The sequence below is a fragment of the Vulpes vulpes genome, chromosome 1, assembly GCF_048418805.1.
Source record: "Vulpes vulpes isolate BD-2025 chromosome 1, VulVul3, whole genome shotgun sequence".
Taxonomy (NCBI): domain Eukaryota; kingdom Metazoa; phylum Chordata; class Mammalia; order Carnivora; family Canidae; genus Vulpes; species Vulpes vulpes.
In genome coordinates, this window is record NC_132780.1 from 20,542,931 (window position 1) to 20,659,854 (window position 116,924).

The window sequence follows — 116,924 nt, forward strand, 5'->3', positions numbered from 1 at the left end:
GCTTGGAGAGATGAGGGGGACCCTGGGACAGAGACAAGAGTCTGAACTGCAGAGATAGAGATGACACACAGAGAAATGGGCACACCAAGCAGACACATTGCAGGAGCAGAGAGACACCGGGAGAAAAAGTGACAGATTGTTGCAGGCTTAGAGGGGAGGCAGGCAGCAGGTGACAAAGCTGCAGAGGCCCCAGGATATGTAGGCACACAGAGATGGAGGTGCTGAGCCATGGCGGCAGTGATGGGCAGAATCTGCAGTGGGGGGGGGGGAACAGCAGAGACAGGGGACTGAGAGAGCATGAGAAGCCCAGATGAGGTGGGACCTTGCACAGGTGCTGTTGCACCCTCTCTGTGCCTCAGTTTCCTTCTCTGTGAAATGGGGATAACCCAGCAGCCGTTCCATCCATCCACACACACACACAAACACCTGGGTAAGGATGAGTTCCCTCGTGTAAGGCATAGGGTCAACTGTCAATATGAACAAATATGAACCATTGCAATTCTCTTCCTTGATTTTTATTAACACATGCAGGGAGACCCAGAGAAGGATGTAGTATCCAGTGTGAAAGCTGGAGATGGTGAATGAGCAGGCATGATAATGAGGGTGACAGACACAAGAAGAGAGCGGCTCCGCCAGGGAGTGGAGACAGGAACAGGGCAGAGGTAGCAGTACACTGCACGGGACACCAGAGCAGGAGAGGGAGACATGCTGACAGCGGGGGTGGGGTGGGGTGGGAGGACAGCATTGCAGACAGAGGCATCGGGATGAGCACCAAGTCCACTGAGCAGAGCCAATGAGGGACCAGGTCCAGAGCCTCATCCCCAGAAGCATCCCCCCTCCTAGTGAAAGACGGGATGGGAGTAAGAAGAAAAAGTGACACAGATTTCTAAGGGTCCCCCTGCAGGCCCCCTCCTGGCCCTCAAAACTGCTGAGCTGGCAGGGGGGCTCCAGGGATGAATGAGGGCTAAAGTCCTCCACCTCCCATTCCCCACCACTGGGGGAGGGTGACTGCTCAAGTCCCTGGGGAGGTGAGGTCACAGCCCCCCCATGGTGGGACATGACCTCATTGCCTCAGGTAAGAGCACGCTCTCTCGGTCTGTCATGGCCACCCCTTCCAGGGCCCCCCAGGGGCCCTCCCCAGCTCCTGCTCTACTCCCGCAGGGACCCAGGCCTCTGACCACTGGGTCTCCGCCCCTCAGGGGGCCTGTTTCCGGCTGAGTCAGCGTGGGGGGGCCTGAGGCTGCGTCAGTGAGGGGAGAACTGACGTAGCCCCCCCCCCCCCCAGACCGGCGGGGCCAGCCAAGGTGACTCAGGCCACCAGCCTGGGGGATGGACTGGCCTGAGGGGATGGGGACTGGGCCTGGGGCCAGTCTGAGAGCAACAATAGGGATCATGCAATGGCAGCCCCTTCCACTGGGAACCAGGGGGGCCACCCCAGACCCTGGACCCCCAGCCTCCTCCTCTTTCAGACCTTGATATCAGGTGTCCAGGCCCTAAACCCTGGTTCCCAGGTGGAGAAAAAGGTGTGGCCATTCTGCTGTTTGGGGAATGCTCTACTGGAAAGGTCAGGAGTCTGGGGCCGGGCCAGTGTCCTGGCTGGTGCCTGTCCCCCTGGATCATCTTGCCTTGGCTCGCACCCTGGGGCCGTGGGGTCATCTTTCCCCATCTTCCATCTTTCCTGGCTTCAGGAGGCTGAGGGAGACTGGGTGAGTGCAGGGCAGGAGGTCGGGGATTACGCAGGACCCTGGGTCTTCAAGACAGGGATGCGGCTCAGATTATTTCCTTTGCTAGAAGAGCAAGAAGGGATGGGGGACAGACAATGACAGGCAGGATTGGGGAGTCACAAAAAAGTGGCAAGATGACACCAACGAACGGAAAGGGACCAGAGCACAGACATCCAGTGTAAGAAAAAGACAAGGATGCAAAACAATGTGATCTATAGACACACAAAGAAGCTCAGAGGCTCAGAGACAAGGCTCGGGAGACCCACTGCTGGGGTGGTCACAAACATTGGTAAGAGGCTGCTGGGATACGAGCCAGGAGCAGGGGTCCTGGCTCATGTGCTGCCCGTGGGCAAGGGAGGACTGGCTGGTGTGAGGTCAGCAGGTCCGAGGCTGTGTGTGTCCGTCTGTCTGTCCCTGGGGGGTCCTGTCTGGCCTCTAGGGGGTGACGGGGCAGGCAGGCCGCAGAAGCAGCCCAAACCTGTCATTAGCGGTGAGGGCCGTGAGAGCAGGGGGGGGCCCCCCAGTCCCAAGCCGAGGTCCAGGGCCCGGCAGCCCCGCCCCCCACCCCCTCCTTGATCCCTGAGGAATCCCGGGAATTGCGAAGTGGGTCCAGATGATGTTGACACAGGAAATGGTCATCAGCTGCTGGCCTCAGCCTCACAACCCCTATGACCCCCCACCCCCGGCCCCCTGCTGAGCCCCCTCTAACCTGTGTCATCTCTGACGGAGGCAGCCCAGGGCCACTCAGCTCCGACCAGGATGTTTACAAGAGATGCGCAGAGCGGGAGTCAGACTCACAGGGCTTCTTGAGAAATGGGGTCTGGACTCCTGGACAGCTGCCCTCAGACCTGGTCTTTGGCCTCCTTCTCCCTCAGACACAGGGGTCCCAGCCCCAAGTCCTTCCCCACTAAGACCCTGGAGTCCAGACCCCCAGCCTCCTCCTTCAGACCCAGGAGTCCAGGCCCTCAGCTCCCTCCTCCCTCAGACCCAGAGTCCAGGCCCCCAGCCCCTCCTCAGAAATCCAGCCCCCAAAGCCACACTGCCCCCCTCTTCACTGTACTACAAAGTTGAATGAAGGTTCACCTGAGAGGACTAGGAATCATGGTCCCAACCCAGCCCCTCTGAGGGGAAACAAATGGTGACCTTGAGGGCCTCCACGTGGACCCCTGGACCCCTCTCCCCATTTGTGGGTGGAGTGAAAGGCCTCAGGGAAGGTCTTCCTGCCCATGAGCCACCCTCCCATCTCCATGGGCCCTTACACATCCCCCATCCATTCTCCACTGGGAGGCCTGGAGTGCCTTTGGGACAAGAAGACTCCTGAGCAAGTGCTCTGACCTCTGGCCCAACCCCCACTTCCCCTGTGTCCTCCCAGGCTACTGGGTCATTAGTGGGGGGGCCTTCCTAACAATGGGGCTCAGTGAGCCTCAGGCCCCCCCAACACGCCCTGATTGCTAGGGGGAAGACCCTGGCAATGATGTCTCAGGAGACCCTGAGCCACCCAGAGTTGCCCGCAGGCATCAGGTTACTAAGCAGAGGGATTCTCTGGCAGTAAGGTCTCCCAGGCCCCAGGTCCCCTGGTTGGCAAGCAGGAGGTGCCTCAGACCACCACCTGCTTTCTGCTCAAGCCGATAAGGAGGCTCCTTTGATGCCCAGGCCCCCTCCCCCACCCCCATGGACCTTTCCACCTTGTTGCTAAGGAAGCAACTTCTTAACAACCAGGCATGACCAAGCCAGTGTGACCCCCTCCTTCCTTCTCCCCCACTGCTCAGGTGGCTCCCTAGCAACAGAATTTAGAACCTTGAAAGCTGGGTGGGTAGGTGGGCGGGGCCCCGCTGGTTGCTGGGGTGATGGCCTTCAGGGTCTGTCCCCACAGAGGCCCCAGGGGTCTGGGGGAGGCAACATGGTGGCCTCTGGGATCCCAGCTTTGAGCCTTTTCCTGCTGATGCAGGGCTCAGTAGGTAAGGGGGCTGAAGTGAGGGTCCAAGAGCTGGGCAGGGAGCCTCCTCAGCCTCCATACAGCCTCCTCTAACACCAATCCTTTTTCTTCACAGATGGGAATGGAATCCAGGGATTCTTCTATCCATGGAGTGAGCAATGAATTAAACCTTGGTTCCCCCAAGGACAGGGAGCCCAGACTAAACTCTTGGGTCTAAGGGGAATAGGGCCTGGAGGCCAGAACTCCTGGGTCTGAGGGAAAAGGAGGCTAGGGGCCTGGACCCCTGGATCTGAGGAAGGAGGGGCCTGGGGGACTGGATTCCTGGGTCTGAGGGAGGAGGGGCTAGGAGCCTGGACTCTGGGGCCTGAGGGAGGAAGCTCTGGGGGCCTGGACTCCTGGGTCCTGCATAGATTAGTAGGACCAGGCAGGCAGGCCTGGAGTCTGACTTTGGGACCCTAGCATTCTGAGGCCTTCAGGACAGACTCTGTGACATAGCTGCTACTTGTGGTTCGTCCCAAGGCTGTGAGGGAGATGTGTGGGACCGGGAGAGCTGTGGGGGCCAGGCCGCAATCGAGAATCCCAATCTCTGTCTGCGTCTACGCTGCTGCTACCGTGATGGGGTCTGCTACCACCAGCGGCCAGATGGTGAGTGCCTGGAGGTGGGGTCCCCGGGGCAGGACTGGCCGCTGAGACTCCCAGGTCTCAAACCTGCCTCTTTTGTTCAGAAACTATGCGGAGGAAGCATATGTGGGCACTGGGCTGGACATGTGGAGGCCTCCTCTTCCTAATCTCCAGCATCTGCTTGTTCTGGCAAGTGGCGTTGGGGCTTGGGGTGGGCACCCGTACCCCAGGGGAGCAGTCAGCCCGGTTAGGGCTGAGTGTGTACCCTCCTCCCAGGTGGGCCAAGCGCCGGGACATGCTGCACCTTCCAGGGTTCTTAAAGGGCAAATGTGACCTGTCGAGGACCGTCTCTCTGTTATCCAAGGACCGGGGGACTCTGAGTGATAAAAAGACATCTGCGGGCAGCGTGCCAACCTCCCTTCCTACGGAGGGGAACGCGGATGTGTCAGGAACCACTGAAGGGGAAGGGACGACAGAAGGGGGTGAAGAAACGGAAGGTGGAGAGGACGAAGATTAGGGGCACCCCTGGGGGGACCCCACAATACAGATATAGCATATGGACGTGTGGTGTCTTTTCTCAGAACCATGGGAACAGGAGGGACCTGAGCTCTGGGGCAGGGTGTGTGTGTGTGTGTGTGTGTGTGTGAGTGTGTACACGCGCGCAAGTGTGTTGTGTGCAAGCAGGGGCCAGGGAGCTGGGCTGTGATCATGGGGTTCAGGGCCGAGTGAGGTCTGAAAGCAGGGCATGCTGAGTACATGGGTGGTGGCCTGGACCAGGGTGCATACTGCAGCTATGGGGCCATGACTTGTCCCCTTCCTGCGGGAGCACCATTGCCCGGCAGTCTCTGCCACCTACTCTTGGGATCCCGCTCCCCTCTGCCAGCCTGTGCCTGACCAGCCTGCCTCGCCTCCAATGCCTGACCAGGGGCAGGACTCCCTGCAGGATATGGGCCGCCCCCAGCGGGTTTATTCTCAGACTCTCCAGGGGCTGGGCAGAAATCTTCCTGGAAGCGTGTATAGCACAAGACTTGTCCTGCCCAACCCTCCGGCCTTCCTCAGGTGTCACACCCGTGCCAGCTACCCTCCATCAGCACTTCCTCCCGGGGGCGCCTGGGTGGCTCAGTGGGTGCGGACTCTTGATTTCAACTCAGGGCATGCCCTCAGGGTTGTGACATCGAGGCCCCTGTGGGGCTGTGCGCTGGGCAGGCAGGGAGCCTGCTTGAGATCCTCCCTCTCCCTCCCCCTCAGACCCTTCCCCTCTGAAATAAATCTTTTTTTTTTTTAAATATTTCCTCCCAATAAATACGTTGTAAGTCTAATTTGTCCCTCTGTCTGCTTCTTGGAGGACCCCTGCACCAACAGAGGGGCCTGGGCTGAGGAGGTTTGGACTGGGGGGGTGGGTGGGTATGGGCTCGAGATCCTGGCTGCTTTCTTGTGAGGGACCAGTGTGAGGCTGGGCCCCAAGGTCTCCTAGGGCGTGGGTGGCCCCTTTGTATGTGGCCTGGCCCCAGTACTGTCCCCTCTCCCAGAGAGACACACAGAGCTAGGAGGCAGAGCCATTTATCCAGGGAAGGAGAGAGGAGGACAGCTAGGCATCCCGGAGGCCAAGTGATGTGGGGCACAGCTGAACATCGCAGTCCCGTCCTGACACGTGGGGCCGTGTGGTCGTCTGCAGGAGGAAGGGTGGTATTAGTGACTGTTGGGGGCTCAGGATTCATACATTCCTGGGGCCTAGCACCCAGTGGCCTAAGGGGCAGGGGGAGCCCCTCCCATGCTGACTGGCACACCTGCTTGATTGCTCCTCCATCCCTCCATGCCCCCACCTGCCGCAGCTTGTGTGGCTCGCCAGAGTCCAGGGCTAGCTGGAGGAGAGACAGGAATGTCAGGAAACATAGACATGTAAAGGGACAGATGGAGACACAGGGACACACAGAGACAGAGAAAAAAAATGAGGGGATAAAGAATGGCTGCTGCTGGTGGCTCTGTCTACTCAACATATTCTGGTCCCAGAGCCAGAATCTTCAGGTCCCTGTGTTAAAATTGAGGCTCTCTGTCCTCTGTGTGCTGGAAGCACCTCGCCCACTAGGGAGTCCTGTGTTTGAACAGGTCTGTCTTCCTTGGAAGAGGGGCTGCCATTCCAGTCACTTAGGACCATGGTTCTGGCAGGTGGTTCCAGCAGGAGACCCAGCCAGCGACATTAGACTGCTGGGCAAGGTGAAGGATTCTTGCCGCTGGTGAGCGATTCTTTATTATAGGCCAAGTTCTGTGCGAGCTGATGCCTCCTCATCCATGCTTACATCTTTTCTTAGATTCGGCTCCTCCTCTGAACTACAGAACACAGCAGGTGATTGGAGTGACTACATCCTCAGTTCTCACAAAGAAGGGTCTCTAACTAGTACTGTTCTGGATGCACAGAAGAGTTAAGTTCATCACATGCAGAGGTCTAAGCACATCGGGATTTAATTCTTTTGTGGAACTCACCACCCCCACTCTTTTAAAAAAAGATTTTATTTATTCATGAGAGACACACAGAGGCAGAGGGAGAAGCAGAGGTAGCCCGATGCGGAACTCGATCCCAGGACCCCAGGATCATGCCCTGAGCCAAAGGCAGACACTCAACCACTGAGCCACCCAGGTACCCCTGCAGATCTCCCTTCTCAGAAACTGATTCAGTCACTCATCCATTCACTGTTCCACTTCTTTATCCATCCACTGGCCAACCCATCCATTCTCTCATCTTCCTATCTGCCCAAACCAATTCTGGTGAATCCTACCAATTCATCAGTCTAACTATATCCATCTATCCACCAATCCAACCACCCATCAAACCATCCACCCATCTGTCCACGCAGCCACCCACAGACCCAATCACCTGCCTCTGATTTCCTGAGCTTACTTTTTGCTGGGCAATGTTAAGAATGAAGACACCAGAGACACAGGCCTTAGTATCAGGATGCTCCCTGTCAAGCAGGAGACTGTACCAGAACACACTCACAAGACACATCACAAGCAATAACAGGGAACCTCAGACAAAGGAAGACCCAGAGAAAGGCAGCAAAGTTGAGATGGATCTTAATGGACACACGAGATGTTTTCTGCGTGGAGGACAGACGGTGCCGGGCACTCCTGCTGCAGGGGAGAGCATGCATGGAGGACAACTGACAGGAGAGCCTGGCTGTCGGAGGACTGAGCGAGGACTGAGCGATGCCATTATAGCTGCAAAGAAGGGAGATGGGCTGAAACGTGCAGGGCTTGCAGTGAGAGGCTGAGGTTTAAGCAGAAAGCCACAGGGAGAAACAGCAGGTGTCTGAGCAAAGGTGTTTACAAAAGGGGACAGAAGACAGAGGAGAGATAGAAAAGGGAAGGGATGAGCAGCAGAACCTTCTCTGCTTTCACACTCCTGGCATTTGCATTCCCCCTCTCTTTTAGAAGCATCCCAGTTGTGTGCCCTTGGGCAAGAGGTGGCACCTTTCTGGACCTTCCTGTCCTCCACTGGAATGGGGATGGTACCGGCAGTGACTCGGAGACCCAGTTACTCTATGAGGATTAAGTGGGCTGGAGTGCAAGGCAGGGTCTCCTAGTGTGGGGGAGAGCGGATCGTGGCTCTAGGCTTCATCTGGGGGGCAAGGTCTCTCTTCAGAGGCTGTGCTCATGCCTCCTGTCCCGGGCTCTGGCTTTCCCCGCTGTCTCTCCGGTTCTCCCTCTTATCTCTCCAGCTGTCTCCCCTGTCTCTCCGGCTCTCCCCCGTCTCTCCAGCTGCCCCCGCCGCACCCCGTCCGGTCGTCCAGCTGTCTGCTGCTCTCCCTGCGGCCCCATCCCTCACCTCCGGCTCACTCCGGGCCCGCGCCCGCCGCCCCCGGCCCCGCCTCGAGCGTAGCTAGCTGCAGGCGTACGCGGCGGGAGCCGGCGGCGGGCGGCGGGGGCGCGCGGGCTGCTCGGCGCGTTCCCTGGGAGCCGGGTGCGGCGCGCGGGCCGGAGGCCGGCGCAGACCAGCGGCGGGAGAGCTTGCGCGCCAGGCGGGCCAGCGCCGAGGGCCGCAGGCCATAGTCGCGCTCGAGCTCCTGGCGCGAGATCTCGATGTTGCCGGTGTACCAGAGGATCCAGCCGAGCAGGCTCAGGAAGACGAGCAGCGCGCCAGAGTAGATGAGCAGGTCGCCGAAGTCGCGGCCGCGCACCTGCAGCTGCGCGAACACGCCGGTCAGCAGCGCCGCCATGCCCGCCACGTCCAGCGCCACGGCCATCAGCAGCGCCATCCGGCAGCGGCCCAGACCGGACGCGGGCACCGGCGCGCCAGCCGGTGGGGACTGTGCACCCGGCGGGGCCCCCTGCGGGGCGCCCACCGCCGGCGCCGCCGCCATGGCCCTTGCTCCGCCGCGCTGGCTCTCTCGGAGAGCGTTCTGGGGTGCGGCCCGGGGCGGGGTCAAGGGACGGCGCCAGGTGTGCCGGGCGCCCGCCTGGTCACCTGACCACGCTGGGGGGCAGACGGGCCCGACCTGGAGGTGCCCTGACCCTGGTTTCTGGGCACGTCCTGGCCCTCAGAGGCCTATGCTGAGGGCTGCCAGCCTCACTGATCAGGGTGGGAGGGGCCTTATGCACCCGAAGGAGCGCTAAGGAACATGTTCAGAATTCAGGGTGTCCGAATGGAGGTAGCGTGGGGCGTCCAGCAGGAGGCTATCTCTGCCTAGTGCCTTCAGGGGCCCCGTACGCACCAGACCCCACAGAGGGGACAGGTGGGGTCAAAAACAAGAATCCGACGAGGCTTTTGGACCTCAAGAGGTCCTGGGACCCAAAGAATCAGCAGGCAGAGGAAGCATGAGACTCCTGGGAACTGAGCCTTCTCCCACTCTTTGCATGTGCCGTGGGGCGGCCCGTGCGCCTGCATGAGAGGCATGGAGTGGATGGTCCTTCCTGCACTGTGCACCACCTCCAGATGTGGGTGCTCTACAGGGGGCAGAGGGCAGTACCCTGCTCTTCTCCTAGTGCCTCTGCACGATTGGGGCTCTCTGGGAACGAAGCCAGACGGGGACCCCGACACTACCACAGGTCAAGGTGCACTGGGGGTTGGCGCGGGGGGCAACATAAAGCCACTGTTCCTTGAGCCCCGTGTTGGCGAGGCCGGAGATCCCGAGGTATGTCAGGCAGGGCTCCCGCCCCCGAAGAGGGCCGCGACCACAGAAGAGAAACTTCCATAAGTTTAAGGGGTGCCACAGCGGGCACACTGGAGGGGGAGGGCCGGAAGACGCCAACAGGTAGGACCCTCTGAAGGAACCAACAGCTTTCCCATGCAAATCTCTTCTGCAAACGACTCGCCCTTAGAGGTAATCTACGCCCTCCCGGGGTGACAGTCGGCGGAAAGATTCCGTCCCGCGGGAATCTCTCTAGATTCTAAAGCGTTTGAGGGCATCGCGGGGAGGGCAACCCCAGAGGTCAGCGGGGATTAGCCACGGAATTCCGAATGTGGCCGATGAGAGCCGAGTGTTTCCGAACAGACCCGAAAGGGCTTGCGCCAATAAGAGAAGGCGGCCAGCCCGCGAAAGAGCCTTTCCGGAGAGTTCCGAAAATGCCCGATCGGGCCCCCGTGCCTCCATCGGGAATAGCCGAGAGCTTACGAAGAAGACCGGAAGTATCCAAAGACCCTGGAGCTAGCCTTAAGTAATTAACGGATTCTCACGTTTATTCATAAAACGAATGTTTATTGAGCGCCTATCCTGTGCTCAGCGCTGGTGAGCAATCCTGGAGAGAAACCCTTGTGGAAAGGGACTTCGGGCCTCTCGAACTGGACTCACTCGGAAATCCAGAGCAGGAGTTCCGAAAACACACGAAGGACCCTCGGAACAGTGGCGCTCAGCCTCGGAGAACACGCCCTCGGGTCACCAGCCGAAGAGTTCCGGAGCTCTCCGAACGGTTGGCGACGAGGCGGCGGAAGTGGCCGAACGTTACCGAGCCGCCTCGGAGGCGGAAGGGAGGAGGCGGGGACAGGCGAGGGCAAGCGCGTGCCCACGGAGGAAGCGGAAATGCGTTTGGAATTAAAGGCGTCGCCGCGTCTTCTACTTGCCTCTTTCCGTCTCTCGCTGCCGTAAGGAAAGGAGGTGAGCGCGCGGCCCTCCGTCTTCCCGCGTGGTTGCGACGCTTGCCCGCGGCCCGGGGCCTCTGCCGGCCCTTGCCTGGCCTCTGGCGCTGCGCACCCCCGTTCCCGCCGCCGGAGCTCGCCGCGGCATCTCGTGTTCTCCCCTCGTCCTGGGCCCAGCCCCAGGGCTCGCTTCTGACGCCCTCCCCTGCTCTCTCTCCCCGCAGCCGCCGCCATGTCCGCTCACCTGCAGTGGATGGTCGTGCGGAACTGTTCCAGCTTCCTGATCAAGAGGAACAAGCAGACGTACAGCACGGTAAGCGGGGCGCCCGGGCGCGGAGAGGCAACCGCCGCCATCGCCGGGGTCCTTCCCGCCTCACGGCCTCGCCGCGCCCCCTTCCCTTCCCAGGAGCCCAACAACCTGAAAGCTCGCAACTCCTTCCGCTACAACGGTCTGATTCACCGCAAGACTGTGGGCGTGGAGCCGGCGGCCGACGGCAAGGGTGTGGTGGTGGTCCTGAAGCGGAGATCAGGTGAGCCCCCGGCGGGGCGGGGCTGGGATCGGGCGGCGGTCCACCCCAGGGGGAGGGGTGCTCAGGGGCTGGACGGCGCGACCTAGCGCGGCGAAGGGCTTGAAGCAGGCTAGGTATCCGTGCAGCGCTGCAGTAGTTTGACCCCTCAGCCGCCGAGTGCATTCGGGAGACGTCCCGAGCGTCCCACTCCTACTGGACAGGCTTTTCGTGTGACAGAGGGTCAGGGGGACTGGAGAGTTTCAGAGGCAGGTGTTGTGTAGACCAGAGGCATCACAATTCCCTCACCTTTGTTCTTTACTGGGTGGTGTTTTGGTTAAGATTTTACGTCATCTATTTTTAAAAGCATTTTTCACGAGAGACGGGCAGAGATATAGGAGAAGTAGGCTCCCTGTTGGGGGGCGCCGATGTGGCACTCGATCCCAGGACCCTGGGATCACAACCTGAGCCAAAGGCAAATGTTCATCTAGAGTCAGCCTGGCATCCCTTTGCTGGGGTATTTTAAAAGATGGGAGCAAGGTTTTTTCTGAGCTCTGTTGAGGGCTGTTTTCTGTTTGGGTTTGGAGCCTACTGCCCAGGGCAGGGACAGCAGTGGCTGTGGCATGCTGGTTCTTGATTGGACTCCTGCCCACCCTGAAGGGGGGTTACTCTTTCTCAGCTCACCAGTGAGCATCCAGGGTTCTTGTTGTGCTCCTGAGAACCCCATGCTGCTGCTCTGTGCCCTGAAGCCCTCACTTCCCTGTCAGGTTGTTGGGTGGTCTCTTCCGGACTATCAGAAACTGGCTAAAGATTTTATGTATTTATTCACGAGACACTGAGAGAGGCAGAGACATAGGCAGAGGGAGAAGCAGGCTCTGTGCAGGGAACCCAGTGCAGGAGTCGATCCCAGGATCACGCTCTGAACCACTGAGCCACCCAGGTGCCCCAGGAACTGGCATTGTTTAAAGTCACTGGTGTGGTGTGAAGGGTCCTTGGTTTCTTGGGCAACACCTTCCACATCTGTTGTTTGGGGCATAGGACACTCCCCAAGACCTCGTTGACTGCTCTACTTTAGATCCTGACAGAGGCCCTCAGCTCTGCACACAAGGAAGGGGTGCTTTCCTCTGAACCACAGGCAGTGGGGTCCAGATTCCACCTGTGGATGGGCAGGCAGGTGCTTGCTGCAGGGCTCTTGCTCACCCTGGCCTCATCTTGTGACTCAGCTTGATTGGAGCTTCAGTCTCACAGATACTTGCAAACCTGACCAGCGTGGGGTGAGCATCCTCCTGCCCTGGAGTCAGGCAGGCAGGTGGCCTGTGTGCCAGTGACCTTGGACAAGTCTTTTGCTTTCCTCTCCCCCCCTCCCTTTTTATTTTTTATTTTTTAAAGATTTTATTTATTCATGATAGACATAGAGAGGGGGAGGGCAGGGACACAGGCCGAAGGAGAAGCAGGCTGCATGCTGGGAGCCCAATGTGGGACTTGATCCTGGGGCTCCAGGATCGTGCCCTGGGCCAAAGGCAGGCGCTAAACCACTGAGCCACCCAGGGATTCCCGCCCCCTCCCTTTTTTTTTTAAATTTAAATTTTTTTTTAAGATTTTGTTTGTTTGTTCATGAGAGAGGCAGAGACATAGGTGGAGGGAGAAGCAGGTTTCCCACAGGGAGCCCAATGTGGGATTTGATTCTGAGATTCCAGGATCATGATCTGAACAGAAGGCAGATGCTCCACTGCTGAGCCACCCAGGCTGCTTTGAAGTGACTTTATGAACTTGTGTCAGGGACACAGAAGAGCGAACTCCTGGTACAAGGCTGGGTGGATAGGGCTGGCTGTGGGGCGCTCAGGTCCCCCATGTACCACTGCACCATCACACTGACCTCTGCTGCTGCCACCACCCCATCCCCTGCCCCAGGCCAGCGGAAACCCGCTACCTCCTATGTGCGAACTACCATCAACAAGAATGCCCGGGCCACCCTCAGTAGCATCAGGCACATGATCCGCAAGAATAAGTACCGTCCGGATCTGCGCATGGTAAGCAGGGCTTCTGACCAGTGGGGCTGGAGCTGCTCTCAGGAGGTGGTGTGGGAATGTGTGCTGAGCCTTTTCTTTGTCCTTCCAGGCTGCCATTCGCAGAGCCAGTGCTATCCTGCGCAGTCAGAAGCCTGTGATGGTGAAGAGGAAGCGGGCCCGCCCCACCAAGAGCTCCTGAGCACTTGCCCCTGTACCCAGAGCAATAAAGATGTTAACCATCTGGCTTGGGCCTCCCTTTGCTGTGGCCCTGGGGCTCTGCCCCTATGCATTCATGTGGGTGCTGCCTGTCCCAGCGTGGTCCGCCACCCATGTTACCATAGGATTCACACTGTTGGGGCTGGAGGGGTCAGGTCTAGGTTGGGGGAGCTCTGTCCCAGCATTTCTGCCCCCAGGACTGGGCCTGGTCCACGTTCTTATGTTGAACACGTCAGAGGTAACTGTTCATACAGCAGATTAGTGCATGTGACCAGGTAAAGTCCACTGCAGTCCTCACAGTCCTAGGTCTTCAACAACACTTGACAGCTCAAGAAAGACCATTTAGAGCCTGACACTAAGGGATGAGGATCCAGGCCAAGGGTCAGCTCACTTTCTGTTGGTGTCAGGGTACCATCTAGGACTTCAAGGCCTGGGCTGTGGGCCCCTGTCGGCAGGAAGCAGGGCAGGAGCATATTCACCTCTCCCTGTGTGAAGTGGGAGCTGTGGGTCTTGGGCATAGATGCAGCTTCAGGGTCCTCACAGTCCCTGGGCTGCCCATGGCTACAAGTGACATTAAACTACCTGTCCCTTGCCAGGAACCTGGGCAGCCACCCATTGCACCCCCTGCTAGACTGAGAGTATGAGCACCCCTGCTTTTGGCCCCAGTCACACTAGCCCATCAGGATAGGCCTCCCCAGGCTACCCTTGTCTCATCCTAAGGGGCCACAATGAGTTCTCCAGTTCTGCTTGCTTCCCTCCCACTGTTCTAGAACTACTGGTGATGGCTCCTAGGGAAGGACTCATAGACTACCCCCACCCCATCCTGCCCTCGCCTCAGCCTCTAGCTGTTTGCCTATGGGCAAGTAAGGACCTCTGCCTCCTCAAAATTCAGTGGGTTAAGGAAAGCAAAGGCTTTTTTTTTTTTTTTTAAGATGTTATTTGTTCATGAGACCCAGCTAGGTGGAGACACAAGCAGGCTCCATGCAGGGAGCTGAGCACCCCCCGGCGTCCCAAAAGCAAAGACTTGAGAAGAGGGCCTGCACATGGCAGGTGCTCATGCTGTTCTGTCCTCTAGGAGAGAAGTACTGTGGGAAACCGGACTTCGGCATTATTAAAGATGTTATTAGAACACAAGCAGAGAGGAAGAAGCAGGCTCCCTACAGAACAAGGAACCAGGGCTTGGTTCTGGGTCCCCAAGATCCTGGCCAGAGCAAAAGGCAAATGCTGGACAGCCCCCCCTGGTGCCCTAGAACCTGGACTTTGAATTCAGATCTGTAAGTGCTTAGGTACATACTTGTCATTTCCCTTTCCAGCTACCCCAGATACTTTACAAAGCAGGTGTCCCTCCCACTTTGCAGATGTAGACACTGAGGCTCCTGTTGGAACCCTGCCCTGTTTCCTGTGTACCTACTGTGTGCCATTCTGGAGACCACATCCTGAAACCTCTCCTCATCCCCACTCCAGAGCTCTGGCCAAGAGCATCTTCCAGAGGCCCCATTTCAGGTCAGGAGACTGCCTTTGCATGCCCCAAGACGGAGATATCCAGAGGCTCCTGCCTCCCTCTGCGGCTTTCCTTGGTCCTCAGGTGTGAACGTGACCCTTTCCTGTCAAAACCTCTGTCTTGCTTGGACTCCTGCAGTATCCTCTACCCTTGCCCCACTTGGGTCTGCTCTCAGCCTAAATGTTACTAAGTCCTAGGGCCTCATCCCTACCAGAGCCCTCCCACAGTTCCCATCCACACCCAGTGAAAGGCCTCTGTCCAAGGCTGCCTCCACATCACCTCCCTCCACTAGGCAGGTCTGCCTTGGGGCATCTGTACTTGAATTCCTCCCCTGGAAGGTGTTTCCCAGCAGTGAGACATGCAGCCTCACCCTGCTCAATGTCCCCTAAAAGTGAGTTCTTTACTGACTGGTCCATTAGAAATTGAAACCCTTCCTCCACCCTGGGTTTATTATTATTATTATTTTTTTTTTTTACCCTGAGATTATTTTTGTCCATAGCACTAATGGCTATCTAGTAAGTGTGCCCTGTGCAGGTGAGCCAGGACTTGGCCTGGGGCCCCGGCATTTGAAGATGCTCAATAAATACTGGTTGTTGAAGACATGAGGTCTGAGGCTCCCACGACTGTGAGCTCTCTTGCTCACCCACTTCTCTATTCATGGTCAGGTGGCATGTTTCCCCGACCACCTTGGAGCCCTCGGCCCAGGGGGAGCTGTGCTAGTTTCCTGCATCTTCAGGATAAGCATTTGAGTCCTCCCTCCTTGTGTGGCCTCTCCTGACCTCAGTCTCCTGGTCTATGACGTGGGTTTAGGGGTCTCATCAGGGGTGGCTGGGCTGGGAAGGCCACATCAGGGATGTGGATGCTGCTGGGGTAGAACCAGAAGGGAGGAGGTGGGGAGCAGTTCTCTGCCCTGGGTCTCTGCTGTGGGAGCTGTGCTGCTGAGCTGTGCTGTGTGGACTCAGACACAGTACCCTCCCCAGGACTTGGCTTCCCATCTCCCTTCTGAGAAATGAGACAAACTGGGGAGGTGTGATTTGCATGGGGCCCATCTATTCTAACTTTTTTCTCACAAGGGATGTGTGTCCACATGGAAATTGGAAAATAGGTAAACAAGGAAAATAAAAATGAGGTAAAAAGTAAACCTCAGGGGTGTCTAGGTGGCTCAGTCAGTTCAGCATCTGACTCCTGATTTTGGCTCCGCTTAAGATCTGGGGGTCTTGAGATCGAGCCCCACTCATGTTCCGTGATGGGTGTGGAGCCTGCTTGGGATCCTCTCCCTCTCTACTCCTACCTTCCACTTGCACACTATTCTCTCTCAAAACAAAGTAAACCTCAAGTACCCAGACACATCATAGTAATAATGCTGAAAGCCAAAGACACAGCAAATCTGGAAAGCAGCAAGAGAAAAGTGACTCACATGCAAGGGAACCCCAAGACTGGCAACTGACATCTCAGAAACAGTGGGGTGACAAGCTGAGACAGACCACCCCACTCCCTCATCCTGCCACCTACCTCCCCTGACCAGGCTAGTGACCAGGGCAGCCTTGGGACTCAGGCAGCCTTTGTGTGAAGGCAGCTTGGCCAACTCTCCTAGCTATGGGCATTTGGGTGAGTCACCTAGGCTCTTGGTGCCTCAGTTACCCCATATGTGAAATGGAATCATTTCAAGGGCTCCATGAAGCAGAGAGTGTGGTTTTCTGTGCTGCTGTGCCTCCAGTGGGAATGGTTTCAAAACTGAGTGTAGAACACACACCCTTGGAAGCTGCCACACACAAGGTCACTCAGCACCAGGGACTTGGGGCTGAGACATGCTCTGCTCATGGCAGGGGCTGGCTTGGATTATATTTCCACCTGCAGGCGGTCTCTATATTTAAATAAGCTTGCATGTACCCTCCCTGGCTACACAACTTTCTTGTGCTCTCTTTCCATTGTCTGTGACATGAGCACAGCACAAGACCCAACTTCCTGACCCAACTGAGATGCAGTATGCAGAAATCTGGGGAAAAGGCCCACCATTTCATTGCATGAATGAATGAACAAATAAATTTTTTTAAAGATTTTATTTATTGGGCAGCCCCGGTGGCGCAGCGGTTTGGCGCCGCCTGCAGCCTGGTGTGTGATCCTGGAGATCCGGGATCGAGTCCCACATGCGGCTCCCTGCATGAAGCCTGCTTCTCCCTCTGTCTGTGTCTCTGCCCCTCTCTCTCTGTGTCTATGAATAAATAAATAAAATCTTTAAAAAAAGATTTTATTTATGAGAGACACACACAGAGAGGCAGAGACATAGGCAGAGGGAGAAGCAGGCTCCCCATAAGGAGCCTGATGTGGGACTCGATCCTGGATCCCGGGATCACACCCTGAGCTGAAGGCAGACACTCAACTGCTGAGCCACCCAGGTGTTCCTAAAATGTTATTCTGACCAGATAGACTCAAACCATCAGAAATGTCTTCCCAAGTCTGTAACTCTTTGCCTGCAAGCAAAATGATGCTCCTGTTTTCCAGAGCACTTTGTTTGTTTTTATTTTTTATTTTTATTTTTTTATGTTTGTTTGTTTTTAATTATTTATTTTTTTTATAAGAGACACAGAGATAGAGAGGCAGAAGGAGAAGCAGGCTCCATGCAGGGAGCCCAATGCAGGATTCGATCCCAGGACCCTGGGATCACGCCCTGAGCCAAAGGGAGATGCTTAAACAGCTGAGCCACTCAGGCATCCTGGGAGGAGTGTTAACACCTTATCTTCCAGAGCACTTTGAACATCTATGCTAAATCCATATACCCCAATAAACCCATGGTTTCACGCTTCTGTGAACAGCCTTGGACTGTGTGTGTGTGTGTGTGTGTGTGTGTGTGTGTGTGTGTGTGTGATGGCATTCATTCTCTGCAGCATTTCTGATCCAGGCTGACCAGCAATTATGTTGCATTCCTTTTGTTTCTCTTGTCATTTGCTAGAATAAAATCATCTATTCTTTGAAAGTCTTTTGTTATGATGGGACACCTGGGTAGCTCAGCAGCTGAGCATCTGCCTTCCCCCAGGGCGAGTTCCTGGAGGCGTGGGATCAAGTCCCACATTGGGCTCCCTGCATGGAGCCTTCTTCTCTCCCTGCCTATGTCTCTGCTCTCTCCCTGTCTCTCATGAATAAATAAATAAATCTTAAAAAAAAAAAAAAAGTAAAGTCTTTTGTTATGAGAATGGCTCTTGCATGAGGTTTGGAGATGTGCAAATGGAAGGAGAGTATCCGGGTGGAGAGGGGCTCCAGGATCCCAGCCCTTAGTTCCGCAACCTATTTTTTGTTTTTTTGTTTTGTTTTGTTTTATTTTCTTAGAAAAAGACTTTTTTTTTTTTTTAAGATTCTATTTATTTATTCAGAAGAGACACAGACAATAGGCAGAGGGAGAAGCAGGCTCCCCGAGGTAGCGTGATGTGGGACTCGATCCCAGGACTCTGGGATCCTGCCCTGAGCTGAAGGCAGACACTCAACCACTGAGCCACCCAGGTGTCCCTGTTTATCTTTTTCTTGGAAACTGTTCACAAATATCCACCTGCCATGTGTATATGTGGGTTTGAGCAGCGTGCTGACTCAGTCCCTACTGTGTGTTCACCCCTGGCCCTGGGCTCTCTTCCAGCAAAACCAGTATATTTGTTTTAGCATCTATCTACAGTATTTATGGGGAAAAGGTAGTCAGAGGGAATACTGTATTGTCTTCATAATTTTTCCATAAATCCAGAACTGTTCTAAAAAAAATAAAAGCCTGTTATACATTTTTTAAAAAAGACTTTATTTACTTATTTATTTATTTGTTTGAGAGAGAGTGAGCACAAGTCGGGAGGAGGGGCAGAATAAGCAGACTTCCTGCTGAGCAGGGAGCCCCTGAGATCATGACCCAAGCTGAAGGCAGACACTTAACCAACTGAACCACTCAGGCGCCTGCCTATTAAAAAATTCTTTTTTTTTTTTTTAAGATTTTATTTATTTATCATGAGAGACAGAGAGGCAGAGACACAGGCAGAGGGAGAAGCAGGCTCCATGCAGGGAGCCTGACATGGGACTCGATCCCGGGTCTCCAGGATTACACCCTGGGCTGCAGGCAGTGCTAAACCGCTGTGCTACCAGGGCTGCCCCTATTAAAAATTCTAAGAAAGTTTATAACTCTTAGACTGAAAAATGCAAATGTTGGGTAAAATTCAAAGTGCTAGTGAGTGCACAGGCAAATGGGCACACTTGCGTTGCTGACAGGGTAAACTGGTACAAAGCCCATGGGGAACAATTTGGCAACATCTGTACAAATTACAAATGAATTTACTCTTTGGCACAGTAATGTCACTTATAAGATCTGCTCTAAAGATATATTCCCTTATGTGCCACATGGCCAATGTCCAAAGAGTATTAGTTCCAACGTTGTTGGTCAATCAGAGCAGGATGTGTGATATAAATTATGGCACACATATAAGATGGAACCCTAGGCATTTAGGAGCAGGGAAGTGCTGCCATGGACAGACTTCCACGATTTCCAGTTTAGTCAAAATAGCAAGGTGCAGGAGCACGTGGGTGGTTCAGTGGTTGAGCATCTGCCTTTGGCTCAGGTCGTGATCCCGGGGTCCTGGGATTGAGTCCCGTATCAAGCTCCCCATAGGGAGCCTGCTTCTCCTTCTGCCTGTGTCTCTGTCTCTCATGAATAAATAAATTAAATCTAAAAAAGGAAAAAAAAAAAAGCAAGCAAGCAAGCAAGAAAAAGCAAGGTGCTAAGGCACCTGGGTGGGGCTGAGTTGTTTCAGACTTCCAAGACTACTGCTTGGGATTCTCTCTCTCTCTCTCTGCCTCTCTCCCTGCTCTTTCTCTCAAAAAGAATCCTAGAAAAACCAAGGAGAAGCATGCTGTGTATAGGACACCGTGTGCTGTGTGAAGATAAAAGGGGATGGGCTTAAAAGAATATATATTTAAATTTGCTTGAATTCATGTAGAATTTCTCTGGAAAAATATACAAGAACCTAGTAACACTGGTTGTTGGTGATAAAGAGAACTGGGTGTTCGGGAGACAGGAATAGTGGTGGGGGAGCTGTTTCTTTGTAGAAACTTTTATCAAAAAAAAAAAGAATTTGCTTTTTAGGGTGCCTGGGTGGCTCAGTATTGGCACTTGGCTCATGTCATTTTCCTAGGGTCCTGGGATGGAGTCCCACGTCAGGCTCCCTGCTCAATGGGGAGTCTGCTTCTCCCTCTCTCCTCCCTGTTTGTGCTCTCTCTCGAATAAATAAATAAAATCTTTAAAAAAAAAAAAAAAAAAAAGGGCAGGCCAGGTGGCTCAGTGATTTACCACCACCTTCAGCCCAGGGCGTGATCCTGGAGACCCGGGATCAAGTCCCATGTCGGGTTCCCTGCATGGAGCCTGCTTCTCCCTCTGCCTGTGTCTCTGCTTCTCTCTTTCTGTGTCTCTCATGAATAAATAAATAAATACTTAAAAAAAAAAAAAGTACACCTGGGTGGGTCAGTGATAGGGCATCTGCCTTCGGCTCAGGTTGTGATCCCGGGGTCCTGGGATCGAGTCCCACACTGGGCTTTCCGCAGGGAGCCTGCTTCTCCCTCTGTGTATGTCTCTCTCTCTGTGTGTCTCTCATGAATAAATAAATAAAATCTAAAAAAAAAAAAAAAAAAAGAAAAAAAGATTTTTGCTTTTTGAAAGAGTAACACTCACAAGATACCCCAAGCTCTCCCGCACAGGTTCCAATGTGACCTTCTAGAGGCATTAAGTTCATATGCAAGTAACACATAACCTATTTTTTTTTCCTATTTTTTTTTAAATTAAAAATTAACAGAGGGGGGCACCTGGGTGGCTCAGTTGGTTAAGCATCCAGCTTTTGGTTTCAGCTTAGGTCATGATCTTATGAGTTGTGGGATCGGGCCTTCCCCCCCACCTCCCTGGGGGACTTGGGGATTCTCTCCCTCTCCACTGCCCCTCTTCACACTCTTTCTCTCAAATAAAATAAAATAAATAAATATATATTTTAAAGATTTATTTATTTATTCATGAGAGAAACAGAGAGGCAGAGACATAGGCAGAGGGAGAAGCAGGCTCCCTGCAAGGAGCCCGATGTGGGACTTGATCCCGGATGCCAGGATCACACCCTGAGCCAAAGGCAGATGCTCAACCACTGAGCACCAGGTGTCCCTAAAATAAAATTTTAAAAATTAACAGAAATGGTAGTATATGCACTGTTTGCATGTTACCTTTTGTTCACTTAATCTAGTTTGGAGATCAGCCTGTTCACATATGAGTTTCTTTAGGTTTTAAAAATTCTGCAATACATGGGTGCCTGGCTGGCTGGGTCCATGGAGTATGCAACTCTTGATCTTGGGGTTGAGTGTAAACCTCGTGCTGGGTGTAGAGATCACTTAAGCACCAAGAAACAGGACTACCAGCTCCTCAAAAGCCTTCCTGGGTTCCTCCCTGGCCTTAAGTAATCAGAATCTCCAGCTTTATGGAAACAATCCTGCTTTTACATTTTTTTTTTTTTTTTTTAATTTTTATTTATGATAGTCACACACACAGAGAGAGAGAGAGAGAGGCAGAGACACAGGCAGAGGGAGAAGCAGGCTCCATGCACCGGGAGCCCGACGTGGGATTCGATCCCAGGTCTCCAGGATCGTGCCCTGGGCCAAAGGCAGGCGCCAAACTGCTGCGCCACCCAGGGATCCCGCTTTTACATTTTTACAATTCTACCACCTACATAGGTATGTTTAGCAGAACAACTCCTTTTTGCCTACTTTGGAATTGTGCAAACAGGCATCTGAACTATGGGGAATCTTGTGACTTGCTGGTTTGGCTGATCGTGACATTTGTGATTTCTCCATGCTGCTAGAAGCAGTATTAGTTCCCATTTCTGTTCTGTGCATTGTTTCTTGAATATACAATCATGTTTATACTGCTTGAAGTTGGGACAAATGTTTAAAGCCTGTGGTATATGTGCAAGAAAGCTTAGTATTAAGAAATGTGTGCTTGTTTTCCACCTATGAAGTTTCTGGGTGTGTTTTGGTATTATGTGCTCCCGCCAGGGGCATATGAGGGGGTCTCTAGTTCTACAACCTCGGCAGCACTTGGTGTTGTCAGACTTTGACAATGTTTCCTGAGAGTGTAGTGCTATCAGCTTTGGCTTACACTGAATTTTCTCACCTAACTAGAGAGGAGTATCTTTTTATGTTTGGCAGTCATTTGGATTTCTGCTTTTGTGAAGTATTTAAGTGCTTTTGCCCACTTTTGTGTTTCTTATTGATTTGTAGGGACTCTATATACATTGGATGAGTGCTTTTTGGTTGTAGGTCTTCAAATTATCTTGTCCCACTGACTTATCTTCCATTCTAGGTAAATGAGTTGACTTTTTAACTTCAGTTCACTGATATAATTTCCACAGAAATACACCCGTTTTCAGTGTAATTTTGCTGAAATTACAAATTTATGCACCCATGTGATCACCGGTATACTCTTAAGATCTAGCGTGTGCTTATCATTCCAGAAAGCTCCCGAGCCTCATCCCAGATGGCCAATGCCAGGCTTTCAGCCCGAGTCACACTGCCTGTTCTGGAATTTCATCTAAGTGGAACCAGGTATTTCGTATACTTCTGTATACAGCTCACTTAGCATAGAGTATTTCTGAGATTCATCCATGCCATTTTTGGCATTAATATTTTGAATAGGATTTCCTTCTATGAACTCATGATTTATCTGTGTTAATCTGTTGAGCATTTTGGGCTGTTTGCATTTTTCACCAATTACTAAGGAAGCAACTCTGAAAGTTCATGTACAAGTCTTTATGTAGACATGCTTTCCCTCCTCTTTCCATTAGCATTTTTTGAGAAGACTGTAGTTTTTCTTAGTGGGACAAGTCAATTTAAAGCCAGCTGGCTGGGCAGCCTGGGTGGCTCAGCAGTTCAGTACTGCCTTCAGCTCAGGTTGTGGTCCTGGAGTCCCAGGATCGAGTCCCACATCGGGCTTCCTGCATGGAGCCTGCTTCTCCCTCTATGTCTCTGCCTCTATGTGTGTCTATTTTCATAAATAAAATCTTTAAAAAAAAAAAAAAAAGCCAGCTGGCTGCCTCTAGTCTGTCCCTTCAGAAAGGTTACAACGTGCCCAGACCCCATTCCTCCCCTCCTACCACTCAGGTTTTGTGGTCTTCACCTCTGGCCCAACAAAGTCTGAGACACACTTTCCGTGTACACGACACTAACCTGCCCCTTCCCTGGTGTGTGTGTGTGTGTGGGGGGCGGTGGCAGAATCTGTCCATGATCAGGTCACTGGGGGGTTAAACAGGACTACCTGGATGGCCTCACCCAATCAGTGGAGCCTCTCAGAAGGACCTGGCCCTCAAGTGGGACACCTGAGGCTGAGAAGGGCCACGGGGGAATGACCCAGGGAGCTTCCAAGAGCTGAGGACAGCTTCTGAGCTCCTCCAAGTGGGTGGGATGGAAACCCACCATGAGCTTGAAGACCTAGGACTTGTGCTTGCTGTGCCCACACTGCAGAGCAGCAGAAGTGACTGGATGGGTGTCATTTCAGGCCTGGGACTTGAGGCTACTTATGCAGAAATACACATGGAACGTGCTTTGTCACCCTGAGCTGGATCAGGTGATAGGTGCAACCAGCTAGGTCCACACCTGTCATCTGGCTGTCCTAGGCAGGGACACAGCCAAGCCACACACCAACTTCAGGAAAGAACAAGGACAGGTGTGATCAAGAGCAGGCCCAGCTCCCCAGCTTTCAGGTGGGACATGGGACCCCTCCCTGCAGCGCCGCAGCTGGACAGAGCTGGCTGCAGCCCTGTGCCTAGCTTGAAGGGCAGGGGTGGGGCGGTGCCCCAGTGTGGCAGAGGCAGTGGTCCTGGGATGTCTGCAAGGCAGAGCAGGTGCTTTTCCAACTTTATTTAGAAAAACAAATCCAGGTCCCAGTGCCCCCACACCCTCCCCCACCCCAGCCATAATTTAAATAACTTAGAGACAGAGTTGGGGGTTGGGGTCAGGGGTGGGTAGAACCGCGAGAAAAACCCACTACAGCCGCCGCAGTGCCCGCTTCTTGTCCGTCTTTTTCTTGGCTGCCAGCTTCTTATCCCGCTCACCCGCATGCTTCTTGGCCATGGGGCCATCGGCTCCACCTGGGCCCCCCGGGGCCATGGGGTCAGTGGAGGGGGTGGCACCCCCACTGGCCAGGGCCCTGCCCGCCTCGGTGCTCCCGCTGCTGGACCCGCTGGCACCCCCATGGATCTCTGTGAGCAGGCGGGCGCGGGCGGCATACTCCTCGTAGTTCTCCAAGAGCAGGCGGCCTGCCTCCTCATTGAGGGCCGACTCGGGGTTGGGGTGGATCAGCAGGCACTTGATGGTCTGTGGGGAGATGGGCCAGGTCAGGGCCAGACACCCAGAGTGGCTGTTCCCTGTTCTCAACACCAGTCCCCAAGTAGGCTCTGGCCCAGCCCCCATTTGTGTCCTCCCCTGCACAGGCCACAGAAGGACTGAGGTTGCTCGGGAACAATTTAAGACAATTTAGGACAATGTTGGGCTCTGGAGTCCCAAGACAAACTCAGGGTGGTCACCACTGGATCTACCAGGATCCCAAGTGCACAGCTAGACTCCAGCTGCCTGGATCATAGCCGAGAAAGGCACCAGATGTCAATAAAGAAGGACTATCCTTGAGGAGCACCCAGAGGGAGGCCAAGGAAGGGAGCCAGTCCCAATACCCTTCATGAGCCCCCTTTAACTGAGGAATAGGCTGAAGCTGCAAGCAGTGACACCCTACAGGTGGACATGGCCACACCAGCTGTGGCCCCTCCACCAGGGTCACCATGGTGTCCATTCCACCTCTACCTTCAGCCACTGGGAAAAGGAGCCTGTGAAGCCCAAAACACACCTAGCCTCAACCAGGTGACAAGACCTTTGTCACCTGCGATTGAGGCCAGTGAAAGCTGCTCCCCCTTGCTGCTGTGACAAAGCACCAGACCCAGCAAACATCACCAATGGTCACCTAGGACCACAGCCAAATCCTGACCACTGAACCCACAGCCAGAGGCCCCTCTCGCAGCTCACTCCCGGGTGAGCACCAACCCAGGCTCCGTGCTGTGGCTCCCTGGGGTCACCTGGGGACACAGAGTGACTCTGTGAGCTCTACTCCAGGATCCCTGGCAGCCATGGCTGACACTCCAGGGAGAAAAAGATGTTTACCTAGGAGCTCAATTCTCCCCAAGTGCCCTGCAGGAAACTCAGTTTCCCCATCCCCCACCATCTGCCCCTGGGGCTCATCAGCAATTCCATTAAAAACAAAATTACTTTTTTTTTTTTTTAAAGTAAGATCTCCACCTAACATGGGGTTTGAACTCCCAATCCCAGGCCCCAAGATCAAGGATTGCATACTCTTCCGACTGAGCCTGTCAGGTGCCCCTAAAAAACATCTCTTCAGCTTTAGTGGGGTGGGGAGTGGCCTTTGGGGATCATGGGTATCTCCATCTTGGCTTGGCTGATACTGCTCTGTTGGGGCTGTGGAGCAGCACCCCTGGTTGGCCCCTGCTAGATACAATTACAAACCTCTCCTAACAATGCAAAACGTCCCTGGTGGTACAAATCACTGTTGGTTGAGAAACAGCAGTTTATGAAAATATTCTAGGGATCCCTGGGTGGCGCAGCGGTTTGGCGCCTGCCTTTGGCCCAGGGCGCGATCCTGGAGATCCGGGATCGAATCCCACATCAGGCTCCCGGTGCATGGAGCCTGCTTCTCCCTCTGCCTGTGTCTCTGCCTCTCTCTCTCACTGTGTTCCTATCATAAATAAATAAAAAAAAAAAAAAAAAAAGAAAATATTCTAGAACTATAGCAGTGATGGTTGCACAAGTTTTGTGATTACTGTATACCCAACAACTGTATACTTTAGAATGTTGAATTTTATATCATAAGTTTTAGGTTAGGAAAAAGCCAAACACCCCTAACCAAATGCTTGACTTGTACCATCAGAAAGTATCCTATTAAAAAAAAAAAAAAAGAAAGTATCCTATTATACAAACCCATTGCTTGTTCTACAGCAAAGGTACCCCAGGTACTGCACCACCTATACAACCATACTTAGTGTCCTGGGTCAAGCACTGCCAATCCTCCCAGAACTTTCCAGCTGGAAATCTGGGTTTTTTATATGGAAACTCCCAACTACTTCAGAGATAGTTTTACTACAAGAAACAATGCACCATGGCTCTGACATCACTGGGACATCCAGGAGGGAGGAGGCCTGGGCCATCTCAGAACTCACCAGCAGGACATGCCGGATGCCCAGCTCAGCTGTCCAGTCCCTCTTGAGCACGTTGACGCAGATCTCACCATTGGCGCCCACATTGGGGTGGAAAATCTTGGTCAGGAAGTAGCCCTTGGGTGGGGAGGCAGGAAAGTCCTTCCCCAGCAGGAGTTTCATGCGGAATAGGCCTCCCGCATAAGGGGTACCCTCTGGAGGGAGGGAGAGAGGATTCAGTCAGGAGGCTCAGGACTCTCTGTGAGGCCAGTGCCTTGATGCCTCCTCCACCAGAAGCCAGGTTCCCAGGGGCCCCATAGCCACCCCTGGATGCCTCTTCTCTCCCAAGTGTCCTGGTCATGTACCCTTCCCAAGATTCCCACTCACTTGCCTTCCATCTCCTTGGGAGGCCTGTAGGCAAGTGATGGGACTGTTCTGTCACTTCAGGTCTTCCTGCCTGCCCACCTCAGTGAATGGTTCTGGACCATGTTGTTCCTCACGCCCTGGTCCCCCCACAATACCCTGCACCATGGTAGCCTGGGCAGCTGACCTCCTGGTCTTCTCCTGAACCTGTCCTCCCCTCCTCTCAACTGAACACTGCAGTCATCACCTGTGCTTTAAATCCGCCAATGGCTTCCTTTCTGAACTCCTTCCAGACTCCTGCAAGCCCTAAACGTTCATCGGTCTCTTCTTCCTGTTCCTACCAAGTATCCAGGGCACCTGCCTCAGGCCCTCCCCTATCTGGGAGCAATGACGCCCTCACCACATCCCGCTCCTGACCAGGTTCTCCATCACAAGGTCCTCCACCACATGCTCACACGGCCTCTCAGCTTACTTTGTAGCAACAGCTCACTACATCCCTGCACGGTTCCACAGTCACGTGCGATCGCTTGGTTATTACTGTTCCCTCCTGTGACACTGCATCTGGCTTGCTTCCCTCCCCTGTCCTGGGGGCCCACCCTCCAGGTCCCAGAGAACCCCTATCTGACAAACCCCAGTAAGGTGCCCATTAAATGCTCTCTCATTCCCTGCAGGAAAAATATACGCAATGCTCTGTTATTTGTGTGTCTCTGTGCAGTCCACCACTGTATCTCCAGCACCTGGCAGAGCCAACTTATAACAGGGGGTTCCTATTCTTGTTCTAGTTCTGCTTTTTAGGTTCCACGTATAGGTGAAATCATACGCTATTTGTCTGCCTTTCTGACCTACTCTTGTACTGATGGGGAGATATCTATAAGCACACCCATCCTCCTTCCAGTCCCACACTCACCAGGGCCCTCGATGGTGACCTGCAGGTCAGTGAGGTCTTCCTCATTGGGAAAGACCTTGATGCCATCAGGCGGGTCAGCAGTCAGCGTTGTCACCTCCTTATACACCAAGCGAATGATGTGGGGGGGCAGGTTCTCCACATTGGAGTTCTGGACATAGAGAAAAAGGAGTGAGCAACTGGCAGAGCCAGGGCCTCCTGCAGGTAGGATGCTAGGGCCATCCTGGTGTTGACCCGGCAGCCCCAGACACCCCACCCAGTACGCTTCTAGGGTCGTCCCAGGCTGGCCTCTCGCCAAAAATGGGGGCGGTCTTTCAAGGGGCTTGCGGGTGGGTCCGGTACCCCCCCAAAAAAGATCCCGGCTGTGCCCGAGGCCTACCCCGGCCCCCTCCCCTACCTAACCTTGGAGAAACCTCCAGTCAGGGCTGGAGACGGATACCTTGCTCCCGGAACCCCCACGGCCCAGCCACAAAGCCCGAGAGCCCTCTCCGGGGCTCAGCCCGGCCTTCCCCTCGGGGAACCTGCGAGACGCCTAGCCTCCACTCCTGCCCGCCTCCAGGAAGGCCTGTGACCCATCTCAGGCCCGGGACACCCCCCCCATACACACGGTCCGCGAGAGGCTCCTGAGACCCCGCCTCCTCCTCCAGCGCGGCCCCCCGACCGCCTAACCCGGGCCTGGCCTCCGCTCTCACCATGACTGTGGCCGGCCGGGGGCGGGTCCCCCCGGCCCCTTTCCTGCTCTCTCCGGGCCGCCGGCTGGGGCGGGGGGCCCAACTGCTGCCGCTGTGGCCCTGGAGAGGCCCCGGCGGCCCCGCTCCGCTCCCGGCTGTCTCCGACGGCCGCCGCGCAGCGCGCCTAGAACTCCGCCTGCCCCGAGTACCCGGCCGCACTGAGCCGGCCGCGCGCGCACCGCCGCCCTTTTATAGCCGCCCGTAGGCCACACCCCCCCACGGTCCCGGAGTGCCGCGCCTTGACCCGTGATGTCACCGCGCACGGCCCTAGGCGTTCGAGGCGCTCGCTCCCTTCCCGTAAGCTGCAAGAAGACTCAGGAGAAGTTGGGGAGGGGGGCACGCGGTGGGCCGGCCAATGGGGACGCGCGGGGATCGTAATGGGGTCCCTGGAGAATGGGGGCAATGCGGCGGGATGATGGAGGAGCAGAAGACGCGAGGGGGAACGCGCCCGCTGATTGGATCGTTTGAATGAGACACCTCCTTGGCCCGGCGTGCGCGCGCGTGCACTGACGCCCAGGAAATCGCGCACGCGGCTAACGGTCGGCCGCGGAGCCGGGGCGGGGCGAGGGTGGGCGGGACTAGGGGGTTAAACGGATGATGGAAGGCTCCCTGGCCAATAGGGACGCGCAATCGTGGAATGGCGTCACGAGGCTCGTACGCGGCAGACCCTGGCGGAGGAGGCGGAGCCAGGGGACGGGGAGGGGGTGGAGAGCAGCCAATGGGACTCTTCCCAGTGAAGGCCAAGCCGCTCGCAGCCAACGAAATCCGTCAGTTTTGTATATGCAAATGAGGTACGCGCGGCCCCCGGCCGGCTCCTCAGCCAGCTACATTTTTCTGCGCGGCGCCATTTTGTGCGGGTAGTGGTGGGTGACCCGCGTGGTGCGTTCCGGGGCGCGAAAGAGCCGGCTGCGCTGCCGCGAGGGCTGGACCGCTGGTGGCCCGGCAGTCCGGCCGGGCGTCAGTCAGGACGTCGGGTTTCTGTTAACCCCCACGTGGGAGACGGCCCCTGGGGCCCTTCGTGACGTGCAGGAGGGAGGTCGAGGCACGGCCCTGACAGTGAGGGGCGCTGGGCCTCTCCCCTGCAGGCCTGCCCTGGGGATGCAGTGTCCCCGACGGGCCTCAGTCTCCACTCTGCAGGCCCGTGCAGACCCTGATGGGAATGGGAAGACCCCTGGCACCACCAGTACTCTCATGTGTGGGGCCCGATCTCCTGGAACAGGACCCCCACAGTTGTGGAGGATTGGCCAGGCACTGAACGTCAGTCTCAGTGTGCTGGGTACAGGGGACTCTCCCTGCGGAGTTCACAAGGACACCGAAGGAGGGGGTTCTCAGCCCTCCCTTCCCCCGCCCCCCACCACAACCCAGCAGCAGGGACAAGGCTGAGGAGGTAGTCATCGGAAGGCCACGGCAAAGAGGATAACAGTGGTTATTACGTAGCACCTAGAGCTGTGGGACCGACATTGTTCTTTCTCAGCGAGCCTGCTGAGCCCAGTCATGGTCACACTTGCTGTGACAACCCTGTCCAGTGGATAGCAGTAGGATTCCACTCTGGACTCGAGCACTGGGGCTGTGCAGGCAGGATGCTTTGAGAATAGGCATAGTAAAGGGAAGAAAGCCCTGCTGTCATCAGGCTTCCATCCTCCTGGGAAAGTCAGACAAGAATACGCTGTCCTGTTGGAGGGTGATAGACTGCAGAAGGGTACATCAGGGCCAGGGGCACAGAACGGGGTGGAGGAGTGCTTTGGGCAATGGGAAGGTCTATGGGAAGAGCACTCAGTGAGAGGGAACTGCAGGCACAAGGTCCTTGCAAGGGGATCACAGCCATTGAGTTTCAGGCACCACCAGGGAGCTGGCAGGCTGGGTAAGCGAGCTTGGCAAGTGGAGGGTGCCCAGGGCAGAAGCAGTGGGATCACAAGTTCAGGCCGCAGTAAGCAGTGTTCTTTCCTTCAATCAAGGAGGAACTGCTGGAGGCTCTGAGCAGAGCACATCTCCATCTGGCCTATGGGCAGGAATAGAGAGATCCAAGAGAAGGCCCTGGCAGCCATAGCCATGCAGGTGGAGGCACATGGGGTCGCGAGTAGTGACGGGGCTCAGTGCAAGTCAGCAGGACCTGGTGTGGGGGAGAGGGAAGGGCCACCTATGCCCTGAACAGCCGCCTTGACGTGTGGGTCAGCACACCAGACCCACTACTCAGTTCTGCCGAGCCAACCTGCCGACCAAGGGGGGTGGCCATGTTCCAGTCATACTTTGGTTGGTGTTTACCAAGCCTGGGAATCCCAATCCCGACACGCACCATCCTCTGCCCACTATGTTTTGACTAACCTCCAAACTGTCATAAGTATACTCTGTCCCCAAGGCCCCCTGGGCTGCCTTTCTGTTGGTTCCAGTATTAGCCAGGCTGTCTCACCTGAGCACACATGGACATGAGTCTCCTCCTTCTCCTTTCTCAGGGCCTTGGCTCCTCTCATCTTCCCTCCCTCTCACTCCCATACTTGTTCCCTTCACCCTCTTTGATCTTGGTCTGTTAGAGTTTGTCATTTCTTGATTGCTTACATGTTTATCATGTTACCTCTGAGTGGATCAGCCCCAGGAGAACAGGGACTCTGCTGAGCCCCTAGCAGAGTGCCTGACAGATCGAAAGTGTTCATTCATTCAGTAGGTATTTACTAGGCACCTCCTGTGTGTGGGGCAACATTCTGGGTGTATGGGGTACCTGTTTGCCCTGTAGCAGGGGAAGGCAGACATAAAGCAATCCCACAGGATGCCTGGGTGGCTCAGCAGTTGAGCATCTGCCTTTGGTTCAGGGCGTGACCCTGGGGTCACAGGATCAAGTCCCACATCGGGCTCCCTGTGTGGAGCCTGCTTCTCCCTCTGCCTACGTCTCTGTCTCTCTCTCTGTGTGTGTCTCTCATGAATAAATCTATTTTTTTAAATAAATTTTTTATTTATTTATGATAGTCACACAGAGAGAGAGAGAGAGAGGCAGAGACACAGGCAGAGGGAAGAAGCAGGCTCCATACACCGGGAGTCCGATGTGGGACTCGATCCCCGGTCTCCAGGATCGCGCCTGGGCCAAAGGCAGGCGCCAAACCGCTGCGCCACCCAAGGATCCCCCTCATGAATAAATCTTAAAAAAAAATCCCACAGGGATCCCTGGGTGGCGCAGCCGTTTAGCGCCTGCCTTTGGCCCAGGGCGCGATCCTGGAGACCCAGGATCGAATCCCACGTCAGGCTCCCGGTGCATGGAGCCTGCTTCTCCCTCTGCCTGTGTCTCTGCCTCTCTTTCTCTCTCTGTGTGTGACTATCATAAATGAATAAAAAATTAAAAAAAAAAATCCCACAAATAAGTAGAATTTAGGATACGTGGAAGGGAGCAAGAAGACATAGAGCAGAGAGGTAATATGGGCACCATGGTGAATTTGGTGAAGCCAGGCAGCCAGGGTAGGCCTCACCAAGCAGGTGTCATTCCAATTGGAGTCTGAAGGAAGGCAGGAAGTGAGTGATGCACTTGTCAGAGGAAGAGCATTCCAGGCAGTGGGAACAGCTGGACCACAGGATCAGCACATTGGAGGGACTGCAGGGAGGCCAACGTGGGGGGAACAGGTAGGGAGTGGGGGGCTGAGGTGTGTGCGGTCAAGGTAGGGGTATTACGCAGGGCCTTCGAAGCCATGGTTAGAACTCTGGCGTCTTCTCTGAGGGAATAGGGAGCCACTGCAGGGCGTTGAGCAGAGGAGTGCTGTGGTCCGACTCTGATCTTTCCAGATACCTGGACTGCTGGATAGAGAAGAGGGGTGGTGAGGGCAGAGGCCAGGCAGCAGGAGGAGGGTGTCACAGTAATCCTGAGAAGGAAGGGTGGTAGCAATGAAAGAAGATCTGTAGATGGCCAGTAAACATGTGACAAAATGCTCAACATCATCAACCATCAGGGAAATGCAAATTAAAACCATGATGAGATCCCACTTCATACCACCAGGCTGGTTATTATAAAAAAGTCAGATAATAGCGAGTGTTGGAGAGGATGTGGAGAAAACAGAACTCTTACACATAACTGGTGGGAATAGAAGATGGTACCACTGCTTCGGAAAACATTCTTGCACTTCCTCAAACGTTCACCCATCAGGTACCATGTGACCTGGCAATTCTCATCCCTAGTGTTACCCCAGAGAAATGAAAACATGTGCACATAAAAAGTCACAGGCAGATGTTCATAGCAGCATTATTCATGATCACTGGAAGGTGGGAACAACCTAGAAGCTCACCGGCTGGTGAATGGACAGATCTGCTGCAGTATCACCACACCATGGGATGTCATATGGTGGCAGGAAGGAACGCAGTTCTTACGAAAGCTACAAAATGGAGGAAGACTCAGAAACAGTATGTTGAGGGGAAGCAGCCAGTTACAAAGGACCACATATTTTATGTCTATTTTTAAAATATTTTATTTATTTGAGAGAGAGAGTATGAACAGGGTGGAGGGGCAGAGGGAGAGGGAGAAGCAGGCTCCCCGCTGGGCAGGGAACCCAACGTGGGGCCTGATCCCAGGAGCCCAGGATCATGACCTGAGCTGAAGCAGTTGGTTAACCCACTGAGCCACACAGGTGCCCTAGGACGATGTATTTTATGATCCCATTGACATGAAGTGCCCAGAATTGTCAAATCTATCCATACAGTGATTGCCTGAGCCAGGTGGGGGTAGCTCATTGGTGCAGATTTTCTTTTTTGGCTGCTGAAAAGCTCCTAAGATTGTGATGCTTGCACAACTCTCTTAGTAGATGAAAAACCATTGAATTGTGTGCTTTAAATGGGTAAAGTGTGTAGATGGGGTGTGGATGAAGGTGGGGGGAGGGGCTGGGCTCCTCAGGGCCTCAGGCCATGCTCCTCAGAGCCCTAGGGAACCAGTGAGGAGTCTGAGTGAGGGGGTTTGGTATTCAAAGTGACACTAGCTCCGGGTGCTGTGTGGATGGGAGTGGAGGCAGGAGACCTAGCAGCTGGGGGCTGTGGTTTGGGCTGGGGTGGATCCCCACATCCCACACCATTGGTGTGTGGAGACTTTCTGCTTGCACTGCTCCAGAAAGGAAGGGTTCCAGGATTCTTTGGCCAGCGGGCATTCACTCTGGGTTCAATCTGTGGCTAGAAGCTGTCGTGAACACACCTCAGCGTTGATCTGTGGGCACAGTCCTGAGCTTTTCTGGAGAAGTCCCTAGAGCGGGATTGTAGAAAGAGCATATGTGTTTGCAGTTCTGTCGAGTGGCCTCTGTTTGGATACCCCTCCCCCCCAATCAGGACCCGTCCATTCAACAAGTGTTTGTTTTGGGTTTTGTTTTTATTTTTTGGTTTTTTTTTGTGCCAGCTGTTTGCCACGTGCTGTTCCAGGTGCTTGGGCTGTATCCATGACCAAGACAGGAAACCGAACAGTGGCTTCGTGGGGCTTTCATTCTAGTCGGGAGAGAGATGGTAAACGAGTAAGCACAGAAGCCAGGGTGGTCAGCTGTCCTGGTTTGCCCCAGCTACAGGACTCCTGGTGCTGAACCTGGGAACGTCTCGGGCTAGTTTGTAAGAAAAGTTGGTAGTGCAAAATGACATTAGTTAGCAGAAAGCTTAGAGCAGGGTAAGGAGTGTCAGGAGCATAGAGGAGGGAATCTGATGCAGGGTGGTCAGGGTAGACTTTCATCCAGAACGATGAATTGGAGCAAAGATTTAAAGGATGCGAGGGAGCACGTTTTGTGGAGATCTGGAGGAAACCGTTCCAGGCAGGGATGCAACTGACATCACTGTCTTGATGCGGGAATGGGCCTGAACATTGCAGTCTGCAAAAGCACCATGGGCAAACCAGGTGCTTTCTCTTTTCTGAGCACTTCCTTTCCTCCCCTCGTGGCTGAGCATCTTCCCGTGTGTAAGGGCCTCCATCTTCATCTCCGAGGCCGCCCTTTGTGGTTGCCAAGGTCCTCTGCCCTTGTGGCCTCAAAATCTCCAAGCTCATAGTCTGTAGGTGATTAACAAGAGCCTTGTTCCCTTTTTGTCCGGAGAGCAGAAGTTGGAGCTCTCCTGGGTGGGAGGGCCCTTCATTGATTGGTGAATTTGCCCGATCAGGTTGTCCCTGATGGATGCGCTGGTAATAAAATGCACGTCCGGCCCCCTGCAGGCTCAGTCCTAGAAAGCAGGGCAGTCTCCACAAAGGATACAAACACACTTTACGGCCCTGGGGGCTTCCTTTAATGGCTGCAAAGCCCATAGACTCTGATGCACACCCAGATTAAACAGGTCAGTGCCAGTGAGGATGGGAGCAGGCTGGAGTTCTCACACACGTGGACTGACAGGGCTCTTGAGGTTGCAGCTTGGCATTTGAGTAGCAAACCTTTATTTGTTTATTAAGATTTTATTTATTTTATTTGAGATGGGGGAGGGGCGGAGGGAGAGAGAATCCCAAGCAGACTTTCTGCTGAGTGCCAAGCCCAACACAAGACTGGATCTCAAGACTACGAGATCATGACCTGATCCAAAGCCAAGAGTTGGATGCTTAACAGACTGAGACCCCCAGGTGCCCCTTAGTAGCAAATCTTTAAAACACACTGCCTTCCAACTCGGACATTCCTGTCCTGGGAGCTCATTCCAGGGAAAAAGGAGTGAATGCACCAAGTGGTACACAAAAGATGTCCCTCAGGGTGTTGTTTATAATAATGAAAAATGGTGAAAACTGGAACGTGTATGGATAGGCACTGGGATATGCCACTTCCATGAGTCGACAAGCTATGCAATACTCTGCTGCAGTTGAACATTATGATGAATTTGTTGTTGGAATCACTGGTGTCTCACAGCCTGATGAAGGTCCTGAATCCTTTTCCCTGGAAAGATCACACACAAATGCTGGCCAATGCTAGAGGAATGGTAAAATTAGAAAATTATCATTTGTCAAATGTGGATTCTATCAGTGTTAAGTGCCTGGACTGGATCATTGTACTGTGGATGTGTGAGAGGATGTCCTTGTTCTTCAGAAAGGTCCCTTTGGAAAAAAAAAAAAAAAGAAAAGAAAAGAAAAAAGAAATGTCCCTTTGGGGATCAAGGGGTCTGACGTATGCAGCTTACTCTCAAATGCCTCTGGAGGGAAAAAAAAATGAATCTTTATAGGGAAAGGAAATCCTAAAACAGTGTGTTGGAATGTTAACAACCAGTGAATTGGCCATGGGTATACAGGAGCTCTTATAACTGTTCTGCAAGTTTGAAATGATTCAAAGCACAAAGTGAAAAGATGCAGATGGAGTAGCATATGCAGACATCTGGTGTAGAATTCAGAAGCATGCAAACCCTCCCCGTCAAACAGGTTAAGAATAGCTGCAGAGGGGCTGTGTTGACTGACTGGTTGGAGTTGCAGATTAAGCATGTTAGGCCGCACAGGCAGGAATGCTCATGTCAACTCTGATCCTTGACTTGCACAGCCAGGGGACGGGGTATGTGGATCAGATTGCTCTTCCTGGTGGAACACAGATGAAGTAGGGGACTGGCATACAGGCTGTGTTCAATGGAAAATGCATGCCTTCAAGCCCTGGCATTCCAACTCTGAGTGGGAAGCTGGTCACCCTGCAGGGCCAAGGGACAAGCCTGGCATCTCCCAGCTACTCCTGGGCCTGTGCCCAGTGAGGGGAATGCCAGTCTAAGCCTGCACCCCTTACATTTAAGTTCAAACTGATTTTTAAAAATAGGTGGTACACTGACGCAAAAATTCAGAAGCACAAAAGAATTTATGTTGACGAACTCTAGATGTCCATTTTCCCTTCCACAGGCAAACCGTACTAGCCAGAATAGGCCCCACTATGCTGCAGTAATGAGTAGCCTCAAAGGCCCAGTTGTTAAAGGAACAGGGTTACTCCTCCCTCACACCACATACCTTTTGAAGCTTGGCTGGAGTCCCTATCTGGCATCACTCTTATTCTGGGCCCAGGCCGGCAGAGCAGGTACTACCTGAGAGAATGCCAGTGAGCATAGCAGGGTTTTCCCCAGGAGGCTCCATCTGCACACTGGCTCTCAGAAGTGTCTACCTGGAAAGGTACTTCAGTTCCCACTCCACACAGGTCACAAGGGCACATCTGAGCTCAAGGGGGCAGGGAAGTATGGGGCCTCTGTGCATCTAGGAGGAGAATCTGTGAGTGCTTGGTAAACCCAGGCTCAGGTGCACAGCATGGCCCACCCCTAATTATCTGCAGACAAAAACACTAATGAAAAAATATGATTCCATGGGCAGCCCAGGTGGCTCAGCAGTTTAGCACCGCCTTCGGCCCAGGGTGTGATCCTGGAGACCCAAGATCAAGTCCCATGTCCGGTTCGCTGCATGGAGCCTGCTTCTCCCTCTGCCTGTGTCTCTGCCTCTCTCTCTGTGTGTATCTCTCATGAATAAAATCTTTTTTTTTTTAAAGGTGATTCCTGAGAATATGCAGTCAACCCTTATAATCACCACTGGGAACACTTTACAAGTGAACATAACAGGAATGCCTAAGTGGCTTAGTGATTGTCTGCCTTTGGCTCAGGTCGTGACCCCGGGATCCAGGATTGAGTCCCACATTGGGCTCCTTGCAGGGAGCCTGCTTCTCCCTCTGCCTATGTCTCTGTGTCTCTCATGAATAAATAAATAAAATATTTAAAAACAAACAACAGGGATCCCTGGGTGGCTCAGCGGTTTAGTGCCTGCCTTCAGCCCAGGGCATGATTCAGGAGTCTTGGGATCAAGTCCCACGTCAGGCTCCCTGCATGGAGCCTGCTTTTCCCTCTGCCTGTGTCTCTGCCTCTCTCTATATATGTCTCTCATGAAGAAGTAAAATCTTAAAAAAAAAAAAAAAAAAAAAAAAGTGAACATAACAGCAGTACTTGAATACATCACACGCATCCCCTACTGCCCTGCTAATCTCTAACCAAGCAAGTGACCCTGAGTAAGTGCGATCTGGCCAGTGGTGAACACTTAATCATACTGAAGGGGATGAGACTTTTTCAAACACAGATCACACTTCTTCCTCCAGCAACCTAGTAGTGGGCACCTCCCCACAAGAAGGGTGTGGTGTTCCTACCTGTTGTGTCAAACACCAGTCCAGATGTTGCTGTGAGGTATTTTGTAGATGTGATTTTTTAAAAAATTTATCTGAGCATGGAGAGGGGAAGAGGGAGAGAATCTCAAGATGACACACCACTGAGTGTGGAGCCTGATGTGGGGCTTGATCTCAAGACCCATGAGATCATGTCTTGAGCTAAAATCAAGAGTCCAACGCTTAACCAACTGAGCTACCCAGGAGCCCCTTGTAGATGTGATTAATTCTACCTGTTGACTTCAATTAAAGGAGTTTATTCTAGATCACATGGGTGGGCCTTGTCCAATCAGTTGAAGGCCTTAAGACCAAAACCTGAAGTAACTTAGAGAAGGAATTTTGTCTCAAGGCTGTAACACAGAAAGCTGGCCTGAATTTCCAGCCTCTTGACCTGCCTCACAGACTTTGGATTTGCCAGCCCCCCACAATTGTGAGGGAGTCCTTAAAATGAATCTACACACACATACACTCACATCCTATTGGCTCTGTTTTTCTGGAGAACCCTGATTGATAGAGTAAAATCTAAAATTTGGGAAACACTTAAATGCATCATAGAGGAAGGCATTTCCCTTTTTTTAAAATATATTATTCTTTACACCCAATGTGGGGCTCAAACTCACAACTCTGAGATCAGGAATCTCATGCTCCACCAACTGAGCCAGCCAAGCACCCCAGGAAGGGATTTTCTTAATGATAAAATCAATTCTGAAATGCGGTGTACACACAACCCACAGCCAGAAGATTGTGTAAATGAGCTTTTCAATGCAAGATGGAAATCAACAATTCTCAACAAACACTCAGGTGCCCCTAGGGGAGATGTGTTCTAAAGTTCATAAAGCCAAGCTTTGGAGGCACCTCCTCTCCCCACTGTGATTTATAGTCAAACATGAATATGAGGATGGGGCAGCTCTTATCATCATTATGCAAATATCTTAATGTACTGGGGAAAATGCTTCCTGTTTCTCCTAAAAACTGGTGTTTGAATGGACGGTGTCATGGCATCACCCCACCCCAATGGCTGGAATTGTGTCCCCTCAAAGAACTATTGAAGTCCTAACCTCCAGGATCTGTGAACGTGATCTTACTTGGGAATAGGGTCTGTCCAGATGACTGAGTTTAGAAGAAGTCACTGACAACTGGTGTCCTTACAAAATAGGGAGCTTTGTAGACAGAGAGACAGGTAGAGAGGGAAGCTGATGTGTGTCGAGGAATGCCAGGCACTGCCAGCAGACCACTCATGCCAGGAGAGAGGCACAGCACCAGTTCTGCCTGGCCTCAGAAGGAGCCAACCCTCCAGAACTAGCAGGTGGCACATTTCTGTTGCTTCAGCTGCTTGTCACAGCAGCTCCAGCAAACACGGCACAGCACCTCAATGATACTCCACCAAAGGACTCAAATAGAAGTAAGTGCAAACAAATGCTTAAATGCACGGAGGGAAGAGGCTTTCTTAGGAAGACGCCAGGGACATAAAGGCACCATGCAGCCACCCTCTGTCTCTGCCCCCTAGTGTGGTAACAGACTCATTCCTAGATGCCTGCCCCTACCTCAGCCACGCAGGGGACTCCCCAGTGACATAAACACAGAGGTGGAAACCCATTTCTTCCCGATAGTAAACCTTGAGACCCAGGCTCAGGAAACATCTGTTTATTCAAAAAAAAAAAAAAAAAAAAAAAAAAAACCCAAGTTGCCACTTGGCCACTGTCCTCACCAAGGGACTGGGGGCAGGGTCTGGTGTTGAGCAATGAGGGGGAGGGATAAAGAAGCTATGGAGAGTCTTCTGGTCCAGAACTGTTTATCTCCTCTCTGCACCCCTCCTCTACTCCTCCCCTGCAAGTTGGGGTGGGGGAGAATGTGTGTGAGTGTGCACATGTGCATTTTCAGGAGGTGGAAGACTCAGATGGCTAGGTCCCAGCTCTGGAAGCATGGAGGGGGATCAGGCAGGATGAGCCTGCTTCCTCAGCCCCTTTAGACCTCTCCCCACTATGGCTTATTTGAGATCAGAGGCCAAGGCCTCAATGTCAGGCAGCCTGTGGCAGAGTGAGTGGGGCGAGGGGAACAAGATACCTGGAATCTAGGTCAGGAGACAGTGCTTCGAGGGGGGCATACAAAAGCTGAAAGGCCCCACACTCCTATATTGCAGGGGCTGGAGAAAGCTGAGTGCTCAATGGGGATGGAGAGCAGAGGGAAGGGGGTCTGAAATAGGGCAGGCGCTCAAGCTGGCTCCTCTCTGGGGATGTCACAGTCGGCTGAGGGGCACAGGGCACAGGGAAGCCCTGGGAGGGACGAGGGCGAACCCACAGGAGCAGCTAAAAGCATGGAGTGGAAAAATTGGCCCTGGGGCCCAGGTAGGGTGGGCTAGCTCCCCACTTTCTTCGTGTGGTGAGAACTGAGGGCTAGTCATCTGCCCCAGGCTCCTGATGAAAAAGGATGAGCTAAGGTGCTGGTATTTGGGGTGGGGGAAGGCAGAGGAGGTAGGGGGACGGCCCAGAGGAGGGAGAAGAGGCCCCCTCACCTTGCCTTGGGGGCTGGGGAGGGGGTGTGTAGCCCTTTAAGAGTGGGGGAATGGCCGCCCCCCAGCAACATGGCTATATACAAAGAGAATTAGGGCAAATTGTGCATTGGGTGTTGAGGAATCCCCAAAACCCCTGGAGGCTCCCTGGTGTGTGAGGGGGAGATAAGGAGAGAACGCTGGTTCTCCACCATCTTGAAATGATGCAGAGCACCGCCCCCTGTGGCGCTGGCAGTGGCCATGGTCCTCCAGATGTGTCTGCTCCAGGACCAGGCCAGCAGAAGATGTGACTGAAGGCCCCAGGGAGGTCAGCAGCTGTCCACCCAGCCCATGCGGTCTCTGAGGAGAGTTTGGCCCGAGCCAGTGGTGTGCTGTTTTGGGTGGGGGTCCAGGTAATAGGGGCAGTGATATCACCAGAGGACTGTAAAGCTCCCCCCCACCCTGCCCTCCTCACCCTCCTCACACCACGAAGTTTTCTGTGTTGACCCTGTCACCGATCAGATGGTTAGGTGAAGGGCTGTGGGTTATCAGGAGAGGCCTGGGTACCCTCACCAGAGGGATGATGGGGTCTGGCCAAGACCAGGTCTGTGGTGGGGTTGATGAAGGCATCAGCTTAAGTCAGGAGGGAGGCAGTGACATCATTAAGAAGGGGCAAACTAAGGATGATGTCATCAGATGGGTCCCCACCCTATTCCATTTATACGGAGTGGGAAAATGGTGTGTATTGTGCTAGTTCCCCTTAAGAGAAGTTATAGGTGCCATGGGACCCCAGAAAACATTCAAAATACAGTCATTGTAGTACTTGGCCATCAAGATGATGATGCAAGGTTGAAGTGGATCCTAGTAAATGATGACATATTTTGATGTCATGGGTCCTAGGAAATGATGATGCTATGGTTATGGCGGATCCTGGTAGATGATGACACCATGGTTGAAGTGGGTCCTGGGAGGTGATGACATAATGGTGGAAGAGGATCCTGGGAGGTGATGACATCATGGTTAAAGTGGATCCTGGGAAGTGATGCTATCATGGTTGAAGTGGATCCTGGGAGGGGATGACATCATTATTGAAGTGGATCCTGGGAGGTGATGACACCGTGGTTGAAGTGGATCCTGGGAGGTGATGAAATTATGATTGAAGTGGATCCTAAGAGGTGATGACACCACAATTATTGGGGACTATGGGAAATGGTGGCATCATCACTATTAGTGGATCCTGATAGAAGATGTTACCGTCAGCCATAGAGGATTCTGGAAGGTAATGACATAATATGTCATGGTGGATCCTAGAGGATAATGATACAATGGTTGTGGTAGATCCTGGGAGATGAGGACACTATAGGTCATAGGGAATCCTGGGAAATAATGTCATCATCAGGCATGGTTAGCATTTGACCCCAGGTACAATGCCATCATGAGTGGTGGAAGTCTTATGGTACTGATGATATCATCAGCAAAATCAATAGTGGGCACACCCCATCCAGTCCCATCCCACCTCACCCCCAACAGGAAGCTAGGAGCTTGTTGACAGAGGTGATGATGTCTCTAGTTATGGCAGAAAGAAGTGACACCAGCCTTTGGGCCACTATAAGTCCCAGGACTCTGGGAGGCTGGTGGGCCAGAGTGGAGCAGAAGGCAGTCTGGGAGTCCTGTCCTCCAGGAGTCACACACAGGAGGTGACATCACTGCACAGGGGTGGGATCTGAGGCCCAATCACTCTTTAGAGGAAGGATCTGGTGGGGATCCTGAAGGGCATGTCCCTGGTGTCAGGGAAAGGAGTGACCAAGTTAAGTCACGGCAGGACAAGGCAGAAACTCTGGGCAGTGTCTATGGTGACAACATCACAGCATTGAGACAGAACCTCAGTTGGGGCCCACTGCCAACAACCTACAGTCAGACCATCATCTCTGGTGGAGACCTCTCCAGACGGGGCTGTGTCCCCAGTGATGACACCCCTCAGACAACTTCTTAGGTCAGAGCACTTTCTCTGGTGACTCCAGGGTGGCCATGGATTCTGGGCAGACCCTGCCTGCTCATGATACGGCAGCAGCAGTGGAGGAGTCTTACAGCATCACCCCAGAGCAGGCAGAGTCCAGTGGCAATATTGCAGAAGGGGCCTCATTCTGGAGGTGTCCCAGAAGTGGGCTGTCATCCCTGGTGATGACATCATGGGAAGAGGCACAGTCCCTCTGATCATGTCATAGGGCAAGGCACCTTCTCTGGAGATGGCATCACAGGAAGGAGGCAGAGTCCCTGTGACAGTGTCCTGGAAAGGTCTTATGTATAGGGAGGACACAGTTGGGAAGGCGTTTCCCCTGCGATGTATCCCAGGAAGATGGCTTTGTCTGTAGTGACAACCCTATAGACAGAGACATCTTCTCTGGAAGAAAATATTTTCCTGATAATGATGTCAAAAGAGGCCTTTGGTGCCGGAGATGACATCATAAGGGTAAGACTCGTCTCTGCAAGGACATTCACAAGAAGGAATCTTTGTCTCTCGGGATGATGTCATAGGACAAGGCATTGTCTTCTGCTGTGACATCACAGGGAGAAAGTCTGTGATGACTTCATGGAACATAGACATGGCCTCTAGTAATGGCCTCAAGGGCAGGCCTATTCTTCTCTGATAGATTCATGGGAAGGTTTTGTCCCTGTGATGACATCACAGAACACAGACATTTTCACTAGTGATGACCTCACAGGCAGGGCTCTTCCTCTGTGATAACGTCATGGGAAAGAGGCCTTGCCTCAAACAGCGACATAGGAGGAGGAATCTTATCTACCATGACATCCCAGAAGGAGATTTGGTCTCCAGTGACGATTTCATCCAAAGCAGTGTCCTTGGAGGCAGCCCCCTGCCCACAGGCTGATCCTGGGTCCTAGGCCCCTGGAGTGTGTTGGGGGATTCAGTCTGGGATGGGGGCCCGGCGAGGCCTCAGCCCCCCAGGCTTCCCTGGGCCTGGCTTCAGACAGTCACCTCATTCTTGCTGGCGGTGCGCAGGTGTTGCGGAAGGTGGTGGCCGGGGATGAACTGCAGTTGCTCCAGCGTGCCCTGGCGCTGGAAGGGCGGCCTGCGCGCCAGCGTGCCCCCTCCCCCACCGGCGTCCGACATCCAGGCCGGCTGCGGGGAGCCGTGCAGGCCTCGGTGGTGGTGCGCGTGCAGGCCGGGCGGTGGGGGCAGCCCGTGCAGCGGCGTGGGGGGGCCCCCGGGTCCTAGCAGCAAGTTGGAATGGGACGCGGCCAGGCTGGCGCGGGCGGCAGGCTCTGGGGGCAGCGCGGGGCTCCGAGGGGGGGACAGCAGATGCTCCCGGCTCTGGCGCAGGGCCTCGGGCGACGACAGGAGCAGGTGCTCCTGCGACACCAGGCGCGCGCGCGGCAGGGTGAATTCGTAGCGCGCCCGGCCTCCGTCACCCAGCAGGTGCTCCTGGGACATGACTCGCCGCGGGTTGGGCGCGGGCGCCAGGCCCAGCTCTTCTGGGCCGCCCCAGGCATCCATGCGGTAGCCGCCCCCCGTGCCGGGTCGCCGAAGGGCATGCAGGGGCAGTGTCCCGCGGGGCATCTCCGCCAGGTGCCGGCGCTTCAGGTAGGCTTCATCCAGATCCTTCTCAGCTGGGGGAAGAGGGGACAAAGCTATAGAGGTAAGTCCCCAGCCAGCCCAGAACCTCTCCCATCCCCTGGCTTCCGTACCTCCCATGCGCACGACGACCCGAGGCATCACCAGAATGTCCTGGTCAATAGCCCAGGCACGGGTGACTGCGTCCCAAACTTTGGTCAGTCAAAACCATCAGGCTAGCTATGTAACCAAAATGCAGATTCCTAGGCCTCACACACAATGGTGGGCCGGTAGATGAAGGGGACTTCCTTTTTTTCCAATTTAGAGAGGTGACCTACTCATGGATTATGAAGTCAGTGTTGTGGGTGGTGACTGGCATTTTGAAATGCAATAGAATAAAAAATTATCAGAAAGCATCCACATAGGGGCGCCTTACTAGCTAAGCATCTGAGTCTTCATCTCTAGGCCATTAGTTTGAGCACCACATTAGGTGCAGAGATTACTTAAATTAAAAAAAAAAAAAAAAAAAAAAAAAAAAAGATTAAGGCAGGCAGCCTGGTGGCTCAGCGGTTTAGCGCCACCTTCAGCACAGGGTGTGATCCTGGAGACCCAGATTGAGTCCCAGGTCAGGCTCCCTGCATGGAGCCTGATTCTCCCTTTGCCTGTGTCTCTGCCTCTTTCTCTTTCTCTGTGTCTCTCATGAATAAATAAAATATTAAAAAAATAAATAAAAAAGATTAAGGAGATGGTGGTGGGGAAAAAGATTTTTAAAAGTTATATAAAAAAGAAAGCATCCAAAAAAAAAAAAAAAAAGAAAGCATCCATATAATAGGGGAATACGGGTGAGTACTAGTTCATAAAGTTTTTTATTTCAGTTTTGTTTGTGTTATTGAAATATTAATGGATGCAGTGACAATACCTAGGGTTTGTTTTAAAATAATCCATCAAAGGGGTGGCCTGAACGTCCAAATCTTGGCTTCTGCTCAGGTCTTGATCTGAGGGTCATGGGACCACGTTGGCTCCACTCTGAGCCAAGAGTCTGCTTGAGATTCTCTATCCTCCCTCCCCCTGCCCCTCCCCACTCTCCCTCTCTCTAAAAATAAATAAATCTTTTTTAAAAAGTAAAAAGAAAGAAAGAAAGAAAGAAAGAATCCACCAAAAACTGGGGTGAAGGGAGTATAGATTTAACAAAATGAGGCTGAGTGATGGGAACATGGGGATTCATTTTACAATTTCCTCTAATGTTGGGTATGTTTGAAAATGCTCATAATAAGTTTTAAAGTTTTCCTTTAATTAAAAAAGATACATATACACATGTGTCTCATGGGTCATAATATAAAAAGCATTTAAAAAAATATAAAATAAAAATAAAAATAAAAAAATATTTAAAAAATTTATTTGCCAGAGGGACAGCTGTGTGGCTCAGCAGTTGAGCATCTGCCTTTGGCTCAGGGCATGATCCCAGGATCCAGGATTGAGTCCCACATCGGGCTCCCTGCATTGTGCCTGCTTCTCCCCCTGCCTGTGTCTCTGCCTCTCTCTCTCTCTCTCATGGATAAATAAATAAAATATTTTTTTAAAGATTTTTTTATTTATGATAGACAGCGAGAGAGAGAGGCAGAGACACAGGAGGAAGGAGAAGCAGGCTTCATGCAGAAGCCCGACATGGGACTCGATCCCAGGTCTCCAGGATCGCGCCCCGGGCTGCAGGCGGCGCTAAACCGCTGCGCCACCGGGGCTGCCCAATAAATAAAATATTTTAACAAAATAATTTATTTGACAGAGAGAGAAAGAGAGCAAGCACAAGCAGGCGGAGTGGCAGAGGCAGAGGGAGAAGCAGACTCCCCACTGAACAGGGAGCCCAATGTGGGACTGGATCCCAGGACCTTGGGATTATGACCTGAATCAAAGGCAGACACTTAACTGACTAAGCCACCCAGGAGCCCCTAAAGAGCATTTTTATTTTATTTTATTTTTAATTTTTTTTTATTTATTTATGTATGATAGTCACAGAGAGAGAGAGAGGCAGAGACACAGGCAGAGGGAGAAACAGGCTCCATGCACCGGAAGCCCGATGTGGGACTCGATCCCGGGTCTCCAGGATGGCGCCCTGGGCCAAAGGCAGGAGCCAAACCGCTGCGCCACCCAGGGATCCCCTAAAGAGCATTTTTAAAAAAGATTTTATTTATTTATTAATGAGAGACAGAGAGAGAGGCAGAGACATAGGCAGAGGGAGAAGCAGGCTCCCTGTGGGAAACCTGATGTGGGACTCAATCCCAGTTCCCTGAGGATCATGACCTGAGCTGAAGGCAGATAGATGCTCAACTACTACATCACCCAGGTGTCCTTTTTTTTTTTTTTTCTTAAGTTGTATTTCTGTTTATTGTAAATACGGGTCCTGATGAATACAACAGATCTTAGGAGGCCATGAATCTGCATTTTTAATCAGTTGGGCCAGTCTCCATGGTTCTGAACCCAGACCCTGTCCCTATACCCCACCCCACCCCATTATCTGTGCCCCTTCCCTTCCTGGGACTCACCCAGTCTCTTGAGGGACGAGTAGCGGTTCAGCTCGGATTTCACAGCGGCCTCATAGGATGGGGGCAGGTGTGAGAGATTGTGGAAGGACCGGGAGCAGGAGAGGGTGGAGTAGTGCAAGGAGGGGCTGGGCGGTGGAACAGCACGCCAGTCTGGGGCAAGAGGGTCAGGGCAGGGGTCAGTCCAGCCCCTCCTCCCTCAGACCTAGCAGTTCCAGCCCCAAGCCCTCAGGGAGTGGATGCCGGGGGTCCTGGCCCCTCAGAGCACCAGCAGGCCAGGATACCTGTCTGTACTCATTTCCCCACCTCAGGAGACAGGCTCATTGCTGGGGAGGTGGGTCACGTCATGGAAAGAGAGGCAACTGCCACTTGCTCAGCCCCCATCGGGTGCCTGGACACAGAATGGAGGGGCAGTCCACTCCATGCATCTTCCCACCAACCCAGATGGGAGAAAGATGACCACCTCTGGGGTCCAAACTGGAAACTGAGGCTAGTGTGGTTACCTGGCCAACCTGGGAGGTCAGGGCTCACAGGGCCTCATGCCTGCTCTGTCCTGGGCCCCCCAGCTCAGGCTCAATACAATGCAGGGAAGGAAACGAGCCCTGTCCTCCCCACCGCCCAGCCCTGGTCCATACCCATCGTGGCAGCATGGTGCTTAGGGCTGTTGACGTTGAGGTGTAGGTAGTTGTGCATACTATCTGTGGAGACCAAGAGGGGAATGGTGTCACTGCTGTTGCCCGCCCCCAGCGGGAGCTGCTGTCCTGCTCTTGTGGAAGGGTTTCCACTCTGATCCCTCCTACCTCCTGAATCTCTGCTCTGACCTGTCTCCCCCTCTTGCACCATCCAGCCTTCTGGTCATGTGGCCAGCCCCATAGTCAAGATCTTAAAGATCAGCACCCCCCCAATGATAATTCTCCTGGTACCCACACTTGCCCCCGCCCTTGCTCCCCTGCTGCTGCAAATGCTTTTCATGTCTGGCTATCACCCACAGGACAAAAATCTAAGCCAGGATAGGTGTTTTAGGCTTACTTGGCCCCCACTGGTGCCTTGCCACACGGACATTGCATATGCTGTTATGCTATTCTCTCAGCCTTGAATTCCTTCCTCCCCTCCTTTGCCTCAAGAACTCCTACTCATCCCTCAAGATCCACCTCAAATGTCTCTTAGTACTATTCAGATCCATCTCTTCCCCTCCGTTTCTGACCCCAGTTCAGGCCTTGTCCTGTACAGCCAAGATTACCATCTGGCCTTCCTCTAATCTCTCCCCCTTCACATGGGTTCCAGAAAAGTCACTCTTCCACTCACTCCTGACGTCGTTGCTCCCTTGGTCTAAATTCCTCCATGGCTCCCCATTGCTGTCAGGACAAAGGCAGAGCTCCTCAGCCCAGCCTTGTGCTCAAGCCCTTCTTGAGGCATCTGCCCACCCTCTCATTGGCCTCACAAACTGCTTCAGCCGCCCAGAGCTCTGTTGGCCCAAGGAAACCCCTCACCCTCCAGGCCACTGCTCAAACAGCATTTCCTGGGGGAAGTCTTTCTCCTCCTCAAACCTGTTACAGCTCCCTGGACTTCTGCCTTGATGAACCCATCATAAAATATAAGATTTATGTTTTATATGGCACTAGTATTTATATGGTGCTTTGTCTGTGGGAGTCATTGCTCTCAGCATTCCAGCATTTGACCTTCACAATAACTCTGTGAGGTGAGTGCTGTTTTGCTTCTGGCTTTATGGGCGAGGACCCTGAGGCCCCAGGTCAGCAGTGGCAGAACTAGGACTCAAATCCAGGCTGTCTGGACACATTCTAATTCAACTCTTAGGGACTTCTTGTGAGCTTGGCTGTTGGGAGCTCTGACACTTTCTCAAGTGCAGGAGCTGAGAATGCCTAAATTTACATCACCGTGGCATCCACAGCACCCAGCCAGGGGGTTCACAGGAGGGCAGGGAGGGGCGTGACTCGCTGTGGGGCCCCTCCAGCATAGCCCTGTGACAAATCTGGGCCGGAAAGGTTCAGAGCAGGCAGAGGCGGGAGGGTCGGGTGGGGGCGGGGCCTGGGCAGCAGGAGGTGGGGCTATTCTGGGAGGGCGGAGCCGCATGGTTGGTGGGCGTGGTCAGAGGCAGCAGGAGCAGCCCGGACTCCCAGGTCCCACTCACCGAGATTGGAGGGCTTCACCGTGTTGTAGAGGTTCTTGGGCGTCCTCGGGGGTATGCTGTCGGGGCCCCCGACCCCCGGCGTCAAGGAGCTGCTTCGTGCCCGGTCTGGGCGGGTCCCAGGCCCCGCCTGATGCCTCAGAATGTCCACCAGAGCCCTAGGGGTGGCAGAGCAACGGTCAGCGGCCTGGGGACGGGGGTGCCGGCAGGGAGAGGGAGAGCGCAGGCTTCTTTTCCCACCTTGCTCCCCCCTTCATTGTACTGCAAGTACTCGCATGGGGTTCTTCTGCGTGCTGTTCCCTCTGCCTGGAATGCCCTTCACACAGATACCTGTCTGGCTTGCTCCTTCCCTTCCCGTCTCTGCTCGAGGGGCCTTTCCTGACCACTTCACATCAAACACCATCAGCCCCCACTCTCTACCTGTTATGCTGCTTTATTTTCTTCACAGTGGTTATCAATACCTAACATTATATTGCTTATGTGGTTGCTTGCTTACTCTCTCCACCACCATCATTTAAAGATAACGGTAGCCAGCATTTATTGAGGGCTTACCGTGTGCCAAGACTCGACATTACAGTCTGAATGCATGGGGAACAATTATTAGCTCCATCGTACAGGCAAGCAAACCGAGGGACAGGCCCTGGGTCACACAGACCGCAGGTAGCAGCCCGGGGGTTGGAAGTCGGATTTACCCAGCAGAGCAGGGACCCTGTTTTGTTTTGTTTTTTTTAAGATTTATTTATTTATTTATGATAGACATAGAGAGAGAGGGAGAGGCAGAGATACAGGCAGAGGGAAAAGCAGGCTCCATGCTGGGAGCCCGACATGGGACTCGATCCCGATCCCGGGACTCCAGGATCGCGCCCTGGGCCAAAGGCAGGCGCTTAACCGCTGAGCCACCCAGGAATCCCCCCCGCCTTTTTTTAAAGGGACCTTGTTTTGTTAACTGCTGTATCCCTAGCTCCTGACCCACAGAAAGTGCTCAAGAAATAATTTGATGAATGAAGGCCTGCGCCTCACCCGTCACTCAGCAGCCAGGCCCGTGCTGTCGCATCTATTCTTAGGGCCCGCCCGACTCCCTAGACTTTGGCTCCCAGGCTCTCTGGGCTGCCAGCTGCGTCTGGGAACAAGCCCGCACCCCTGTAGCCACGCCCTCACCAGATGGCCCCACCTCCCACTGCCCAGGCCGGGTCCCCAGGCCCCACCCGCCAGGGCCCCCGCGCTCACATACCTGGGCACGTTGATCTCCCGATGCGCCCTGGGCGCTCGGGACGCCTTGCTGAAGGCCACTTTGGCGCCGACGCCCACCGCCAGGGCGAAGCTGATGACCCCGCACACCACGTAGGCCGTGCTGCCCCCGGGACCCTCGCCCCCGCGCCCCCCCGCGCCCCCCGCCCGCCCCCCTTCTAGCCACCCAGCCTGGCCGGGCCCGGGCCCCCCGCCCGCGCCCCCAGCACCCCCGACGCCCCCGGCCAGCGGCGGTGGCGTGGTGGCCCAGCGCGGCGTGTCGTAGTTGGAGCAGGAGGCCTGCGCCAGGCGCATGTGGCGGTGCTCGCAGCAGAAGCGGTAGTGGCAGGTCCCACAGCAGAAGCGGTAGGAGCCCGTGCTGCAGTTGAAGGTGGCGTCGTACTGGCCCATGACATCGTAGTAGCCGTGGCAGAGCTCGGCGGGAGGGGGCGCCCGCGCCGCCGCGCCTGTCCCGCTCTGGGCGCTGGTCCTGGTGCCGTTGGCGCCCGGGCCCGCCGCGCCCCCACCACCCGTCAGCGCCCCGGTCAGGCGCCGCAGGTGCGCCAGCAGGGCGGGCAGCGGGCCCGGGGGCTCGGCGCTTGTGGCGTTGGACGGGCGCGCCCCGGCCTGGCGGGCGGTCGAGGCCAGGAGCAGGAGTGTCCCGAGGAGCAGGAGGGACGGCATGGGGCGCGCAGGTCAGACCGAGCCGTCAGGCTGCGGGGAGAAGCAAGGCCGGGGCGGGGGGCGGTGCGTGAGAGAGAGATGGCTGGAGGTGCAGAAACGTAGGGATGGGTGGCCGGACAGGAAGAGGAGGGCGAGCCGAGGGAAGATAGAAGGGTGGGGAAAAACGAGCCCCGGGAGCCCGAAGAGATGCAAGGAGGGGGAGAGGCACCGGCCCAAAGTCAGCAGTCCCACAGGGCAGGGACGGGATGCGCGGGGAGACGGAAATGAGCCGGGACGCCGCCGGGGAGGATGGACACGATGACGGCAGACGCGGAACCGATCAAGGTGTGCGATTAATGCGGGAGGAAAGGTTGGGAAGGTCGGCGGAGATATCAGAGGGGTGAGCACAAGTAAAGGATGGACAAACCAGAGCCAAGATGTGATGTGAGGAGGCGGCGTAAAGGAGGGAGGGAGGAGGCGGTGAGAACTGCGGACGTGGGAGCGTAGGGGTGGAGGGGCGGGGAGGAGGGGTGGTGGGTCAGAGCAGATAGGGGAAGGAATGGAGACAGATGTGGGGTGGGCGACCGGGGAGGAGCGAGGGAGATGGGGAAGGGGAGAGGGAGGTGTGGGTGGTGGGGTGGGAGAGAGAGATTGGGAGTCGAGAACTTAAGCTGACAGCCCGGGCCGTGGAACCAGGTAGTGCAGGGCTTCTCTCCCCGGCACTACTCTGGTTGCACCGGTCCTGTGTGCAGCCACCAGGTGCCAGAATTCCCATTCTTTACATGATGACAGTGTAACATATCCCCAGGCATTGCCAGATGTCCCCCTGGGGGCACAGGTGAGAACTGCTGGCTGGGACCTGCCGAGTCCTCAGTGGTCCCAAAGACTGATTTCTCTTTTATTTAGGTCTGATAGTCCATGGGTCTCAAGCTTCTGCCTCTGTCCCTCTCCCCTTCTGTCCCCTCCACTCTCTCTGTCTCTGTTTCTCTCACACACACATAGACACACAGATGCACACATAAGGAACACACACACACACATTCTTACAGGGGCAGGTCTGAAGTGTCTCAGCCCACAGCAGGACAGGCAGGGTGACAGAGCTCCACCGTGTGCCAGCTGCCTGACTGCATAGGCTCTCATCTAGGTTTCTCATGCCTCAGTTTCCCCATGTGTAAAGTGGGGGTAAGGATGGTTATCAGGGGGTGGCGATGAGGATGAGTGGGGTTAGCCTCTTCCAGGAGCCTGGAGCAAACTGGCCTGTTGCTGAGCAGCAGACTGTGCACACGTGCTGTGCAAGTGTTGGCTGCAGCCGCTGCTGGCGGTGGGCGGAGGGTGGCGGGCAGTGTGGGACCCCGGCAGGACCCTGGGGCAGGTGGCAGAGGGAGGGACCTGAAGGGGCCGGCCAGTCCAGCGGTGTCTACCAGAAGCGGTGCAGCAGCGCAGATGCCAAGGCTGCAGGAACTGAGCCATGAGGATGGAGCAGTCGATGACTGAGCCCTGGGGTTTGGGGTCTTTGCCTCTATGGGACTTTCGTCCTGGCAGTGGGGAGGGCAAGTGCACAGATGGAAGCCAGGGTGGTGCATGTTTAACACTTTTGTGAATAAATATTAAGAAATCTTGAAGGAAGTCATGGCTATATGAAAGCAGCATGAGGGGATGGGAGGGAGGATAGAACTGGTGGAACAAGTATCAAGAGGTATTACTTTTATTTGCTCCTTTCCGTGGAGGGTGTGTGTATCCGGAGACCACACCGTTACCACCAGAAGTTGTAGGGGCTGGGATGGGGAGAACTCAGGCTCCCTGCTCCTCAGCCAGCTGGCCCCTCTCTGGCCTGCGGCCTCAAGTTGCCTTTTATTTTTTTAAAGATTTTATTTATTCATGAGAGACACAGAGTGAGAGAGAGAGGGGCAGAGGGAGAAGCAGGCTCCATGCAAGGATCCTGGGTCTCCAGGATCAAGCCCTGGGCCGAAGGCAGGCGCTAAACTGCTGAGCCACCTGGGCTGCCCCTCAAGTTGCCTTTTAGCTCCAGCTGCAGCCCTGCACTCCAGGCTACAACATCCGACTTGGTGTTTAATAGGCATCTTATGAGTGGCTTAGCCCATGGGCACCTGAGTGGCTCAGTCCATTAAGCCTCTGCCTTCTGCTCAGGTTGTGATCCTGGGGTCCTGGGATCAAGCCCCACATCGGGCTCCTTGCTCATTGGGGATCCTGCTTCTCCCTCTGTCTCTGCCTGCCTCTCTGTCTCTTGGGAATAAATAAACAAAATCGGGATGCCTGGGTGGCTCAGCAGTTGAGCATCTGCCTTCGGCCCAGGGCGTGACCCTGGAGACCCAGGATTGAGTCCCACATCGGGCTCCCTGCATGGAACCGCTTCTCCTTCTGCCTATGTCTCTGCCTGCCTCTCTGTGTCTCTCATGAATAAATAAATAAAATCTTTAAAAATAAATAAACAAAATCTTTAGGAAAAAAAAAAAAAAGAAGCGGTTTAGCCCATACTGTGGACAGCCGTTTGGTGGTTCCTCAAAAGGTAAACAGAGTTATCACATGAGTGGGCAATTCCACTCCTAGGTGTCTGTCCCCCCAAAGAACTGGAACATATGTTCACATGAAAACTTATACACAAGCATTCATAACATCGCCAAAGTGCCCCCATCCCCCCCAACAGAGGAACAGATAAACACAACGTGGTCTATTCAGACAAAATCTTATTCAGCATTGAGGAATGAAGAACTGATAGGTCAGGGAAGCCAGACACAGAAGGTGATCTACTGAATGATCCCATTTATATGAAGTATCCACAGTGGTCAGATCTATAAAGCCAGACAACTGGTCACGTTGCCTGGAGCTGGGGGAGGGGAAGAATGGGGGGTGACTGCTTTGGGGGTGATGAAAGTATCCTGCATTAGATAGCGGTGATGGGGGCAGCCTGGGTGGCTCAGTGGTTTAAGCGCCTGTCTTCGACCCGGGATTAAGTCCCACATCGGGCTCCCTGCATGGAGCCTGCTTCTCCCTCTGCCTGCGTCTCTGTCTCTCTCTCTGTGTCTATCATGAATAAGTAAATAAAATCTTTAAAAAAAAATAGCGGTGATGGTTGCACAACACCAGGAATGTCCTAAGTATCACTAAACCGTACACTTAAAAAAAAGGTTTAAAAATAGCTAAAATAGTACATTTTAAGTTAGGTGTACTTTGCCACAATGTTTTTAAAGATTTTATTTATTTATTCATGAGAGACACAGAGAAGGCAGAGACATAGGCAGAGAAAGAAGCAGGCAGAGAGCCCGATGTGGAACTCGATCCCAGAACTCCAGGACCATGCCCTGAGCCAAAGGCAGACACTCAACTGCTGAGCCACTCAGGCATCCCATATTTTGCCACAATTTTAAGAAACAAACCATAGGTCAGATGGCATCAAGCCATCCCCTGTTGAAATCGCCTGCTGGCTGCCTGACACATCTAGAACGACACGGAAAGCCTTCTCCCTTCCCGGTTCCTTCATGCCTTTCCAGGTCCCATGCCAAGAGGGTCCCTTCTTCCTGCCTTTGCCTCTGTTATTCCTTTTACCTGGCACCTCCCCTTGTTGTGAATATGGTCTGGTTCCCCCTTCCTTCCTTCAGGTGACCCTCACAGGTCATCTCACTGAGCCTTCCCTGTCCTGTCCCTGGCCGCCCTGGGCCCCACCCTTGTCTTTTCCTAGGTCCCATCTCTACTTTGACACATTGTATGTGTGGTTACTTAGCTCCCCTAGTAGACTATAAACTCTGTAAAAGCAGACTGTTTTGTCCGGCTTGTTTCCCATGGTGTCCACAGCACCTGGCATCCGTGCCTGCCACAGGAGGTGTTCTATAAATATTTATTGCATGGATGAATGTTGAAAGGAAGTGTGAGATGTGGGTCTTCTCTCTGTGTCTCTCTCACACACATACACATACACTTCAGATGAAAACACTGTGGTTCCATTGTTTGCCTAAACATTACAGTGCCCAAGCATTGGAGCTGGGCTCTGAACTCAGGTCTCAGGGCACTGTCACCTGTAGAAACTTTATCCCATGCAGGGAAATGTGGGTTGATATGCATACAGACACACACCTTTCATCAGTGAATCCACATGCATGCAGTGATGTGGATTTCTTCATTCATTGAGAGCTGCCACAAATGGGAGGGCAGGTTGTGCACTGCACAAGGAGATCTGGTTGAGAGGCTGGAATCCAGCCAGGCTCCACTCCTTAAGGCGTACTGGTGGGACTGCATCCATCTGGGGGAAGGGGCATCCTTTAGAACTCACACAAGGTTGCCATCTGCCTGCCAAACCATAGATGCAGGGGAGCTACGTTGGGCCAGGGGGTTACCTTTGTCTCATTGGCATAAAAGGCGCTGTATGGACTAGCAGTTTGGCCACTTAGTCCCTATTCTGTGCCAAGCCTCCGGCTGAGCTTCATGGGCACAATTCTTCCCTCTGCTAACAGAGTCTTATTGTCCCCTCCAACTGCACATACATGCCCAGGGAGACACAACCCCAGGCCATTGACAACCCTGGGAGTGGGGGTGGGGGGGCTGTAGCATACATCCGCTCAAACCTGCAACGCACCCAGACACAATGCACACACACACCCGGCACCTCTACCAGTGGACCCGTAGCCTTACACCTGCCTTACACCTCCTGAAGGGAAGTAGACACGTGCCGAGGGACACAGTGGCCTGTCCAGACACAAGTATATAGGGGGACCAATTCTGCCCTTACCTCACACAAAACAGCACATAGACACACAACATATACACACAATGACAGAGGACACAGGACACCCACACAGTGTGCCAGACACAAGGACACCCAATGTCATCCTGGTGGCACACCTGTAGCCTCTACACAGCACACAGACACACACACCTCCATGTGGACACACAGCTATGCGTTTCTGGGCATTTCCACATACAGTACACAAGACCCAAACACAATCTCAGACATTGTGACACACTGGGACTACAGATAGCTCCAGTATACAACCAGGGACCTGCCCAAGCCAGCTCTACACAGACACACAATCATATACATCACAGCCCACAGTCATGCAACCTCGTGGGTGCACACATACATGTGCACACACACCCTCACCAAGTGGTGAAATCTGGAAGCATCCATGTGACACCCCACACACACAGACACAGCCCTCCCGCACCCCCTTACACACAGGCACTTTCCTCCCCCACAGCTGGAGAAGAGGGGGCCCTTCACCCCAGTCTCCTCCCTTCCTGCACTAGGCATGCTCAACAGCTCAGGGCTGGAGGTCTGGCTGTGCCCCTGCCCCGCCTAGGACCTGAGAGACACACAGGCAGAGATCAGGGGATTCAACGTGAGAGGCGTTTCCAGAGCAGGCCTGCCAGGTCCCTGGGTTCCTGAGGACCTCACAGCACCTGCATAACACTGTGCCCCGCACTCCACATCCTGCCCCAGTGTCCCCTCCAGACCCTGCTGGTGGGGGACAGGGGCCAGGGTGAAGTTGGCTGGGTGGGGCCAGGTGAGCAGCCTCCTGAGATGTAAGGAGCAGAGAATGAGATATGGAGCAGGACAGAGGAGGAGGGACAGGGAGAGGGTCTTGGGAGGTTGGTGGCGGTGGGGAGGGGAGGGGAGGCCCAGAGAGAGGAGAGAGACTCAAGGAGAGACTCAAGGAGAGGGAAAGAGTGACACAGAGAGAATGGGGCAGAGAGCTGGAGCTGCGATCAAGAAGCTGAGAGAGAGGGAGAGAGAGAGGAGATGGAAACTCACAGAGGGCTAAGACCCAGAAAGAGGCTTGGAGGGGTATTTGCAGGTGGTGGCAGAGGGGGGCTGAGAGTGCATGGTGGGTAGAGAGACAGAGACAGAGACAGAGGCTGGGAGCAGGTGGGGTCCAGTTGGCATGCAAAGGGAGTGGATCCTAGGAATATCTGGGGTTGAGGGGTTGGTTTGAGGTAGGGATGTGGAAAGAAGGCAAGAGGAGGAGAGGATGTAGGTTTACCTGGCTGGTGGAGCAGGCTCTTGGAGAAGGGGAGGGGTCCGGATGGGGGCGGGGACACAGGGACAAGGACCCTCCCCCCCAGGCGGCCCTGCAGACCAGGTCCCTGCGCCCCGTCCCCTCCCCAGGTCTTACGGTCTCTCGTGCCTCTCTGACTAAGGTGGGGGGGGTCCTCTGCATCTTCGGGTCCACCCCTCCTCCCGGAGGAGGCCTCTCATCTCTAACGGGATCTGCTCTGGGTCACGGTCCTCTTAGCCTGTGTCTCTCTCCATGTCTCATCACTTCTCTGCGTCCCCCAGTCTCTGCTCCCCTCCCCACCCAGGGCTGTCCCGTTCTCTGAGTCTCAGTTTTCTGGGTGCCAACATTTCCCTTCTTCCCTTTGCCCAGTATGTCTCCGTCTCTACATCCTGCCTGTGTTCCCCCCACCCCCCAAATCCCTATCTCCCCTACCTCTCTGACTCTTTGTCTGTATGTCTATTTCCCAGGTCTGCTATCTACAGATCTCTGCCTGAATGTCTCTGTATCTCCCCCCCCAGTCCCCCTACTCTCAGGCCCCGGTTGGAGGGGCGGGGTGGGGGGGCGCTGCAGTGGGAGCTGTGTGTTCCCAGCACAAAATAGACTCCTGTTGCCATGGCAACGCGAGCGCGGCCTCCGAGACGCGAAGCATCAGGCTGGGGGGTGAGGAGGGGGGACACCTGGATCCGGAAGGCGGGGGCTGGGGGCGCTGACGCCCGGTCCCGCGGGCTCCTGCAGGAGGGGGGAGGATGGGACTCCTAGGTCCCTGGGGATAGGGGGTGCTGGGCGCTCTGATGCCGGGTTCCGGGGACTGGGCCTTCTGGGAGGGGTCTGGGATTCCAGGATTGGCGGGGGTGGGGGTGGGAGATGCAGATTCCCCAGTGGGGGCGGACTACATGAGAGCTCTGACGCCTGGGTCTCTGGGGGATTCAGAGGTGGTCTTCTTAGGTCCTCTAGGTTGGGGGAGGGCAAGGACCGCAAATCTTAAGAGGCTGAGTGGCCTTGACGGGGAGCTCCGCAGGGTCCTGGCTCCCGGGTCTTCACAGGGGCTGCAGAATTCTGGGAGCCCCCGTGTGGGTCCCCAGGCTCTTGCGTCTTAGGGGGGCAAGAGCCACTTAGATGAAGCCGGCTGTCCTTCCCAACCATTCGTCCGTTCATCCGCATGCCTGTCTCTTCCTTTCTCCCATCCTCAGGTCCCCAGTCCCCCAGTATCCCCCTCCGCACCGGGGTGCGGTCGCGCTCACCTCACTTTCCGGATGCGGGACCCTTGGGAAGTCGGGGGTGGCGGCGGCGTGGGGGGCCGGCCCGGCCGGGGAGGCAGAGCAAGCGTGTGTCTGTGAGCCAAGCGGCTGGGCGTGTGCGCGCCGGTGGGGGGCGGCCGGCGGCGTGCTGGGCGTGCGGCCCGGCGGCAGCTCCGGTCCATGCAGCTGCAGATGCGCGCCGGCTTCGGTGCAGATGTGGCCCGGCCAGTCAACCTGTGCCTCGCGCCGGTGGGGAGCGGAGAAGAGGCACCGCCCCCTCCCCACCTTCGGGGACCCCTCTTCCTCCGACCCGCGGCCCTCACCCGCCCCCGGGACACCCCCCAAACCCAAGAATGGTTCGGTCCACAGCCACATCAATGTTTATTCTGCGAGTCCGGGTCCTCCCCCCCCACCGCCCCCTCCCCCGTAACACTCCACCCCCACCCCTCCCGCCTCGTGAAGTGGCCCGGGGCCGAGCCCCGCCCCCAGCTCTGCTCAGCCAACTGCCACCCAGCTTCCAGGAGCTTTATTTGCATTTCCGGCGCTTTGGCCCAATGGCAAGGGAGCATTCCACCTCCCCTCCCGAGGGGGTGGTGCTCCCGGTGGACTGCACCACTCTTGGGGGCCAAGGATGGGGGCCAACTGATTTCATGAAGGTCCCGATGGCAGGAGGTGGCCTTCAGGGTGAGGAGTTCAGCGGAAGAGGGGGTTCTGGCCTTGGAAGAGGCCCAGCAGCCCGCTGTCAGGGGCGGGCTCCTTGATGATCTTCTGAATCTGTAGGGGGAAGAGGAGGGTTCAGAAGGGTCAAGAGGACCCAACTCCAGGACAGATTCAAAGAGGCATTTCTCCATTTTCATCTGCTCTGCCCTCTTAGCAGCAACTGGCCAAGCCAACCACTCCCTCTTCTCAAAACTTCTCCTTGGGCCTCCCTTTCGCTATGGCTGTCTGGGTGAGCCCCTGATCACCTGCCATCTTGGTCCACTTGGCTGGCTTACCATGAAGGCCCTGTCCTGGAGCTTCTTGTCTGTACCAGCTCCTACTTAAGTATTCTCACCTTTCCCATCCCCCTCAACTCCAGACTCATTGATCTGACTGCCTCTTAGACATGGGTTACCACCTGACCTCTCACACTGATGGCCAACCCCCAGTCAGTAGACCACAGGAGCACCGATGTTCCAGCCCCCTCTCTGGGGCTGCCTTCTCCCAAAGCCCCAACTGTCAGCAGGCCCCACTGTGCTCGGCTCCCAAAAAATAAGCAAAGTGCACCCCCACTGCCTCCACTCTGGTCTTCCTCCTTCCTGCCACCCGCCCATATCCATGGGCCACCCAGGACCAAACCCAAATCTTTGAGAAGACAGGACTCTAGCTCCTCTCTGCCTCCCCTCCTCCCACACTCACCGAGGGCTCAGCATGCCCTGCTCCGGTTCTCAGAATAAGTCAAGTTCAGCCCCACCTCCAGGCCTCTGCCCTAGCTGTTCCTTCTGCCAGGAACACTTTTTGGATGTCTGGCTGCCTGTCCTACTTCAAGGCCACCGCTGGGGCAGGACCTCTGTGCTGTGAGCCTCCATCTTATCTCTCACATACTCTGAACACTCCCTTGCAGCTTCTGGCTACAGTGTGTAACCGAATACAGATTGGCTTTTGCTGTTGCCCATGGACTTGCCACAGTGCCTAGCCCATAACAGGTGCTTAAAAAATGCTCAACAGAACTCAACTGATGGGGGAGGGGGGCAGACTTCAGAGGGCTGGGCACATCCTGCTGCCCTAACTAACCGCCCCTGGTGGGAATGAGCTGGGGCTACCCAGTAAGACCTGGGTACTTGGAAAGCCACAGGTGGTGGTGCCAGAGACTGGAGGAAAAGGCAGAGAGCAGGGTCACAGGGCTGCCATCTACAGGCCTCTGCCAGACTTGCCTGTCAGCCTGGGAGGCCTCCCACAGCACCCTGCCAACACCCCTTTTCTGTGCCCCAGCCCTCCCAGTCCCATCCTCCTGCCCGGCTTTCTCTTTCTCTCTCTTTCTCTCTTGTCCTCCTGGCCATCCGACAGCTTCTTTCACGGAACTTAGAACTTAGCCTGCCTGGAGGCGGCTGTGTTCCCAGATGTATTCTGTCAATCAGTATGTGGTGGGTGCTGGAAAGGGAGCAAGGGAGGTCGGGTGGGGCGTGGGGGGCCAGTACCTCTTTATTTATTTATTTTTTAATTATTTTATTTTATTTTATTTTTATGATAGTCACAGAGAGATAGAGAGAGAGGCAGAGACACAGGCAGAGGGAGAAGCAGGCTCCATGCACCGGGAGCCCGACGTGGGATTCGATCCCGGGTCTCCAGGGTCGCGCCCTGGGCCAAAGGCAGGCGCCAAACCGCTGCGCCACAGTACCTCTTTAAACTGGGGGTGGGCGGCATCACCCACAAGCTGCAGAATCAGCCCTTCGCTGGTGGAGAGGAAGGCGCCACTTTGTCGCATCCGGGCCAGGGCCACCAGCCTGTCCACCTGGCTGTGGGGGGGAGGTGGTTGTCAATGCCTCGGCCTGGACACACAGACACCTGGCCAACTCAGCAGGGATCCTACTCCCTGGTTCTTCATGGGCACCCCAACTGTACCTCATATGCACCCACCCTCAGCAGGATAGGACCCTCTCACCTGCGAGAAGAGCAGCCATCCACCACCACATGGACCTGCAGCCCCCGGTCCAAGAGGTCCAAGGTGGTGTTCTGGGGGCATAGAAATGTCAAGGCCAACCCCAGACAAGAACAGGTATGGGGTGAGGGACTGGGGAGCTGGGATGGGGAGGACAGGGGCTCAGGTCAGGGCAGGAGGCCCCTGAGTTACAAGAGGATCCTAGGGAGGATGGGAGCACCAGGTAGACAGGGGTCCTGAGTAAGGATGAAGGTCCCAGGTCAGGAATGGGGTCCTACCAGGATACAGGATTTGGGGTCAGGGAAGGATGGGGAGAGGTGAGGGTCTCACCAGGATGCAGGCCTGTGTCTCAATGCCACAGAGGAGCACAGAACGTAGCTGGGGCCGTGATTCCAGCTCCTTTTGCACTGCAGGCACCATGCTGAAGCAAGTTTTGGCCACTGGCCGCAGGCCTTGAGCCCCCAGCTCAGGGACTGTGGGGCCCAGGCCTTCTGGGTACTGCTCTGTCAGCACAGCTGGTACCTCCAGCAGCCTGGCCACCTGTGCCATGGAAGGGGGACAAAGGCCTGAGCCTGAGGGGGGGGGTTTGTGGGGTCAGAATCTGGGTCTGAGGGAGGATGGGGCTGGGGGCCTGGACTCTGGGGTCTGAGGGAGGAGGGGCTGGGGCCTGGACTCCTGGGTCTGAGAGAGGAGGGGCTGGGGGCTTGGACTCCTGGGTCTGAGGGAGGAAGGGGCATACCTTGAGCATGCGGGCAGCCACAGAGACAATCTGGGGAAAGTATGCGATATGGCGGAACTTCTCCTGCATGTCACACAGGAACAGGATGGATGATCCAGGGAGGACTCGGCCCAGGTTGGACCTCACAGTTGCCATGTTCTGGAGATGGGCAGAGGTGCTGAGGGGCAGGGGCAGGTGGGCAGGGGGCTTTTCTGCCTATCCAGGGGGACCCCACACAGTGCTTGGGAAACTGGTGTCCTCCCACCTGCAGGCCTTCGTGCGTGCAGTTCTCCAGGCCTGGAATCCATTTCTTCATTACTGTGTCCTACTGTACTGGGAGGTCATTTCCCAGAAAGCCTTCTCTGACCTTGACCACTCTGGTGCTCCCAGCTTCCCTCTCCCAGAGGGAAGAAATGTTCTCCCAGAGCCCTGGGGAACATTTTCCTTCCTCAAGGTCACCCTCTCTCCTGCCACATTTCAGGACCCAAGGGCTCTGGGTGAAGTGACAGTGCTCTGAGCACCTTCACCTCTGTTCCCCCCACTCAGCCTTTGAAAGTCAGTTTACCTGTGTGTATAAAGCACAGGGGCGTGTCCCTGTGGGTCCCAGACAAAGAGGCAGGTGTCCCTGCACAGGGGAACATAACCCATCCGTAGAAGGGAATGAAGCACTGCTACAAGCTACATCACAGATGAGCCTCGAAAACACTGTGCTCAGTGAGAGAGGCCAGCCACTGAAGGCCATACGCTGTGGGAGCGCCTTTATAGGGTTTGAGTCCAGAGAGAGGCAGGAAGCAGCCTGGCTGCTGGGGCAGGGGGGCAGGGCGGCAGGGCCGGGGTGCAACAAGGACTGACCCCTTAATGCATGCAGAGGTTCCGTCTGGGGTGATGAACACATTCTGGAACTAGATGGTGGCCACGGTTGGGCAACATCATGAATGTTTGTAATGGCCACTTAATTGTATGCTTAAAAATGGTTGAAATGGTAAATTTCATTATGTGTACTTTAGCCCCGTTTAAAAAAAAAAAAAAAGGGATCCCTGGGTGGCGCAGCGGTTTGGCGCCTGCCTTTGGCCCAGGGCGCGATCCTGGAGACCCGGGATCGAGTCCCACATCAGGCTCCCGGTGCATGGAGCCTGCTTCTCCCTCTGCCTGTGTCTCTGCCTCTCTCTCTGTGTGTCTCTCATGAATAAATAAAAATCTTAAAAAAAAAAAGAAAAGAAGGGGCTGGGCTGGCAGAGCCACTTTTATGGGAGGCGGGGGGGGGGGGGGGTGCGAGGCAGCTAAGACCCAGAAGGCCCACGACTTGCTCAAGGTCCTGCAGGACTAGAAGACAGCAAGCCTCCCAGTCAGAGTGGCTCCACCTCCAGCAACCTGGGGCCCTGCCTCTGAGTCTCAGCATGTCCCCAGCCCTGGGCCCCGGAGGCTTGAGTCCTTAGGTCCTCAGTAGTGCAGCCAGTTCTGGCCTGGCTTCTGCAAGCTGATCCCATCCCCTGAGTGCTCACTCATTCACTTGTTAATTTAGCTGCGACACAGGAGACCTTGAAGACCCAAAGGGTTAACATGGGGGGAGGTCTGGAGGTTGGGTGAGGAGCACACAGTGTTTATGCTGATTCTTTCAAATGAGCACATCTGTACGAAACATTTTCTATGGGCAACATATCTAAAATGTAAAAACTAATGGATGGTCATAACGGGACGTTTTATGCTATGGGAATTTTATTTAAAACCAAAATGGAATGGAAGCTCCTACAAAAAAAAAAAAAAAAACCCACACTGAATCAGTTAATCACATAATTACATCTGTGATTGGTGCTGGGATTTCTAGGGAACCTGATCTATCTTGGCATAGTACAAAATTCTCCCCAAGGAAGCAGAGGGAGAGAGACAGAAGGAGAGAGAGAGAGATATCTTTCTGAAAACACAAAGCAGATTCTGTTACTTCCCTGTCTCGGCCCCTACCCACTGCAAGCTTCTCTGACCTCAGGACTAAAATATGTTTCCCTCAAGGTGCTGGGGCCATTCCAGCCTTGGCCAATCAGGTTGCACCTGAAGACCTTTGGCAGGATGGATCCCTCCAGCTAGGGTGCTCTTCTCACTTCCATCTTTTAAGTCTTCAGGAGAGGGAGGGGCAGGGTCACATCAGGGCTCTATTGGCTGAAAGCCTATGACCCATGTGTGGAGCAACAAGGATCTCCTCTCCCCTTCACAGTGGTGGGAGAGTAGATTGCAACAACCCTTAGGGAAGCATGTGTGGCCACATCTCTCAAAATTAGAGTTATATGAACCCTGTGACCCAGAAAACTCACTCCTAAGTATTTGCCCTGCAAACACACATGTGAGATGACACAAGGTTATTCACCACCGGACTTCCAGCTCACTCATCCTGGGACTCTTCCACGGAGCAAAGGACTAGAAATAAACGTAAACATCTACAGTTGGGGTACTGGTTACATAAGTTATGGTATACAAAAAAAAAAAAGTTATGGTATACCTACACCATGGAATTCTTTGCAGCCAGGAAAAATGACAAGAAGCTGTTTAGGTAACAGTATGGAACTCAATTAAGAAATGTTAGCAATGGGATCCCTGGGTGGCGCAGTGGTTTGGCGCTTGCCTTTGGCTCAGGGCACGATCCTGGAGACCCGGGATCGAATCCCACGTCGGGCTCCCGGTGCATGGAGCCTGCTTCTCCCTCTGCCTGTGTCTCTGCCTGCCTCTCTCTCTCTCTCTCTCTCTCTCTCTGTGTGTGTGTGTGACTATCATAAAAAAAAAAAAAAAAGAAATGTTAGCAGTGAAATGAAGCAGAAAAGTGCATATAGCAGTGGTTCCATCTGTGCCCCAATCAGATGAGAGTGAGCCAGTGTACCGCTCCTCTATTTGCTGTCTTTGGTAGGCACAGATAGAGCAGGTACTTCAGACAGGAGAGCAGGTCACTGAGGGGCCAGGTATGAAGGAGATTTTATTTTCACTGTGTACTGTTCTATTCCTTTTGAATTTTGGACAACATGTGATGGTCTGGTCCATAATAACTACAATATAGTGAGATATTATATAAAGTGGGAACCCAGCAAATCCAATCTGTGGCAGTCAAACTATGAATGAATGGTTATCCTTGGGTGGCAGTGAAGAAGGGATCCTGGGAGGGTGGGCTTCTGGGATGGGGGAAATGTTCTGCTTCTGCATTCGCATGCTGTTTACACCAGTGTTTGCTATGTGAAAAGTTACTTGAGCTACCCATTTGTGATTTGTATGGTTCTCCTGCATATGCAGTATACTTCTATAAAAAGTTTTCAAATTATCAGATTAAATGGCGGCCTTTGTGGGCTGCACTGGAGGTGGAGGCCAGGAAGAAAACCAGGGCTGGGGTTCGAATGGGCAAGGGTGAGGCCTGGGCTTCAGGTCAAGTGGTGAGGAGAGGCTCAGGGGGCAGGTGCAAAGGGCTGTGGTGGAAGGTGGGGAAGAGGAAGATCTTTAGGTTTCTGGTGCACGGGTGGCAGGTCCCAGGGACTAAGTAGGAGGCCTGGAGAGGGGTGTGTGTGTGTGTGTGTGTGTGTGTATGCACGTGTGCACATGTGAGGAGGTCTGGGTTGGAGATTGATTTAGGGGTGCCTTGGGGGGAGTGGTGAGAAGGTACAGAACTGAGTTCTGGGTGGAGGGAGTCTGAGGCCACGGCGGAGGAGGGGCAGCAGAAGGGGAAGAGGGGTGCTGCTTAGCACCTGAGGGGTGGGCAGCCCTGCAGGTTGTGCGACCCTCGGCAAGTTTCATGTTCCGTATGAGCCTGAAAATCGGGGTCCAACTCATCCACTCCACAGGGATGATGCAGAACTCGGCCAGGGATGCAGAGAGGGCCAGTACCTTGTATTTATGTCTCTATCTATTCCAAACTGCTGCATAATAACTGATTAGCAGTGGAAAGTTCAGTCGTATTTACATAATACGGCCCAGTACCTTGTACCCGCGATCCGTGGGCGGGTTCGGGTCTCTGCCCAGGTCATTCTTCAGGGCTTGGGCAGGAGCCCTTCCCTTGGCTGTGCCACCTCGGCCTGGACGGCCTGCTAAGCCTCAGTTTCCCCACTTGCAGGCAGGAAGGTCGGTCCCCCTGCAGCGCTGGGGTGTGGGGGGGGCTTACCGGGAAGGCGCTGGCTTCCAGCCCGGCCCACCTCTCCGCTGGAGAGACCAAGGGGACACTCACCTCACGGAGCCGCACTTAACGCCGCTCACGTCCTCCCGCGGGGTTCCAAGGCTGGGTCACAGTATTTGCTGGGGCGCGACACGTGGCCCGCCCCCAGCCGTCCGCGTCCGCCCACCGGGGCCGAACCGTCCAATCAGCGCTCAACAGGTTCTGCTCCGCCCCCGCAGCCGGCCAATCCACAGGCGAAGCTGCTTCGCCTTCCGTGAAGGGGCGGTGCCCGGCCCGCCTTCAGTGCTGAGAACGTGATTGGCCCATCGGAGGGAGGGGCGGGAAGGCGGCGCGTCTGACCAATGGAGAGCCAGAAAGGGTGTGAGTGGCGGGCCTGGGGCGGAGCGGCGCCCTGGGTGAGACCAGGGCGAACTCCAGGTGGGTAGGTTGGCTCCCGGCCACCCTCATTGTAGAGATGAGACCACTGAGGCCGAGAAAGAGAGGAGGGGGCGTACCCAGGGCAGAGGCAAACTCGGGGTTCGAACGCTGGCCCTTGTGGCCTAGAGACAGAAATTTATCACGAGACCCAAGCCCAAGCACTTTCCAGGAAAGGGGACTTAAATCCTCCCAACCCCGCTCAGCCTCAGTTGCCCCATCTGTGCAGCACCTGCCTCCTCGGGTGGTGTGTGTGGTGTGTGTGTGTGTGTGTGTGTGTGTGTGTGACAGAAAGTAGATTGGTGTCCGTGAGGTGCTGGGTAAGGGGAATGGGAAGTGATTAGCAATGAGCATTGGATCTCCTTTGGGGGTGATGAAAATGTTCAGGAACCAGCTTGAGGTAACTGGTTGCCAAATATTGTGTTTTGCGTGCTGTTTGAAATATTTAGACTCTGCTTGGAAATGGGGCTGAGAAAGAATTGGGGAGAGAATTTCCCCATCAATCTTGGAATAAAATCCAAACTGCTCCCAATTCCTGTCTGCTTTTGTCAGCCTCTAACCTCATCTCTTACCACTTGCCCTGCTCACGCTGCTCCAGCCACCTCAGGGTCTTTGCACGTGCCGTTTCCTCAGCCTGGAGCCTCAGACTTTTGCTTCAACAGCTCCTTGTCATTCAAGGCTTTCCCTGGCCACCTGATGTTAAACAGCCACTCAGTAGAGTCTCTGTTTTTTTTAAGGATACATATTTTTAAAGATATTATTTACTTATTCATGAGAAACACACACAGAGAGAGAGAGAGAGAGATTGGCAGAGACACAGGCAGAGGGAGAAGCAGGCTCCATGCAGGGAGCCTGATGTGGGACTGGATCCCGGGTATCCAGGATCACGCCCGGGCTGAAGGCGGCGCTAAACCGCTGAGCCACCCGGGGATCCCCGAGTCTCTGTTTTATTTTCTTCACAGCATTAATTCCAATCTGAAATTGGAAATTTACCTTGCACTTTAAAAATGTACAAATGTACTAATTGTCAATCCCCCCACACACCGGTACCCATCCCCCACGCTCTTAAATGCACACATCTTGTCTGTTTATTCACTGCTGAATCCTCGGTGCCTAGACAGAGCCTGACACGTAGTAGGTGCTCCGTACATTATTTGGGAATAGATGAGACCAGACCAGGCATTAGGCAGAAATGAGCCCAGGTGAGAGGAAGCTGGAGTGGCAAATGCTGAGGAGGTGGAGCTGGGGTGAAGTGGGGGAAGGAGACTGCAAGGGGGCACTCCTGGCAGAGGCAGAAGTGTGGAACTTGGGCTGGGGAGAAGACTGGAGAGGCTATGGTCTGAAGTGGGGGGTCCGGGTTTGGTTCATGTTCCCAGGGGCTGCCAAGAGGGGAGTGGACAGGACTGGGGGCTTCTAGGGGTGGCTGCTAAGCTATTGGGAGGGTGGCCTTTGATTTGTCCGGGGGCAGGGGCAGCTGGGTTAGGTTGTGTTTGAGCATCATGGGTAGCAGGTCCCCCAGCCCTCAGGGATTCCCTGAGAATGGCAGGCACAAGGCAACTCCCACCTGCCCACCCAGTCCCCCTCAGGAGCCCAGGGCCCATCCACTCCCCCCAGGCCATTCCAGGCAGGGGGTATGGGATTATAGAAATGTGAAGACTGCCTCAGGTCTGGCTGGCCCCAAGCACAGTGGGACAACTCAGATGGCGCTGAGGGACACTCTGGGTTGAGTGCAATGTCATCAAAGAGGTCGAGGGTGGAGGCATCCAGGGCAGCGAGGCTCAGGCTGGGGCCAGCAGAAGGCACTTCAGTGGGGGCCACAGCACAGGCCACCCCCAGGAAGGGGGACGGAGGTGGCAAGGGTGGCCTTCTGTGTGGTGGTCTCTGCGGAGGTGCCTCCTGGGACAAGATGGAGAGGGCCAGGCGTTGGGTGGCAGCTTCAATCTTGGCAAACTGCCTGCAAAGACACAAGCATTACTGGGGTGACTGTGAAGCATTCCCCTCCTGCCATCCCAGGACTGGTTTTTTCTCTTCTCCCATCCATTTTCCTTCTCTGTGCCATCTGGGTCTGCTTTCTTGAGTCTGACAATTCAGTTTTCCTAACCCTGTTCATAGGGGAGCTCTGAACCGCTGCGGAGGTTGTGAATTGCACAAGGCCTCACATCTAGCTCAGCAAAATGCACATTTTTGACATTTAGATTTTTTGTGGCCACATCCCAACATATATAAAAGTAAAAAAAAGTCTGAAGGAAAAGTGCCTTGAAAAGTGTTTCCACACAAACACTGGGAGTGCATGGGGGTGGGCTGGGGGTGCATGTGCAACAGTGATGCCCTTTGGGCTCTACTTCCCATGGAGCTCTTGAATCTGCCTACCTCTGCAACTCTACCAGTCCTTGGTTGGAGTCCCTGGCCCTGTGGGTGGCCACAACAGCCACTGCACTGGCCTCCCTGCTAGCATTCTTACCTCTTGAGAACCATATGAATGGATCTCACAAACTGTAATGGGCTCAGTTATGCCCCCTAAAACTCACATGACCCCTGTTCCTGGATCTGAGTGTTGCTTATACTAGGGGGTTGGGTTCCCTTTGGGACAATTCATCAAGCTGTATGCCAATAATGTTTGCATTTCTTGTGGTTGTTAAACTTCGAGAAAAGGTTTTACTTAAACATGTATCTGGTGTTGCATCGTTCTGTTTACATGAAATGGTCGGAACAGGCAAGTCCCCGGAGACAGAAAGTAGATTGGTGTCCGTGAGGTGCTGGGGAAGGGGAATGGGAAGTGATTAGCAATAAGCATTGGATCTCCTCTGGGGGTGATGAAAATGTTCAGGAACCAGCTTGAGGTAACTGGTTGCCAAATATTATGAATATACGAAATGCCAATGAATTCTACATTTTAAAATATTCAGAATGGTGAGTTTTATGTTATGTATATTTTACCACAAGAAAATAGGCTCATAGAGTGGGAAATATCAATGAGGGTGACAGAACATGAGAGACACCTAACTCTGGGAAAAGAACAAGTGGAAAGGGAGGTGGGCGGGGGGGATGAGGTGACTGGGTGACGGGCACTGAGGGGGCCACTTGATGGGATGAGCACTGGGTGATATGCTATATGTTGGAAAATTGAACTCCAATAAGAAAAATATTTAAAGGGATCCCTGGGTGGCGCAGCGGTTTGGCGCCTGCCTTTGGCCCAGGGCGCGATCCTGGAGACCCGGGATCGAATCCCACGTTGGGCTCCCGGTGCATGGAGCCTGCTTCTCCCTCTGCCTGTGTCTCTGCCTCTCTCTCTATCTCTCTCTGTGACTATCATAAATAAATAAAAATTAAAAAAAAATATTTAAAAAAAAAGAAATTAAAGAAAAATATTTAAAAAAAATAAAGAAAAATAATTTTAAAAAAAGAAAATAGGCTCATAAATAAATTAGTGAGAGCTGCCATTCCGGAACTGTCTTTGATGCCAAGGAGAATAGTTATTGCTCTGAGTCCCCAGGAAAAATGTTCAGAAATGGGATGTCAGGTTATTTTTTTTTAAAGATTTTATTTATTTATTCATGAGAGACACACACAGAAAGAGAGGCAGAGACACAAGCAGAGGGAGAAGCAGGCTCCATGTAGGGAGCCTGACGTGGGACTGGATCCCGGGACTCCAGGATCCCGCCCCTGGGCTGAAGGCGGCACTGGGCTTCAGTGCTGAGCCACCTGGGCTGCCCAGGATGTCAGGTTAAATGGCAGAGAATGGGGGTGGGGAGAGAGCAAGAGAGGGGGTTGACTCAAACAAACTAGTGTAAATGACATTTAGGGCTGAAGAGTCATGACATTTGTGTTTTAAGAATATAGATGAAGAGTGCTCACTTCGGCAGCACATATACTAAAATTGGAACGATACAGAGAAGATTAGCATGGCCCCTGCGCAAGGATGACACGCAAATTCGTGAAGCGTTCCATATTAAAAAAAAAAAAAAGAATATAGATGAAGAAAATAGGCTGTTATAGGCAGTAAAGTCTAAGTGATGGTATATGAGTGATCTTTGGGCTAGCAGTTCTCAAACTTGAGTGCACAACAGAACACCTGGAGGGCTTGTGGAGACAGAAGCCCCTGAGCCAAATTTGGGTTCCGCAGGTCTAGGGTGGTGTCCGAGAATCTGCACCTCCAGCACATGCCCACACCATGCTGAGGTGCTGATGCTGCTGGTCTGGGAACCATTTTTTTGAAAACTGCTGCATCTGACAACTGTCTTGACTTCTCTGTAGGTTGGAAATTCTTCACAATAAAAGAAGTAAAAAATCCATACACATGGGTGGGAAGAGGCTCCTGAGGGAGCAGGGCCTGAGGGGACCTGGAGGGAGGAGGAGGAGGGTGTGGGTGGGAAGGTGCTGAGGATAGTTTGCCTGTGACCTGAATTTTCTCAGGTTGAGGCTGGGTGCCCAGGGGAATATGCTCCAGAGCTGCCTGGGCTGCCCTTGAGGAGCTCGTGGGTGGTCGGCCTGGGCCTCCAGGGAGCATGTGGCAGAGCCAGGCATGGGGGTGGGAATGTCTGGGGTGCAATAGGACAGAAGTTGGCCTTGGCCCTGGGGAAAAGGGAGGCTGAATGGGGGAAGGTGGGCAGGGAACCTGGGAGGTGAGAGGCTGGCAGTAGCATAGGGTCCAGACTGGAGGCAGGCAGGGACTCCACATGGAGGCTGGAGATGGGGAGGGATCCTGAAGTGATTGCTGAGGGGGGCTGAAGAGGTATGAGAAGGCTAGCTCTGGGACACAGGGCTGGACCCTATTTGAGGAGAGATGTGATTTCTTCTTCATAATGGGTGTGTAGGGTGGTGGCAGTGAACATTCTGGGTGTGGCTGGGGCTGGGCTTCCTGGTACAAGGTGGCTTGCAGTGTGGAGGCAGGAGTTAGGCTGCACCAGGCCCCTGTATACTCAAATTTGATTCCAAGACCTCCTGGAGCAAGGCTCTGGGCTGGCTGGAAGGAACAACCTACTTCCAGAAGAGCAGGTCCTTGGGCAAGTCACTTTATCTCTCTGTGCCTCAGTTTGTCATCTGAAAAATGAGAATTATAATAGCAACTACTTCCTAGGGTTACTATTGGGGATTAATGAGTTCATATTCATTGTGAATGAGTATTACAAATTAATACTAAAGTGCTCAGAATAAGCGTCTGGCACTTAATATGTGGCACATATTAAGTGCCAGGTGCTTGTTAGCTACCATCACCATCATCACCACCATTATCACCATCATCACCATCATCACCACCATTATCATCACTATCACCACTATACCACCATCAGCATCATCACCACCATCACCACCATACCACAATCACCATCACCACCCCCATCTCACCATCACCATCATCACCATCACCACCATCACCACCATCATTATTACAATCAACATCATCACCATTATCATCACCATCACCACCACCATCATCACCATCATTACCATCCCACTATCACCATCATAACTATCACCACCATTCCACCATTACCATCACCATCATTCTACCAACACCATCACCACCACCACCACCACCATCATCATCATCAAGTCTCTGAGACTCTGTATCCAGCCAGGACAGCAAAGTTGTACAGAGCATGAGCTCTAGACTCAGAAGGCCTGGGTTGTATCCATTGTTTAGCTGTGTGGCTTGGATAAGGCATTGAATCTCTGAGCCTCCTTGTCTGTAGCATAGGGACAAAGACAACATACTGTGCAGATTTATTGAGAGGATTAAGTGATATATTGCATGTCAAACCCTTAGTAGGGTGTGCCTGGCACACCCAAGTGCTCAAAAAATGGTTCCTGTCACAGAGTGAGGGAAGAGCACAGGGCAAGGCGGGATGGGGCTGGGTGGGGTTGAGAGGAAGGACAGGCATGAGCACAGACATGAAGGAGCTCAGGTCTCCATCTACATTCCCGGAGACAGGGAAGGACATTGCTTTGCTAAGGGAACATTCAACCCAGGGGCTGAATGGTGTGGTGCTAAATGGGGAGCTCCTGTTTCTTTAGAACCCTATTCCCTCCCCTTTCACTCAGCTCCAGCCTCACTGGTGCTCAAACATTCCAGGGATGTTCCTGCCTCAGGGCCTTTGCACTTGCTGTGCCTTGCCTGGAATGCTCTTCCCTCAGACATCACAGTCTTGTTCCCTGGCCTCAGTCAGGTCTTGGCTCAGTTGTCACCTTCTCAGTAAAGCCTTCCCTGACACCTTACCTACTAAAATGCCAGTCCTCACCCAGCATGCCCTCCATAGTATTTATCACCTCATAACAAGCCATATAATTTTTAAAAATCGAGATAAAATTCACATAACTTAAAACAAGTGACTTTATTTTTTTTAAAGATTTACTTATGTATTTATTCGTGAGAGATGGCGGGGGGGTGGGTGGGTGGGGAGAGGCAGAGGGAGAAGCAGGCTCCATTCAGGGAGCCCGACGTGGGACTTGATCCTGGGACTCTGGGATCACGCCCTGAGCCAAAGGTAGACGCTCAACCACTGAGCCACCCAGGAGTCCCAAACGAGTCACTTTAAAGTGTGCAATCCAGGGACGCCTGAGTGGCTCAGCGGTTGAATATCTGCCTTTGGCTCAGGGCATAATCCTGGAGTCCCGGGATCGAGTTCCGCATCGGGCTCCCTGTGCGGAGTCTATTTCTCCCTCTGCCTGTGTCTCTGCCTTTCTTTGTGTCTCTCATGAATAAATAAATAAAATAAAAATAATAAAGTGTACAATCCAGTGACATTTAATACATTCACAATGTGCAACTAGCACTGCTAATTAGTTCCAGAACTTTTCATCACCCCAGAAAGCAACCCTGAGCCCACTGACAATCACTCGCCATCCCCTCTTGCCTTCCCTGGCACCACTACCCTGCTTTCTGGCTTTCACACAAATGGAATCATGCAATATGTGGCTTTCTGTGTCTGGCTTCTTTCACTCAGCATCACGATCTCTGATCGCCACCTTCCTATGGGAACACAAGCTCTATGAAGGCAGATTTTGTCTGCCTTGCACCAGTGGATCTTGGGGGCCTGGCACACAGTTAATGCTCAATAAATGCATCTTAAGTGTTGATTGTATCCTGCCCTGGAGTCCCCGTCTCTCTGTTCTGTCTGGGCCTAGTCTCCCACACTCTGAGGTGTCTGGCCCCTCCCCACGCCCCTCTGCCCACCTCCCATCTTCTATTGCCCCTCACCTGCAGATCTGGTTGTGCAGAAACCTCCTGTGGTTGGGCCTCCTTTTGGCGGGCCGGGTCTGCCGAGGGTGCAGGGCACGCAGCATGTGGCTGGCTGCCCCGCTCACGAAGGCACACAGTTCTCGAGGACTGGGCTCAGAGACTCCAGAGGCTGTAGGGGCCCCAGGGTGCATGGCAGGGCTGATCTAGGGTAGCTTCTCCACAATATTCTTGCTGGTCAGAAAGCAGCTCCCGAATCTGGGGAGAGAGGAGCAGCCAAGCCTGGGAGCTGAGCGCTGGGGAGGCAGACAGCAGGCAGGAGAAAAGAGGGCCTTTAGGAGGGGCTGGGGCGGGGCGGGGGGGGCGGACGAGGGTGGGCACTGCTCTGGTTGGAAGAGTCACAGCCCAGGAAATTAGGGCAAGTCTTCCCTCCCGTGCCCCATCCCTACCTCCTGGAGGCTGGAGGCTGAGCTTTAGGAACCTGTGGGTGGGGGCTGATATAGGAAGGCAAGGGTGGGCTTTATGTGTGCCCCCCAGGGGCCCAATTAGCACATAGCTGGGCCTGGGATATGAGGATAGGGCAGCATGGTGGGGGACCGGGAATAGCAATAGCGCCTGGAGATAGCCAATTAAGCAGACAAAGGCCTTGTTAGGGAGGTGAGGCCAGGGGCTGAGTCAACCGCATCGATTAGCGTTGAGGACCCTTTAATTGGAGTTGAGGGGAAGGGATGGCGGGAGGCTTGGGTGCAGGCTGGGAGGGGTGCTGGGAGCCTCCTGCTGTGGGGCAGACACCCAGCATCTGCCTACCCACCCCCGGACCTGCCTGCCTCCGGGCCCGGCATCCTGGGGAAACGGGCGCACAGAGGGGGCCTGCCTGTCTGCAGGAAGGGTTGGCTTCTGTGTGAGGGGGTTGAGCCCCAAACCCTTCATTTCTGCCAGAGCAGCAGGGAGGGAGGGGGGAGGTGACATGTGCCCGGCCGGCCTGGTTGCTTAGGTAGATGACACGTGGGACCATCTCTGGCACAGCTTGCCTGTGGCACTGGGAGGGGAAGGAAAGCATGGGTGTGGTTTCCCTTAAGGCATCTTAACGGGGAGCTGGGGGGCCCCGTGGTATTTGGGGGGAGGCAGAGAACAGGCTGGGCATGGCAGGGTGGGCAGGCTGGCTCCTGGGGTGGGAGTGGGGTCCCCTTGTTTCTGGCAGGGCACTGGCCAGAGTGGGGGGCCCTGGTCTGGGCTGGTGTGGGACAGGTGTCTCCACGTTTGCTCTGAGGGGGCTGTGTTGGAGGTTTGCATGGGGGGTGGTGAGTGTCCAGGGGTACACATTACCACAAACCTAGTTCCTTAAAACAACCTATGCTTATTCTCTTGCAGTTCTAGGGGTCAGAAGTCCAAGATGGGCCTTAAGAACTGAAGGCAAGGAAGGGCTCCTTTTGGAGGCTCCAGGAGAGAATCCACCCACCCCACCCCCGCCCCACCCCACACCACCCTGTACCTTGTCCAGCTTCCAGAACTGCCGTGACCTCTCCAAGGTCATGCTGCAAGTATGTGGCAGAGCTGGGATTTGAACTTGAGTCAGCATAGGCCCCAACACCATGGCTTTGCAGATAGGGTCAGCACAGGGGCAGCAGCCCAGAGTATAGAAGTGGAGGCCTGGCTGGGCCCAGGGCTCGCCATGGGGCCACTAGGCCACCAGCTGCTGGCTTTCCTGAGCCTCCAACATGCAGATGACAGATCTGCATGACTAGGCCACCAGCCTGAGTGGTGACAGGGCAGTGCTAGCAGCAGGCAGCCTGTGGTGATGCCAGGGCCAAGGTGCCGCCAGCGCGCTGTGGCAGCCACGGTGAGACTAGCCTTGGCTCTGGCACACTGATGGCTGTCCCCTTCATGACAGTGGGCCTCACGAGTCAGGGGACCATGTCAGGGACACACCATGGGCCACCATCCGTCTTGGATGCCTCCCAGGGTCTCCAGGTCCCACTTGACCTGCACGTTGCCCCTCGGCCAGTCTGTACTGCCTGCAGCCCTCCTGGCTCACTGGGTGTACTCTCCTCTCCTCCGTGTCTCTGACCACAACTCTCACCATCGCTGTGCTTCTCAGCTTCTCTGACCATTTGTCTCTGAGCCTCTCCAGGGTCTCTGAGTCTGAGTGTGTCTCTGTCTCTCGGCCTGGACAAGTCCTGTGTGTGCATGTTCACACGTGTGTGCACATCCTGGGCATGCGTGTGTGGTTGTGTGACAGCCTGGAAGCTGTCCTGTCCTGGTGCTTTCAGGCCCAGCGGGGAATGTGCAGGGTCCCTTGGCGAGGGGCGGGGTGGGATGGGGGGAGCGGAGCCCAGGTCTCTGGAGAACGGGAGGTCAGGGCCGGGCTCAAGGGCGGTGTGACCTTGGCTAGCCCCGCCCCAGGAGCGGGCTTGCACCCGTGCCACGAACAGCCTGGGGCAGCATCTGCTAGCCAGCTCTGGTCCCCGCCTGGTGGAGTGGGGAACACACCTCCACGCCTTCCGCCGCGGCCCTTCCGGCTCCGGGCTGGGGCTGCTCCGCCAGGGGGCGCCCACATCCCAGGCAGTGCTGGGAGGCTGTGCTGGGAGGCTGTGCTGGGAGGCTGTGCTGGGAGGCTGTGCTGGGAGGCTGTGCTGGGAGGCTGTGCTGGGAGGCTGTGCTGGGGCCCCTGCCCTCACCTCTTGTCTGGTCACAGAGGAGCTTCACCCACAGCTGGAGGCTGGCTTCCTCTGATGCTCGGTGAGGACCTGGCCTTCCCGGTATAGAAGACACTCACAGGCTGGCTCCCCTTCCCTCGTCCTAGCCCATGTCGTTTGGTGGTGGGAGACGTTTAGTTATTTATTTGAGTGTTTTAAATATTTTATTTATTTATTCATGAGAGACACACAGAGGCAGAGACACAGGCAAAGGGAGAAGCAGGCTCCCTGCGGGGAGCCTGTGGCGGGACTCGATCCCAAGACCCTGGGATCATGACCTGAGCCAAAGGCAGATGTTCAACCACTGAGCCACCCAGGTGCTCTGATGTTTAGTTATTTAATTAACATTTATTGAGTGCCTACCATAGACTGAGGATGTAGCAGTGAGCAAGACAAGCCCCGTCTGTCCCCAAACAAGAAAAGACCCGTCCAGGATGTGCTGGACAGTAAGCTGGAGGTTGGATGGGGGAGGGGTGCTGCTTCAGATGGAGAGGCTATCTCTGAGAAGGTGACAACTGTCCTGCAACCTGAGTGGAAGAGGCATTAGCCAGGAGCTTCCCAGGCAGAGGGAAGGAACTAGGAGGAGGTAAAGTCAGAGAAGCAGATGGGGGCCAGACCCTCAGGGCTTTTCAGGCCAGGTAGGAGTTGGGTTGTAAAGGCAAGAGTTAATGAGGAGCCATGCAGGGTTTTTGTTGTTGTTGTTGTTGTTGTTGTTGTTGTTGTTGTTGTATGTTTGTTTTTTTTGCCATGCAGGGTTTAAAGCAGAGGTAGTACCTTGACCTCAGGGCCCTACCCCAAATTTCCTTCGCTGGCCTTGGTGCAGCTAGAATATGGAGACCCTGGTCCTACATCCCCTCCAATATACGAGGGGGGAACTGAGGTATCAGGATCAGGCTTGGGAGCCCAGAAAAACCTTGTCCCTCCCTGCTTCCGTCCTGCTCATCTGCTATCTTTCTACCTAGTCCCAGAGGGACTTTCTCTTACAATGTATTGTGAAAATTTGCAGATGTTTGGTACCTGGTGGTCCTGAGAGCTCAGAGAGGCCAACCCTGTCACATCTGTTTCCCACCATGTTGTAGACTAAATTGTGTCTCCCCAAACTCATCCTAACCCCACTCATCCTAACCCCCATATCTCAAAATGTGACTATATTCAGATGTCAGGTCTTTAAAGAGGTAATTAAATTAAAATGAGGTTATGTATTTGTGCTGAATCCAAGATGCCTGGTGTCCTTAAAAGAAGAGGATATTTCGACATGGAAAGGTTCAGGGAAGCCCATGTGAAGACACAGGGAGAGACGGATGTGTGCAAGCCAAGGAGATAGGCCTCACAAGAAACCCACCCTGCCAACACCTTGATCTTGGACTTCTAGTCTTTAGAAATGTAAGAAAATAAATTTCTGTTGTTTAAGCCACCCAGGCTGTGGGAGCTTGTTAGGGCAACCCAGCAAACTAACACAAGAAGTGTATTAGTTATCTATGCTGTGTAACAAATAACCACGAATACCATGGCTTAAAACAGTGTACTCTAAGTTTCTCAGAGTTCCCATAGGTCAAGAGTCCAGGCACTGTGGCTTACTGGGTCCTCTGATCAGGGCTTCATGAGGCTGTGATCAAGGTGTAGGCTGGACCTACAGTCTCATCTGAGGTTGGGGGCCTCTTCTGGGCTCACATGGAGGAATTCATTGACTAGCAGTTGTAGAACTCATGGAAGCAGGCAGCTTCAAGACCAGCAGGAGAATCATTGATGTTTCACGTCTCTGACCTCTAGACCCAGTTTTAAAGACCTTGCCTGATTATACCAGGCCCACCCAGGACAACCTTTCTGTTGTCCTTTCTGGGCTCTTAGGGAAACAGAACCAATAGGATCTATATCTGTGCCAATTCTATCTATATATAGAGAGAGACAGAGACAGAGAGAGATGTTATGTATCATACATTATGTATATAAAGAGATATACTATAACATTGGCGTGTGCAATCATGGAGGCTGAGAAGTCCCATGATCTGTCATCTGCATGTTGGAGGCTCAGGAACGCCAGCAGTGTAGTTCCAAAGCCTAAGATCCAGAGAGCCAATGGTATGGATTCTAGTCCAGGTCTGAAGGCCTGAGAACCAGGAGCACCGTGAGCAGGCAAAGATCAAGGTTCCAGTTCAGTCAGGTAGAGAGGGAATCCCACCTACCTCCACCTTTTTGTTCTAGCCAGGCCCTCCATGGATTGGGTGATGGCCACCCACCCTGGGGAGGTCCATTGGCTTTACTCAGTCTACTGATGCAAATGCTTATTTCTTCCAGAAACACCTTCACAGATGTGCCCAAAAATCGAGTTTAATGAGATACCTGGGCTTCCTGTGGCTTGGTCAGGTTGACACATAAAATTAACCATTACATTTCCTTTTGATTAACTGATGGGGAGCCTTCATTGGACTTGCCAAAATCCCTTCACCTTCACCATATCACATAATCTATCACAGGAGTGACGTCTAGTGTGTCCACAGGCCACCTGAAGAAAATGTACTTGGGGGCAGCCCAGGTGGCTCAGTGGTTTAGTGCCACCTTCAGCTCAGGGCGTGATCCTGGAGACCCGGGATCGAGTCCCACATCAGACTCCCTGCATGGAGCCTGTTTCTCCCTCTGCCTGTGCCTCTGCCTCTGTGTGTGTGTGTGTGTCTGTCATGAATAAATAAATAAAATCTTTAAAAAAAATGTACTTGGTGTACAAAGGTGTGAGTCATTGGGGATCATCATGGAACATGGTAGCCACTCCTGGGAAGGGTATTTGGTGTGTATCTGTCCCTGTTCACATTTTTGTACTTAAAACAGAGGGATGTGTTTTCCCTGTACAGATGGAACTGTGACCCGGTGTGACCAACCAGGGAGTCTCCTCTGGCTCTTGTGTGCTGGGCTGTGACCATGCAGGACCATGGGGACCTGCTAGATAGGCCTTGGATGGGGGTGGACTCTGGGACTGGAGACAGTCCTGGTTAAATCACTTCCAGGTTACAAGAATCATGTCCCAGTTCAGGATGTTACATCACTGCCTGGTTCTGTGCTTGGCCAAGAGACTTCAGAGGGCCTCTATTTACTCCCCAGTGAAGTGGGAATAACACTCCTTCCCTGGGAAGAGGCCCATTGGGGCAGGGCTGGCTGAGCACCCCATAGGAGCCCCAAGAGATATCAGAAGGGAATATTCTTACCCTGTGGGAGGCATAGGCCATCTGCCACTGGGCTCCTGCCCACCCCTATCTTGCTTAAAGTGCATCTCTGCTCTCTTTCCTGCACTGAGATGAAAAAAGTAATTTTATTTTTTGTCTGTCCCTGGGAGTCCTGTCCGTGGTTCAGATAACTCCTGCTATGTGTAGACAGGTGCTCCAGGGCCACTTTTCACCCCAGTCCCTAATCCTCTCCTCTCTTGCACACAGGGCCTTTGGGGCATGAATAACAGCCTGGTCCCTGGAAAGGGTCAGGTAGGTTTTGGTCACCTTCAAAGCTTGCAATCCCCACTCCCAGCTCTGTCCTCCAGGATGAATGGTTTATCTGGCTGGCAAAGTGGGAGACTGTCTCAGAGGCCCTGCAGCTGGATAAGATGCGTGATCTAGTTAAGGGGGTTGAAAAGCACCTGGGGCAGGGTGTTGTTGGCCAGAAACAAGAATGCCAGGGGCTTTGAATGGTGTTTGCTAGGTTCCACATTTAAACTCCTGGAGGCCTTCACTCACCCATATCCACCGCTCCTGCTTTATTTTTCTTAGCAGCATGTAGAATAGGACACACACTATTTATGACTTGTTTATTTATTACTTATTGTCATCCCTTACCCACTGTAGATTTTATAAACTCCCTGGGACAGGACTTTTGTTGCCTTCACACCCTATTGTTATGTCCCCAGCTCATAGGACAAGACCTGGGAGGGGCCTGGATCAGGACAGAGGGTCTAGGGCAGCCCTGGTGGCGCCGCGCCACCCTCAGACCCAGGATCAAGTCCCACATCGGGCTCCCCGCATGGAGCTTGCTTCTCCCTCTGCCTGTGTCTATGTCTCTCATGCATAAATAAAATCTTAAAAAAAAAAGGGGGGGGGGACTGAGGGTCTGGACACCATAAGGCCTGGTTGGAGCACCTCTGGTGATTTCCTGTGATCTTATCTGTGTCTTTGGCACTTGGATTCCCAGTTTGCTTGTCTGTACAAGGACCCCACGATGTCCCTTGTACAGGGTCCTACATGAGGTGTCCAGCTACTACTATTTTGAAAAAGCCAGTTAAATCTTCACAACCAGTTGCTTCAGGCCATTGAGTTAAAAACCTTTATTTTCTGGCTCCAGAGTAGGGGATGGCCAATAAGGGCAGGTGCTGGGGCTCTGCCTCTCTCACCTCCCTTATTATATCTCCTGACTGGGGGCGGGGGGTGTTGGTTGGCTAGGGTTGTGTTGGTACCAAGAGGTCCTTTCATTATTGCAGGGACCCTTGAGATGAAGGTGGGCCTGGGGTCTCCCCGTAGCCAGCTGGGCATTACATTCCACATCTACACCTCGACCTAGTGTGGAGTCCTTCCTCCATCTGGGGACCAACTGTATGGGGCTCAGTCTGGTGTGCTGGGGAGCTCTAGAAGCAGGTGGGAACACACCCTAGGGCAGGGCCTCCTAACTCTACCCCTGTGGCCTTCCCCTCTTTATTCTTCAATAGCTCAGAGCTGAGAAGGTATGCGGTAGGAACAGAAGGGCCTTCTGGTCTGATAAGCAGCCCTCAGGCTTAGGGGGGAATGCCTTGGAGCAGCGGCGCTCTCCACCAGGGGATGTGTGTGGGGGGGAGGTGGAGGCAGGGACAAGGAATGCTGCTCGGCACCCTAAAATGCACAGAGTGGCCCTCACAACCAAGAACCATGTGGCCCAAATGTGACTAGTGCCGTAGTTGAACAACGGTGTTGGGTGACCTGCATTGGTCAGTACGGCTCAGAGGCTGAAGTTGTCCTGGGGTCAGGTGGAAAGGAGGGAGGGGGACCGGGACAGCTCCAGGCCACGAAGAAGGCACAACTGGGCCCACGTTCCCGCACAGAAGCCCGGGAGCCACGAGCACGTGGGGCCTCTGAGGCCAGGAAGCACCACAGCCTGTTTCCCCAGCGGGGAGTTCAGAGACCCAGGGCCTGGGTGTGGGGGCCAGGCCAGGGAAGACCACACCCCCTGGTTGGCTAGGCCCGTTCGGAAATCGCCCTGGGGAGGGAGTCTATGAATCGATAGTAAAAATGAGAACACGCGACCTCGTGTTTGGGTGCGGCCTCCCCTGGCCAGGCGCTGACTTCCGCTACCCAGAAAAGACCCAGGGGCCAGGGTCGAGGAAGAACTACAACTCCCACGATGCCGTGCGCCGCTTGCGGCGGGTAGCGAGCAACCGCCAAAAGCCAACGGGAGGGGCGGGGCCTCGGCGCACGTGGCGTCGTGACGCGCCGACGGCGACGTCGGGGTTTGTGTGCGCGAGAGGCTGCCGATAAAGGTTGGGTGCCTCGTGCCGGGGGCTGTTGGGAGGGAGCGCGCCCCCGCCCCCCTCCCAGGCCCCCACTCCTGTCCTGCCGCTGCCGGGGCCCCGTCTTCCCGTCGGCCCCCGCGGGAAGGCCCTAGGTCTTTCCCGCTCACTCCCCCGATCGGGGCCGCAGGTGAGAGACCGGAGGGGTGGGGGTGGGGGGAGGGACCGGAGGGCGGGGACGCTGGGGAAACGGCGAGCGTGAAACCGGAAGAGATGCCTTAAAGGGAAGGGCGCTAATTCACCTCCGACTTTTGTTCTCTGGGCCGGCTCCGCCCTCTTAAAGGGCAAGGGGTTGCTTTTACAGGAGCGGGTCTGGTTCTGCGGTTCCCTGAAGCTTTCCCGATTTTCATCCTCTTAAGGACGGATTGTCTTGTGAAAGGTCACGGACGGGGCCCCCGACATTGAAGGACTAGCTCCTGAGGCCTGGTGGTTTCCAGGCAGACACTAGCTGAACTCAACAAAGGTGGACGCTGGGGTGCAGCAGGAGCAGCCCCTTAAAGGGGAAGTCGGGTCTGATGGAAGGGTGTGGTCCTGTCTTTGGACCGGGTGCTATCCCGGGCAGGATGGGTCCGACCCATGCAGAGGGCCGATGTCACAGTTTAAGGCTTGCCGGGCCTTCCGGAAGGCACGGGCAGTTTCTCCTAGAAGGACTTGATTACACGTTAAGAGGCTGCTCATCTGGCTACAGGGAATCTTTAGAGCTGTCCAAAAAGGGGGTGCCCCGGCTTTTCCCATTCAGGATATGTTTTCTCAGTGCTCGCTCTGAGCTACACGTTGTTTTAGGCGCTGGAGTGCGACAGTGGTTAAGATGCCACTAAATTCAGTGGGTGGAGGCTACAGGTGCTGCTGAACACCTCCCAGTGCTCCGGGCGGGCGCCTTGGCACAGGTCAGCTTGCATCTCAACAGTGCTGAGGTTGGGAAACCCTGACTGAAAGCCGGTCAGAAGGTGATACATGCTGTAGAGGATGGGGAGTGTTGGAAGTTGGAAGGGGTTGTAGATTAGGGCCGGTGCAAGGAATGCCTCCCCCAGGTGACAGGTCAGCGAGGTGCTTGGCAGGGGCCTGCTGAGGGCTTCAGGTGGTGACAGGATGGCGTGAGAGTCTGAGAGGCTACAGGGAGGCCGGTGGGGGCGGGGAGGAGGCCACGGGCGTGGAAATTCTGCAGGCTCTTGTAAGAGAGTGGTCTTGTCTACCCCGCAGGTGCTGTGTTGGGCGCATCCTGGGAGTAGGAAGAGTAGGGGTGGAAACGTGGAGATCTGTGTTAGGAGGATGGCCCTGTGCAAAGGTGGCAGTGGGAGATTTGGAGAGAAGTGGCCAGATTCCAGACACATTCCTGCTGGAACAAGGGAACTGGCTGATGGATTGGTCATAGGTGGTGAGAGGAAGAGGGGATGCTGAGGAAGAACAGAGCGGGTTTTTAGGGATGGAGGAGAATGTCAGTGAAACAAGGAGCGAGCAGGAGTGGAAAAAAAAAAACTCCTCCGAGTTAGACTGGTGGCATGTTAAGCTTGAGCTAGCTGTTATCCATCCATATGACATATGGTAGCAGGGCTCTGGAGTTTAGAGGAGAGCGTGTCAAGTAGAGATCCATTTTGGAACCATCCTGTTTATAGACAGATCCTGGAAGAGAGTGTGGATGAGGAAGAGGATCAAGGGTTGGCCGAGCCCTGAGCTCCCCTACATTTGCAAGTCAGGAAGAAGGAACCAGTGCCCAGAAGGGAGGAGAGTGGCTTCAGGAGGGAGGGACCCCTTGGGGATTGAGCAGAGACTGTGCAGTTTAGCACCAGCCAGGCCAGGAGTGGAGTTGGGGAGGATGATCTGAGTGTCAGGGTTTGAGATGGAAGAAAGCATGTATTGACAGCACTTTTGAGTTGCTTTGTTGCAAAGGGGGTGGAGAGAAATAAGGCCACAGCTGGAGGGGTGGTGGGGTGAAGGGTTTTGTTGTTTAAAGATGGTAGCTAGAGCTTGTGGGTAAGCTGATGGGAACAGTCTAGCAGATGAGGAAAAGTAGGTGGGAAGTCAGAGTCAGAAGCAGGCAGTGGGGAGGGAGGCCGTGTAGGGATCCTCAACCTCAGCACACTGATGTTTTGGACTGGATCATTCTGTGCTGTGGAGGGCTGTCCCCGTGCACTCTAGGGTATCAAGCAGCATCCCTGGTCTCCCCCCACTAGATGCCAGGAGCAATGGCCCCTCCACGGGATGAGTCTCCAGGCATTGCCAGATGTCCCCAGGGATGGGAGTGCAACTGCTCCTATTGAGAATTACTGATATAGTAGTTGAAACATGGGAACATTGTCTTCTGATTGCTTTTACGTTCTCAGTGACAAAATTGATGGCAAGATCACAGAAACATGCTCAGTACCACCTGTTGGGTGGGTATGTGTATGTGCTGAATGGACTAGAGAAATGCAGTTTGGGCAATGCAGGGAACCGTGAGAGGCATGGGTGTTAGTGCAAAACCAGGGGTAGACAAACCAGGGGTAGAGCGTGCAACTCTTGATCTCCAAGTTGTGAGTTCAAACCCCACACTGCGCCTGGAGATTACTTAAAAAATAAAATCTTCAAAAAAAAAAAAGATATTTTAAAAAGGGAGACTGAAGTCAGGCAGGAAGTGAGGATGTGGATGGGGTGGAGGGTGCAGAGCCTTTATGGGTCTGGTTGAATTGAGGGATTTTTTATTAATGCACAAGAGGAAGTAGGCAGCCAGGATGGGGGATGGAGAGTGGGATGCGCACAGGGCTTTAGTTATGGTGGCAGCAGGAACTGTGTTGAGGCAGGATGGAGGCAGAGGTCTTTCCAGGAAGAGGGGTCAAAAGTCAGAAGGCAGGGTGCTAGAGACACGCCAGGCCTTTTCCAGGACAGTACCTGTCTGTAGAGAGCGAAAGAGCTTGGTCCTAAGGGAAGTGCTTGGCCTCCTGAAAATCACGCATGGGCTTCTCAGAGTTGTCCAGCCTCCTAGAGGGGATGGCCAGCATCCTATGGGTGGTGAGCGCTCATCCTAGCTTGCCAGAAGCTTCAGTTCCAGCACCCACAGCCTTGGCTGGGGCAGACCTGACCACTGGGGGGCCCTGATGCTAATGGAGGCTCTCTGTCCCATGGGTGGGCTGGGGAGATACCTTGTGCCTCTTCCAGGGCCAACGTGTAGGTCCAGGTTGAGAAGACGGGTTGTTGGGTGGAGGTGGGGTGAGCTCCTGCCTTGCCCTGACCCAGCCTCCCCCGCCAGGTGTGATGGTTGGCTCCCACGCAGACATGGCCCCCGCCTCTACCACCGAGGGGCCCGGGGAGAAGCCTGGCCCTGCAGCCCCTGCACCGACCGCCCAGTACGAGTGTGGGGAGTGTGGCAAGTCTTTCCGGTGGTCTTCCCGGCTCCTCCACCACCAGCGCACACACACAGGCGAGCGGCCCTACAAGTGCCCTGACTGCCCCAAGGCCTTCAAGGGCTCCTCGGCCCTCCTCTACCACCAGCGGGGCCACACAGGCGAGCGGCCCTACCAATGCCCTGACTGCCCCAAGGCCTTCAAGCGCTCGTCGCTGCTGCAGATCCACCGTAGTGTGCACACGGGCCTGCGGGCCTTCACATGCGGCCAGTGTGGCCTGGCCTTCAAGTGGTCCTCACACTATCAGTACCACCTGCGGCAGCACACGGGTGAGCGGCCCTACCCATGCCCCGACTGCCCCAAGGCCTTCAAGAACTCGTCCAGCTTGCGGCGCCACCGCCACGTGCACACGGGCGAGCGGCCCTACACCTGCAGTGTGTGTGGCAAGAGCTTCACCCAGAGCACCAACCTGCGGCAGCACCAGCGCGTGCACACGGGCGAGCGGCCCTTCCGCTGCCCCATCTGCCCCAAGACCTTCACGCACTCATCCAACCTGCTGCTGCACCAGCGCACCCACAGCGCAGCGGCCAGTGCCCCTGCCCCACCGCAGGACGAGCCCAGCACCAAGGTCTTGATGTCCGACGCCTACCTGCATGCACCTGTGCCCCCACCGCCGCCTGCGCCCCCACCCGTGGTGCCTGAGCTTTTTCTGGCGGCGGCAGAAACCACGGTGGAGCTGGTGTACCGCTGCGAGGGCTGTGAGCTGGGCTTTGGTAGTGAGGAGCTGCTCCTGGAGCACCAGCCCTGCCCCGGGCCAGAGGCAGCCACCCCACCCCAGGACGCGCAGGCTACAACCACCCCCAAGGCAGACCCCGCCCCACCACCTCCCCAGTCCCCACCAGCCCCCCCACCACTGCCCCCGCCCTCGGCCAACCCCCCGGGGTTTGCCTGCCTCCCATGCGGGAAGTCCTTCCGTACAGTGGCCGGCCTCTCCCGCCACCAGCACAGCCACGGGGTGGCCAGCGGGCAGGCGTTCCGCTGTGGCAGCTGTGACGGCGCCTTCCCGCAGCTGGCCAGCCTCCTGGCGCACCAGCAGTGCCATGTGGAAGAGGCGGCGGCTGGACGCCCGCCCCCTCAGGCCGAGGCTGCTGAGGTCACCTGTCCCCAGGAGCCGCTGGCCCCAGCGGCCCCCGCCCCGCCCGCGCCCACGCCAGCCTGTACCGAGCGGCCCTACAAGTGTGCAGAGTGCGGCAAGGCCTTCAAGGGCTCCTCGGGGCTGCGCTACCACCTGCGGGACCACACGGGCGAGCGGCCCTACCAGTGTGGCGAGTGCGGCAAGGCCTTCAAGCGCTCGTCCCTGCTGGCCATCCACCAGCGTGTGCACACGGGCCTGCGGGCCTTCACATGCGGCCAGTGTGGGCTCACCTTTAAGTGGTCCTCACACTACCAGTACCACCTGCGGCTGCACTCGGGCGAGCGGCCATACGCCTGCGGGGAGTGTGGCAAGGCCTTCCGGAACACGTCGTGCCTGCGGCGCCACCGCCACGTGCACACCGGCGAGCGGCCCCACGCCTGTGGCGTGTGCGGCAAGAGCTTCGCGCAGACCTCCAACCTGCGGCAGCACCAGCGTGTACACACGGGCGAGCGGCCCTTCCGCTGCCCACTCTGCCCCAAGACCTTCACGCACTCGTCCAACCTGCTGCTGCATCAGCGCACCCACTCGGCCGAGCGCCCCTTTGCCTGCCCCATCTGCGGCCGCAGCTTCGTCATGGCAGCCTACCTGCAGCGGCACCTGAGGACGCACGCCCCGGCCCCCGCGGCTGCCGGCCCCCCAGCCCCCGCCACCAGCTCCCAGCCCCCTGCCCCGCTGGTGGCGGCCCCAGCCCCATCCACCACCCAAGATGTCCACGTGCTCCCCCATCTCCAGGCCACACTCTCCCTCGAGGTGGCGGGGGGCCCGGCTGCGGCCCCACCCCCGGGCCAGGCAGCCCCCAACTCCCAGACTTTTCTCCTGGTGCAGACGGCCCAGGGCCTCCAACTCATCCCTAGCAGCGTCCAACCCCCTACACCTGCGCCCCCACCTGCTCCCCCCAAGCTCATCCTGCTGCCCTCCTCCAGTACTGGTGCTGGGGGCCGCCGCGGAAGGCAGGGCACACGTGCAGCAGGGAAATCTGGTCAGGGGCCTGGAGTAGTATGGCTGCCAGGTCCTGGGGGGTTGGGGGTCCAGGGAGGGGGCAACACAGGGGCCAGTGGGGGAGGGCAGAGCCTCATTGTTCTGCAGAATGTAGGGGGTGGGGAGGCAGGGGCACAGGAAGTGAGTGGGGTCCAGCTCCAGCCCCTCCGGCCAGCCCCCGAGGTGACCACGGTCCAGCTCCAGCCCACCCAGGAGGTGACCACAGTCCAGCTCCAGCCGGCTCAGGAAGTGACCACAGTCCAGCTCCAGCCTGTGGCAGGCCAGCTCTCCAATCCCAGCGGGGGAGCTGTGACTCCTGAGGCCCCCAATCTGCTGGTGGTTCAGAGTGGCACAGCTGAGGAGTTGCTGGCAGGTCCAGGCTCTGGGGAGCCAGGTGATGGTGAGGCCAGTGCTGGTGTTGTCCAGGATGTGCTGTTTGAGACACTGCAGACAGACGAGGGGTTGCAGAGTGTCCTGGTGCTGAGTGGGGCAGATGGGGAACAGACCCAGCTGTGTGTGCAGGAGGTAGAGACCCTCCCTCCTGGGCTGGCCGAGCCTCCAGCCCCTGGCCCTCCCGGACAGAAGCTGCTCATCATCCGCAGTGCACCTGCCACTGAACTGCTGGACAATAGCAGCGGTGGGGGAGGTGCTGCCACACTGCAGCTGCTGGCCCCCCCCCCACCTGGCCAAGCCTCTGCCTCAGTGGGCATCTCCACAGCTCCCACCTCCCAGATGGTACAAGTGGTACCCACTGGCGCTGCACCTGGAGGTATGACCCCACAGGGCCTACCCTCCATCCAGATTGTCCAGACTCTGCCCGCAGTCCAGCTGGTGCATACGTTTTGAGGAGAACCACTGGGACTTAATTGTGCCCTACACAGAGACCCCAACTCGCTGGGCTGGGCTGGGCTAGAGGGAGGGGAGCTGCAGGCTGGGCTTGCTAATAAAGACTGGAAACTTCTCTCCCGTATTTTATGTTCTTGGGGGCTGGTTGGGGTGGGGGGAATGTCATGGCCATAGCCACCGCTTGGGACTTTGAGGGTCTTGTATCTCTTGCTTCCTGGCTCGCAGGTGACTCACTTGGAGATTTCTGGCCAGCCGCTTCTAAGTGCGGTTCTTTTTGTCATTTTACAAAGGGATGCAGCGGTCCCTATCGTGGGGAGGAGTTGGGATCTAGAATTGTGGTTTTGTCACGTGTTCGCTCTAAGTCACCCCATCCCTCCCCGCATCTGAAAAATGGGCGCGGGGGAATCCTTCTCCCGAAGGTCCCGGAGAGCACAGGTAGTTCGCAGCAGCGGAGGTTCTTGGGGCCGGGAGGTTGCGAGCCAGCGAGTCCAGAGTGCGGCCCCTCCCGCGGAGGCCCGGGAGCCAATGAGAGCCGGCCCGCTCCCGTCACCGCGCACCCCCGCCTCGCCGCTTGCTTAGCAACCGGCGAAGGTCAGGTAGCGAACGTGCGCTCCTCCTGTGCGGGCCGGGTGAGTACGGGTCTGCGCTCACCCGCCGCCCTCAGTCGGCTCGCGTCTCCTCCCCCTGTCCCCCGACCCCAGCCCTAGGGGGTCGCTGCTCCCAGCTCCCGGCCTCTCCCCGGCGCGCGCCCAGGGCCCCGCCACCTGCCCCAGCCGGGACGCTTGGCAACTGTTGCTAAGGCAGACTGCACACCCCGCCCCTCCATGCGCGAGTGTGACGTCACTTCCGCAAGCGACCCCCTTCACTACCCTGCAGCCCCCGCACCTGGTGGAAGGCCCGAAGCGGCCTGCCGAGGTTCTCGCGGTGCCTGCTCCTGCGGCGCGGGTCGGGGACGCCTGCGGGGCAGCGAGCGTGGTCCAGGCGCTGGGGGCTGGGGGGAGTCCCGCTGACTCCCCAGGGCCGTCCGGGAGCCTGGGAGGGAGCCCCGGGTGGCAGGGTGCTGGACCTCGCCTGGGGAGCCCCAGCCTCCAGGGTCCCGGTCAGGGTCCCGTTGCTGCTGGTCCTCCCTGTCTGGGGCGCCTCCCTGACGCCGGCCTGCTTGTTTTCACCAGGTGCACGCCTGCTCCCTTTGGGGGCGCGGGAGCCTGGCGGCGGCCATGGCCCCCAGCCACCTGTCAGTGCGGGAGATGAGGGAAGATGAGAAACCCTTGGTGCTGGAGATGCTGAAGGTGAGAGCGCGCGGGGGTGCCTTGTGCGTGGCTTCAGCCACTTGCCAGAGCCAGCCCGGACTCCTGGGACCCGTTCTTTTCCTTCTGGCTCGGTCCCTTTCCTTTCCGGTGCCGCAGAGGTTTTAGGGGTGCCTGACTGGTTGGGTCTTGATCTCGGGGTCATGAGTTCAAGCCCTACTTTGGGTTTAGAGATTTTATTTTTAAGTTTTAATAGATGGCGGTGGAAGAGCATGGTCCCAGCTCCCTCCCTAGTCTGCAGACTCCAGCCCTGCGCTTGCCCCCAAAGCCCAGCCTCCTCCTCAACACTCTTCAAAGCAGAAAGAGCCCTTGGGCCTCAGCCTGGCCCCTCCTGAGCCCACCCCTTGCTGCCCGGAGCTTGCTCCTGCTCTGAACTGGGGCAGTCCTCTGCCCTGTGGCCTCAGTGTCCCCCACAGCTCCTAACTCACTCACTTGCTCAAGGCCCAGAGTGCCTAGGGCAGATGCAATCCTATTCCCTGCTGTTCCTTGCCCCCATCACAATGCCTTCTCATTTGGGAGCTCCCACCGCTCCGCCCCTTCCCCAGGCACAGCCCACCCCACTCCTCCCGGATCCCCAACAGCCCTATGTATGGTTCAGGCCCCTGGCTCTGACAGCACCCTCTGCCCACAGGCTGGTGTGAAGGACACAGAGAACCGTGTGGCCCTCCATGCCCTAACACGGCCACCAGCCCTGCTCCTCCTGGCTGCAGCCAGCAGTGGTCTGCGCTTCGTCCTGGCCTCCTTCGCCCTGGCCCTCCTCCTGCCTGTGTTCCTGGCTGTGGCAGCCATGAAGCTTGGCCTGCGGGCCCGATGGGGCTCATTGCCTCCACCGGGCGGCCTGGGGGGCCCCTGGGTGGCAGTGCGCAGCTCGGGTGATGTGTGTGGCGTCCTGGCCCTGGCCCCAGGGTCCAGTGCTGGGGACGGGGCCCGGGTCACCCGCCTCTCTGTGTCTCGCTGGCACCGCCGCCGAGGTGTAGGCCGGCGGCTGCTGGCCTTTGCCGAATCCCGGGCGCGAGCCTGGGCAGGAGGCATGGGGGAGCCCCGGGCCAGGCTTGTGGTCCCTGTGGCGGTGGCAGCGTGGGGCGTGGCAGGGATGCTGGAGGGCTGTGGCTACCAGGCTGAAGGGAGCTGGGGCTGCATGGGCTACACACTTGTGCGGGAATTCAGCAAGGACCTGTGAGGACTCTGGACCCTGGAGGAAGGGAGAGCACTTAATGAGCAGCTACTGTGTGCGGGTTGAGTCCCCAGGCCTGCATAAGGCAGGACACTCCACTGCAGGCTGACGGCTATCTGTAGTGCTTGAACTTTTTGCAGAGGTCAACCTGTCCAGCCCCCTGACCCGGATTTTGTCTGCACTGAGAAGTCTCCTCTGTCCGTCTGCCAAGGTTGCACAATTTATGCTACAGGCCTAGGCGAGATCAGTCAGGAGGAGGACAGGAGGCCCGCAAGTGTGCCTACCCCCATGGGTTAGGACCTGCGGGCACCCCAAATGGGGACGAGGCCCTCCTGGGAACGGGGAGGGGCTTGATGTCTGCACAGAGGGGATGAGCAGAGCCCTTACAGGGGAAGGGAGTCTGACCAGAGCAAGGCCCTGGCAAGGATGGAGGGCACAGGGCTGCCAGTGCCAGGCCCCTCCCCAGAAGGTGAGCTGAGAGGGGCGCCAGCCAAACCCATCTGGTTTTTTACACCCGATTGTTAATAAAGCCTGAAACTGCTGCACGTCCGTCTCTCTCTCTCTCTGATGTCTTTTCCAGTCTGTCTCTGACTAGCCTCCCCACTCTGTCTGGCTTCTCCTTTTCCCTGACTTGACATTAATTGTTGCTGGGGGTGCTGGACAGGGAGAAGGGGAGGCAATGAGCTCACGGCAGCCCCACTCCCTGCCAGCCCTCTGACTCATGCTCCCCATTACCGAATTTTTTCCGCCTCACAGCTGCCTGGTGCCTAGTGGGGGGCGGGGGCAGGGTGTGTGTGTGTGTGTGTGTGTGTGTGTGTGTAGTCCCCTCCCTCAGCCAAGACTCAACCCTTAGTCCTGCTGGCCCCTTCCACCCCAGTTTCCCCAGGGTTCAGCCACTGCTCCCTCAGACGGGGGACTCAAGGCTTTGCATTCAACCCCACCAGGGGGAACCCACAGGGCTTCCTCAGTCTTCCTTCCCAATCCAGGAAGTCCTTCCTGGTTTCTGGCTCTGAGCCCTCTTGCTGCTGAACTGTGAGCCCCAGCTGCACCAGGTCCCCAAACCCCATCTCTCAGTCTGCTCTACCCCGGAGTTGCCATGTTCCCTGGCTGGACAAGAGGCAGACGGGTGGGGTGGGTGCTTGTGCGTGCCCCTGTGGGTCCCAGCAGCCTCCAGCCCGCCCTACCCTATGCATCTCTAAGCACAGCAGGGCGACCAGCCTGGAGTCTCCCTGGCTCCCTGTGGGAGTTTGCAGTTGGACACCCTCCCTCCCCTCCACCCCCACCCCCCTCCTCCCCAGATCTCATCAGCTGGCCAGCCCCCTCCCTGCCCCCACTCCTGTCCCCTGCTGCCTCCTCGGCAGGCAGCCTCTCTTCCTTCTGGCAGAGCGTCCAGCCACTGCCTGCTCCTCCCCGGTCCAGGGCTCCTCTGGCAGGCGCTTCCCTCCCTCCCTCCTTCCCTCCCTCCCTCCGGTGGCGGTATCGGTGGCCGCAGCCTCCTCCCCTCTCCTGCTTGCGTCCCCTTTCACCCCGTTCCTGCCCTGGACTCTGCAAACATGAGGGTCTTGGCCTGCCTCCTTGGTGAGTGACCCCTTCTCCTTGGGGACTTGGGGACCTCTGACCCCATATACTTAAGCAACGCAGACTTCCGGGGCCGTGTCCCCGGTGCTTGGGATAAGGGACATCTGGTCCTCGTCTGGTCCCCCAAGGGACCCAGCCTTCTGCACACCCAGTCCCACCCTCCGAGGACCCCAGGGACCTACCCGTCCCTCCACCCCAACCAGCCCTGACCCTGGGGGGGGGGGGTCACACACCATTTGACCCTGACTGGGTCCCTGGGGAGCACAAAGGGCCTGGCTCCCAGCCCTGACCAGAGGCATGTGGGGCCCCGCCTGTCTCAGGGACCTGAATCTTGCCCAGAGTCCTGCCTCCCAGCAGTGGGGTTTCTGGTTTAGAGGTGTGCAGCTATGTGTGTGTGTGTGCGCGCGCGCGTGCGTGCACAAGGGGTATGTAAGACAAGGGGCCTGCCCTAGAGAAAGCACCCTTTCCAGCCTGCCCTCACTCTACCCTACCTCCAACCTCCCTTCCAGTGGCTCTGATGGGGATCCAGGCTGTGGGTAAGTGGCCCCGAGCACCTCTGTCTGGCCTCGTCCAGCGTCAACCCACCCCTGTCCTGCTGCTGCCCATGCACTTATGACCTCGGGCACTCTCCCCCTCAGAACTGCTGGCCAACCAACCTCCTACTTCCTATGGAGGCCAGAGCTCTCCTGGGGACCCAGAAGTCGGGACCCCCATCAGCAGCCAGGGCGGCTGGCCTCCTACCAAACCCTGCCTGGGGCCCCGGGCCTTCCAGATGTCATAGCCTTTCCTCTGTCGTCCCCCCCTACCCAGAGCGGCTGCGTCTGGCCGACGGTCCCCATGGGTGTGCAGGCCGCCTGGAGGTGTGGCACGGCGGGCGCTGGGGGACAGTGTGTGATGACGGATGGGACCTGCGGGACGCTGCCGTGGCCTGCCGGGAGCTGGGCTGCGGGGGTGCACTGGCCGCCCCAGGAGGTGCCTTCTTTGGGGAGGGTGCGGGCCCCGTGTGGCTGAGCGAGCTGGCCTGCCGGGGCAGTGAGGGGCAGCTGGAGCTCTGCCCCCACCGGGGCTGGAAGGCCCACATTTGTTCCCATGAGGAGGATGCGGGCGTCGTCTGTGCAGGTGAGAGGCCCTTGACCCTTTGTGGTGGTGGTGGGGCACTCCTCCAGATGTGACCTAGGACTCCCGGCACCCCCACCCCCTGTTGCCCACTCCAAAGAAGGTGTCTCCCTCCAGGACTCCTACCTTATCACAGCCTGGGGCTTGGGGGGGGGCTGTGCCTGCCCCACTGGGGGCCTGCCCCCTCCCACAGCTCCTGTGGTGTCCCTCAGGTCAGCGTGTGGCCAACTCAAGGGACGGGGACGACCCACCATTGATCCTGGAGGGGGACCCCTGGCCAGGGCTGTCTGGGGAGCTGAGCCCTGGCTCTGAGGGGCCTCCTGTGACCCACGGTGAGCCCACCCCAGCCCCGCTCTCTCTCCTGCTTCTGGCTGAGGGAGAGGGGTCTTTGGCACTAACGTCTCCCAGGGAACAGACAGTGGTGCTGGCTTCACCACCTCAAGAAACCCCCGTCCCAGTCCCCCGAACATCCTTGGGGGCTCTCAGGCTGCTCAGCGTGGTCCCCCAGGTGGGAGGATGAGCAGCTCCTGACCCGGCTCTCCCTCCCAGGCCCCCGCCCAGCTGGGACCCCACAGAACAGCTCCAGGAAGAAGAGCCCACGGCCACTCAAGCAAGCCAAGTCCACCAGGGCCCCTCTGTTGACTGCTGGAGCCCCCCGACAGGGTATGTTCCCTGCACACCTCCCCTTCACAGACCTAGACGGCGTAAGACCCTGGGCCCAGGCTGGACCAACCCGGGCACCCCCAGCCGCCCTCCTCTTAACCACCCCTGGCAGGACTCTAGCAAGCACGACATCCCTCAGGGATTCAAACAGGCCCCAGCTCCTGGGTGCCCCCACCCCACTGACCAGGGGACCCAGGAGGCCCCTCCCTGGACTGGACACCCTGCCCTGGGGGGATCCTGGCACTCCTCTCTAGGGCAGGTGGAACTCAGGCCACTGCCCCCTCTGGGCATCAGTTTTCCCAGATGGAAAACCAAGGGTGTTGAGTCTGCTTTTCCCGAACTGCCTCACGCGGCTCACTCCCACCCCCGCCCCGCCACTCCCCCTGCAGAGCGGCTGCGCCTTGTCTCGGGCCCCCACGGGTGCTCCGGTCGCCTGGAGGTGTGGCACGGTGGGCGCTGGGGGACGGTGTGCGATGACGGATGGGACCTGAGGGACGCCGCTGTGGCCTGCCGGGAGCTGGGCTGTGGGGGCGCGCTGGCTGCCCCAGGAGGTGCCAGATTCGGCCCAGGCTCAGGGCCCGTGTGGATGGATGATGTGGGCTGTGGAGGCGGAGAGCAAGCTCTGCGGGACTGTCCCCGAAGCCCTTGGGGTCGGAGCAATTGTGACCACAGCGAGGATGCAGGGCTGGTCTGCACAGGTATGTCCACCACCTTCCAGATCCCTCTGCTGGTGCTGTGGCCCTGCCCCTCGCACCCCTGCAGTCACCACACCTGCCCTACAGACTCCCCTCCCTCTTCTTCCTTTGTTCTTCTTTTCTTTCCTCCCTCCCTCCCTCACTCACTCTCTCCTCTCCCCTCCGCTCTGCTTCCCTCTCCTCTGTCCTCTTCCCTCCCTCCCTCCCCACCTTTTCCCTGTGTTCCTTCCCTCCCTTCCTCCTCCTTTCCTATCCTCTGTCCTCTTCCTGGCCTACCTTTCCCTCCTCCCCCCTCCTTCCTTCCACAAATTATTTTTTTTAAGATTTTATTTATTCATACAAACAGAAAGACAGAGAGAGAGGCAGAGACACAGGCAAAGGGAGAAGCAGGCTCCATGCAGGGAGCCTGACATGGGACTTGATCCTGGGTCTCCAGGATCATGCCCTGGGCTGCAGGCGGCGCTAAACCGATGTGCCACCGGGGCTGCCCCACCTTCCACAAATTCTTAAGAACCATTCTGGCCTGGCACAGACATAGCCTGAGACCCAGTCCTCACTCTCATGGATCTGACTGGGTCTGCTGCCGGACCCAGCAGGCACAAGGCAGCAGCAGTAGCAGCCCACAGCTGTAAGTGAGAAATTATGAGGGCAGCAGGCAGATAGGGGGTGCACACCAGACAGGGGGGCAGGGGGTGGGATAGGCTTAAGCCGACTCATGTGAAGGGGAAGAGGACAATGTCTCTGCTCTGTGCCAAGCAGCGTGCTGGGCACCTCCCCTGCTGTCTCTGAACCTCACCCCCATGTGGACGGCCGCTGGGGTGGGTGTTCTCACCCATCTTCACAGGTGTGGGAACAAGGTTCAGAGAAGTAACCCTAATAACCCAGGTTGCAGACTTAGCCCCGGATCCAGAACTGGGCCAGCTGGGCCTGTCCCATTGCACAGACAGATGTGCTGTGCCTGCCGGGGATCTGAAGCACAGGGTGTGGAAAGGTGGAGACACCAAGGCAGGGGCACCGGGCAGCAGACCAGGGACAGTGAGGGTGGCTCCCCCATGTGCCCTGGGGTAGGCAGCAAGTAGGGGCAAAAGTGGGGCCTTCTGAGCCCAGGTCATGGGAGATGAATTGAGGCGCCAGAGAGGGCTAAGCTGCTGGGGAAAAGAAGTGACACCTCCTGTTGAGGTGTCAGGGTGTAGAGGGAGCTCGGTGCCTTAACGACATCTTTAATTCCCAGAGCAACCCCATAAGGGAGCTCCTCATCGACAATGAGGACATGCAAACACAGGCAGGTCAGACCCTTCTCTGGTCATTTTTTTTCTCTAGAGCACTGACAGGTGATTTTGCTCCCCCCTCATATTGGGGGGTAGAAAGATGGCCTCTCTACTCCCCAGTGGTGACCCAAGTCTCACCCCAGACTCAAACAGAAATGTACTCTAAAACCCACAGGGAGTTAGTATGCAAACTAGTGATTCTCCACAGAGGGGGTTAGGATTCCCTTTTACCCAGGGGACATTGGGCAAAATCTGGTTGTCACGCTGTAGAGGCTCACATCTGGGGAATGGCGCCCAGGGATGCTGCTGGACATCCTCTGGTCACAGGATGCCCCCCCCCCCCAGCAAGGAATAACCTGTCCCCCCATGTCAGAGTGCTGAGGTGGGAAAGCCCTGCTATACAGGCCTGAGGCAGGCAGCTGGGGAGTGGGATCAGGGCCAGTATCCCCACAGCTTGCCACTGGGGAGGCAGGGGCGTTGGGAGGTGGACAGACAATATATGGACTCTTGGTGAGTGACTTCCAATCTCAGAGCAAACAGAAGGGGGAATGTCTGCTGTCCAGCGTCATCATGGGCACGAAGCCTGACCCCGTGAACAGCTTAGTATGTGAGCGTGTGTGCTAGCTTCCTGCATAGGGAGTACACACCGCAGCCTCCCCGTCTGTTACCCCTCTTCTCCCCACATCCAGGCCCGGCCCCACGGCTCCGCCTGGCTGATGGTCCCCATGGGTGTGCGGGCCGCCTGGAGGTGTGGCACGGCGGGCGCTGGGGGACAGTGTGCGACGATGCCTGGGACCTGCGGGACGCCTCTGTGGCCTGCTGGGAGCTAGGCTGCGGGGCTGCGCTGGCTGCCCCCGGAGGCGCCTTCTTTGGGGAGGGGGCTGGGCCCATCCTCCTGGACGACCTCCGGTGTCGGGGTAACGAGACGGCCCTGCGATTTTGCCCAGCGCGGCCCTGGGGCCAGCATGACTGCCACCACCGGGAGGACGCGGGGGCCGTGTGTGATGGTGAGGAGGACAAAGGAAGAGGCTGGGGATGTGGGTGCTCTAGAGCCTCAAGTGGAGGCATGAGAAGTGGGGAGCTGGTGTGGTTTTGCAACGTGTGCCCCATGTGCCACTCCATCCCTCTGTCCTGACTGCCTGCTTGCCCCACTTTGTCCTCAGCCTGAGACCTCAGTTGGCATCCATAGTCCCAGGATGAGGGTGTGGGGAGCTGTCCGGCATTACCGCGGCAGTGGTGGTCACCTCTTCCCCTGTCCCTGCGTACCCCCAGGTATGCCTATTGGATACGTCCCTCCCACGGCCCCGGCAGTGGACAGCAACCACTCTTTGCCCAGGGAGGCAGCATCCCGGCCCCCAGGCCCCGCAGGGAGCCAGGCCCCAGGAACCGCCGGCATCTCCCCTCCTCCTGCCTCCCCCACTGCCCCTCGGGAGCCTGGACCAGAAGCTGGTGAGTCTCTGTCTCCCCAAGAAAACGGGGATTTACCTGCTGCTTCCTCCCCCTTAGCCAGCCCCAGACACCCCTTCTCCCTGCTCAAAGACTGTCTCATCAGGGCAAGGGCCAAGGGTGGAGGAGAGAACAGAGCCCTGCGTCTGGAAGGGTCCGTGCTCAGTTAAATGCTCTGCTGTTGCCATTGTGAAATGTGTAGTTTTGGGGAGGCTGTCTCCTCACAAAGACCAAAAGGACTGGATCAACCATAGTTGTCATTTTTAAAACATGGGCCTTGATATCATTCAGGTGCGGTGTGGCCTACAGACAAAATGGGACTGCCACTGGAAAGAGACAGTGTTTCTATCTCACACAGTTGAGGGGCCACATGGGGAAGCAGCAGGGGGCTGGCCAGGGGGCGGGGGTGGGGGGGCGCAGACAGAGCCCTGACTGTTGCTTCTGTGGGAAGGAGCAGGTGAGGTCAAGTAGCAGGCTCAGGGTCAGCCTGCGAGCTGTGGGGTTCAGGGGCTGCCCCTGGTTGTCGGGTGCCCGGCTCTGGGGGCTAAGGGCAGGTAGACAGGGGCCCCGAGTGTGAGTCCCACGGAGCAGGTGGTGGTGGGGCGGCTGGGATTGGCTGGTGTGCACACAGAAGGCCTGCTCCGGTGTTTTCCTGCCTCTAGGAATGAGCTGTCCCTGGGGAGGGTGGGCAGTCTCCCCAGGGTCAGTGAAGCCCCAAGATGGCAAAGCATCAGAATGTAGACAAGGGAAACACGCTGTTAATGCAGCTGTCGCTCACGGGTGGGAAACCTGTTCTTACCAGGGGCCTCGCTCCTCACCTTTCCCAAGTCTCCTAGCACCGCTGGCTTATGTGTGACCAGTACTGTTGCAGGCACTCTGTGTGTCTTCCTCAGGTGACGCTCCCGGCCCCGTGGGCCGCAGATGCTGTCTGGTCTCTGTGTTATGGAGGAGGCCACGTGACTATAACACGGGCAAAGTCAGGACTCTAGTGAAAGTACCTTGCCCCTGAGCCCACATTCTCTTTTGTGCTCACTGTGGTAACATGTACGTAATGTAAAATTGGCCATTTTAGCTGCTTGTAAGTGTCCGGTTCAGCGACATTAAATACACTCATGAGGTAGGGCAGCCACCACCACCTGCCTATAGAACTTGGTCGTTACCCCAGGCTGACCCCTCCTCGCCTCCAGCCTCTGGCACCCACCGTCCTTTCTTTCTCTATGGATTTGACTCCTCCAGGGCTCTCCTGCAAATGAAATCCCCCAAGATTTGTGCTAACGTGTCTTCTAGGTTCATCCACGCGGCAGGTGGCACAATTCCCTTCTTCGGGTTTCATCATGCGCGTATGCCTCATTTTGCTATCCCTCCATCCAGTGCGGATACTGAGGCTGCCCACCCCCTGGAACCCTTTAGCTACTGTGAAGAGTGTGAGGAACATTTGTGTGCGAGTGTCTGTCTGAATAGCTATTTTCACTTTATTTGCCATATGTCCTGAGGAGTGGGATTTCTGCATCATAGAGTAATTCCATGTTTAACTTTTCAAGGCAACCAGACCACACCAGACTATGGCTCATGCCTAATGCAGAGAGTGGCATAGCACAGGCCTCACTCAGTGCTCAGTAAATGCCTGCTGCCAGGACAGATGGATATGAGAAAGCCAGATGGACAAACGGGTGGATGAATGCAAGGCAAGTGGAGGGACTCAGAGAACCTAATGACTTCCTAATTATTTGGGTCTCTTCCACCGTAGGGTCCCCCCAACTTCGCCTGGTGGCAGGGCCCAGCAGGTGTTCAGGCCGGCTGGAGGTGTGGCATAGTGGGCGCTGGGGGACGGTGTGTGACGACAGCTGGGACCTACAGGACTCAGCTGTGGTCTGCCGGGAGCTGGGGTGTGGCAGAGCTCGGCAGCAGGACCCCGCAGCTGGTCACTTTGGCTGGGGGGCTGGCCCCATCTGGCTGGACGACGTGGGGTGCCTGGGGACTGAGGCTTCACTCTTGGACTGCCCCGCTGCACCCTGGGGGAAGCACAACTGTGCTCACAATGAAGACGTTGGAGTCACCTGCACTGGTAAGGAGACCCTGACCACCTGTTGGCCCTAGAGGCCTTCCTGGAAGAGGGAGTGAGACCTAACATCCATACTAACATCTCCTAAGCCCCTTCCCTGGGCTAGCAGTTTTCATATACGTGACGACATTCACGCCTCACAAGAAGGATGTTGGTGGACATTATGTTCATTTTACTGAAGTTGAGGCACAAAGAGGTTAAGTAACTTGCCCAAGCTCACACAGAAATAAGTGGCAGAGTTGGGGTTCTCTCTTCTCTCATCTGTTCTCCCCAAGATAAAGGAAGTGAAAATAAGGGCACGGGGAGATGGTGAGAAGCCAAAGTGGGGGCCACCTGCAGTAAGCACAAGAGTTGTGTTTGTCGTTCATTTACTAACATTTATGGAGTGCCAGACACTGAGCCAGGTGCTGGGGCCTGAGGATGCAATGAACACAGTCCCGGGCCTTGGGAAGCTCACAGCTCATGGATGGACAGAGATGCACCAACAAATCACTGCAAACCTATGCGACATGTTTTCATTTGCAAGGTCTCCAAGACCAACCTCAGGTTCCATAATTTTCTAGAAAGACTCAGAAAAATCGGAACAGCCATCCTAAAAACTAGTTGAGAGAAGAGGCACAGAGGCAGGTTCAGGAGAGAACTTCATGGAGTTTCCAGCCATTCTCTCTTGGGGAGCCATGCAGAGAGCACTCAGTTCTCCCAGCAGCAACATGTGAAAATGCACATGCTGTACTGCCAAACAGGGACGATCCCCTAGCCTTGGTGCACAGAGTTTTTATAGGAGCTGGGTTATGAGCTACAGCTGCCTGCCCACTGGCTGTCCATAAGTCACAATGTTGGTACTAACTATCTGGGGAGCCCCAGGAGCCAGGGGCAAAGGGCCAAACTTTTCTTTGGGAACAGTTGCTAATCAGAGAGATGTGACGCAGTGGTGGCCCACATGATGGAGTCACTGAAGCTAAGGCCCTTTCCCCTTCCTCCTGAGGCCATGGGAACCACCAAAGGGTCTTAAGCTGGGGAGTGACCCATCAGACCTGGTACCACTCTGGTAATTGGTGATAGCTGGACAGGGAGAAGGAGAGACCGTCAGAAGTTATAGGAAGTGATGCCATTGTGGCCAGTGAGATGAAGAGGACAAGTCCAATGTGGGATGGGAAAAGAGCATCAGTCACATCACAGTTGTGAAAGCCAAGGAAGCAGGAAGTGGTGTCAGGTTTGGCTGGCCACAGTATTGCCAGGGTCTGGCACAATACCTGGGTCATAGAAGATGCTCAATAAATGTTGATGACATGAATGAATAAATGAATAACGAATGAATGAGTGGAAACTTGGTGATTTTGCAGATGAGAGAGAAGGAGGGATCTAAACGGGCAACCTAAAAAAAATAAAAAATAAAAAAAAATAAACGGGCAACCTTGTCATTAGGATGTCTGCCATCTTCCCTGTCCTCTCCTCCCATCTTCCAGAAACCTCTGGCCTGGACTCTATCTCAGACCCCTTCAGTTGGAGCTGGATCCCTGGCCTGGGTAGAGATCCGGATGCCTGGCTCCCTGGGGAGCTCGCCACCAAGCCGCCTGCAAGGCTGACCCCCAGTGTTCCTGAGAAAACCACTACCAAGGCCCCAGGGAAAACACCCAAGAGTACTAAGAAGTGGGTGACCAAAAATGCAAGGAGACCAACCACTCAGCCCCCTGTGATGCCAACCACTAAACACTCCAGGGTCCTGGGTACCCAGAGGCCCCCAGAACTGACCTCATGGCCCACTACAACCCTGACCACTGAGGCCTCCCGGAGAACAGTTTCTGAGTCTACTGCAAAGCTGACCACTGAGGTCCCCCACAGGATAACCCCACATACTACTGCAACACGGACTCCCCGGACCCCCCGAGAGCGGACCTCTAAGACTGTGGCAACTTCAACCACTAGAGGACCCCAAGAAATGGCTTCTGAGGCCATGGTGAAGCGAATCCCTCTGGATTCCATGGATCCATCTACTGAGACTCCTGCACAAGGTTCTCCAGAGTCATCCAAAGACCTAGCTCCCTCCCCCACTGGGGGCACTGCTGGGGGATCAGGTGAGTGGAGGGAACATGAAGAGGTGAGGCTGACCCCTCTTTACCCCTCCTGACTTGGGGTCTTCTACCAGCAGGCCCGTTCCGGGTGCGTCTGGCCGACGGGCCCAACCGGTGTGCTGGCCGGCTGGAAGTGTGGCATGCTGGGCGCTGGGGGACAGTGTGCGATGACAGCTGGGACCTGCGGGACAGTACCGTGGCCTGCTGGGAGCTGGGCTGTGGAAGGGTCCGGCCGCGAGTGGGCAAAACCCACTACGGCCCCGGGACTGGCCCCATCTGGCTGGATGACGTGGGCTGCAAGGGAATCGAGGCCTCGCTGAGTGACTGCCCTGCTGGGGCATGGGGCCAGCACAACTGTGACCACGAAGAAGACGTGGGGCTCACCTGCACTGGTACTGGGGATGGGGTGGGGGACCTAGAATCACTCCAGGAGTTTCTGGAAGGGTACTTTGGAGTGGCAGCATGGACCTGAGACAGGGCGGGGATCAACCTAGGATTCACTTTCTCCCAGGCTACGCAGATGAGGATGATTATCCCCCTTGGACCTGGGATCCCACCTCGGGAGAGGACCTGGCCAAGGGGACCACCACTGCAGGGGTACCTGGACACACACTCTCCTGGAGCTCCACCAAGAGCCCAGGGGCCCCCTCCCCAGCGACAAGGCGTCTTCCGGACACAGGTGAGGTGCACAGCCAGGGTGAGGATGGGACCCCCACCAACCTGTGTGAGCCTCCTGGCAGGCCTTCCTGAGACCCCAAAGTGAGCTGGCCTGTGTGCTGGAGACTGTGGACAGGTCACCTCCAGAGATGCTAATATGTTCCATCCTTGGGCTCTCCTCAAGAGCCTTGAGGAGGAAACCCCTGGGTGTCTCTGAGAGACCAGGCTCAGCATGGCCTCAACCCACAGTCCTCCCGCAAAGTAGCGGTGATCACCCAAGGCTGGGCCCCTCCATCCAGAACCCCGAGACCCCTTTAGCTGGCCCAGGTCACCATGTCATTCCCCCAGCCCCATATGGTTTGGCCCTGGCCCCTATCTCGCAGCCGCTTAAGTGTCCTTGCACCCCTGTGGCCATACCCGGCCCCTGAGCCCCAACCCCCCTGCTCCATTACCTACTCTCCCTGGCTTCTCCACGGCGTCTCCACGGCCCTGCATCCCTGCGCGTGCTCTTGCAGGCTTCTCCACAGGTTCCAGGCCCCGCGTTCCTGCGCATGTCTGTCTGCGTTGCATGCGCGTGCTCTCGCGGGTGTCTCCTGGCTCCCGCGTCCCTCTGCATGCTCTCGCGTGTTTCTCCACAGGGTTTCCCAGGCCCTGTGAACCTGCACATGCAACCCTGCGCATGCCCGTGCTCTCACGGGTATCCCTGCGGGGTCTCCCAGGCTCCACATCCCTGCGCGTGCTCTCGCGGGTGTCTCTGCGGCGTCTCCGGGCCCTGTGTCCCTGAGCATGCGCATGTGTGCCCACGCGCGTGCGCGGCTCTTTCATCGTCTCCCACCCACCTCACATCTCCGTGGCTTTCCTGTTCTCGTGACCCGCTTGTCTGTCACCCTCGCCCTCGTATGCTTGCATCCAACACACCCTCCTAGTGTCCCCGTTCTCGTTTTCCCACGGTCGACACCTCTACCCTCCCCTGCTCTGGCTCTGCCTCCTCCTCCCTCCCAACCCACTGGTTCTCAGGTTCTCAGGTTGGCCCCCTCCGTGCCCAGCTGTCTGCCTCCCCCCCCCCACCCCAGGCCGCTCGTGCTCCTTGTCACCCCAACGTGCTTCGCACGGGGAATCTTTTGCCTTTCCTCACGACTGTCTCTTCCCGGCCCCGCCTTTTCCGTCCAGCCTGCTACACCTGCTTTCCCCCTCACTGCCCTCTCCCATCCCCTGAAGGGTCCACTTCTACCTGTTGCCCCACGTCCCTCAGCTCATCTCCTGAAAGACTCGGCAGCCTCAGGAGCGGCTTCCCGCCCCTTGGGCTCTTTTCCCGCCTTTTCCCGGTGGTCAGCGTGCACGCGCACTCCGCGGCCCTCGGGAGAGGCGGGCCCAATCAGCCTCATGCCTTGTGACAGGAGAGGCGCGCCGCGCCTCCTGATTGGCCGGTTGAACCACGCCCACGTTAATAAAAGCCCGGTAGGGACCCGTGGGCTTCCAGAACTGTGAGGATGGGCTTCTGGTGCGGTAAAGGGAGGGGAGGAACGGGCCGAGGGGCCGCACACTTAGACTGGGGGACATGGGGTGTGAGGTAGGGCCCGTCCTGCACATTTTTCCAAAGTGCTGCTCCCGGGTGCATAGTGGCCAGGGTTCTACAGCTGTCATGCTCTGCAACTCGGTGCAGACCCCTGCCTATCCTCTAGCGCCCTCTCGTGGCGGAAACGGTCAGACGCTGGGCATGGAGTTCCTGGGGTGCGGATGATGGGAGGCCATTACGTGAGCTCAGAGAAGTGCAGAATTGCGAACCACACAAGAGAAATCTCGGGATAGTCTCAAATGCAGTAATAAGGAGCCCAGATAGAGAGTGAGAGAAAGGTCAGACGTGAATTGTTATCCTCACTGCAAGGGGACCCTAAATAAAATGACCCCACTTCTTTGGGCCTGTTTCTTCTACTGGAAAAGCAGTCCAGAAAAGCTCACCTATTCTGGGCTGGGCATACAGGATTCCAGCAACCAGGAGACATAGGTTGTTATTAACGCCGTGTTTCAGGTGGGGGAAAAATTTGACTCAGAACTTCAACTTAGGAGCCACTATGGAGAGCTAGCTTACATGATTTCACACACATTTTGCTCGTTGAATTGGGAAAGATAACAATTACTGAACTAATTATCAGTGAGTTCCTCAGTCCAATTCCTCGGCTTCCAGTTGTGGCTCCACCAAGATTAGAACTAGCTGGGTGGGATCCCTGGGTGGCTTAGCGCTTGCCTTTGGCACAGGGCGTGATCCTGGAGTCCTGGGATCGAATCCCACATTGGGCTCCATGCATGGAGCCTGCTTCTCCTTCTGCCTGTGTGTCTGCCTCTTTTTCTCTCACTCTGTGTCCCTCATGAATAAATAAATAAAATCTTAAAGAAAAAGAAAAAAGAACTAGCTGGGTGACCTCCGGTTCCAATCCCATGAACAAAATGTGTGAGAAATAGTTTAAAACCACAGAACATTGGTGGTTAGAATTACTTACCGTAAATGAACAACAGCAGCTGGAGGATCTCAGGGGGAGGAGTTGTTATTTCTAGTAGAGCAATTAGGAAAAGCTTTGCAGAGGAAGTCGTATTATCCAGTGGCAGACACCAGGAGGAAGGGCTTTCTCAGAGGAGTGAAGGCTAGAGTTGAGGAAAGACATCGGTAGTCTAGGACATTGTCATTTCACTGGACCCTTAGCTCCATCGTGCACTTAACTGTGTCAGTTTCTGTTGCTACCATAATATAACCACACATTTACCTCCTCAAAACAACATATTCACAGATTCTGGGGATTAGGGCACAGGCATCTTTGGGGGAGCATTATCCTGTCTACCACCGAATCTGCTGTAGAGACTCAGTAGAGACTGACACAGTTGTTGAGTGAATGTATAGCTAGAGAAGCAAGAGGATTAAAAGGTTGAATTTTCACTTTCTAGTTCATTGAAGTAACATTTCTCAAGGCTTCTTGGAATTTGGAGACACAGATATTAACTTGTGTGTCAAATACCTGCTGTGTGGCAGGTATGAATACTAACCCCTGGGAACATAGCAGTGATAAGCAAGGGAAAGGGAGGCTGAGATTTACAATTTAGAATTGGATGGCAAAGGGGTGCCCTACTGAGAAAGTACCCTTTAATTGATGACCTTCAGAAGGAAAGGGAGAAAGCCATACAGACATCTGATTGGAGAATGTTTAATACAAAGGGAACAGTGCATGCAAAGGCTTTGAGGTGGAAGTGCGCTTAGCTGGGTCAAGAAACAGCCAGGTCAGTGGGGCTGAAATGGAGTGGTTGATGGAAATGAGGGAAGGAGATGAGATCTGTGATGGGGAGCTCCGAGAGAACTAAAGGTGCTTTCCAGGCAGAGGGAGCAGCACATGCAAAGGCGCTGTGGTGAGACTTTGAAAGAATGGCAAGGATGCCAGCATGGCTGAAGCAGAGGAAGCCCGGCAGGGTGAGAGTGATAGGAGAGGGCTAGACTCTGAGTTTTATTCTATATGCAGTGAGAAGCCCTTGGTGGAGCATTTTGAGCTAGGAAGGATATGGTCACCTGTGCATTTTCAAAGCAGTCACTCAGAATGCCCCATGGGAAATGGATGGAGGAGCTAGAGTGCATACAGAGAGACCTGAGAGGTCTATGGGGAGATGATAATGGTCTCTGCCCAGGTGGTAGTGAAGACTGAGAGAGAAGTGGATTATGTAGCTGTATTCTGTGAGTTGAGCTGATGGATTTGAGTGATGGATGTGAAGAGAGGGAGGTGGGAGATGGGGACCTACCTTTTACTGGATCAGGGAACACTGCAGCTGGATGCACAGGATCCACAGTGGGAATATTAGATCCATTGGTGACGTGTTTGACATACCCAAGTGGAGACATTAGCAATTCTGGAGCTCTAAGGAGTGCCTGAGCTGAAGATATAACTTGACAGGATGGAATTCCCAGCTGTGGGAATGGATGAGACTATGCAGACAGGTAGCCATGTCTAATGGCCCTCTTGCACCCAGCCTGGAAGATGGGATGACTCTTGGATTTGAGCTGTTGCTGTATGTTATGGTTACATGAGGTCATGCAGAGGGGAGAGGAGCCAAGATTAAATGCAGGATTAAATTTAGATATTGGATGATAATATTGAATAATGGCTTGTATTCATTGAATACCTTCCATGTGTCAGGCACCATCTATCAGCATCACATGGTTTAACTCACTTCTCCTCCACCTTATGAGATGAGTACTGTCCTTAACACCATTCTACAGATAAGAAAACTGAGGAACAGAGAGGTCAGTACAGCAAAGGGCAGAGCTTGGATTCAAACTCCAGGATTTACACTCTTAACCACTCTAGCCACGGAGACAGGGAAGGAGCATATGACAGAATTAGCTCTGAAGAACTCAGGAAGCATAAAGCAGGGCATGAGTTCATTGAGGGGGAAAAAGAGTGGCCTTTGAATAAAATCCTGAAGAATAAATAAAAGCTCACTAGGGAAGGAGTGGGGTAAGACTTGGGAAATCTGTACCCCAAGGGAAAGAAGTCTCCATTTATTTATTTAAAAAATTTTTTTTAAAGATTTATTTATTCATGAGAGACACACACAGAGAGAGGCAAAGACACAGGCAGAGGGAGAAGTATGCTCCATGCAGGAAGCCTGATGTGGGACTCAATCCTGGGACCCCAGGATCATGCCCTGGGCTGAAGGCAGGTGCTAAACTGCTGAGCCACCCAGGGATCCTCTATTTTAAAAATTTTTTTAAAAAGATTTTATTTATTTATTTATGAGAGACACAGAAAGAGAGGCAGATACATAAGCATAGGGGGAAGCAGTCTCCCTGCGGAGAGCTTGATGTGGGACTCCATCCCAAGACACTGGGATCACTACCTGAGCTGAAGGCAGATACTCAACCATTGAGCCACCCAAGTACTCCAAAAGGTCTCCACTTACGACCAGGTAGACCTGCCTGGGTCTGAAGCCTAACACTGCACCTTGGCTGTGTACTTTGGGAATGTTCCTTGCCCTCTCTGGGTTTCACTTTGGTCTTTTGTAGCAAAACAGCAGCTTCTCCACTCACTCTCTCCCCATAAAATTACAAAATGGCAGCTTTTCCACCCACCCCACCCCCATGAGATTGCCAAAAATTGAAATGTCTGACAGCACCAAGAGTATGGGATAAAGGTGGGCATGAGAATCTGCACCTACTTAGGAGGACAGTTTGACAATATCTAGGGGGATGTATCTGCTTTCACAACAGTTGTACAATTAGGTATTGAGGAGTTCTCATTCATGAGCCCAAGGACACAAATTTCAGGAATTCACTGCAGCTGTATTTGTAACAGCAAAACATTGGCCACAGCCTAACCACCTAACAGCAGGGGCATAGAGGAATTAATAGCTGTGTATTCTTTATGACAGAATATTGTACAAAAGTTAAAAAGAACTAGAGATAGATATATTTAATTCAAAGAGTAAGCTTATCACATGCCAGGCTCTAAGACCCCATGGAGTAGATAGATACCATCATGGTACCCATTTTACAAGTGAGGAAACTGAGTCATGGAATAGTCCAGTGACTTGTTCAGCCAGCCAGGAAGGGACACACCTATAACCAAGCTGCAGAAAGACATATGCAGTATATATATGTTGATGTGCACAGTCTTCAACGTAGAAAGCTAAAGTATAGAGAAACAATATGGCATCAGAGAGTCCTTTGGGGAAAGGATGCAATTGGGCCTCATAGGGCCTGTAACTCTGCAATACCACTTCTTAAATTAAAAACACATATTTTAATTTAAAAAAATCAAATCAGGCAGTCCGGGTGACTCAGTGGTTTAGCACCGCCTTTGGTCCAGGTCGTGATCCTGGAGACCTGGGATCGAGTCCCAAGTCAGGCTCCCTGCATGGAGCCTGCTTCTCCCTCTGCCTGTGTCTCTGCCTCTCTCTCTCTTTCTGTCTGTTTCTATGAATAAATAAATAAAATCTTAAAAAAAAATCCAATTGATCCCATGCTAGTGGACCATGAACAGTGGCCATATCTTAGAGCACATTCCAAGAACACAGAGACCCAAGGAGTATGCCTGCAATTGGTGGGCTGACTTTGTAGCAGCAAGAGACCTTCAAATTGTGTCCTCAGTGGAGTCCTCCTAAAACCCAGCATCTTGAAAAGACAGCTTCACCGCTGAGGAGTTTTTCCCCTCTATGCCCTGGGCTGCAGGCGGCGCTAAACCGCCACGCCACTGGAACTGCCCGGTTTTTAAAATTCTTAATGAGTATGACCACCAGGTAGGATTTCATAATTATCTTGTTGTTGTTGTTAAGATTTTATTTATTTGCTCATGAGAGACACAGAGAGAGGTGCAGAGATATAGGCAGAGGGAGAAGCAGGCTCCCCGCAGGGAGCCCGATGTGGACTAAATCCCCAGATCCCAGGATCACACACTGAGCGGAAGGCGAATGCTCAACCACTGAACCACCCAGGCGTCCCTCATAGTTAGCTTCTTAAGGTACAGGGAAAGTATTTGTTTAAAAACGGTTAATAATAGGGAGACATGACTGAGGTATCTGCAATGCTGGGCATCAGGGTGAAAATTGACCCTTGTTCTATTCGAATGTAATATATTAGCAGGTGACAGAGCAAGGGATTTCTGCAACTGGGACAGCTAGTCACAGAGCTCAATGTGACCAGGACAAACATGCCTAGTGTGTCAGACACCAACCTGCTGGGTTTCACGTGCAGAGTGGGAAAATGTCTTTATGGTGGAGGAGGGGATTCCAGGTGGAGGTAACAGCAGGGACAAAGGCTAGATGTGAACACCTCAAGGTTTGGGGTCCAGTGGGAGCAGCAACACCATGTGGAAGGTGGCATGATAAGACGTGGTGCCAGAGAGGTGGGCAGGGATCAGTTAATGAAGGGAGATGAGGAATGTGGACTTTATGGTTGTACAATGTTGTGACAGTGGGTTAAAACCCACTGAATTATACACTTTAAGGTATGTGAATTATATCTCAACAAAGCTATTGCATGAGTTTTAAAAAAGATTTTATTTATTTATTCATGAGAGACACAGGCAGAGGGAGAAGCAGGCTCCATGCAGGGAGCCCGATGTAGGACTTGATCCCAGGACCCTGAGATCACAACCTGAGCCGAAGGCAGATGCTCAATCACTAAGCCAAGCCACCCAGGTGTCCCAAGCTATTGTGTGTGTGTGTGTGTGTGTGTGTGTGTGTGTGTGTGTTTTTAAAGATTTGTTAATTTACCTGTGAAAGAGAGAGAGAGTGTGTGTGCATGCACAGTGAAGAGGAGGGTCAGAGGGAGAAGGGAGAAGCTCTAGCAGACTCTCTGAGCACAGAGCACCATGTGGGACTGGATCCCATGACCCTGAGATCATGATATGAACTGAAATTAAGAGACGCTTAATCGACTGACCCACCCAGGCACACAACAAAGCTATTATGTTTGTTTTTATTGGTTTTTATTTTTTAAAAAGATTTTATTTATTTGAGAGAGGGGGGAAGAGCACAGGGGAGAGGGAGAAGCAGACTCCTCACTGAACAGGGAGCCCAATGCAGGGCTCCATCCCAGGACCCTGAGATCACGACCTGAGCCAAAGGCAGACATTTAACCAACTGAGCCACCGAGGCACCCCCAAAGCTATTGTTAAAATAAGCTTTTTGATCCACCAAGTTAGAAGAATGAATTCAATTTTTCTATACTCCATATGTAAAATGGTATATTTTATATTTATAAAATGGTATATTTTATATTTATAAAATGGTATATTTTATATTTATAAAATGGTATATTTTATATTACCTGACCATTATATTAGCTGACCATTGAAAAACATAGGAGTTAGGGGCACTGACCCCCATGCAGTCAAATCTACATACAACTTTTGACTCCCTCAAAACTTAACTACTAATAGCATACTGTTGACTGGAAGCCTTACTGATAACATAAGCAACACATACTTTGTATGTTTTATATATATATGCACATAAATAAAATACACTGTATCTTTGTAATAAAGTAGCCTAGAGGAAAAAATTTGCTAAAAGGAGGAGAAAATACAGTACTGTACTATATTTATGGGAAAAATCCACATATAAGTGGTCCTGCTCAGTTTAAACCCATGCTATTCAAGGGTCACTGTATATTATACACTTATATGTAATATAAAATTGTCATCATGTAGAGATTATCCAAGTGCATTAATCCAAAAAACAGGGGGAAATAGTATGGAAGTGTTCCTGGTAGTTCATTAATAAAGATATTATAGGTGTTTTTTTTTTTTTTTTCTCTAGGGAAAAATAAAGAATGAGTGGGGGCAGGGACTTCAGGACATTTTTCTTAGTTTATAAACTGGTTTAGTTCCAGTTTCTATTACTGGTAGTTGAGAGCATCTCAGCTGAGTCACCAGGATGGCTGTGAGGTAAAGGAGGAGATTGGGGTAGTGGTCCAGTTGAGACAGGATGAAGCCTGAGTTGGGGTCCAGGAAGAACAGAGATTCAAAGTCAAGGGAAGCGAGACTCAGTTCTCCCTGTATCTCTCAAGGTGATGAGGATAGTTATGAGCCTTCCCGGACGTGGGATATACTTTCAGGAGGGGCTCTGCCCAAAGGAATACCCACAGGAGGCATACCTGGACCCACTCTTACCACTGGCACCACTCGGAGCCCAGGCCATCCCTCTTCAACTCCAAGGATCCCTGGAGACACAGGTGAGGCATGTCGCTGTGGCAAGGCTACCAGGTTGGTTGTGTTGTGGGGTAGAGAAGTGGACTCTGAATTCCCCAGTGGTGACCCCACTCTTACACCAGAGACCCAACAGAAATATATCCTGAAACAAGGGGTTATAATCTACATCAATGGCCTTCAACTGGGAATAATTGGCAATATCTTTTTTTTAATAGTTTTTTTTTTAAGATTTTATTTATTTATTCATGACAGACACAGAGAGAGAGAGGCAGAGACACAGGCAGAGGGAGAAGCAGGCTCCATGCAGGGAGCTCGATGTGGGACTTGATCCTGAGTCTCCAGGATCAGGTCCTGGGCTGAAGGCGGCGCTAAACTGCTGAGCCACTCAGGCTGCCCTAATTGGCAATATCTGAAGATGTTTGGGATTGTCATGACTTAGATGCTTGGGAGGCTACTAGAACTTAATTGGTAGAGGCCAGTGATGTTGTTACATATACTACTATACACAGGACAGTCTCCCACAGCCAAGAATCATCCAGCTCCAAATATCAACAATGCTCAGGTTGGGAAACCCTGACCTATATTCTGCAATTCACTCTGACAAATCAATGAAAAAAATGACAGGAAACCCTAGAAGAGAATGGGTAACAATTATGAGCAGGTGATTCACAGAAGAGAAAGCCTAAATGGCCAAGTATATGTAGAAACATTCACACTCATAAGGAATCAGAAATTCAAATTAAAATGATGACAAGCATGGACAATTTTTTTTTTTAAGATTTTATTGATTTATTCATGAGAGACACACACACACACACACACAGAGAGGCAGGGATGCAGACAGAGGGAAAAGCAGGCTCCATGCAGGGAGCACGACGTGGGACTCAATCCTGGGTCTCCAGGATCACACCCTGGGCGGCGGACGGCAGGCGCTAAACCACGGAGCCACCCAGGGATCCCCTTGTGTTTTTTTTTTTTAATTTTATTTATTTATTCATGAGAGACACAGAGAGACAGAGACACAGGCAGAGGGAGAAGCAGATAAGCAGGCTCCATGCAGGAAGCCCGATGCGGGGACTTGATCCTGGGACTCCAGGATCACGCTCTAGGCTGAAGGCAGGTGCCAAACCGCTGAGCCACCCAGGGATCTCTCTCTCTCTCTCTCTCTCTCTCTCTCTCTCTCTCTCTCTCTCTCCCTTTTTTCTTTAGAAAGCATGGAAAATTTTGAAAGGTAGGTAATAGCAAGTGTGGATGAGGATGTGGATATGGGCAGACAGACATCCCTACTGGATAGAGCTATGTGATAAAGACAATTTAGTGAAATTAAATATGATTGTAAATTATGACCCACTAATCTAGCTCCTGTATTCCAGGAAAATTCTTGAGCAGGGTTCTAAAGAAAACATATGAGGGTATTCTTTGAAATGTTGTGATATCAGGGAGTTGGAGGCAAGTTAAGTACCCAACAGTGAGTAACGAGAAATGCAGTGGGTACACATGATGGAACCCCATGCAGTAGCTAAAGCAATGACTAGCCTTACAGACTGCAACATGGGTCGCTATAAACAAAATAATATGGAGGAAGACAGAGTGAAATTTCCAGTGATTTGCAGAAACTAAAAAACACAAAAATATGCATATTCTCCCTCTGCCTGTGTCTCTGCCTCTCTCTCTCTCTGTGTGTGACTATCATAAAATTAAAAAATATAAAAAAATAAAAAAAGGGATCCCTGGGTGGCGCAGCGGTTTGGCGCCTGCCTTTGGCCCAGGGCGCGATCCTGGAGACCCGGGATCGAATCCCACGTCGGGCTTTCGGTGCATGGAGCCTGCTTCTCTCTCTGCCTGTGTCTCTGCTTCTCTCTCTGTGTGTGTGACTATCATAAAATTAAAAAAATAAAATTAAAAAAAATATGCATGCACTTAATATATTAACATATATATATATATGCTTTCTATATTGTATAAGGTATAAGGACATACAAATCTTTAAGGACATATGTTAAATACATTAATGGAGGTGGCTGTGGGAGGAAGTGAGAGGGATGGAGATCAGGAAGGAAAAAGAAAAAAGAGACATTATAGAACTGTTGACAATGTACAGAAAAGCATGATTAGCTTAGCTCTTTGCATCTTGGGTCTGAAAAATTAAAAATAGTGCTCTAGGCAGGTAAACCCCTACAATATCTAAGCAAGATGAGATTCTTAAAATAATAACTAAACCAGTTAATATTTACTGAGCAATATACCATATGTTGGGTACTATTCTGAGCACTTTACATGTTACCCCTTTAACTTTCATAACATCTACAGAGCCCTATGATGTAGGTGCTAAATTATGCCCATTTCTTAGATGAGAGAAATTGAGGTACAGACATCAATGATTATGACAATATTAATCACAAAAATGCCTATTACATGCTAGGCACTGTGCTAAGTGCTCTGTACACACAGGAGCTCCCTGAATCATGACAGCTCTGCAAGCAAGGCACATTGGTCATCCACAAACTGAGATTCAAGGTAGTTAAATAACTTGTTGATGGTCACCCAGTTAGGAAGTGACAGAACTGGGGTTTAAGCCCAGGCAGCCTGGCTGGAGGCCAAGCCCTTTACTGAACCACTTCTCCAATGCTATAAACAAATGACAAGAACAGGATGCACATCAAAAATCCTACGAAGAACACCTCAATTCTTTGGAGCTGTACTATTCAATATGGTAGTTATCAACACAGGTGGCTTTTTTTTTCTCAATATTTTATTTATTCATGAGAGACACAGAGAGGCAGAGACATAGGCAGAGGGAGGAGCAGGCTCCTTGTGGGAAGCCTGATGTGGTACTCGATCCCAGGATCCCGGGATCATGCCCTGAGCCAAAGGCAGATGCTCAACCACTGAGCCACCCAGGGGCCCCTCACAGGTTACTTTTTTACTTTAAATGAATAAAACATTCTAATACCTGGGTGGCTTAGTCACTTAAGTGTCTGCTTTCAGCTCAGGTAATGACCCCGGAGACTCAGGGATCGGATCGAGCCCAGCCTCCAGGCTCCCTGTTTCTCCCTCTCCCTCTGCTCCTCCCCCCATTCATGCTCTCTCTCTTGCTCCCTTGTTCTCTCAAAAAAAAAAAAAAAAAAAAAAAATCTAGGAGTGCCTAAGTGGCTCAGTGAGTTAAGTGTCTGCCTTCAGCTCAGGTCATGATCCCAGGGTCCTGGGATTGTGCCCCTGAGCCCTAGGTAGTGCTCCCTGCTCAATGGGGAACCTGCTTCTCCCTCTGCCCCTCCTCCTGCTTGTTCTCTCTCTCGCTTGCTCTCTCAAATAAATAAAATCTTTTCTTAAAAATCTAAATAAATAAAAAATTTGAAAGATGAAACATTCATTTCCTTAGTTGGAGTAGCTACATTTCAAGTACTCAGTGGCCATGTGTATCATATCCATCACTGAGAAAGTGATACTTAGTGGTCTAGACACTGAATGCAAAGGACTTTGCTTCAGGCCTTCTCCCCACAATTTTCAAACTATATCGGTGCGACCTATGGCAAGTTACCTACTGTCTTGGCCTGGCCTGGCTTCCCTTATCTGCAAAAAGGAATAAAATTCGCATTTACCTAGAAGCTGGGCTAGGGAGGGGTTGAGCCTTCTTACTCTACTCAGGCCCTAAATGTAAGGGGCTGCCAAAACATTCAGTTATCAAGGTAAATAATAATATCTTTATACTTTTAAAAATAAAAATTAGGGGGATCCCTGGGTAGCTCAGTGGTTTGGCGCCTGCCTTTGGCCCAGGAAGTGATCCTGGAGTCCCGGGATCACTCCCGTGTCGGGCTCCCGGTATAGAGCCTGCTTCTCCCTCCTCCTGTGTCTCTGCCTCTCTCATTCTCTCTCTCTCTCTCTCTCTCTGTGTCTATCATGAATAAATAAATCTTTAAAAAATAAAAATTAATGCAGAACATTCACAATGAACTAAATCTCAAACATTTAATATAACTAAAGGCAAGATCCCATCTTCCGCACTTGACTTTCCCTAGTCCTGGCCCGCTCAGATCCTGTCTTGGGTAAATTTTTGACTTTTTTGTTCACAGTGGATCTTTTGCAATAATTTTGTTTAAAAATGTGACGTAAAAATCTTGACTACTGGGGATCCCTGGGTGGCGCAGCGGTTTGGCGCCTGCCTTTGGCCCAGGGCACGATCCTGGAGACCCGGGATGGAATCCCACGTCGGGCTCCCGGTGCATGGAGCCTGCTTCTCCCTCTGCCTGTGTCTCTGCCTCTCTCTCTCTCTGTGACTATCATAAATAAATAAAAAAAAAAAATTAAAAAAAAAAAAATCTTGACTACTGAGATTAGGCTTAGAACCCTCCTCCATAAGCCCCCTCATGCCTCTGCACCTTCTGGCATCCCTCTCATCCCTCCATCTCCCCCGCATCCCCCCTGCCCTCAGCCCCTCCTGCATCCCCAGGTAAGCCTCTAGGTCCCTCACACTCCCGCATCTTCCCGCACGCTTCCACTACTCCCCCCTCACCCCCTCACCCACGTTTGCACCCCCTCCAGCCATTGGCAGTACCACTCACCTCCCTGGCCTTCAGTGGACAACGCCAGGTGGCGCCTGGAGACATCATAGGAGGCGAGGAGGTGGGGCGCTGGGGCGGGGCGAAGTCTCCCGGCGATCCGTGACGTCATGAGGCTCTACGGCCTCCTGTTGGTCGGTTCCTCCCTGGAGGGGCGTGGCGGGCCGTGGGGGTAGGCGGGGCAAGCTGACCTCCGACATCTGTCTTTCATCCTCCTCCAGGTTCCCCGAGGAAACCGTGGAGACTGTGGCCGGAGCGTCGGGCACAGCGTCCGCCACAGCGTCCCACAGCAGCCAGGACAGCGCCCCCTGCTCCTTCCTCAGCTCCCTCAGCCTCCCCAGAGCCCCCCGACCCACCGGTGACCTCCGACTCTGTACCAACGCTCATTCCCCAGGCAGCTTCAACACGGAAGGTGACCTCTGACCCTCCTGACACTTTGTCACCCAGATCAGACCTGGCCTCCCGGATGAACTCTGACCTTACCTCGATAACCCCTGGCCTCACTTTGTCCACCCCTGATGCCGCCGTGATTCCAGCACTGACACCAGATCTCTCACCCACCCCACTACCCACCTTGCCCAAAGAATTGACCTCTGGCCCCTCTGTGCCAGCAGTGGTGACCCACCTTTTTACTACCTCAGAACTGACTCCAGAATCTGACAAAACCCCAAATCTGGACACAGCTCCATACCCCAACACAGTTCCAGATCATTCCAGATCTCCAGACCCCTCCACAAGCCTCTACCCCACTGGCACCCTTCACTCTACCTTGAAATCTCACCCCTCCACCTCTCAACACACTACCATCCCTCACTCCACCAGGACCCCTCACTCTATTACACCCCCTCAACCCACCACAACCCCACAATCCACCATATTTCCTCAACCCACCACAATCCCACAACCCACCACAACCTCACAACCCACCACATCTCCTCAACCCACCACAACCTCACAACCCACCACATCTCCTCAACCCACCACAACCCCACAACCCACCACAACCCTTCAACCCACCACAACCCCTCAGTCTACCGCCGCTCAACTGGCCACAACACCTCACCCTCTCACAATCCCTTACCCTGCTACGACCCCTCATTCTATCACCTCTACTCACCCTGCCATGACGGCTGACCCTACCTCAACCCCTATGATCACTATCAAGTCCACTCTAACTTCCTTGGGAACAGAACTCTTCTCTCCCACTCCAGCACCAACAGTCAAGCCTAGCTTCCACCCCTGGTTGACCTCCACAGGGGCCCTTCACCTTTCTACATCCCAGATGTCAAGCCTGGCACCTTTTCTAACCTCAGAGTCCAGCCGCTCCAGGCCTTCTCCAGCTCTAAGCATGGACACACTGTCTACTGAGGACTTCAAACCACCAAGAAGCCAGAGCCCCAGACCAACCCCACCACCCCCCCAAACCCCACACTCAGCCTCTGACCCTACAGTGACCTCTGACCTCCACCTATCTTCCATGGCCCACCCCTTGGATCAACCTCCTTCTGACCACCTCACCCCAAGGTCAAACCCTGGTCAGAGCCCAGACCCCCTTGGCCCATGTGTGGTTCCAACACCACCTTTAAGGGTCATGGCTTGTGAGCCACCTGCCCTGGTAGAGCTGGTGGCTGCTGTGAGGGACATGGGTGGCCAGCTGCAGAGGCTTACCCAGGTCCTGGAGCAGGAGCAGCAACAGCGCCAAGCCCTGGGACTGGGGTTGACCCAGCTGGTGGAGGCCACCCGGGGCCTAGGGCAACTGGGTGAGGTTGTAAAGAGACTGGCTGAGAGGGCCTGGCCCCCTAACACATTTGCACCAACCACCACCACCCCAGAAGAGGAAGAAAGGCCTCTGAGGGGAGATGTGTGACCCTATATGGGATTTGAGGGGCTAAGACACAGCCAACCAAAAAATTAAAACCAAAGTATCTAATTAAAAACAAGATATCAATGGCATTTGTGGGGATTTAGGGGAACTCCAGAGAGATGGAGTCACAAGATTGATCTTGGTTTGTGAATACCACAGGCATCATGCAAGGCAATGATGTTTATGGTGATGGTGTTGGTGATATGGGTGATGATCATGATGGTCATAGTGGTTATGGCTGTGAGAATGATGATGGTGAGTTTAATAATGGCAATGATAATGGTGATGATGGTAATGACTGTGGTGACAGTGATGTTGGTGAGGGAAGTAATGTTGACCATGGTGGTAGTGGTGATGATGACAATGGAAGTGATGATGATGAAGGTGATCATGGTCATAGGCATGGTGGTGATGATCATGGTGATGAAGACCATGATAGAGTTGGTGGTAATGAAGATGATGCCGCCATAGGCATTAATGCAACCCCGTGATGGCAAAAGTCTTTGCCTGGTTCACAGGTATTTGCCCAGCTCTTAGAACAGAGCCTGACACAGAGTGCACACTCCATAAATACCTTTTGAATGAATGAGTATGTGACAATAATAATAATGACTAAGAGTTTTGGGGTACTTCTGGGTCAGGGTCTGTTTTAAAGGCTTTATGTGCACAACGTCACTTTATCTTCATGAACACCTGCTGAGAAGGGTACTGTTACCACAGCTCAGCAGAGAAGGGGTGAGCTTTGGAGCCGGGCATGAACCTGAGCCACTTAACTGCTTGGTCTGAGTTTTTCCAGCCTTGAAAGGGGATCATAAGAACAAACTTCATAAAAAAAAAAAAAAAAAAAAAAAAAAAAAAGAACAAACTTCATGGTTCGCTGTGCTGATTAACTGATAAATTAATATACATGTAAGAGAGCTTAGCACAGAGCCGGGCTGTCAATAAGTGCTCGTTCTGTGATAGCTGTTATGTATTTATCTCCATTTTACAGATCAGGACACTGAGGTCCCAGGTCACCCAGGGAACATGTAGTGGAGCCATGATCAGTACCCTGTGATCTTGCTCAGAAGTCAGACTATCCTGGACTCCAGACCATGTCCAGGCGGTGGGACTCTGGTGGTTTGTTTCCTTTCCCTGAACCTCAGTCTCCCCCAAGGTATATGGGGATAGTAATAGTGCCTGCCTCTGGGGTGGTGATAGTTGTGAGGATTAGATGAGATAGTGTGGGAAGGACAGAGCTCAGCAGATCATGTGCTCAGTTAACAAGAATATTCATGATCACTTCTTGACTGCTTTCCTGCACCTGACCCAGTGTGGCCTCTTAACACGGTAACACTCATCCTCACTACAGCCCTTTGAGGGGGGCACTTGATT

The 116,924-nt window shown here is 54.4% G+C and overlaps 10 protein-coding genes, 1 long non-coding RNA gene and 1 other non-coding gene across 26 annotated transcripts; 7 read left to right on the forward strand and 5 right to left on the reverse strand.

The window, feature by feature from the left end:
• The first annotated feature begins 2,657 nt into the window (after window positions 1–2,657).
• On the forward strand, window positions 2,658–5,597 carry TMEM190 (transmembrane protein 190). Its single transcript, XM_025985250.2, has 5 exons — window positions 2,658–3,682; window positions 3,776–3,811; window positions 4,180–4,305; window positions 4,386–4,470; window positions 4,558–5,597. Exons 1-5 carry the CDS (start codon window positions 3,625–3,627, stop codon window positions 4,796–4,798), a joined length of 546 nt encoding a protein of 181 aa, XP_025841035.1. The 5' UTR covers window positions 2,658–3,624; the 3' UTR covers window positions 4,799–5,597.
• A 228-nt stretch (window positions 5,598–5,825) lies between these two features.
• On the reverse strand, window positions 5,826–8,931 carry TMEM238 (transmembrane protein 238). Its single transcript, XM_072759515.1, has 2 exons — window positions 8,105–8,931; window positions 5,826–5,950 (listed from the first exon to the last, which is right to left on the reverse strand). The coding sequence occupies exon 1, from the start codon at window positions 8,637–8,639 to the stop codon at window positions 8,112–8,114; it is 528 nt and encodes a 175-aa protein (XP_072615616.1). The 5' UTR covers window positions 8,640–8,931; the 3' UTR covers window positions 5,826–5,950; window positions 8,105–8,111.
• A 901-nt stretch (window positions 8,932–9,832) lies between these two features.
• RPL28 (ribosomal protein L28) lies at window positions 9,833–13,107 on the forward strand. Its single transcript, XM_025985240.2, has 5 exons — window positions 9,833–10,370; window positions 10,576–10,664; window positions 10,758–10,881; window positions 12,769–12,887; window positions 12,976–13,107. Exons 2-5 carry the CDS (start codon window positions 10,584–10,586, stop codon window positions 13,063–13,065), a joined length of 414 nt encoding a protein of 137 aa, XP_025841025.1. The 5' UTR covers window positions 9,833–10,370; window positions 10,576–10,583; the 3' UTR covers window positions 13,066–13,107.
• Window positions 13,108–14,036: 929 nt separating this feature from the next.
• LOC140599075 (uncharacterized) lies at window positions 14,037–15,212 on the forward strand. Its single transcript, XR_012001793.1, has 2 exons — window positions 14,037–14,356; window positions 14,441–15,212. It is a non-coding gene; the product is annotated as an uncharacterized lncRNA (long non-coding RNA).
• An 8,243-nt stretch (window positions 15,213–23,455) lies between these two features.
• UBE2S (ubiquitin conjugating enzyme E2 S) lies at window positions 23,456–28,203 on the reverse strand. The gene is made up of 4 exons (XM_025985268.2): window positions 27,786–28,203; window positions 27,097–27,244; window positions 25,851–26,041; window positions 23,456–23,946 (listed from the first exon to the last, which is right to left on the reverse strand). Exons 1-4 carry the CDS (start codon window positions 27,786–27,788, stop codon window positions 23,617–23,619), a joined length of 672 nt encoding a protein of 223 aa, XP_025841053.1. The 5' UTR covers window positions 27,789–28,203; the 3' UTR covers window positions 23,456–23,616.
• Window positions 28,204–38,521: 10,318 nt separating this feature from the next.
• SHISA7 (shisa family member 7) lies at window positions 38,522–57,015 on the reverse strand. The gene is made up of 5 exons (XM_072759552.1): window positions 56,777–57,015; window positions 48,869–49,578; window positions 47,641–47,795; window positions 45,495–45,644; window positions 38,522–43,010 (listed from the first exon to the last, which is right to left on the reverse strand). The coding sequence occupies exons 2-5, from the start codon at window positions 49,546–49,548 to the stop codon at window positions 42,367–42,369; spliced, it is 1,629 nt and encodes a 542-aa protein (XP_072615653.1). The 5' UTR covers window positions 49,549–49,578; window positions 56,777–57,015; the 3' UTR covers window positions 38,522–42,366.
• Window positions 57,016–57,284: 269 nt separating this feature from the next.
• On the reverse strand, window positions 57,285–64,431 carry ISOC2 (isochorismatase domain containing 2). 3 transcript variants are annotated; one of them, XM_025985257.2, is made up of 6 exons: window positions 64,322–64,431; window positions 60,151–60,288; window positions 59,742–59,951; window positions 59,415–59,485; window positions 59,151–59,268; window positions 57,285–57,547 (listed from the first exon to the last, which is right to left on the reverse strand). In XM_025985257.2, the coding sequence occupies exons 2-6, from the start codon at window positions 60,283–60,285 to the stop codon at window positions 57,467–57,469; spliced, it is 615 nt and encodes a 204-aa protein (XP_025841042.1). In that variant the 5' UTR covers window positions 60,286–60,288; window positions 64,322–64,431; the 3' UTR covers window positions 57,285–57,466. The 3 variants fall into 3 exon arrangements, with proteins under 3 accessions (XP_025841042.1, XP_025841043.1, XP_025841044.1); XM_025985258.2 differs by lacking the exon at window positions 64,322–64,431 and adding an exon at window positions 64,078–64,239; XM_025985259.2 differs by lacking the exon at window positions 59,742–59,951.
• A 1,619-nt stretch (window positions 64,432–66,050) lies between these two features.
• C1H19orf85 (chromosome 1 C19orf85 homolog) lies at window positions 66,051–72,110 on the reverse strand. Its single transcript, XM_025985241.2, has 2 exons — window positions 71,883–72,110; window positions 66,051–66,638 (listed from the first exon to the last, which is right to left on the reverse strand). The coding sequence occupies exons 1-2, from the start codon at window positions 72,053–72,055 to the stop codon at window positions 66,182–66,184; spliced, it is 630 nt and encodes a 209-aa protein (XP_025841026.2). The 5' UTR covers window positions 72,056–72,110; the 3' UTR covers window positions 66,051–66,181.
• Window positions 68,532–68,638, forward strand: LOC112909447 (U6 spliceosomal RNA). Its single transcript, XR_003233118.2, has one exon. It is a non-coding gene; the product is annotated as a U6 spliceosomal RNA (small nuclear RNA).
• A 7,868-nt stretch (window positions 72,111–79,978) lies between the features above and the next one.
• Window positions 79,979–89,431, forward strand: NAT14 (N-acetyltransferase 14 (putative)). 4 transcript variants are annotated; one of them, XM_072759660.1, is made up of 3 exons: window positions 79,979–80,199; window positions 87,578–87,694; window positions 88,344–89,431. In XM_072759660.1, exons 2-3 carry the CDS (start codon window positions 87,623–87,625, stop codon window positions 88,890–88,892), a joined length of 621 nt encoding a protein of 206 aa, XP_072615761.1. In that variant the 5' UTR covers window positions 79,979–80,199; window positions 87,578–87,622; the 3' UTR covers window positions 88,893–89,431. The 4 variants fall into 4 exon arrangements, with proteins under 4 accessions (XP_072615761.1, XP_025841002.1, XP_025841003.1 ...); XM_025985217.2 differs by lacking the exon at window positions 79,979–80,199 and adding an exon at window positions 86,910–87,034; XM_025985218.2 differs by lacking the exon at window positions 79,979–80,199 and adding an exon at window positions 87,236–87,320.
• Window positions 79,991–86,520, forward strand: ZNF628 (zinc finger protein 628). The gene is made up of 2 exons (XM_025985216.2): window positions 79,991–80,199; window positions 83,293–86,520. The coding sequence occupies exon 2, from the start codon at window positions 83,298–83,300 to the stop codon at window positions 86,403–86,405; it is 3,108 nt and encodes a 1,035-aa protein (XP_025841001.2). The 5' UTR covers window positions 79,991–80,199; window positions 83,293–83,297; the 3' UTR covers window positions 86,406–86,520.
• Window positions 89,432–90,087: 656 nt separating the features above from the next.
• SSC5D (scavenger receptor cysteine rich family member with 5 domains) lies at window positions 90,088–115,623 on the forward strand. Of its 10 annotated transcripts, none has more exons than XM_072759610.1 (14): window positions 90,088–90,464; window positions 90,974–91,000; window positions 91,275–91,583; window positions 91,793–91,912; window positions 92,130–92,243; window positions 92,633–92,941; window positions 94,896–95,213; window positions 95,479–95,655; window positions 97,400–97,717; window positions 99,181–99,789; window positions 99,861–100,178; window positions 100,298–100,465; window positions 108,989–109,153; window positions 113,908–115,623. In XM_072759610.1, exons 1-14 carry the CDS (start codon window positions 90,440–90,442, stop codon window positions 115,551–115,553), a joined length of 4,623 nt encoding a protein of 1,540 aa, XP_072615711.1. In that variant the 5' UTR covers window positions 90,088–90,439; the 3' UTR covers window positions 115,554–115,623. The 10 variants fall into 10 exon arrangements, with proteins under 10 accessions (XP_072615711.1, XP_072615686.1, XP_072615684.1 ...); XM_072759585.1 differs by having other exon boundaries at window positions 90,225–90,464; window positions 109,037–109,153; XM_072759583.1 differs by having other exon boundaries at window positions 90,225–90,464; window positions 99,864–100,178.
• Window positions 115,624–116,924: the final 1,301 nt, after the last annotated feature.

Bases quoted from the DNA above. Each gene is read 5' to 3' on its own strand.
- TMEM190 (XM_025985250.2), top strand. From the start codon at position 3,625: ATGGTGGCCTCTGGGATCCCAGCTTTGAGCCTTTTCCTGCTGATGCAG. The intron at 3,683-3,775 runs GTAAGGGGGCTG...TTTTCTTCACAG, and splicing joins GCTGATGCAGGGCTCAGTAG to ATGGGAATGGAATCCAGGGA. The intron at 4,471-4,557 runs GCAAGTGGCGTT...CCCTCCTCCCAG, and splicing joins TCCAGCATCTGCTTGTTCTG to GTGGGCCAAGCGCCGGGACA.
- TMEM238 (XM_072759515.1), bottom strand. From the start codon at position 8,639: ATGGCGGCGGCGCCGGCGGTGGGCGCCCCGCAGGGGGCCCCGCCGGGT.
- RPL28 (XM_025985240.2), top strand. From the start codon at position 10,584: ATGTCCGCTCACCTGCAGTGGATGGTCGTGCGGAACTGTTCCAGCTTC. The intron at 10,665-10,757 runs GTAAGCGGGGCG...TTCCCTTCCCAG, and splicing joins ACAAGCAGACGTACAGCACG to GAGCCCAACAACCTGAAAGC. The intron at 10,882-12,768 runs GTGAGCCCCCGG...CCCCTGCCCCAG, and splicing joins GGTCCTGAAGCGGAGATCAG to GCCAGCGGAAACCCGCTACC.
- UBE2S (XM_025985268.2), bottom strand. The intron at 26,042-27,096 runs GTGAGTGTGGGA...CCCTCCCTCCAG, and splicing joins GGTCACCATCGAGGGCCCTG to AGGGTACCCCTTATGCGGGA. The intron at 23,947-25,850 runs GTGAGTTCTGAG...ATCTCCCCACAG, and splicing joins GCATCCGGCATGTCCTGCTG to ACCATCAAGTGCCTGCTGAT.
- SHISA7 (XM_072759552.1), bottom strand. From the start codon at position 49,548: ATGCCGTCCCTCCTGCTCCTCGGGACACTCCTGCTCCTGGCCTCGACC. The intron at 47,796-48,868 runs GTATGTGAGCGC...TGCCACCCCTAG, and splicing joins CGGGAGATCAACGTGCCCAG to GGCTCTGGTGGACATTCTGA. The intron at 45,645-47,640 runs GTGAGTGGGACC...CTCTTGCCCCAG, and splicing joins GGTGAAGCCCTCCAATCTCG to ACTGGCGTGCTGTTCCACCG.
- ISOC2 (XM_025985257.2), bottom strand. From the start codon at position 60,285: ATGGCAACTGTGAGGTCCAACCTGGGCCGAGTCCTCCCTGGATCATCC. The intron at 59,486-59,741 runs GTGAGACCCTCA...CTATGCCCCCAG, and splicing joins AGACACAGGCCTGCATCCTG to AACACCACCTTGGACCTCTT. The intron at 57,548-59,150 runs GTACTGTGGCGC...TTCCCCCTACAG, and splicing joins CCCACCCCCAGTTTAAAGAG to ATTCAGAAGATCATCAAGGA.
- C1H19orf85 (XM_025985241.2), bottom strand. From the start codon at position 72,055: ATGCACCCTGGGGCCCCTACAGCCTCTGGAGTCTCTGAGCCCAGTCCT. The intron at 66,639-71,882 runs GTGAGGGGCAAT...GTGTCTTTGCAG, and splicing joins CTGCACAACCAGATCTGCAG to GCAGTTTGCCAAGATTGAAG.
- ZNF628 (XM_025985216.2), top strand. From the start codon at position 83,298: ATGGTTGGCTCCCACGCAGACATGGCCCCCGCCTCTACCACCGAGGGG.
- NAT14 (XM_072759660.1), top strand. From the start codon at position 87,623: ATGGCCCCCAGCCACCTGTCAGTGCGGGAGATGAGGGAAGATGAGAAA. The intron at 87,695-88,343 runs GTGAGAGCGCGC...CTCTGCCCACAG, and splicing joins TGGTGCTGGAGATGCTGAAG to GCTGGTGTGAAGGACACAGA.
- SSC5D (XM_072759610.1), top strand. From the start codon at position 90,440: ATGAGGGTCTTGGCCTGCCTCCTTG. The intron at 90,465-90,973 runs GTGAGTGACCCC...CCTCCCTTCCAG, and splicing joins GGTCTTGGCCTGCCTCCTTG to TGGCTCTGATGGGGATCCAG. The intron at 95,214-95,478 runs GTGAGGAGGACA...GCGTACCCCCAG, and splicing joins CGCGGGGGCCGTGTGTGATG to GTATGCCTATTGGATACGTC.